Source organism: Tauraco erythrolophus, chromosome 9, assembly GCF_009769465.1.
Source record: "Tauraco erythrolophus isolate bTauEry1 chromosome 9, bTauEry1.pri, whole genome shotgun sequence".
In the NCBI taxonomy this organism is placed as follows: Eukaryota; Metazoa; Chordata; class Aves; order Musophagiformes; family Musophagidae; genus Tauraco; species Tauraco erythrolophus.
In genome coordinates this window covers 29,306,055-29,450,233 of record NC_141473.1, presented here as the reverse complement: position 1 = coordinate 29,450,233, position 144,179 = coordinate 29,306,055, and the positions used below count along the sequence as shown (strand labels likewise).

Here is a 144,179-nt window from a genome sequence, read left to right as displayed (position 1 = left end):
CATGGTCCACCTTTGACAAATGGCCTCGATAACACCACTTGTACAGGTAGGAACGCAAGTGTAAATGGCATGAGTGTATCAAAATACACAAAACTATCTGGGAGGACATTTGCCCCAAATTGTTCATGTTAAAAGCGAAAGAGAATCATCAGCAGGATTAAGTAACAACAGAGAAATTACAGAGAATTCTGAAACAAAGAGTCAGCCTGAAAATAATTACAGAAGCATGAAGTAAGAGACAGGAGACCTTGCGGTTGGCACAGAAGTAGTCAAAGCCTGGTTTGACACTGCCACAAGTTGTGCCACAAGCAGCACATCCACTGTCAAGGCCTGACAGAGCCTCTTCATCAAACACGGTAAGCTCCAGTCAGGAGAGTGAGACCTTGGGGTGCACTGCTGGATTGGGTGGGGAAGCTGGCAAGGGGGTGGGTGTCTGAGCCCATCACTGCGGGGTGGGGGTATTAAAACTTTTGGGATTAGTTACATAGGGGTGGTTAGAAATTTGTAGGCATTTGTTAACATTTTGTAAGTGTCTAGGTTTTTTGCCTGTTACTGATCCTGAATGTATAGTTCACTGATTGTCAATTACATGTTGTTAATTATTCAATAAAGTAGCTTAAATCAAATCAGGATTAAAACATGTGATCTGAGCAGTGGTTCTCTGTGAAGGACAGTTTCACATATCTCAACATATATTTTATTTTTCCCCTAATATTTTAGCTGGACAAAGTTTATACACATGAACTCCAAACAGTCCAAAAAAAAATATTCAGCTTGGAAATTTTCAGCTGGTGGCAGTGGCATTTTTGTGTGCACAATACCTCACACTTCACAGGAATACTTGAAATCCTGAGAACCAGCAATCCCGAAATTCCATCTGTTGCAGACAACCATATTACTTTATGCTTTTTACAATTCCATAAGAATTATTTAGCTATTGCTCAAAACACTTCCAAGGAAAGTTAAATATTATTAGCAACTCTGTTTTCAGTTGGCCATTCAGAGAAGTTGAGTTGAAAAATAGTCCAGGTTCATGGAAGGGGGGCCTAGTTCTGGAAGGAAGTTATTTAATCTTTCTGTGAAAAATCTCCTCTTTAATTTTAGACACTTCTGTGAACTAATTTAACTTTCTTGATATCAGTTTCCCCACTACACAGTAATACTTGATTACCTACAGCACAAAAATCAGTAGTCTTTAGCTGCCGCATTTAATCGAAAACTGCCAGTCAGTTTGATGGTTCCAGCATTTGGTGACTAGGTTGATTAATTAGTTCACAGAACTTGTTAAAACTAGTCAGGAGAGAAGAGTGATAGCAATAATTTGCTAAGTTCTAGGTTTTGAAAATATTCAGGGCTCTGATTCATGACCAAGGATGACTCACACTGAGGTGGCAATCATGAAATCCTGCTCCAGCTGACTACAGGGAAAACACAGCTACTTGTGTGGCAGGTACTGAATAACCACAAATCACTCCCTGATGTATTACAGAAAACCAAGGGGCCGTTTTGGTTTACCTCAATACACCGTGTTCTGAAACTGCGATATTTCAGCTTTTACTTGTTGTCCATCTAACCAAACCGCTCAGTGCGTTCTGATTCTGGGACAGAGAGCGAGCAGTGGGGTAGGAGCTGCTATATCCATCTTCTATTACGTGGTTTATTCTTGTGACAGCAATTTAAATGCCTGAAAACTCCAAACATTTCTATGAGCCAACTCTTTGTAAATAACAATATTTAAATGAAACATTATATGAGGAAAAAGATTGCAATAAAAAAATGGCTTAAAATATGTTTTTTTAAAAAAAGTCAGCTATAATTTGGATTTTGCCGGTGCTCCCAAAACAAGGTATTTCTCTCTACACCACCAGTTCTCCACAACATTGCATAACCTGTTATTTCATTACTATAATGTACATAAGAAAAAAAAATATTTCTAGTTTTCTTTGGATTATTTATTCACTACTTGCTCAAATTGTCTTATGCAGACCTTTGCTTTTATGTACTACATACCTAATATTTCCTGAAACAGATAACTATTTTAGTTGCAGTTATACACTACATTTAACCGAAGCTAATAAACCAATATATTTTCAAAGGTGAAAATGATTTAATATATGCCAAGTTGTGAGTTACCAATGCTTCTCATACTGCATCTTTTAAAACCATTCTCATGAAATTAAAATGGGATTTACTATTAGAATTCTCCTGCACATTCAGAATCGTAGAAGTCTACTTCTGAATGCTACAATTACCATATAAAATATCACATTTCATTACTGAACTCTAGAAGACAGAACAAGCTTAATTATAACAGATTTGGTAAACCTAATGTGTTCTTAGTGAATTGTATCTCACACTGCTGAAACTTTCACACAGTTGACAGAGATGAAGGCCAAAAGAGATCACCCAGTTATCATCCATGTCTACCTCCTTTAAACAAAGCAGAGGGAGAGGCCTGGAAGCCTAAATACAGTCGGTGCTAATTACTCAGTATAACAGCTATTAGTAGAGTCTAGTCTATTTTGACACCATTCTAATGGAAGAGCTTTCAGAAGACTGTTTCCAAGATGAGCATAATATTAATAGAACAGGTGTCATGAAGCTAAGGCAGTTCAGAAGTGCGTGGCACAGATAAGAACAGTAAAGTGTAGAAGAGATGCATTTAATAGCACCTGGAAATCCATCCACAAGTATTTATTCTCATATCTCTAATGTGGTGCTTCTCAGTAGAAACCATTGTGATTCCCTCGGTTTGAGAGATGTATCAACAGTGTATCAACAGGCTTAAACAATATGCAATATTCACAGTGAAACTCACCCAAGCAAGTTTTCAAAACAAAAGCTAGAATTTCCTTTTCTCTGATTCTAGCACATTCTAGTGTGATTTTTCAACAGAACAATTTTCAGCCAAAGAGCAAATTCTAAATTCCATGAGTTCATGATTCTGGGTTTGACCAAGAATGCAGTAGACAGAGCAATGTTGTTAAAAACTCAATTTCACAGGATTCCCTGCTGGAAACAAAACAGGGAATTCTAAATTATTGACTTTTTAGGGCTTTTTTTGACAGAGGAAGTGACAGAAACTCTGTTTATAGTGCCATTTTGCAGATGTGACTGGTCTGACTACTTAGTATTCAGGCAGGGTGAAATTTTAGATCTAAAATATCTAATATCTAAAAGTAACCACAGTGAGTTTGAAACATTGCTGGTCCTAATCCTAATCCATTTTATGTATTGTAGTTTCTGTCATAACTCAGAAGTATCAGCTGCAGGTGCTGCCTTACTGTTCAAACTAACAAGTGAAATGCAGGGCATATCATGCCCCTGAAAACTCAACTTCTTCCAAAATCTAGTATCTTTGTAGAATAAAATGAAGAATTGGGTGAAAAAATATATATTAAAATAGCTATTTTTTTGCTATAAAGTGCTATATTAAAATATCATAAAGTAATGTAAAAATAAGTTTGAGTGGAAAGAACTCTTTCATTGGACTGATTATGATTAGCTTTGCAAAGCAGAGTAATCTGTGGTAGAAAATTGGAAGGAAGGAAATTAACATCTCATCACACTGGTTTCAGAAAGATTGTATCAATGCCACTCAATAAATAGATTTTGAAATAATATGTAAAGAACACAGAAAGAGATAAGACTATTTGCCCTTCAGCATCCAGTACTTTGGCAAAGTATATTTCAGAGAAGAAACAATGGATACTACTCTGGTCACTCCATATTATCAACTATTGACTCATTCAGTGTCCCTGCTATAAAAAAAGACAATAACAGATTAAGTTTAAATCAGTTAAGACCTGTAATTAATTTCCTTACTGATAAAGAAGGAAAATAAAAATGAAACCTTCCTGTTATATATGTAATAATTATGGCAATGACTGACATTATGAGATGGAGCAGCACCCTAAACAGTACGCAAATTGCCACCTAATAATATCAGAGTTACTATACCAGATACATTTTTAGACATATATTAGCTTAGTATTCTAGTGTTCCCTTCTGCAAATTCCAGTTAAATAAAATTTTTACAAGGTTACTGAAGGTAGTGGAATGTTTCTGCAGATCACAAAGGACAGCTATAAGCGCATGAGAGATACTGCTAACAACTCAAGGTAGTATTCATCCCATGACATTGCATTTGGCAGATGATGTATGACTATAGGGATCCTTTGCTCCTACTTATAGCTCATTCCAACTTTCCTCTTTTCTTCCTACTCTTCAAATGAAGCACTGTGGAGTGCTGCTTCATCATCCTGACGCTTTGCACCAGCTCACTGCATTGTCAGCCATAGCTACCCAAATCTGAAATATGCTTCTGCTGCCTTGGGGCTCTATCAATACAGATCAAGGTAAAAGAAAAGGGAGGAATAAGATTTTGTCACACATAGGTAATATATTGATTTTTGAACATAAATTCCATTTGTAAAAACCATGTATTCACTTTCATACTTTTTCCAAAGGATTACCAAAAGGACTACCAAATAGCATAGACTTTAAATCCCACTGACTTCCTGACCTGAAGATCATTATTGTTTATATATATGGTCGTTGCAGCTACAAATATTTAGTCAGATAATATTTTAACAGCTTTCCTCCTCCACATAAATATTTCCTTCTTACAAAACATGTTTCTCACACACATTTCATCTGATTTAAGACATAATCTGGTTTAATCTGGGAAAATAAACAATTGCTTTATTATTAATAATAAATTGCTTTAATCAGCGTGATTTTAAGAAGCATGAAGCATTTGGGTTTTTCTACATATTATTTACAGTTAATCCAAAACAAAAGACTTTTCTTACCAATGCCTTTACCACTGAAAACCTTATATCATATTATGGATGTGGGAAGCAAGGTCTAAATTGATGTAAGGAAGCCATTACTTTCTTATTAGACATTACATGGATATATAGCACCAATTCTTTATCCCCCTCCAATGCTGTATGTAAAATTATTAAAAGCAACAAAGACGATGAAAGGACTAGAGGGCATGATTTATGAGGAGCAGCTGAGGATACTAGGTTTATCCAGCTCAACAAAGAGAAGACTGAGGGGTGACCTCATTGCTCTCTACAACTTCCTCATGAGGGGGAACGGAGAGAGAGGTGATGATCTCTTCTCCCTGGTGTCTTGTGGTAGAAATGCAAGGAAATGGCTTATAGCTCCATCAGAGGAAGTTCAGACTGGATATTAGAAAAAAGTTCTTCACTGAGATGGTGGTCAAGCACTGGAACAAGCTCCCCAGGAAAGCAGTTATGGCCTCAAGCTTGTCTGTGTTCAAGAAATGTTTGGACAACATTCTTAGATATATAGTTTAACTTTTAGGTTACCGTGTAACTGCTTTAGGAGGCAGTAGCTGGTAGCCTGTAAGAATGTCACTAATGTAGCCACATTCACCTGAAGGTACCAAAACTAGTTCTGTGCTTTGCCTTGGCTGCTGCTTCTGAAAACACGAAGGAGGTTAGCAGGGCAGCTGTGGTAGTGAGTGTCTGTGTCAGTACTCATCCTTTGAGAAGTGAGCAGAAGTTATCTGGTATTTTTCCCCACAAGACTGTTACCAGTCTACCCTAGACTTGTGACTAGCTAGTTACTTAAAAATTACAAACTATGAGCTGAAGAATGCCCCTTCTTAAATGGTGTGATAAATTAGAATCGAAGTAAGTGCTTTCTTTTGCATGTTACACTGAACACAAAGAAAAAAAAAAACATTTTATTTTATACTATTTGCTACATTCTCTTACTTAACACTCAATTATCCCAGCAATGTTTCTTCTCCTCCTTCTCTGCAATGAAATCTGATTCCTTAAAGGGAAATGAAAAGAATTACGAATTACATCCTTTCACTTTATGTCTATACCCTGTTTTTCCTTTCAGTTCAGAGTAGATATGTTGTTTTTTTTCCCATTTGGACAAAAAAGCCTGAAGGATCAGAGTGAATTAGAAGGCTTAGTTAACTGGTATATTAATGCATCCCTATCAACACTTTAGAATACTCTGATGGAACAAAGCTTGATACGAAATCCCAGTCTTACTGAAATAAACAGTGAAATCGACATCTCTTTGCAAGAAAGTTTCACCTTCTGTCACCAATGAGGCCTGGTTGTCTTGCCTCTGCTGCTCATTCAAATCTGACACTGTCTGCTGGAGCAGCAGGCTCTCAGCTCCCTGTTGTAATTCCATATTCTCACATGTAGGTCTGGAGCCCCTTCTACCTTGAGCAGGCTCAGAAGCTGTCAAGTAAGAAGCAATCTTCTATCCCTCTTCCCAGACTTCTTACAAGAGTATTAACTCAAATGTGAACACAGAAACACTATTCATCACATACTCTAACATGTAAGCCCAGAGGAAACAGTGCATTTTGATAAGATATGAATCTGACAATTTATTTTAATATGTTCTAAAAAGAAATACTTCCATCTGCTCATAATATGACCCAAGACAGACATAACCCATCATAAAATGGGTAGATGGAGATTTGAGGAAAAATGTACATAGAAGAGTGAGCACAGATCTCTTGCTCTTCTTTCTTGCTAATACTGAGATAGCAAGGCAAGGAGTGTTCTGTTCTAAAGATGTCATTTTAACCAAACGACCTTCCACTGTTACATTTATATGTATCTATAAACACATTTGAATGTCATATTTGTATATATAAGTTCATGTAATATAACCTCCTATTTATTTAGGCATAATTATCTATAACCCATAGCTATGCATTAAGAGAATTATTTAAGGAGTTACTTAAGAAAGATGGACAGTTAAAAACGTCATACAGTTATTTCAATAAAGCAGTGCAAATAATGCAGTTATCTTAATAAAATATTCAAATGAGTCACATATTCAGGCATGACTCAAACATGAACATGGCCACCAATGGAAAAAAAAAAGTGATGAGGTTCTGGATTTCACTTAGCTTTGAATCTGAACCAAGATGACTATGTTACTCCTTATTTTGTTGGGTTTTTTATTGAAAGATGTTTCAACAATTTTATGAAGGACAAAAATTGTCAACAAAATAGTTATTACATTTGTGAAATATTTCATTTTCAAGCAATTAACTGCAGCAGTGTTACAGCAAATATTTTTCTTCACTGTTTTGTGGTATTTCAGAAAAAATGACATGTTAGGAAGCAATACGAAAAAGACAAAGATAGAAATTTTGAAATAAAAACGTGATATAGTATTTGAAACATATTTGTTACTAACAGGGAAAATTAATATGGATAACACCTAATTAAATGCCATTTTGAATCAATTATCTGTTCATTTTCTCACCTTTCTGTAGAGTAATAGTAACAATCCCTTTAAATGCTAACACATTTGCTGCTTTTTGCAACTTTGCAGAATAATCAAGTAATGGATCCTTGAAGTTTTACCAAAAGATCCTTATTTGTAAGTGCGAAACCAACAGCCAGACTCCTTGGAAGTGTCTGAAATTTGTCACTACCAAGTCCACTTATTCATTGTTCACATAAGCTAAATCTTATCTTTGTGAAATAAAGACATTTCCTCCAAAGGAAGGAAAGGAGCATTGCTGGAGGAGCAATGGTGGAATCCTAGCATCTACTGGCAGTTTTTCTGAAAGGCAAATGTTGTTCCTTAGTCCTATACTTCACACCTCTCTGAGACTACAGGAATTTAGCCCACTAACCTGAGATGATGCATCAATTTGCATCTCTTGACACATTCTTCTATGAGATGAAATTTACACTGAACTTAGTGTAAATGTGAGTAACCAATGAGGTTAGTGGTTTGTTTGTGGCTCTAAAGACTGATTTTGCTGGCTTACAGTGATTTTGTCCTGTTCAGCCTTCCTCACCTTTCCTTAACATTCTGGTGCTGGCATTATTTTTGAAGTTACTAGAATTCTTTTGCACTCAGACCCAAGTAATGTGCATTATTTCACAACTTAAATTAATTAATTGAAAGATATAAGGGGAGTCACTGACTAGGGATCTTGACTTTCTCTGCTCACTGTCTATGGGAACTGAAATAAGAGTGAGCTGTGTTGTGTTTTTCTTTCTAATTCGATTGCCAATTTACATTTTATTATTTGATTTTTTTTGGTCAAAATTATTTCTTAAAAATTAAACCAATGCTTGGTTATTAATATTAATCTCATAGTAATAAAGCATGCTTCCTGTTGGCTACAGAGACATTTTTCAGTGTCATGGCAATATCCTTCACTAGTCCTCAGTCCATTGGGTTGCCTTCATGCTACTATGTACAGCTTACACTAAAAGTGGCTCTTTTTTTTTTTGAGAATCTTTAAGTCTCAAAGCTTAAGTTGGCAGTAGTCAGTGTATTAATTTTATTCATGACTTCTTTGACTTTCTATTTGTCCAAGGAATGTAATTGTGGCTGAGAAAAAATTATCTATCAGGTTTTAAATAATAGTTCGCCACTAAAGCACACAGAGAAAGCACACACATTCCCAAATCTATGTATACCATTAATAATTACTACACATATTCTAAGAAATGTAGAGATGCCATAAGCTCTGCACTCATGTTTTACGATCTGTTGGAAATTTTCTTCTGAGGAAGGGAAAGCAACATGTTTTTTGCTCGTTGAAATTGGCTCTTGCTAATGGTGCTGAATATCTCAATCATCACCAGCACCTAGAGACCTGAGGCAGTCACCTGAAAGTGAGATGGCTACACAGCAGAACCAATTATCTTGCAAACTAACTTGGAGACTATGACATTTTTAATGTTCATTCTGCCCTCTTGTCATCTCTTTTCAGATATCAAGTGTCTTCTCATCTAGCAATCCATTTCCTCTCCTAACCTGTAGTTGAGACCTTTCATTTGAGCTCTGGAGGAAGCCTGAGTAATGTGACTAAATTGCACGTATACACTAGGCAGGGAAAAGAACAAATGTAATTCTGGCCAACATTTCTGGGGAGATTCCAGCCAAAGATAGAAATCATTTCTCTGATACAACCCTTCCCTAAGAGCTCCCTTGAATTAATGCTCCAATGGGTGATTAAATTCTTTTGTTACTTCCTGCTACAAAATACATCCTCTACTCAGCACAGAGTATTGCAAAAATTAAGTACATCACAGCTTGTTCTCCCAAAACTCAACATTTTCCCAAACACAAATAGATAAATGAAAGGCTATACATAGCAGCAGAATCTAACAGTCCCTCTCATCACAGCCCTGTGCAACAGAGTTTTAAAAGTGATGTATAGAGGTATGAAGTATCTCTGTACCATGGCTTAAAAACTGGGTAAGCTATGGCACTGCAGAAATACAGGACACTTGGTGTGTTTTTAATAGGGCTTTAAAATAAAGCTTGCATCCTGGGTCAGGCAAGAAAGAGAATAAAGTTGGATATCCATTGTTATTCCAATTAAGCATTATTTGTTAATTAGCACTGAAATTAATTGTTCCATGACTTGAAGATGCAATTTAAGTGGTACATTTCATAAGCACTGTCAAAAATTTCACTTTGATGAAATTCTTTTCATTGGGTGCTTTTTACTGTTTACTGCTAAAAATAAAAGATATGTTTGGCTAGGAAAGCCTTTAAGAGTTGTTTTTACTCTGCATAAATAGCAAAGTTGTAAAATTTCTAAACAAAAAAAAATCACAAAACTCTTAGATCTGTATGGGTAAAAATTGTACTAAATTAGATAGTTACACACAGTTCTGAATTTGTGGTCTTAAAACATATTCATTCCTACTTTTAAAATCAGTATCCATGTAGAAGTGGACATGTTTTAGAACAGCAGAAAAACCTTTTTGGCCTCAGTGGGCCTCCAGAATACATTTGAAGTCAAACAGGTAACATGGGTTTGATTGCAATGGAGAATTGTTCATTATTTAAAGTTTGCAACACATGAATTTACAAACAGACATCACTCTAAAAATTGCTCATGATTTCTGCGTTGTACACGTTCCTTTGGTGACTTGGCTGCTGTATATTTCACTAATGTATTCAGTGACATAATTCATCTGTAAACGAGATGCCCTTTTCAATTACATTTCTGAAAAAAAAAATCTTCTAGCCAACTTTTTGACAGTAGTTGGGGAAGAGTGGCAATAGAAAGAATAAATTCTTGAAAAAGTGAAAGAGGTTTTCTGAGGAGTGGTTTTGGTTTATTTTTCTTCCTACTGGCTCATTTAATTTTGGCTTGCTAAGTTAATACTCTTCCTCCATATTATACTTCTACAGTAAGGATTATTTGAGTGGTTTTGTAATTAACTGCCACACTGCTTAGAGCTGTATAGGTAAAACTTTACTGTGATTAAATCCAAATTAATTATTTCCACAGAAATACTAGCAGAGTGGAATTTGCTTTGGGGAGGGTGGGGTGGAAACAATCTCTTGCGTTCCCTCAGCTATCTCAAAAAGAAAATTCATAAACCCTCCCAGAGAAAGCGTTTTAAAAAGGCAGACTGAAACACACAGAACTGAACCAACAGTTTTCTTTTAGAATGTTGGATGATACAGTTATATGACAGGATAATTTTGGTTAATTTGGCAGCTATACACCATGAACCAAGGGAGGTTTCAGAATAACCCTTTCTGCAACACCTCATCCACAAACACACAGAGGTCATGATGGACATCCCTCTCAAACTGCATAATGGTCAGATGGCAGGAAAAAACTACAAGTACACAGCTTCAGCTGGAGAGAAGCATTAGGGCTCCCAATTCCCTCTCTCCTGGGACAGGGATAGCATCACTCCCAGGATGGCACCACAACACCCTTCTGCCTTGGTAGTGTGGCAGAGGTCTTGGAGAGCAGCCATCAGCTGCTTTTGCATTTATACTGCATCTTGTATATATTTTTCTGCCCTCTGTGGAAAGAGTTAATCTGGATTATTTGCTACCACAATTTCACATTAGAAGTTTTAACAGCCAGAAGCTGCCATCAGCTTCCATCAGAGTCCTTTCCTGAAACCAGGACACAAGATGATGGCGTACAGTCTGGGTTCAGGCTGGAAGGCAACCACCATGGTGCACTTGAAAGCTTTCAAAAGCAGTATCTTGTAAAGGCTTGGTTCTGCAAAAGGACGGACTCAAAAGTTCTCTTGTAATTTGTGCTTGGTAAAAAGCATTTTTGTCATGATCTTTCCAAGTGTCTCAATAGGTAAGCAGATGAGAATTAATTTTGCAACAAAGGTTATTGCAATAGAGTCCAAGTCTGACATTCTTAAGGAAAGTGTCAGAGGATTTGAACTAGAAGTAGACCAGTTGCACTTTCTAAATAAATTAATAATGTAAAAACAATTCTTGCTTTTCACAGACAGTGCACAGTAAAACACACAATATCTTTTTTTTATTTGCTTTGAGCTTCAATGGGGAAGTTTAATGCTTGCAACCTGGCTTTTCTCTAGGGAAATGAGAACTATGACAACTGGTGGCAATATCTAAAACACAGCTTACCATTATTGTGCTACAACTGTAAAAAAAAAAAATCAGTGAAACCTAATATCTAAAGAAGCGTTATCCTACAGATTTATCAATGCCACATTACCTGCAGTTCCTCAATCCAAACACAGCCTTCCCTGCGTATTCAAGCTTTCTTCTTAGGATCTACAGTCAAGACTGCAGTATTCCAGTATCAAAATAACACTAATGACAGCGGTACAGTTTATACCACTGATAGGAACAGTCATGTTAGCTAACAGCTGCTACTCTGAAACTGTTACTGACGCATTTTGTAACAGGGCTTGTTTGAAATTCAGTTTAGCTGATCTGAAAACAGGCTTCTGGGAGGAAACATTTTCAATAGCCTGTCAGAGCAATTGGCAAAATATGAATAAACATAAACCAGAGTTACAAACTTCTTTCCTTCCTGTGAAGCTTTATTAGTGCAGATGTAACTGGAAGGAATATACAAAGGTATTTCCCTGAAAGTATAATGTAGATTCATACTTTCCTCTGATCCCTTATTTAAGGAAGTATGTTGATTATTATGCAAGAAGTGTTCTTTCCACTAGCTAGGAGCATTTTTATTCTAGGTTCAAACATAATGAAGCAAAGCAAAAAAATCCAAGCCAAACTAAAAAAAACTCAAAAATCACCTTATGCAGATTAAGAAGCCATATTCTAGAAACAGAAAGAGTTGCAGCTCAACAAAAGCAAGCTTAAAGTTGTTACAAGTCAGGTTTGCTCTGTGTTACATTCTTACTAAAGAATTTGATCTATGACATTTTCAGAATGACATCTGAAAAAGACATCAGGAATGTAAAGCACAGGGAAGCAGTGAAAAGGTTACATACTAATTGCACATATAAACATAATTTCTTGCCATTTAGCAGGTTGATAAGCATTTTCTAGTCAGTGTTTCAGCAAGGGGCGCAGTGAATAATCAGGAAATTTTTTGCCCTCTTCGGCCTTGAGTTAAAGCACTTGACTCAGTGATATCATCAAATAAAACAAGTTCAGCATATTTTTAGTACATCCAAGGGAAAGTCATTCATACCACATGAAATAAAAGTTGTGTGGCATCAGTTCAAGAATGCAATGGATTATAGCACAGGCTAACACAGTCAGAGCGGGAAATATGCTTGTCTACAAACAGAAGTTCAGAGAGATGCCAAAAAGAGTGAAGTGTGCATGTAAACACAAGGTAATACTTCTGAAGCCTGTTTCAGAGAGCATTTCGGATCTATTAATACTTTGGATTCTCTGGTATACAGTTTCCAAACTCTCAAAACTGGGTAATGAGAATGGATAAAAAACTCCTGACACAGTAATAGTAGCAGGAGAAAAATATGGAATCTAAAACAACGGGGGGGGGAACCACAAACAGAAAAAGTAGTAGCTTTTTACACAGCTATATAAAGACTGTGTTATTAGCTGTCCTGACTGCAACTGTTTTTCATTCTCTGAAATCTAATTTCTATATCAATGAATTAAGTCAGAAACAGGATTTTGAAACAAATATATTAATTTTGAAACAAATATGTAACTTTACTGGTGCTCCACTAATTTTTCACAAGTTACTTATACTAGAGTTTTATAGAGGAGGAAAAGGACAGGAAATGAAATTACGGAATGCAATAAATTCAAGTTTTGTGGTATCTTTCATGGACCAAACACTTGGCAAATTTTGAATGGAATTACTTTGAGTAAAAGTACCTGAAAGTGGATGAGAAATTAAACAAGTGGCTAATTTGTACCGCAATAAGAAGAGACAATGAGAAAAAACCAGAAACAGTGACAATGTAATATTACTGTGAAACATTAAAATGTTAATTCTGTGCTACCTTTGAAAGATTATAATCCTTTTCTGCAGTCATATCCTATTCATGATTGTTTTGCCTATGACAGTCCACCTGCTGCTCATACTCTCTGAAAGCAGGAAGCCATCCAAGACTTCATAGACTGCTCTCATAACCTCTCCCCAGTTGTCTGCGGCAAGGTTTCTCCTTCTGCTCTGAGCTAAGGAAACAGATGTGTATAGTGTTGATAATATGGATGGACCATGGCTGTAGAAGCAGGCACGATTAAGGTCTCTCTTTCCTTCATGGAGTTTCCTTTAAACTCCTAAAATTCATTTTAGCCTATTTGACTCCTGAGCATTAAGTCAGGGCTTTGTAAATCTACTGAACTCACTGTAATAATACTAGTATTTAGTCAAAGACCAACAAATTCTTAGGTAATCCACTAACACTTCTGTCACCAGCTATCACAAGACAAATCCAGTCAGCAATCAATCATTGCCCTGAATGCACAGTAAGATTTTATCTTAAGTAGGGTAATTATATGATCATTACAAATTAAATCTTTGTCATCTTGATCACCCATTAGTAAGTTAAGACAGACTTGATTCTAGCTAAGGATTTGAAGTACTACTTCCTCCATGCCTCCGTGTTTAAACTTGAAAAATTAATACAAAAAATAAACAGTAATGCTTTTGTATTGCTCTGCATTTTCCCACTACTGAGGGATAAGTGAGGTAGCATAATGCAATAAGAGGTTTTATCTGATTTCTCCGATAGTGAAAATAATGGTTTTAAGATAGGAAAGGTATTTCCAAGTAAACTGTGGCACAGAAAAAAGCAGACTACCTGCTGGTGTCCCAGTATGTGATGTAATGATTGATTTCTTCTTTTCAAGTAAAAATATTTTAAATCATGTGAGTCTAGGATTTTATCTGGTTAAATGAAATTAGTTTTTAGCAATGATAATTCATTTTTAATTGTAACGTATGAATGAAAGATTGAAGTGTGACATGAAAGTGCTGAAGCCAAGGGAAGAATGGGAATTCCTTTTTCTCTCCAGCTTTACAGATCTCAAGTCGACTCTTCAAACATTTCACAGACGATTCATTTCTGAAACACTCAGTATTTTAAATTGCATGGAAGCACAATGCTTGTTCTTTTTTTACCTTAGTTTTTGTCACAGTAAATGATTCTTATGTCATGGTCTTCTATATGCTGCTATTGCTACTAGACAAAGTGCCTAAATAAGTCAGATACAAAACCACTGTAGAACTGGCAAGTTGAAGTTAGTCATACATGCAGCATTAGTCCTCATTTGGCATGGGGTTGTCATCAGGCGTGTAAGCAATGCTAAAGCTCAAATCAGGCTTGAGATATTTATTCATCGCATATGAAACGTTCTCATTTTTACTGAGATGATCATTTATTTTATACCATATGAACCTTCAGTCCTAAAGCTATGGTACTTGCCTTTTAAGATGGGGAAAAATGTGCTAACATAAAGGGAGATTAGAAAATTTCATTTAGACTGTTTTGGGAGATTAGAGAATTTAATTTAGAATACTGTCAATAGCTTAATTATCAGAAGCTCTAAGTCCTTTAGTGTGGTCCCAACATTTCAGAAGATTCTTAGAAAAGAATTTAATTTATTACAGGCAAACATTGAAGATATATGCGTATAATTCTACGTGTGCATGTATGTATGTGTGTATATTTACACTATAAACATAAATTAGCAACATAAGATCTCCAAATTTATTGAGGACAATAGAAATCTCTCTCCCTCATGAGACAGAAATGGTTTCTATTCACTCATAATAGTCTGAAAGAAGGTAGAAAGCCACTTATCAGCTTTATAAATTGAGCTGGTTATTAGTCAAGCAGTTTCAAAGCTATTCAAAGGCACTAATTTCGTTCTCCCTACCCCTATACCTCAACGTTTTCATCCCAGCACTCCACAATCACAGCCACTCACACCCACCTCTTGACTCTTATCTACTTCACCTCCCTCTCCTCCACATCAAACCAAGAAACAGCATGCTCCACTACCCTAGTAACCCAGACATACCATAGCAAGCATTTTACTCCAATAAAATGACACAGGCAGAAGCTCCACAATGTGCTGTTAAGAAAAGCAGTCTGTAAACCCCTAAGATAATATCTTTTAACAAGTGGGATGCTTAATATTCAGTGAGAAGTAACAGTAGAAATAAACTACCCACAGAACCAGCTATTTAGGAGACAACACACAGAAGATACAATAGATTAATTCAACTCCCAAGTTATGATATCTTGGCAAGTAAACTGAAATTAACCCCTCATTGTTTTGCAGAAGTCAGTCCACAGCAGCAAAAACGTCTAGGTTTTTTTTCAGCTAAATTAATTCACAAAGGGATATTCTTAGGAGGCTGAGGTGGGATAAAAAGTAAGCTTAAAATCTGAATACCCTGGAAAGCTAAGGCTGAAGAAATAGGAATAATGTATCAATAATAATTTTTAAAATCTACCATATAAAAAAATAAAATCCTCAATCAAGTGAAAATCTTCTGAATCCCAGAAGGTTTCCCATGGGTATATTCCTGCCCAGTGAAATGAGTGCATCACCAAAGAAACAGAGACAGAAAAAAACAGCAGCATCTTGGCCCTAGAAACCTGTTTTATGTCAGTGCTGGAGCAAGGATGGGGAGGTGGAGTAGTTAAGAACACCTTTCTCAAAACCAGTAACGACAGGTTAAAGAAAATGTTCTGTTTCCACTGTTCTTTCCCAACAAAAGAAGCACTTATACAAAAAATGCAGACATTAAAAAGAGAAGCAATCAAACCTGGGCCAGTTCTCTGAGTTTTTGACATTTTTTTTCTGATAAACATCCACAGCCATGCCACAGAGCACTGGAATTTTTTCAAACTTTAATGAGAAGTTTTAAAGATTCTCCCAAAGTCTAGTTTTTTTGCTCACTTTCTCGTGCACACAAACATACTGCCTCTTTCTCTCCTTCCTCAACAAACATACCACCTCCTTCTCTCCTTCCTCAACAAGTTTCTTCTCAAGTAAAATTATTTTCACAGCTTTCTGAAGCTATGACAGAACATACCAAACTGCTGTTTGATTTCCTACAAATCCTATGTGTGGACTCAGCATTTCAAGAGGAAAGTGAGACAAACAGTGACAGTAATGGCCTGCCCTCTGTTCTTGAAGGGATATACTGTACAGACAAATGCAATATGACTTTCTACAGTGTCCACTTTGCTCAGCATGTCAGAAAGAAGTGCCTATTTTTGTCCATTCACTCCTTGCCTTCTTGCATGACAGTGCGTCATACCTCTTAGCCAGGTCCTGCATGGTATCCTAGGTTTGTTTTCCTTGAAAGTATCTGGTCTTTGAAGCGTGTCATTCTGAGATAATATCAATTAAAAAAAGTAAAGTGAGGTTTCAAGGTGATGGAGAAATCTTTAAAACACTAAAGGCTTTTAAAAATATGAAAGAAGTAAAGAGAATTCTGTATTTATCATTTGTTCAAAAAACATTTCGAATGTTTGGGCCTACTATGATTTATCTGGAGGAATAGCAGCAGCTTGCAGATACACAATAAATATTTTTAGCTGTCACAGGGAAATAAGGAGGCGACTTATTTCTCCTCAGTCCCTTAACAAAAGCACATTATATAAGCTACACACTGGCTTCAGGGAAGTTAACATAGCACTTTGTATTCTTGAAACTGAAAAACAAAGCTGAGTCAGGTTCTTTCAGGCTTTTTCTTTCCATATTATGAAACGTTTTCTTTCACTAGTGTTACAGGGCAGTAATCATTATTCATGCATTAGCAGTAAGCAAATAATTTCACAGCTATCCAGTACAAAAAATTTTTTTTTTCTAATTATACCATATGAATTAAATACAGGTGTTCAAGATCTTCTAAAGGTACTTAGCACTCTTATGCAAATATAGTCTTTCTCTTTCTCAAAGATTAAGAAAATCCCTTGATGACACTTTTTAATGCTACATAGGTGGATATTTATAATTTGTGACAGGTTATCATATAATTGCAGTGGAACTACGTGTGGTATTTACTTGAATACCGGAAGAGTTTGCCATTATTAACATTACTACAATGATTCTATAAAAAACAGTGGTCTGATCTTCTAGTACTTAAATATCTCAAGCTGATTTACACCAGTAAAGTGAAGGAGAAACAGACAGCATCTAGATAGGTGAAAACACATCACTAACTCTTGAAATTTTACCATCATGATGTTCTTATGTCCCTTCAACTTTTTTTCCCCTCTCTCGTTTTTTTTTTGTTTGTTTGTTTGTTTTTTTACAGTCTAGCTCTGAATCCTGGACTTTTCCATATCTTTGGCTAAAAGTAAAAGATATTGATTATGAAGTGAGATCTTTTAGGATGTCCTCACTCAGTGAAGTGGCTTGAGCATTTCTGAATGCTAAAATAATGGTTAAGTCTGAAGTCTTTATACCATTTAGCCCAATAGCTCTATTTGCCAATGTTACTGCTATTTAGTCTGAGTAGGATGGGAGGTTGTGACATACTGCTTTTACCAGTGATATCACCTTCTTTCCCACACAGCTAATCTATAAATAATTAACATTAGTCATCACCCCATTTAGAGGCTAGTCTTCCTGAACTTCCATTCCTATTGAGTCCACTCAGAGAAGGAATGAGCCTTCAAAACATGTCCCTTCTTGCTGCAATAAAAAGGGCAAAAAAGTTTGGAAAGAGGCATTAAAGTCTGATAATATTAGACATTATGCACTGCATTAAAAACAAAGAGAAGCTGGCAGGTGGTCAATTTGTCATGCATTAAAGTTTTGGCTGCTCAGATAAACTGTAAAGGGCATAGGGCAGAATAGTTAGGTGCACTGAATTATAGTGAGATATTTTAATGTTCTGTTATTATAGGAGTTATTTTAACTCTTAGACAACTAGAGTATGGGAAAAGAATCATGCTGTGCCCATCTGTAAGAATTTAACAGTGACAGAAAACCTAAACAGTGGCTAGCAAGTGATGTCACTCATACTAGACTGTGAAAAACTACATGGTTTCTTTGCTTCTCCTATACCAAATATCCCATAAAACTCGATCAACGACAACAAATCAAACAGGAACTTCTGAGAAGCAGGCTTCCCACACATACTCAAGGTAGATTTTTACCTATGTAATTGATGTTATTATTAGATGAATAAAAATCACAACAAAAACCAGAAATAGTAAATACGTCAAGCAGACAATTTGACTGGATCCTGTCACGATGATTCTAGTGAAGGAGCTTAGTACTTGTATATTTCTTATAAATGACTTCAGATTTCACACCTGTGCCAGTAGATTATTACTACTAGAAGACCCTTTGTGCAATCATTTAAATCCTTGCGCCTCAATTTGAGCTCCAATAAAGCTATGCACTTGTCACATGAATAAGTAAGTCAAGAAATCACAAATTTGAGCTAAATCCATGACTCTTGAAAAATATCCTTCCATTCAGTCTAAGGAGCAGCTACAGTTGATTACCGGAAACCTAGGCTATCTAGAACAGCAGGCTTTCACAAAGTGTGTCTTCCCAACCACAATTCTTACAATGAACAATATTGCATGCAATAAACCTTACATAACCTTGTAGAAAACATGACTTTTGATTGTTTTCTTCACCTTTTCAGTGGAAAAAAGTGTTAAAAGTGATAATAGCTTATATTTTGCAGATTTAGTCATCGCTAAAATTCACATTAATTTATCTGTACGAACTTTGCTCCCAAGGTATGCACAGCATAGCATAGCTGGTTTGGTCAATACGAGCTCTTCAAGAATCTTGAATAAGAGATGTTCAAAGCATTATAATAGTAAATTAGCCAAACATTAGTCCTCTTCTAGATGAAAGAGGCATTGAAGCCCCATGTAATCATGTGCTCCAACTCTGAACTGTTCAGACCAAGACCAGGCTTGGAACTCCTCACACACACAAAGTTCTCATTTCTCCACTATAAGTAGTTTTCTTACCAATCTTGGCAAAAAAAAAAAAATGAGCTATTGACAGTATTCTAAATGAAATTCTCTAATCTCCCAAATCTTGGCCAAAAAAGGGTATTATTTTTTTAATACCCTTGGCTCAATGAAGTTTATTGAAGTTTTGCCTGAATATGAACCCATACCTTGTCATTATTCATAATATATGTCATGCCTTTTACTTGATAAATTAGTTCAGAGAAGAAACATGAAAGATCATATGGACTGTGAGATTGCTAGTCTAGAAAGCAAAAATTACTGAAGTCAGACCTTCATCCAACAGTATGTGCCCACCCTAAAAAGAGCATAATAGATGTTGGGAGTAAAAAAATACCTATTCTGCACAACTTACTAATTACACAGTGGTGCAAATCAATAACTCCTTCAAGGCCCTTTCCAGCTACTGAATAGCATGTGGCTTAAATAACCCTGTAATTCTGTTCCTAGGTAGAAAAGTCACACATAAATAATATGAGTTGTTAAAAGTCTGTAATTACTTATTTGCAAACCAGATGATAATGGACCTAAACGAGGTTCCACAGTCAACTATGACAGTTCTTCCAGGCTGCAAATGGACTCTTTCATCTCTTCTTTGAAGGTTGTTTTCTTTTTTTGAGCATTAATTGCACAAAATACAACTATTTCAACTTGTGGTTAATTTTAAATATGAAGAATGAATTAGTTCAGAGACAAGAATAAAAGTGTAAAGTGACATACTGTTAGATGTTATTCTTCTCATAATGACATAAATTCAGTGTAGACTGCTTGGCTATTTTGGTTTAAAGTTAGACCATTCATGTCATTTACCCATAGGATGGATTACTTCTTTAGAGCCTCACCTGACCAATTACAAATAGTATAAAATTGTACCTTAGGTATTAACCACTGGACCTCTCTTTTTAGATGAGTTTATTTTTTTTTTGTCAGATAAATCAAAACTCTGTTACTGTACTTAAACACATCAATATACACAGCTGTAGTCTGGTACTAAAACATTTATCCTTCTCTCCAGCCAGTTTTAAGGTAACAGAATTGGGTAATAGCTTTTGAGTAAAAGGTCTGGGCTAATACAATTTGAGTAGATTTAAAAACAGGTCTCATAAATCAGTTTTCCGGTGGTGTTTATTTTTGTCATTGTTCCCGATTCTTGTCATGCAAACATTAGTCTTGTAGGATATGTCAGCCTTTGTTACAGCCTTGATTTATTTCTTATTAGACAAAGTAACTTGTCATGGCATTTACAGTTAATGGACTCTCAAAAAAAGAAATCTCTTTAGTTTACTATGCAATTTTCTGAAATTTGGGTCAATGAGGGCCCAATCTACCCTAGCCCATACTGCACTACCATCTTTAAATATATATATAATTATATTTTCCATTAATTAAAATATTAATTTCATACATTTTTCAGGTAAATGCAGTACTTTTCAAAAGAGCTTAGATTAAACTACAATGAATGGTTGGAAGGAAACTTGAAAGTTACATTGAATTTAGCTACTACAGAGATGAGGGACAAAGGGAGAGAAAAGTCAGAGTTCCACTGAGTTCTGGGTGGCAGCAGAAAAAGATCTAAAGAGCCAGCCTTGCTGGTGACTGATACTGCTGTAACTGGCAGCAGCAGTCAGTGGTTGTAAGCAGTCTAAAATCTTGCTCACCCTATGTCAGTAGTAGCAGCAGCTCACCAGAAACTGTAGTAAGTCCCACTTCTCAAGGACTGAATGTAGGCAAAACAAGGTGGTACTGTTGCTATTTCGTTTCTGACCATGATATGCTACCTCAGGTGCTTCCTTGCTTCTGGCTAGGAATGGTTTCAGAACAGGTCAATCTATTTCTGGATGAAACTTGCCACATGAGCAGTTCTAGAACACGAATTCTTCTTACATCTCAGGACAGGTGTAGCATATACAGCAGAAGTACAAGCTCCCTAAACAAGCTATGCTTTAAACATAACCACGGACAATCTTGGTTCTGTAAGTCTAATAGCTCTTAGTCCAGCATCTTGTGCAGTGTCAGCTGTTCTGACTTGGTAGTTTTTGCAATGGTTCAGATAGCTACTTCTGCATGGCATTCTGCCAGGGGATGTGTAACCTCAAGACAAGAGACCAATGATCCTCTGTAAATGTATACTTGGAGTATACATTTGTATACTTGATGTATACATCAAAAAAACATCATGACAAACGTACAAAACATGTAAGAAAAAAAATTTATCTCTGGTCCTTCCTGTTCCACAGTATTTATTTCTTGCTGCTGAAAGACAAATCTGTAATGCAAAAATACCGTATAAGATTAAGTCATTCAAGTCAAGTTACCTGGCAAGGCTGTGTCAGAAATAGGAAAACAATGCCAAGTTCCCGATTCCAAGTTAACTGAATAGACTTCTAGATTGCTATAGATTCAGATGTCCAGTATGCTAGGCCACCTTACACAGTATCTAGATAGGCACATCTTATCCTGAGCAATTAATATTACAGACAGCATGTACTAGGAATGGACAGGTTCAAAGTTACATTTCTTAGCGGAATTCATTCTTGTCTATCACGTTTAATGTTCCCTCTAAATACTTATGTAAATCATTAGAAGCACACTTGATAAATTACTTCAGTAACATTAAAAATTTCAGGCCAACCATCCAAAAGGAATAGTATGCGTGACAGAAATGTAGGTGGACTCCAGGATCGAGCATACCTCTTCTGCATCAGACTGTACATGAATTGTTTGTAACACCTCTGATTTAAGTTTGTATTAGTGTCCTTGTTAGGTTTTTGTGTCAAAATATTGATGTTATTTTAAAATACCATTATCCTGTGGGTGTCCCTGAGGGTGCATAATACACAAAATTAAAAGGTCGATAATTACTTCCAGCAATATCATCGGCCTGATTCTCCAGGGCTGTTAATCTTCTATGTCTGCTTAAATTTGTGCCAAGGGAATACAAAATGTTACAGTGGGCATCAGTAAGTAGAGAATACTCGCTGGGTCATGGACCATGAACTCTTCACCCTGGTGAACTACAAAGCCTTTGCATGCAACTACCCAGAGTTAACGTGAGCAAAGAATGAAGCCTATTGCCTCTGATGAAATAATTACAGAGTGATCACAACATTTTATTTTGCTTTCCATCAATGTCTGATTTCACTATTGAGCCTTGGAAAGCAGTAGCTGACCACCTTTCTGATTGTTGTGTATAACTTGGACTCGTGCACCTAGGAAGTCTCCAAGGATATAAGGCCACTAATTCTGAAAGATCAAAGGCTCCCTCCATAACGGAAAAGCAAACACAAGAGTAATTTTACTGGCTGTCATTCTTTTTGGATTATCTTATGCATAGAAGCCCTGCATTACTCTGTTTAGGACTGACAAGGCAACTTGTGATTAGATAGTAAATTTACTGTTTGAACAGGATAAGCATCAGAACAGCAGAGAGTGCCATTGACTGCAGTTTCAAATTCCAATAAAGTCTGGCACGCTCCGCTGCCTATGAGCGTCTCTGAAGTAAAGCACTGTACTTAAGCTTTCACCTTGCATGCTGGTCTAGAATTCATACAAAGAACAGGAAAGAAATCCTTATAAGAAGCTCTAGCTATTGTTCAAATTCTTGCTGCTTTACTCTTGGTGAGACAACATATTTAGATGCTTCTCAGTATTTACTTTTCCACTCTGCTTCCCTCTCCTGACCCCCACTCTCTGAAAAGTATTGCCTACTATGGAGCCTAGGAAACACAGTACAGGGTGAAAATTTGTTTGGGTAAGAAGTTCAATGTCTTCGAAGTGAAATGAGCATAGTAGAAAGCAATGACAGCATACGAAATAACCTATTGCAGCAATTATAGAACAGTAAGACTCTCTAGATATTATTTAGGTGATTTATTATGCATTGTTGGTAGCCACTGGACAAGACAGTCATGTAAACAATTACTTTATCGTGTTAGAATGTTAAGTGTGCATTCTTGTTCTTCACATTTTCATTATCTGGTGGCATAGCAGGGTCTGATGACTCCATACTGTCTTCAGACTGATAAGGGGTGTTCTTAATTGACCTCTGGTTTAGACCCAGAAATCTTGCTTCAGTTTCCATGCACAAAGAAGTCAGGATGCCAGTAATAATTCTCTCCAAATCTCAACCCACTAGTATTTTTGCTGTTTTGAATTACAATGTAAGTTGAAATGAGAACAGCTATGCAAAGTCACTGCTCATTAAGGTCAGATGGAAAAAAAACAATTTTCTCAATTATATTTTAAAAAATCAACTATGAAATTAACTGATGGAAACTGTAGATGCCCCATGACAAGCACCTACAATTATGTGATGCATAAAGTATACAGCTGAATACAGAAAACCCTGACTTATCTTCTTACATGCCCCTCTCTTTTTGAAAGGTGACTATACTATATTTCCCTCTGTTCTAGGGTAGTACAATATATTTGGTCCTGATACAAGGACAGCAAAATATAATCTCAAAGTTAGAGTTTGCATTTTAGAGATATTTTACTTTCACTCAGGCATCAGTTTCCTGACATCCAATTTCATTAAGTCATTCTCCACTGATCAGCCTTTCCTACGAAGTACTACTTTATTTTGAAAATACTCGTACATTGTAACGAATGCCATCTCTCACTGACCACCAGGGAAGACTGAATCAGACTGACCTCTTTTGTGGCTCTCTAAAAATAATAATCTCCAACTCATATACACAGGGGTTTTGGTTTGTTGTTGGTTGGTTGTTTTTTTTTCAACTGTCAGAAGATTTTCAACATTCTTTTGAAGAACATGAGTACTGGGACTTCACACAGAATTTCAGTATCACTCTTACCTGTGGCAAAGAGAGATGAAAGCCCTTCCTTTCTCACCAATCTCCACTGTAAACAGAAAAGGACTCCCTCAAACCTCTTTCCATAGCTTTGTCTTGAAAGCTCCTTTTTGTCTCTCCACTCTGATATCTGTTTTTCTTATACAATCTTACCTTTTTAGCGAAAATAGAAAGACTCATATGGAGTTAATATTCACCATCTATACCTGATAAACTGAGCAAATAATTTTTCTGATCAGAGACAGAATAATCCAATATAGTTTAGGTAATTACTGATCAAAAGGGCACTAGTTGACAGGTCTTAATATCCCCCAGTAATTTCTCTTTAGCACCATCAAATCCTCTTCACAGTCATGTCTTGAAAAAGTCAACATATTAATCAGCCAGGGAAGGAGGAATAAAGGAAATGCTCTATCACAAGGCTCCAAAAGACAGCTTGCCTGAGCAGGAGGTTTAGAGTAGGAAATTTTTTTTTCACAGTCTGACCAAAACAGAATTCAGTGGGTTTCTACAAAGAGAACTAAGAATTGGGTTGCACTGGGCATAATAGCTGCGCCAGTAGAGGAACTCATATGGGTGAAGAAAACATCTTGGATAGCTTTTTTCCCTGTAGAAAAAGGAGAGAAATCAGTACTATTGTAACAGCAACCATATTTGCTTGCTACCTCTTTCTGAGACAACGCAATGTAGTATAACTTGGAGAGATCAAGGATAGGAGTGAGTCTTGAATACTTTCAGTGACAGTGGTTTATTTTATTAAGAGACACCACCAGCATGTCTTAGCCCAATATAGCCTCTTGAAATAATTCAGAAAGTTACTGTAGAAGAGATGAACAAACAACATCATCTATCTTTTTGTACATATTTATCTCGTTCTGTATTCTTTTAACAAAATTAGAATAGCAAGTTTTCAGTATTCCTGCCTCTAAAAGGTCTCATGGGTCCACCAAATCCATCATCTCTTTTACTTAGCATCTGCTAAATAAACAAGCATAGGTTAGCTCCATTTCATAACCTGTCACATGCTGGCGTCAAAGTATCAAGAATTTAAGCCTTAATTTGGGCTCAGGGTGGAATAATAGAATATTTAGGTAGACAATAGTTAAGTACAATGAACTAGGGAAATATGCTTCATGTACAGTGCTGTTGAGTTGCTGTTAAAGGTTAAAATGACTGAAGCATGGCAGCAACCTGAGAAATATTATTCTTTATTCTCTCTTTTTCTAAGAGTACTTATTCTAAGAACACCTCTTTCTGAAACTTCCTAGCCAGTCATATTAATTCCACTGCTGCAGCTGATTGTCCAGATCTGCTACTTGCCCACTACTTCAGTAGCATGGACAGTCTGTGCTGTATGTAGTATGTATGAGGGTCATAATGGGTATGTATGACAAATAATGGGTATGTATGACAAATAATGGGTATGTATGACAAATAATGGGTATGTATGACAAATAATGGGTATGTATGACAAATAATGGGTATGTATGACAAATAATGGGTATGTATGACAAATAATGGGTATGTATGACAAATAATGGGTATGTATGACATCATCTTCCCTGCTGTTTTTCAATCAAATGGTTTTACAGATGCTGTACTAAGATCAACAGAGCATTCTTCACTGAGCTGCTGAACACATAAATAAGTAGTGTCACGTCTGAATCTGTCAACTTTAATCCCTCCAACTTCTTTACATTCTTGATGGTACAATAAATAGGGGCTGCAGGGGATTCATCTTTGACATTTAACAAGTTATGTGGTCATGAAAAAATAAATAGCAATGAAACTAATATTCATTGTATTTACAAATGAGGGATGATCAAGCAGGATAGCTCTTTTATTATTCTGACATAACTAAACAACTTCATTGCTCTAGCAGACTCAATTTTGTGACAGGACAATAGAGAAAGTGTGTTTCTGTATTTTTCACCTCATATTTCTTTTCATTTTTTATTCTCCGAAAAGCATGTCTGCTTACTTTTTCATCAGAGAGGGAAGAATAAAAGAACTATGTAAGCTTAATCACTCATGGATCTTAAGGTGTCCTTTCAGCAGTCAAAGGAGAGATAGTTTTTATGGAACTTCTCCCTCTGAGGTAGGAGGGCCAACAGATATCTCTGCCAGGCAACACCCCTTTCTAAATTCTTTGAATACAGTTGCAAATTGCACATCAGCAAGTATAGGCTGGACATAAGAGGAAAACATTTTCATAGGAGCAAGGCACAAAAACAGAACAGGTGACCAGAGAGGCTGAGAAATATCCAGCTTTAGAGGTTTTTCTGAGACTCAGCTAGACAAAGCCTCAACTAGTCTGATCTACTGTTTGCCAAAGTCCTATTTTGAACGGAAGCTTGGACTTTGTGATCACTAAAGATCCCTCCCAGCCAAAACTTCTATGATTCTGTGTAATTGCAGGCAAACTAAAAGTTCAGCAGAAATTCTTCCTTTGGCACATTCCCAAACTTTGGCTCAGCTGTAGTGAAGCTGCAGTTTCCTGGTATAACCCAGACTTAGTATATTTAATCTACCAATTTGTGCCTCAGTTTCTCTGTGTGTAAATTGAGATTAATATCTTGCCTAAGAGCAGCTGCCAGGATGACACAGCAAAAGAGTGTGAAGTGCTTTGATGTTTTGAAACTTTTTTAAAAAAAAAATTTGAAATCTCAACCCACATATGTCACAACAGTGCTATCATCACTACATTTTAGTTGTTTGGGGGGAAAAAAAAAAACACAACTGTGAACAGAAGGACTTGAAGGTGGCAAACACCATCTCCACATTGACCATCAATAACACAAGAAAACACAATTTCTTTTCTCAGGTTGGAAAACATTTCAGCATGCCCACACAACCTGCCAAATTCCCGTGGCATGCTTTGCACATACAAACACGTGCTAACGTTACTTTTCATTAAATACTTTTCTTAAAAGATGACAAAATAAGTCACCCTGCCACCAAAAATAAAACCAAACCATAAACCAAACCAAGACAACAAAAATTGGACAATACAATTTGTTTTGAATTACCTCTTATTTTTACTTGTTACAGCCTGTTTGCTACTTTACAGGCAGCCAATATAAACATGACAAAAGAGGTGTAATTTGCTGAGGGCTGTTCAAAACCAGAAAGCCAATATGTCCCTGAACTCTGAAGAAGCACAGGCAGAGCAACGACTCTGCTGGAAGCCTGACTGAAGGAGAATTGCAATGAATCGAGCACTATGCTTACAAGGAGGATGTCTTGCAGTTGCAAGATCAGCATGGGACAAATAAGAACATGAGATGACCAAAACGTACAGTTTGAGATACTTTCATATCACGTCCAGCAGACTGGACTTACCATAGAACAGATGTCGTTTACAACAAGTGACAGAAATTAGAAGAGGCTTGCTGCAATGACAGTCTTTACCAGTAAAACAAAGTAGGCAAACTACTTTCTTTACATACCTATAACATCACTATTGATGGCATCAAGCAATTCTTGTGTTCTTGCAACAATACTCTTAAGTTTTTCTGGGCAGGGAACATCTGTTTATGTACATGTTGATAAAGACACCCTGAATGACCTCCCCTCCGCAGTCAGGCTAATGTTTTTATAAAACTAAGAACAAAATAATTTGTATGCATCCAGATGGCAATGTCATGTAAGCAATTCTCCAGAGCAGAGACTGAACTCCACAGGGTACAAGATACACAGCTGCATATTATGGGAGTGTTGATGTTATTCTATGCTGTGTTAGGAAACAATTTTGTCTAGAGGCTTCACGTGTCCTTTGAACAACAAAAGTTTGGAGACAGATCCTTGAAACACATCATGTTTCATGCCTCTGGGCACCATCTCTACAGTCTGATTATTTCTTACTGGTCATGAAAGAAGTTCTGATGTTCAAGTAGCATCTCTTAGCTGCTGAAGCAATCGTCCACGACTAGTCATATCAGATGTTGCTGAAACATCTGCTCTAAAATGCCTGTATCTTTTGAATTTCCAGTTAGATGGAATATCTGCCTGAAAAGCTGTCAGTGTCTCAGAAGCGATGGGTAAAGAAACATACTCTCTTTTTCATGAAGTGAAAAACCTTGACAGTGATGGTCAACGGATGGTTTCTGAACAAAATACCAAGATCCTTGCTCACTTTTATTATGTCATGACCACACCATCATGCTTTCAAGCAGCTCAGGACAGATCGCAACCAGAACTGCACATACCATCCATCTTAGTCACTTTCCACTTCTTGCCCATTCAAAGTCAAGCAAAACTGAACACATAATATGCAATGTGCTTTTGCTTCACACTATTGACTATAAGAATACAGCTGACATTTTGCAGAAAAAGGGTGTTAAAAATAATGAGTAAGACACCACAATATACGCACAGGAATAACTTAGAAACATCTGCATTGTATTGTGTCATGGGCGCAGTTCATCCCAGAGTGGATGTGATCTACATAAAAACAGTGGAGGTAACCCCAGGGTGGAAATGCTGAACACAGACACATTTAATTGCCTTGTGGAACCTATATTTTACTTGTGAAGTGTTATGCACATAAATGAAGGATGTTATTATTTACCTGCTAAGAATACTAACATTCCAGTTGCAAATTTTCAAGTGACTGCCTGTCTTCTTTTGTTTTCCTCTTGAGCCTTAATGTAGAATATCTACTACAAATTACACTCAGGAACTGTTTGCAGGGACAATTATTCTTAGTTGTTATTCCTGATTCTTCTTATTCATCATCTGTCATTGGCCTTGCTCTTTCCAAATAAAAAAAAGTACACAGATCTGAATTAGCTTACGTTTGCTTCAAACAGAAGCTATTTCAAACAGTAGCCATACAAAAATGAATCAGGAATAGTTAGCTCCTTTAAACCCAGTCATTGCTGTAATACACATCAACTTCAGCTTATTAGACCTTCACTATGTTCAGTTTTACATCAATGACAATCCTAAGAGCTCATAGCTTGTGAACCAGCAGGAGTGAAATGTGAGCATCCAACCATTGGAAACTGGTTTGACAGGTGCAGTGAAATTTAAAAAAAATGCGACTACAGTAACCACAGTGTTCCTAGTCTTAAAAGAATTTTATACATTACTACTTCTGCAGAATGACACTAAAAGCGTTGGCAATAGGTGGTTTGGGAAGCAACATTCCTAAAGACCATGTGGGCTCCCCCATAGGATGTATTTTGCATCTGGAGCATTGGGCTGAGATGCTGAAAGGATTTTAGCTATCTTAAACTCTGTCCATAACTCTGCTTGCCACAATATGCATGCAATTTCTTTTAACTACGGAATAGAATTAGTCATTAAAAGTATAATACAAATAGGTTCTACTCAGAATCAGAATGGTTTTTATCCTGGTAGCAGAAAGAAATGGACTTCCAGCATGAACAATGTGAGAAACCTTGTTCCTGTAAAGTGTTTTTGCTGCCCTCGGCAATTAAGGTGATACACCACCACCCTGTCATGACTTGCAGTTTTAGACACATGCAGAATGCATCATGAATGCCATGATATTAAAATAAAATAATTAAACGGGGAGGGGGGGGGGAAGGCGATGGGGAGGGAGAGACCTAGTGAGGGACCAGCTCTGCAGACATGATCAGCTCAATAGTGACACCTGCTGAGAAGAAGTTCGAGGCATTTGTGCCTCCGAGGCCAGGGGCTCCGTCAGCCGGTTCGTCTCATTTTACGCTGCCTGCGCTGCTCATGATCGGATCTTTTCACAGTCCTGCTTTGCGTAACACACCGCAGTAAGGCTCCCCTCCCCGGACGGGTTTCGCCCCCTTTTAGAGGTGGACAGACATAAACGAGGACAGCATCTGTCTGGTAGTTAGTTGCCTGGAAATCGGTCTCAGCTGAGGTGCAAATGAGCTGTGGATTTAGAAGGTGGCATGTTACCCCCTCGTCTGCCTCTTCCTCACGTTACAAGAGGGAGTTGAAAGGACCTATCTTCAAATCATTATTTATTCTTAATATGGCCTCCTTTCTTAGCTTAATCAGATTTTTGTCATCCTCGAAGAGTAAACGCTAGCAGCTCGAACAACAGGCGTTCTTTTCCCTTTCTGCAGCTAAGAGACAACTTATTTCAGAGAGACACAACCACAGTGTGCACAAAGCTACGGAAAGGAAGGGAAGCAGACACAAAGCATACAGTTTCCACTGTCAGGCTCATAAAATTGAAGAGACTACAGATCTCCTTCTGTAAGTGAATGCTTGCGTTTCCACATCAAAAGAACTCAATCTACCTCAACGCTGCTCAATTTCTACACCAGTTAACACAGCCTTCCTGTTAAGCCTCGAAACAAAATTCTTACAGTCAAGGTCATGCATTGGCAAAAGGCAAATGCTGAGCTGAACATCTAAATCCTCTTTGGGGCTGGACTTATTTCACCATAGTGCCGTGGCCACTCAGAAACAGGGAAGGATGTTTTCAAGCACCTGAAAGGAGTCCAAGCATCACAAATCCTGCATACCTCCAGAAGACACGGACTAGTGTTTGTAGGTCACAGCTTGCTGTCCCTATGTGCACATACTTAAGCATTACCCTTGACATACATTGCCCTGGAACAGAGGGATAATTCAGTGGCCCCAAAGCACATAAATTTTGCGTTTTCTTCCCTGCAACATCTTCTCATGGTAAAGAGAAAAGCAAGAAGGGAAAAAACCACAAACCACACATCTCCTTTCAAAGTAATGGAACCATAAAGAAGGACAAGGGTACAGACAGGGTGATCTGTTTCACAGTTTGAGAACTGTGCTTCCTAATGTGGAAATGAAGGCTACATGAATAACCTGTTAGCAAGTCTAATTCAGGAAATGTTCTGAAGAGAAAAATCAAGTGCAGCTCTAACTGCAGTACACAGGCTCGGGAAGTACAACAGGAAGGACATCTAGACCCATACATTTTAAAATGAATCTGGTGAACTCAGTCAACTGCCAAGATCTATCATATAATATAAACCAGCAGAAAGCACTGTTTCCACTGCACTGAACTCAGTAAATCAGACCTAAGGGTTCTCCTTGAAGTCTTTGTAGGTATTTGGTAAAAAGAAAAAAAAAAAAAAAGAAAAAAGAAAGAAAGAAAAAGAGAGAATTTTGAGCAATTAGAGCCCAGGTTGCTAGGTTTACTTTGTTATTCACATTTCATTACAAAAGGTATTAATTGGGCTCCATAATTGGGTCATAATTTTAAGTAACCAATTTACGAAATGAAGTTGCCATAGGTTTTGATGTTATCCGAATTTTCTGTTCTGATCCACATGATCTCTGAATAAACGAAAACAGAACACACCATCAACCTTTCTAATAAAGGCATTTTTGTGGGTTTTTTTTTTTATTTATTTCAAATGCTGTGTTCCAAAAATCACACCACCAAAATTGCTTGGCCCCCTCCCCCATCATAGCACTTTAAAATTGACAGAGTTTACTATACCATTTATAGCGAAAAAGTAGTTCTTTCCCATAAATATTCAAGTTCTTAAGTGGCTGTCACTTGATGATGGCTTATGAGTTCCTAAGTGACTTATCTATAGGAGAATGCACTAGACTTAGCCATCCCTTCACTTACTACCAGCTTCCTAGAAGAAATACAGTTCTCTTTTTTCCTGTGATGAAGAATGATTTACAATCTGAATCGCAGATGCCAACAGCATGTAAACTATTTATATCAACTCACAGGCAGACTACCATTGATCCTCACAGTACTATCCCAGTCCTCCTTCCAATTTCTTTCTTTTGTAGAACTGTGACACGAACTTTCAGGCTAAACACAGGAACACATCATGTGTGAAAGCTTTCAAGTGTGACATGCAGAACTATTTTCATAAGTATTTTAATTTTATTATCTCTAGTATGCTATATAAGATATCCTGTTCTACAAGCAAATTCTTCCAAAGGAGAAAAAGGTCCTGTTTTGCCACAGGTCTCGATTTCTTTTGCCATATGCAAGCAAATGCAATGCTATTTTGGAGAAAGATGAATCTATTGTCAGGCGCATGCACTTAATTTTCCCAGTTATGTTTCAATGTGTAATAATTCTATCTTGATGATTATTCTGTCAAAATGTGATGTCCTCTTTGGTTTCATCACAATGTCAGCTGACTTCAGTTTTGCTCATGCAAGTTTGAACATACAATAAATATGGAATATATACATTGAAGAGACCAGCTAGGCAGGTAACCACCAATTTCTATGGACTAATTTCTGTAAGATGTTATCTTATAAATAATAAACCAACTTACCTATACAGTTCCACACCAGCTAAAGCAAACTAGTGAATTCTATACCCTATAAATTCTATGTCGGAGAGGTAAAAGTAGAAACCAGAGATTTACATTTCCCTGAAACTTAATATGTCATATAAGTGGGCTGGTATGTGTTCAAGTTACCTGACACGTGTCGTATCAAAAAAAAAATTAAACCGAAATTTTGGCTTATGCTTCAAGTCAGTGTTATTTTTCTTGAGGCTGTTTGGGCTTCTTAAGTCTGCTGCATACCTAAGACAGTAGAATTGTGGCCTCATCAGTTTACCTAAATGTGCTTTTTTAATTAACTTTGTAAGACCTTCATAGTTGAGTAGTACTATTCAGCCAGAAACAGAGAGGAAAAAGGGAATCATATGCAAAACAATGAGGACAGGCAGAACAATCTCAAACAGATAATCATACAGAAATTCCTCAATCATCTCTTATTCATGAATTTGTTTTTCCTTTTACTTCTAAAGGGGACAATATAAACAGTGAATGTTTTAAGCCTTTTGGTTTTAGAAAGATTTTTCTGCTGATAGGAATACATGTGAAATTTTGCAAAGAAAAGCCTCACTTGTTTTTCAAGAGAACTTTTTCCTGCCTCTGGATGGTGCTGGCAGAAGGAATAAAAGCTTCTCTCTAAGGAATTTTAGCTCTCTGTATTGGTGAGGCATGTGAGCAGCCTGATGAACAGAGTCATGGAAGTGTCTGTTCTTATCAACAACTTTAACTTACTTAGATTTCCAAGAAAACACAAAAAACATAAGCAAGGGATGCCAGGGCTATTTATAGAACAACATTGCCATGAAATGCAGATAGAAGTTCGAATGCAGAACAGCAGTACCAATCATACAAACAACCAGAAGGATCGTGCATAGGTGGGCATCCAGAGAGATCCTCAGTATCAGCTTCCTTGTCCTTTCACAGCAGGTACTGTTACCTGTTAGTATTACTCCCACTCTACAAAGAGAGCCAAATCATAGAACCTGAGTCATTTGCCAGAGGACTCAAACTCAAACAAAGGCTAAGCTTACTAAATTAGATTCCAGTTAGATTTCATCACCTCCGGTCTTACACATTTCAGTTGGATATGGACAAAGATGCACTTCTTGACAAAATTCTGTGCCTACTTTTCAGAAGGCTGCCCCTACCACCTATCAGGGAAGGCTAATTCCCCCTCACGTTCTTGGTAATTATGACATAAGTGTTCCCAGAAGATTGTTTTGGCCTGTGATCCTTCAATATTACCCCAAATCAGGCCAAGGTGATATAAATCATGGTTATAACGGCTAACTCACTTTCAAATGGAGTCTTTTCAAATATCCACCTATAACGCTTTCCTCTGATCCATTTCTGATCAGATAGCCATTTTACAGGCAACAACAAAACACTATAAGCAAGTCAAGCTCTGACATACATGTACAGCCAGATAGTCTTTACAAAAAAAAAAAAAAAAAAGAAAAGCAGATCCAACCCAAAGCTCTTTACAGGAGGAAAACTCATTAAAGTTCTATTTCATGTCCTATTTTTAGGGCTGAAACACACATACACACTAAATATCCATTGATCAGCAAAGTCACCCTGTGCAAAGAAAAGTTAACACATCTTTAAAGACAGTAAGAATATTCAATAAGAGCTTCTCAAATGTGAGGTTTCCCTGTAGAAGTTCACTAGACAACAGTATTCTATGTAAATGTTTGACCTGTCCTCAGGACTTGAACTGAAACATTTATCCTTGTTATAAAACCCTCTATGATTTTAAAACATCCTAATAATTTTATCTAAGACCACAAGCCCTGGCCTTACTGCCATGTTTGGGATTTCATCATTGGCTTCAGTAGGGACTGGCTTTACTCTAAGTGTTATCAATAATTTTAATAGTCATATTTGTTCCATCACAATAAATGCTGCAAGACTCTCTCATATTAAAATGCCCTGAATAATATTAGACTAGAATGTAGATTTTAAAACTGCACTGGATAGATGAAGTGAATACTTGATTGGAAGCCAGAATGTTCTCAGAAGAACTCATTAAGAAGTATGTGTCTCCAGAGCCCACACACTGTGTGCTAGAAAAGAGGCATGAACAGTAGTAGATGTGGAGGTCAAATGAGCCAAGATAAGAGCACCATGATATGAAGCATGAAGGCTCGATGCTTCTACTTACCCACTCACACTAAGGGGACAGAAGAGCAATAACGCACTTCCTATGTATTTCTAGATCAGGATCTCCTGAGGAACCCGATCAGGAACATGCACCCACAGGAATTTCACATACATCCAACTCACAATGTTCCTCCCCCCCTACACCCCAGTCGATATACTTCTGTTGTAACGAGAATAACCATCAACACTGTTCCCACTATTTCCACAGCTAATTTTGACAGACCTGTAATCTCCTCTAATCTGCAAACAGGAGTTAGTGCTCAACACCTTCATAGTACAACTGCTTTGGCATTGTGTAAAGGAGAGGTTTATCCTATCAATATTACGCAACACCATACCAAGCCAGAAAATTACAGAACACCTGCAAATACTAGAAAGGAACTAGAAACAGTGGGAAAACACAGCTACAAATACTGATGCCTACTGATGCATACTGATACTACAGGTATGCAATGATTGAAAGTTAACGTCATAAAGTTACCCTTCACACGACTGGATGTGAGAAAAAGCTGCACTGTACCACGGATATCTCATACAGTACAAGGTTTCATCTTGCAAGCTATTGACGACTCTGCACTTGGGACTACTTTGTTTTGAGTTTCCTCATTCTTGATCTCATCGTAGACCTTTGCCTGTTTCCCAAATTGTGTTGGGAAGATTCTTTTTTTTTTTTTCTCCTAAATCTTAAGTCAAACTACCATGAAGGTTTAGGCTTTTTCCCCCCTGTATAGGTAACAGACATGTTAGTTGTTTGCTGTATCTTCTTTTCAAGATTGTAACTTTGTTCTTGTTGAGCTGTTAAAATAAACAGCATTGTCTAACTACTACACACACTGTTTTTCCTGTGTGCCTGCAAGGTGTCCACTGAAGTACAACAGTGATTGCCTAAAATACACACAATTTTTCCTGATTTGCTTTCAGTTCTGTTCACCTCATTTTGCTGGGTGCCAACAGAAATTCTTGATGGTAATAGCAGCAGACGAGAGATTGCAAGAATTCTCTATGGAAGAGCTCAGGGCAGCATGAAATCAGATACACTGGACTCCCAGACAATTGATTAAGGGTCTTGACCCTTAACCATGGCTATTAGAGCCAGATGAAATAGAGACAAATAGCTTGATTACTCCACTCAAGTTCTAGTCCCACGCTAGCAGAAGTGGCATGAAGCTCTATGGCAACTGCGCCACTATAGTATGAACTTTACAGTAGCTGCTCGAAAGCATATGCTCCAAGAACATGGGAATGCAAATACTCGGGTTCCACTACAACTACTTCAAGTATGAACAGTTGCATGGCACTAGAAACTTCCTAGGAAGTTACCTTTCATAATGAAAAATACACTGAGCTCCTTAAGGCATCCTGCTAAAAAAAGTACGGTTTCATTCCAGTGCTTTAATGTCAGCTCAGCCAGAAAAATTTACTTATTTTTAGTATTTTCATGGTGCATCTCTACAATTTCCCAAGTCACTAACCAAAAAATTAACCAAAGGGCTCTTGAATGTTATTAGTCTATAGATATCATTCTGAATGATTACTTATTTGGCTTGTACTGAATGAATGTTTAACAAGGCATAACTAAGAAAAAAATCTAGTCCAGTTAGACTAATCTAAAGCATGGAACTCCTATTTTTATTTTACTGCTGGGACTGCTGTACATACACCATTTCCTTTCTGTACTAACACCATTCTTTAGGTTGAACATTCTCCCCTAGTTGATTTTATGAATAAGAGACACCAGTTTCATTTTGAGGCTTAGATAATGTACCTTCTTCTTATAGAATAACAGAGATTTCAGACTGAGAACAAACAGAACTAACAATTCCACTTGCATGTCTCCAACACATGCCACAGTTGTCGCTGCAGATTACATACATTTACATGCGTGTTCTACAAGCATGTGTGTGCGCATAAATCTAGAAATAAAAAAAGAGTGGTATATTCTAAACTCTAAACAGTGGTAACGTAGAAAATCTTAGTGTTCCAAGATTGGAACTGTGGACTAGAGAGTTTATTTGTTTAGCTAAATGTACTCAATATGGTCCTCTGTCATAATGCTATTCGTTTTTAAGATGCTATTCGTGCTTTAAAACAATTCAAAACTACAGCAAGAGGAAAAAGTTACTTTGCAGACATGGGAAATTTGTATACAATTTGCTACAAGATGGAAAGTTTGATATAGCTTTTTTGGGACCTCTCTTTTTTTTTTCCTTCTTCATCCCACATACTTAGAAAAGTCAAAACAAATTTATTTATTAAAAAAAAAATCAAGGTTTTTATTGGAAGCCTCAAATAACCTTAAGAAGACACAGCACTAATACCCACTTAGGCATAGTCAGGTTCATAGTTCTGAAAAATGGGTGAATAAGTTAAAAAGTTTTTAACAGTAACAGCAATTACAACAACAGCATGAAGAATTTTTGAAATCCTTTTACAGTGCTAGGCCAACAAATCAGCCTCTAAAATGCACTGATAGCAAATCACTGAAATTAATGGAAGGACTCTTGAGACTTTGGTTGAATCAGACAGATATTGTAGAAAAAAAATGGCACCAGACCTTTTCAGCTTTCATTCTCCATGTTATGATGGGGAAGAAATAAGTCATGCTGTACAATTGTAGACATGAAGTTTCTACTAGGAGCTATAAAGAATGCATACAACAAGGCTTTCTATCCTACATCTCCAGCATGAAGGAGGTCCTCTAGTGAACATGTGAAAACTAATGATCATATTGATCTACCATCCCTAAAGCCATGTTAATGTTACAGAGAACAGTAGCTTTTGACTTAACCTAAAAATTGAACATGTGGCTTGTAACTTTCACCGCTACTAAAAAAAAAAAAAAGAAAAGGGTGTTTTGTTTTCAGTACCACTATGCTTTTGCATCTATCCAGGCAAATCTTAGTAGAAGCACATTCAGTTTTACAAGAAACTTTAATTTCAAGGCCTAATGAACATGAAGTTGTCTCCGGCAATAAAACGTATCACAGCTTGAATGTGTCATTCTTCTCTTTCAACATACAAAAAGATGTTTGCTCCTCAGCTATCAGAAACATGAACCCCCATGGGCTAGAAGTACCAGTTATTGTAACTGTAGCCATTTATTCTGTTAAAGAACTTCTGAAATGTTGGAAAGACTTTTCTCAAAGTTAACAGTGTGATAAAAGACCACATATTGGGAGAGTGGAATTGGATTTGGAATGGTGGAGTTGAAAAAACATAGGCTTGGGAAAAAATATTAAATCTTCAAAACATTCTCTGCTTAGTATTAAAAGCAGAAATTGAGCCTTTGATGTAGAAATCAGTATTTACAATTAAAGTAGAAGGCTATTATTATCTTGCTTTCCTTTCTTAATTCAATCCTTTTGACTGAGCATTCTGAAAGAAAAGTAACAACACATTATATCTGAACTACTAGGGAAAGGCATGATTATCCACTTTTAAGTTTGCTTTAATTGCTGCTTAATGTTCATTAATTATTTTCCTGTTTAAAAGGCTTTTTCTCCACTATAATGCTAAAGCTTAATTCCCAGCTAAACTGTAGCTCCCAAAAAAGAAACCTGGCACACCAGTTTTGTTTATCTTGCTGTCCATGCTTATTTTGTTATGAGTTCATGGGAGAAATCCTCAGCTGGTGTACACCGATACAATTCAACTGATTCTACAGAAGCTGGGCAAGTTGCACTGAAAGTCTGGTGTTTCATTAACAACAGAGTTTTGCAAGTTCTGATATGAGACTCCAACTGAGTTCTCAGTTTGGAATGGAGTATTGGCTACTTCTAGATGCCTTGCTCCACACTGTATATTGATCACCTAGTTAGTCATTCAGATTACTTCAAAATAAAACCTATTTTTAGAACCTTTTGTCTAACCTTGTAGCAGTCTCAGCCTCCCACAAAGATTCTCACTGAAAGTGAGGCAGTACTCAGAAATATCTCAGAAAAAAAAAAACACCTTGACAAAGGTCTGCTCCATTCCCTTGCAAACAATATGTTTCACCTGCAATAATCAAGCCACAGGGCTCTTGCTAGAGCTTAAGGGCATACTTTCTCACCACTCTGACATAATAATATTAACTAGTGTTATTCATAGTTTCAGCACATTAAAAAAAAAAAATCTTATATTCAACTGGTCTTTGAGTTGACCTGTGTGCACATGAAAACACCAGGAACAGCACTTCAAAATGGTAATTCTGGGTGAACAATGTCAACCTAGTGTAGTGCTTCCTTGAGGTCTTATGCAAGACCTCTCTTTGTAATTGTCCTTTTGTGGAATTTAGAGATATGCTTTATATATCGACATCACACACTTAACGGTTTTCCCCTGACCACCTCGGAGGAGTTAGATATGCTCTGAATCATTTTCACCAAATAATTGCAGTAGGCTAAAATATACTGGATGCCTCTTATGCCTTTGCTCTCACTTTATTTGCTTGCACATACCCAGTGACAATGGCTGGGCTCTAAAAATGCAGGCATTCTTGCTTCAATTCTTAACTAAATACTAGCAAATAACCACCCATGCAACAATATTGATGCTTTGTTAATTCAAAATAAAAGTTACAGAGCAAAGTTAGCTTTTGCAACTTTCTTAACCCATAATTTATTATTTTGAGATAATTTTCCCACCATCTAATAAATTGGGGACTTCCTGTGACATATATTTTGCTAAAAACTTCTTAATTCACCCACTAGATTGTGTCCTATAATCAGACTACATCAAATGCATAGTATCTAACTAAAATGCAGACACCTCTGGGCCCTTGCGTCCCTCCAAGAATTATGGAACAGGCAAACGGTTGATTGTTGGAGGGGTTGTGGGATGTCTTTGCAGTTCCAAACTAATTTATACAAACCGGTTTAGTTCTGCTTAATATTAAAAATCCTTCTATTCCTGTAATTAGATAATTCAGGCTGGGACCATGGTCTTCCTGTGCTAACAGCTTCCGACATTTTCTGCACTCTCTTAGCTAGAGCTCCTTCCCAGAATATCTGGTAGTCACAGTCATAGCTCACATTCTTCTGAGATACTTCTGTTCATTTCCTTCAGAAGTTTAGGATGTGGAAATGAAGAAAATAATTATCTAATGTTTTGCACATCGCATGTTCACTTACATCTATGTATAACGTGGAACCTTAGCAAGTAATCACCCATTTTACAGGGTACAAGTAAATTTCCATCTATAGTAGCATTCCTTTAGGTATATTTTTTAAATAGTGATATTGTGAGATATTGCAGGCTTTATCCTGCTTTTTCTGAAATCAGTTGTTTCATATGAAGATTTCTGTGAGTGCCTGAATACACGCATGCATGCATATCTAGCTAGTGAGAGCTAGGAGAGAAATGCAATGAGCCTGTAAGGTGAATAAAATTACAGCTGGAAGGAGCTCCCTAGAAACACAGGTGTATCCACTTGTGCCTCAAGATCAGAAACATTCTCATTTTTAGGGAAAAGTATGACTGAGACTGCAAAAGCAGAAGGGGAGAAAAAAAACACACCTACTTTTAAAGGAGAACCACAGATCATCCAGCCTTATCTGATACCCAGGAAGATCCTGGAAGAGTTGCTAAAGTATTCTGAGAATAGCGATAAGTAAATTAAAAAAAAACTTCCATGATGTCTTATCAAAAAGACCTTATTAGAGCAATTGGATTTTCTTCTAGCTAGCTTAATGAACAAGGTTAAGCAATAGGCACACCACACCTCAGCTTTAGTGAGGTATTTGGCACTGTGACATTGGAATAAACTGGAAATATTTGCAGAATGGCAAGCAAAACAATAATATGAAAAACTAATGGTTTATGACTCATTATCAGACTAAGAGACTTTAAATGAGGTCTTCCAGAGCTCTGTCCTGAGATATTTTTTTTTAACTGTTCAAGCCATAATATCTGCAAATTATTTGAATAATGAAACAAACAAATTCACACATGGCATCGCACTGGGAGAATTTACAAGCATTTTGGAAGTGACAATCAGAATTTGAAATGACCCTGGTAAGTCAGAAAAATGGTTTAAAGTCAGTAAGATAAATTCAGTTAGGACCAGTGCAAAGCACTGCCCACATGAAGAGGAAATAAAGAGCATAAATACAAAGAAGGAAAACAAACAATCAGATTATATCAGGAAAGAGGCTGCTTGTTAAGATTAAACCTGAATAAGTGCCAATCACATGGGGCACTTATTCTGAACTGTACTAACAAGAATATTGCAGATCTGAAACGAAGCAAATTGCTCTGCTTTTGATCCTCCTGGTGAGAGCTCAGCTAGAACATCGACGGCAGTTCAGCCAGTCTGCTTAGGGCAGACAAAAGCAAATTACGGAGCTCTGAAGAGAAAATTAAGAGTAATAACAGGTTTTAAAAATGTGACTTAAAAGGAAAAGCTGCAGGAATTCAGCAGGGTTAGTCTAGAGAAGAGAAATCTTATAGGTAAACATGACAACAGTTCTCTAACATGAAGGTTGGCAAAAATGCTCTAGGGATAAATTGTTCTCCAGTCTCGCCGGGGAAAAGAAAAAGAAACTTTGGTTGTAGCACAGATTTCAGATAGATACTGGAAGAAATTTTCTAATTCAGAGTATTTCTTTGTTTATCATTAGAGTGGCCAGGGAAGTTCTGTCACTGCTTAGACAACAAAGGACCAAACATCTGTCAGTAATCCTATCTCACTGAAAGGACATTATCTAGATAAAAAGCTCTCTTTCTAATGTTACATTTCTAACATTTATATGCATTCTTTCACTATTCAAAAGACACAAAACTAGAAAAATATTGTACAGTACTGGTATTTGCAGTTTCACAGTCAACATGTCAAGCAGTTGTTTCTCCATCTCAAAATAACTGAAAGCCCAGATGGTCCATGAAGTGCTTAAACTGTATTGATCATCACCTGTTCTGCATACAGACTACATTCTTTTACACTTTTAAACTGTGAACACTGTACACATTTCATGCAGCTTTACCGTAAGAACGATAGGTAATAGCAATCTTCGACAGTTAATGCATATGCCACTCCAGAATAGAAATTTTGACCACAAAAATCTTGCTTGCTCTTTTAAGCTTATTTTTAAGTCATTGAAAGAGTTTGAGTAACAACTAAGCTATTTTCTGCTATTGAAAACACATAGTTTAAATCTGCCTGGTGTGTTGTAGGTGAAACTTGTAAAAAAACCCACAACACATACAAGGTATTCACAGTAGACATGTTCTTTTTTAAACTCTGATTCACAATGTCGATTGCTATCATATGTCTGAAACTTAGTGCTGATGCTGATTTTTTCCCTATTTAATTACTTCTTCTATGAGGAAAAAACTACTGTTTTTAATGTTGATTTCTCATGGAAATGTCAATACTGTAAAATTTGTCTCTAATGATATTTGAGGGGAACAGTGCAATTTTCTTAATTAGTAAATTGGATTAATAACGCTATGCTATTCAAGCCGTTATGTCTGTAATTTAGCCTTGGCACTGCTGTGGTGTATCACAAACGTATTCCCAAAATTTAGGGCTGCTTAGAAATCTTATTGTCTCTGCATGTATTTGCTTAAGATACGCAAACAAGCATACAAACATATGCACCTGCCTTCTCCTGATCACATGATGAATTATTTTCATCACTCTCCATTATCAATTGTCCTCCAGTTACTCCCTTGATTAACTTGACAAGCCCAGTTTTTCTCAGTTAGGAATCTCTTGCTCAAGTTGTGGAAGAATAAGTCAGGAGAACATACCAAAAACAAACAGGAAAAAAAAAATCTCCATACAAACAGCAAATCTATTTTTGATATCTTCATCCAGTGTTGATAGCACAGCCAGAAAGCTACAAGCTACATTAGGAAGGTGAGTTGATTACACAAATTCAGTTTCTCTGAGTACAGAAGAAAAGGAAGGGAGAAACAGACAGTCAAAAGCCTACTAAGTATTAAAGCAGCGACCTAGTGCAGGAGACTGAAATCCAAGTTCTTGTTTTAAGCCAGCTCTCAACGGTCTTCATGGAGTTGACTATTTTCAATAGCCACCACAATTGTGGAACTCTGCATAATCTTCTTTCACAGTTTTAATGAAACTTTCGAATACAGAGATGAATTTAAGAGATCAAGAGAAAAATCACATTTTCAATCCATCACAGTTCATGAAAAAAAAAAGTTTCCTAATAACACTTACCTGGAGACCTTGAAAGCTTACACAGTTGAAAGGACAACTCTTCGCAGTGATAATGTAGAAGAGAAGAAGCAGTAGCAACAAATTCACAAAAAAGGGGCAAGAACTTTAGCCTGACTCCTAGATGAATTACTGCCTGGGGACTTGATAGCAGGGAAGCAGGGACTAATTTTTTTTTTTTTTTCTTTCCACTTCCTTTCAGCCTGGGAGGGTTCTTACCTTGCACTGAAGTTTCCTATGCATTCCCATCAAAGGGGAGAGAGAATGAGAAGAGGTCCTAAATTTGCATTAACCAATGGTGACGCCAATGGATTGGTGGGGCAAAATGGCATTCATCATCCCTCTCACCTGAGAACCAGGGCTCTAGCAGCTGTTATCCTCTAATTGCTCCACATCGATTTGGGGCTGAGTCAGCCAAAAGGGCTAATGTATTTCTTAGCATTCCTCTTCTTTGTAGGCAAATACATTTCTGTTCCTGCTCAAACAACCTCTTCTCTACACGTCACTGGATCAGGAGCAGTATTTTCCGTTTTGGCAACACATCCCCATATCTTCTCAAAAAGATGGTGGTGGGCCAGATAGGAGCTACACTCTCTATCTTGATTCAGCTGGCTTACAGCATTCCATCTGTGTACTACATTTAACATTCGTGAAAAGTGTCCATCAAAATGGAGACCATCCATTGAGCATTCTTCTTGATAACCATATTCCAGAACCTTAGAAGCTCTAATCAAGAACTGTTGAGAAGCATTTTATCAAATAACAAAGAAAGCAAGATAGTTCAAAAATGACTAATGACTTCGGATGACTCAATTTTTCGCCTGAGTTCCTTTGAAAGGATTTGTTCTGCAAAGCCCTAGCAAATGTAAAACCTTATGAAATGTCTAACAAAACAAGACAATGCGAAACCACTCATCAGATTTGAAAAGTTGGGCTGTAGTATGTTCCCAACCAAGACTGTGCTTGAAATATACACCAAGATACAAAAATATGAACTGCAGAGTGCTGTCTGCCAAGATGATCAGCCCTGTCTGTTGTATTTCTTGGAAGGGCATATAATCATCCTAGTTCATAAATGGCTACTATTTCTACAAAACAAGTCAATTTTTGTTTAGTTCTTTGGCTCTAATTTCAAAGGCATAACACCACATGCAAGCCAAAGTACCAAATACTATTAAAATATTTTTTTAAAAGAGTGTGCTGTCTGCTTTTCTCCCAAGCAGAAGGGTGACGAGAAAGTGAATTCATTGACATTTCAGTACTCGGGCCTTTTGCAGTGACAGTGATGCTCTAGCTAAGGAGGATTTTATGCCTGTTCCAATTTTAGTGTGATCTGAAACATTTTAAGTTGGCTGTGTTTACCAAACCCTGAGAAGGGTTTGTGAATGTCCAGACAAAACCAGAATGCAACCTACTTGACTCCATGACTGTCAAACAATGCTTATTATATATTAATGATGAGTTATTCACTCTTATCAAATCTTGGCAGAATATTGCAGCAGGGGGTTCCAAATCTTATAAGGAAAAAGGCTCTATTCCAATATACATATATTACAAAACCAAGTCAGCTACAAGGGGATGCTACAGTCACTCAAAGATCTCCTATTATACCAAGAACAAATGAGAAAAACATTGATCTGGCAACCCGGTTCAATGAAACACTGTTTTAAAAGATGTGACAACTAGGCAAAGTACTGGGATTGTGTGAGCAGGACAATCGCAATTCCGCAGGCTTGTCCTAGTTAAAAGCTCACAAGAAACACAGTTAACAGAGAGTTGAGAATAATTATCACTGTTGAATCATGCAAGTTGAACAAAATCAAGTGGCATGTTGATCCACTTTAAAAAGAGGAAGAGAAAGTAAAATGGAACAATTCTGGCAAGATCTCTTTCCCCTTTCTTTCTTCTTCAACTTTGGTGCATCAGGAGTTTCCTGACTCCAGCATTATGAGTTATAGATGATCATCAAGTTGAGCACCAAAAATGATGAGCTAGGCTTAACAATTTGCACAGTGTCAGAGTTGAGTTAATATACACTCTCTCAGATCAGGGATTATTAGTTTGACTCAGCACTATGCTCACTGTCTTCAGATCTCTGAGCACAGGAGGAATGCATTCACATCTGCTTCCAGCAGGAATACGCAAGCAAAAGAGTTCACTCATATCTGTGTGAATATAACTGTTTATTCTCATTTTCAGATTCTGTACACTAGGCTCAAAAGGAAAGAAGTTAGATATGCTCAACTTCTGAGGGAGTCAATTTTTCAAACCCCTTCTCTTTTACATCAGTTTTAATGGGGTTTTAATTACTCTTCTCTTCCTTGGGCAGGGCATACCTTTTCACAAACTCGGTGTACTGTTTGTGTAACATTAAAAGAAACACTCAGCATAGCAAAGACTTGGCACCTAACATTTTCTATTGAAGAATTTATTGTTTGGCTTGAAGTTGTTCCATAATTATTGCTGTGGTGGATCTTCACTAGAACGCAGCCCCTCAGGTAGGAAACACTCTTTCCAATTCTGTCTCCAGCTCGCATCCAACTGCCTTATTCTACAGGTTGTGGAAACACAGTTTTCATGGCAAGGTACCATTACAGTTTTCCCAGTACACCAACTTCCCCTGCACAGCCACTTGAGAGCTTCAAAACAGTACTTAAGATCCGTGTTGGCTGTGTGCCAGTCTTCTGAATAGGGCTGAATTTTTCTCTTGTAGGACAAGAGGACTAGACATTGTCAAGGGAAGAAAATATTCTAAATCTCCACGTAGGGAATAAATTGAAGCTGAGGATTATGTTCTTTAGAGTCATAATACCCAAGACATACACTATGGAAACAGATTGACATGCTTTTACTTGCTTTTACTTTCGAGGGGTTGTTGTGATGATCACCAAACCTTAGAGCTCCATTTTTACATCTTAAAGCTCTGCTTTCTACATCTTGAAGTATGTCTAGATTATACTCTGGAGCTTGCATGCTCTCTCTCCCTTTTGGATGGAGTTATTCAAGAAAGTTCAGCCCTATCTGTTTCCAGCTCTGCTCAAGTGTTAAATGAGGCATAGCACTGCAACAATCTAATCTGTACTTCTAGCAGAAAGTGCTTTGAGAATCAAATATGCAATCCACTGTCAACATTGCTGACTGCTCAATTATGGACCACAATTGGCAGTTTAGAAGGAAAAAGAAGCTGGAGAAAGAATCGTAAAATACCTCCAGGAACCTCAAAGAAAAGCTATGCGGGCAGTCCAGGCTTTAGTGAAGTCAACCAGAGGTCTACAAACTTTTGTCATGAGCATGTGAGTAGTATGTTATAAACAGGAATGTATACGTTTGAAACTTAGCTACTATTCCTGAATCTGATTTTAAAATGGTTTGGTGTTTGAGAACAACTTTGACACATATTTGTGGCACTGTTTTACTCAGATAGGATCATTCTGGAAGTCAAATCTAGCAAATTTCAAGTTAAAAAGTTGAGTGCTTTTTCCTTTCAAAAACATCTCAATTTGGAGATCTAGTACTGAATGTTACCAAAACAATGCTTACTTGTAAGCAACAATATCTAAGGTGTAGCAGATGCATTTTACAAGACCCTTTTCATTATTATTCTTTTGGCAAAATTTTACAGACCTACTTATTTCCTGGTAAACTTATTTTTTTATGAGTTATATTTTACGAGCTCTCCTAATATACTTCAGATAGGATTGACTGGCTAGCAGCTTTCAACCAGATACCTAGACTTGCCCTTATGAGTCATTTATTCAAGGATAGCTCAGTTCAGGCTGATGAGTTATAGAAGTTAATGTAAGATGAGCTGTCCTACATTAATGGGATTCCCAGTAAACAGCTACCTAATGACCAGTCAGAAACCTTAGCAGCTAAGTCAAAAGCACAGTCAAATTCATCCTCTCAGCCCTAAAATCTACAGAACTAAGATGAACTGTACAATAACATGGTGTTGAAAGCCCAGAACTGCAGTTTAACAAGCTTGTACTCTTCAATCCAACACCAATGCCTATCACTATACTCACACTTTTTGTCTTGAACATCACCACATTTTCTCTGACAGTATAACATTTTCATATTTTTTCCAGTGACTTGTTTTCTTTCTCTGCTTCTCATATGGGTCTAACTCCTCTGCCAATGAAGTCAATGGGAATTTTACAGTTGACTTACATCGAAGAAATAGTGGCTTTAGGCCTACTGAGCTACAATTTCCACAAGTAACACTAGAGAGGTGTTTCTTCACTTCACACAAGATTGAGAGCTTTTAAGGAATACGCGTAAATGAATAAGGTAACTAAACACAAGCCAGAGACCAAAACCTTCAAAAAGATTAATTTAGTGGCATTCGAGCTAGTATTCAGAGCAAAGCAGTTTCATAAATGATAACAGACTCTTATTCAGAAAATGAATGGTAGCTGACCATATACTAGAGAATTTTATATCTATTACAGTGACGAAAGACAGAGAATTAAAAACATCTTTAAATGGTTTCATTTAAAACACTATTAAAATCCAAGTCCCTTGACCAGCAAGAGTTTCTAAAACCTTTATGCAAGTTTGTTAGGCATGGAAAAAAACTGAAGATCCCTCTTGCATTAAATTGTATTTTGCTTGGTGCAGGTGGGATTGCTACAAGATAAAAGGTTTGTGAGGATATGGATTTGAAAGTATTACAAATGGCTTTTTACTGAGTATCAGTGCCATTTTATTGATAATGAGGGATTTGCTGACTATTTACCACTGACATTTTGAGAAGTTGTTCTGTAATCCAAAATGATCTCCTCCTGTACTGCATTCATTTTTAAACTAGGATCCAGAGGGAAAAAAAGTAGGCATTCAGAACAGCATGACATTTTGATGTATTCTGAAGAGTTATTAAAGGACTTATCATCCAAAGGAGCAGGATAGATTAAATAATACATAAGAACATTTTCATTAGAGATTGGCTGTTCTCAAAAAGTTCAGATGTTTTTATATGAAGCACAAGAGTTTAGACACTCATCTGAAATTGTTTCATGGAATTCAGGTCTTTGGAGTGCATCAGATTTATTCCTAAAAAGGTCTTCTTTCAAGATGTCCCATTCTTTATATATCTTCTTATATCAGACACTTAACAAGATGGAAAATGAAGAGAAAAGCAGACTTGCACGGATTTCCAGGAGTTTTTGATGAGGCAGGCACTAACGGAGCATTCTTTTAGCACTCAGTTCAAAAAAGTAAGAATGAAGAACTTAGGAGAGCCTAAGGGGAGACTAGATGTGGAGGTACTGAGCTTTTCTTAAACTTCACAAGAGTTCTAGTATTGTTATGTAAAAACTAGAATGAATTCAGTTTGCTTGAAATTGTTTTCCTTTGTTTAACTAAATTGTTTATCTCAGTTTTTCTTCTTTACTTTTTCTACAATAACTTTTCTACAATAACTGTTCTGGCATGGTTGCCAAAGGAATGCTTCAAGCACACTTTAATGGTGCACTCAAGTGACTATAACTTACTGGCAAACAGTAGACTGCTAAAAAAAAAAAAAAAAAAGGAGGAGGGGGGAAGATACTTATATCTCTGAATAGAAGCAGAAGATCGTGGAAAGCTAAGCAACAAGAAGAATCAAGTAGAAACACCAAACCAATTCACAGGCTGAGTTGTGCTACAATTAGCTGTTTATTGTACCAGAAAACATGATCCATTGGCTCCTTTTATAGCCTTAGGATTATTATTGATGAGGGACTCATAATGTGTCTAAATAGATTGACAAGAACTGTCAAAACTTTCTGTGCCTCAATATAGGCTCCAAATTTATTATTTTGCATCTAGACCTGAATTATAATTTTTCCAATATAGTGAACATACATAGTACATACAAAGTTATGTAGAATATATGACACTTTTCAGATTGGCCACTTCTATTATGGTGCCAAAATGTGAATTTCGGAGGCTAGCTGTGGACATGCAACTAAAACCTTTTTTATTTTCTCTTTTTAAACATAAAGTAATGCAACAATAGGCATACTCCTTTAGGAAGTAAAAAAATACAAGAAAAACAATAAACAAGATGTTGATTTCACACCACAAACCACGTGAAAGGAAAGATCTCCATCAAGGAAGTTAATAAACCTGGTCTACTAGCCTTCCTGAGACAGGACATCACTCAGATGTTAATATAAATTCACTGGGCAGACATATATCTATTGCAATATTAATTCATTTTCCTGCTGTCAATAGTGATGAATGATTTTCTTGCATTATTTGGTTAGAAGTGGGCTGCTTGTTTTTTTTTCTTTCCCTTATATACCTCCCAGCAACACAGACACTTTCTCAAACATATCTGTAGCTGTTACAGAACTCATAGCAATAGCGGCAGTCACTGTAAAATATCCAGCTTGAAAAAGAAACTCCAGCTGTCTAGGCTAAAATGAAGCCTTCAACAAATCCTCTGGCATCCCATCAAATGTTTTTTTTTGTTCATCTGTCTACAAAACTAACAACAAAAACACCTCTATAGCTCTATTACATACATATTAAGAACTTTAACACTGCAAAAATGAAACATAGGCAAAAATTCCCAGTTGGCTTCTGTAAAATACTTTTCAGCGTCTTTCAGTAGAACTTCTACCCATATTCACACATAATGAATTCCAGCATCTGTGCTGTAATCTAAGATTAAAGAAAAAAGAAAGTGTATGGCAAAAACTTTACTGAAAGATGAGCTCCAGGAATGACAATCTGAAAGACATTCCTACCAATACAAGGATAGATCTGAAAATTTCTTGTCTGGACCAATAAATTAGTCAACTGTGGTCCTCCAGAGGCTGTGGTGACAAGGAAGTTAAAACAAAAAATCCTGGATGCGGAAAGATTAAAGAAAGTTGAGAAAAAACTCCACACAAGTCCAGGGGAAGCCATCCTAAAATTTTCATACAAACATGACTTCCAAAGATCCCTTAAAACTTCAAATTATACTATGATTCTATAATTCTTCCATTCTGAGTTAAAAGCAGCTTCCTTTCTTTCATGTCATGAAGTGGTTCTTAAATCCAGTGTTGTGCTGTGCAGAATGAGGGCAAGAGATTCTTCATCTGTTACCTGCTGCTTCTAATCAACTAAAATTACAATATCATATGTCTACATTTTATCTTCTCTATTTGACTCCTTAGTTTGTTGAAAATTAAATTACCATGGAAAATACCCACAAAATATTAAATAAGCGTAAATATTTCAACTGAACTGTTTAAGAAAACATTAACTTTGTTTAGATGTTCTCTTGCTTGTTTTTCTGTAGCAAAATGATGTGTATTGAGATTACTTCAAAAGAGACATCAATCCAGAATAATTTCATTGTGAAAAAAAGGCATCATTGTATTCTTGGTAGCTATTTACAACAATCCTTATTATGCAGAAGTTTTATTACATTACATTACTGAGCATTATTTCAGTATGTATTAAAGAGTCCCCGTTTTTTGAAGTTTGCAGACAGTATCAAAGCACATCAAACCAACCAGAACATAGCTGTTTGCCACTCTACTTTCTCTACCACAACAATTCTATTTTAGACATTTCTTATTTTGACGTTCCTAAGTCTTCAGACAGTTTTCCCTCTCCTGTATCTGAAATCGTGTTTAGTGCTATATGGAGAAAGGTGTTAGCGATAAGATTTAAATTTACAGTTTCACTTTATGTCGTTGAATAGAAACAGTTCCACTAAGGGAAACACAAGCTGCCTTGAAAATTTGTGTTCCAGCTGTGACTGTGAAGGTGAGAAGGCAGATTTATCTTCTTTTGCATTCAAGGCTTGATCCAACACCCGTTGGAAACATTGGAGAACATTCACATTTTTGTACGTTTCCTCAATATTGAACTAACATTCGATTTTCTTTTAGTGATTCACAGAGATACAAACATGTTGGACTATTTTTTCCTTTAGGTTATTTCTAGATGGGACTTGAACTTTGGAGTTGGTTAACAAATTGGGCCAGTGAACACTAACCTCCTTAGCAATCACTGTCAGTTTTCCTATTTCAAAAATCAGCTAGTAACTTTCCTGCATTCCAGTACCATTACCCTGGCAATTCTGGGAAGCTAAGCTAAACAGCAACAAAAAAATGCATCTTACCTACCAGCCTGCCTCCACCAGGTGAATATTACTGCAGAAGAGGGCTCCTTCCCATCGCCTTCGGAAGCAATATAGCATCTTCCTTCCTTATGATCTTCCCATTTCTGTTGTCCAGCCATAAGTAGCACAGTTAAGTGCTCTTCAGCAGATGAAGAGTCCTTAAACCAGGATAGCTTGGCATCCTTCTGTGTATTTCCTACTGCCACTTTTTATCTTATCAATCTGTAAATTACCTGCTAGGTTCGGCCTGAGAGGAATCAACCCATGAAAAAGGTTTTTATCAGTCCTGCATTTTGGGCCCCTGGTTCTGATAGGATTTAGGAGACGTTTGGCAGATTAAAACAGCTGTTGAAAGTTTCCTCCGGTAAAGCTGCGAGATTAAGTCCTCGACCTCTGAGCCTTCGCTCTGTAGCACTGATGAGCAAAATACGCCACGACGGCCCCATCCCGCCTCCAACTCCGCCGCCGCGGCAGCCGCGGGCTCTGGCCCCACCGCAGCGGCGCCACCGCCGCGCTCCTCCCAAAGGCGGCCGGGCCGGGGCCGGGATCCGGGACGGGCCGGGGGGCGCCAGGGAAAAACGAGGAAGTCTGTCAAAACTGGTGCGGAAAACAAGGCCAGGCGATGCACCCAGACCAGTTCAGGTGAATCTAAGATCAATTAAATGAATTTTATCCAACGCAAAGCAAGCAGCGTTGTTTGTTTGATACTTATCTCTTTTTTTTTTTTCCTCTCATTTGCAAAGCGCCGTTTTGCTTGTTTTTACAACTACCAGATTTGAGGCAGGAAGGCTGACAGTCTCCTTCTGGCAAGGCTGAAATCCAGCGGCGTTTTGCGGCACGCGCTCGTGCCGTCCGGCTGCTGCGTGCGGAGCGCTCCCGGCCGGAGGGAAGAGGGAGCGCCGCGGGAGGGAGCGCCGCCGTCCCGCGCTTTTCGGCGGCGGGAGGCGGCAGCCGCGCGCAGTGCGCGCGGGGCCGGTCCGCGCTGGTCCGCGCGCAGAGGCGCTGTAGCACGTGAAACCCGAATTGTTCCAAAAAAAAAAAAAAATGCGCGGGAGCCTATCACCTATGGAAAGATCCGATTTGCAGGAAGGTTTTAACTTAAGCTAAAAGGTTTCTATTTCCTCCTAGTCTGTCTAAGCTTGAGGGGAAGTAAATTTCTTTTGTTTGTTGTATGCTTTTTAGTCATCTGAAGTAGCAAAAAAAAAAAAGTGAAATAGCACATAATTCGTTCATATGGTTTAGAGCATCACAAAGAAATCATTTCTACAAGGGCATAAAATAGTTCAATCGCTTTGCTCTAGAGATGGCTCTGAGACAATGTAAGGGCTGTTGGAGCTTCTCAAGATCCTTCGGTTCCTTAATTTGTGACAGACGCGGACTGGCGGGATTCCTGCCCCGAAAGCCCCAGCTCTCCCTCTGTGCCCAGTTCACGGCCAAGGCGTTTGCACTTGGCAGTCTGTGCTGAGGCGGGTGCAGCGGTCGGTACTATTCCTGGAGCGCCGTGGGATTATTCTGACAATGCAACCACCTCCTCACGCAGTTTTAAAGAAGGGAGCTCAGTTCATGACCTTGTTGTACTTCTTTGTGCGTGGTTAATTACTGCATTACCTTGGAGGTTTTTAAACCATTTCAGCTCCTCCCTGACTCCCCAGCTAGTATTCTAGGAGTTATGGTGTTCCCTGCTACATCTCTGGGGCATTTACGTTTAAAAGGATCCAGCCAGCAGCTCCAAACCCCTCCATCTTTCCGGTGTCTCTCAAGGCACACTGCTAATATTAAACTAAGTTCATTTTTTATTACAGCTAATCACAAGGATGCCACCATTGTGCAGAAACAAAGTTATCAAAGAAAAAAATCTGAAAAAAACTATTATCCTTTGAAAACTTCACTTGATATTGAAACAGGTAAAGCAACATTAATTCAGTCTCAAGTAGAGCGCTCCGTTCCATTAAAATTTCATTGATTTGCTGCTGATACAAAACGAACCACCAAAGACATTGATAAAAAAGCTTTATAAAGGGATATGGCAAGTGATCATCAATTACTAAGTGTAACTTGAAATGAATTTTAGCACCGTGGGCAGGTGCAGACACAGTATTACAAACAGAATATTAGCCAGCAGGCAGGTTTCTCCTTGGTTGTTGTGAATTTAGTTCATTATTAATGGGTCTGAGGGAAGAGAAGAGGGGGAAAAAAAAGCCCTGATGCCTCTTAATTTATCTGCAGACTGTGGCCCAAAGTAAAAGCATCCAAGCCTTTTCAAATCACCTTGACTGTCTCCTTGGCAGACAGAATATTTTTAGTCCATTGGATTTTGAACAACTTCCGAGAACAGATGGGTTAGCACTTCACAACTGTATGTGCAGTGCTGTAGAACAGAATGAATAAAAAATGACCTGGCTGTGAAATCCTTATTCCCTACTTTCTTCTCGTTAACTTCAACTAATTGTCTAAATGTCTACTCACCTCCTTTTTTTGCTTTGCAAACTGACCCTTATCTGGGGTGGGGAGGGGGAAGTATTTTTTTTCCTATCATGGAAATATTTCAAGGTTTCAAAAGTTTTCGCACTCTCTCCTGACTCCACGTCTCCTCAAATAACCAGTGATCTTTGACAGAGGAGCTGACACCACACTGACCTGGAACTCTGGATAAAGTCAACATTTCTAGTCCAGTTTAAGGTGAACAACTGGAGTCCAAGTTATTCATTTTTGCTACATGACAATGTCTGTTCTGCGGGACATTTCACATTTGCATGCAACTGGTTCATTTCAAATGTTTCCATTTGGTATTTGAACGTGTAGTCAGAACTTTGTCCTTCTTAATCAGAGACCTTAATCCAGGAGGAGATTTCTGTTGTGATTAGTCACAATGACAACATGGAAAATTAGATCCTTTTTCCTGCAAAAGTTCATGAATAGGTTTAGTCTTTTACATAACCATAGTGCTGATAGAATTAGCTTTTTTCAGAGAAACTGGAATAGTAGACTTAATTTCCATTATGTTATTTATTATTCCATTTAAATTTATTATTTTTCAGTGCTCACAATTTTTAGTAGCATGTAAATGGAAATGATACTGTAAGGATTCAAGCATATAACACAAAATATTCAAAATTGTGAACGATATACATCAGTCCTTTTTTCTGAACTCATCCACCTTGCTAGCTTGATTTCTTCTGGAGAAAACATTATCTGGGGTCCTATTTAAACCTTCATAAATTTATTTCAGTTGTCAAATTAGATATTTAATGGGCTTGACATTTTGAATAACTGTTCCCTGGGTATTTCCATTCTCCCTTAAAAGGAAACTAGCATTAAGGGAGAGAATGGGTATCTGATGAAATGTCAAAAACATTGAATATCTGTATTGACTTTGGAGCCTAATGCAGCACATTTCCTTTTAGGGCTGAATAAAAAAATACAATTTCTTTGTGTTAAAATTTGTGCATACTTTTCATATTTTCTGCAATTAAAAAAGCCTTTAGATTCTTTTAATCTTTTTTATTCTAAAAAATTGAAACAATTTCATGAAGCTTTGCATTAGAAAACAGAATGTTTCTCCATTAAAAAATGTCAGTGGAAGATCTTAGAGTAGCTCGATTTCTTTCTGTGGGAAGTGAAAAGTGATGGGCAGTCCTTATAAATAATTCTCATACTCATCAACTAAAAATTGCCACATGAACTCCAGTGGATGTTGTAGGGCCTCAGCATTGGAATCAGGTGAATGTTTTCATGCCATAGAACAGTTTGCTCACATGCACAGCTGTTTATTGTTTTGTTATTAAAAAATGTAGATAGGTTCCAATGTAGCACATCGCATACTGAAATTCAAAATGAACGGACGAGCCTGCTGTTAGTACGGCATATAAAAGGTAACAAAATACTGTCCAGTAGTCAGACCAGAAGTGTATGCATTTAGTCGTTGCTCTTAGAATTTATTTTTTTTTTCTGGGATTCCCTAAGAGAAAATGTTAATGGTAAAAAATGATAATGAAACATACACCTTAATAAATCTTCCATAAAGTTGGATTTGAATGACTTACTAAAAACATATTTCTCATTAGCATCAGGCTATCACAAGCAAGACGAGTTTGAGAACCAAAACCAAAGTGCAACAGGCTATCTTACTAATTGGAGAGCAGTGTTCAGTGTATAGCTCTGAAGTTATTTGCTGTAACATTTAACTCCATTTTAAAGCTTAAACTCCTAGATGAGAAGACTTTTCTTGTTTACAATATTGACAACATTTCCTACAGGAGAGGGGTATAACTGGGCATAGCTTTATTCTTCATTGACTTTTTAAGTGCTATAAAAATTACATTGAGAAGTTCACTATGCTTTACGAGGTAAGCAGTGTTTAGCTTCTAAATTCTCAAATTCTGATAGCAATGCATAATATGCATTTTAAAATGCTCTGCCCCAAATCATACAATAATAGATGTCTAAGACAAGTATTTCTGATTTTCCTTTCAGGCCATCTATGTTCTATGAATCTGTGGAATAGGAAGTGCATTAAGATTGGCCATGTCTTTGCATGCATTGACTGTTAATGACAATTGTATAATTAAAAGAATTACCTTCTACCAAAAGAGAATTTACAATCACTCCTAGCTCTACACACCTATATACAAAATATGTCTTTACCATGTTCTTGATCTACACTATTTCTGTACCATTCCTGAAGCACTGTAATATTACTCATTCAACTCTATTTGCGGCCTTTTCACACTCAGTACAGATACCTTCCTCTTGCTCTTGTGTAAGAGGGAGGTAGTAATGATAGGTTTGTGTAGATCCTCTGAACACTAAGAAGGAAAAACATTGCATCTCAGGAAATACTTAATTCAAGACATTGCCTGCTGTTATATGTAAAATTATATGAAATCAGACAGTCCTACCTCCTCTCTTTTCTCTCCAATGCTCGTGAGCATTTAACTTTCTCTCACTTACAGTTCTCATTAAAACTGAGAACAGGAGAGAAATGGCAGCTAAACCTTAAAGGAGACATTAACATGCTAAGTGTTTTCTTTGTGCATAGATCAAACGAACACAATCAGGACCAAACTAAATGTCCAATCTCTTTTGAAGTTATTTCTCCTCTGTAAGAAAAATAATTTATCGGTACTTAATAAAGATACCATAAAATTATGTTACTTTCATTTAAAACTACTGGAAGAAATTCCAAGAGAGAAGAAACCAAACTCATTGAAAGCTCCAGCCTAGTAGAAAATTTGCATTAGCTACGGGTCATAATGTAAATATACAAGCTACAGGACTAATCACTAGCAGTAAACAAATATTTGAAGAGAAGATTTCACGTAGCACTTGCATGGTGAGAAATTAGCTTAAAAATCAATTACGCATCATTATCATCAGACAGTATGTATCCAGAAGATTCATCTCAGGACACATAAATCAAATCTCTGGTCAAGTGCAAACACCTCATTCTGCAATTGATAGCCCTGCCAGGGACATGTTATTACTTCACAGAGGTCACTAACCCTAGCCCCTCTTGGGAAGGAAAAAAGGAATCTTAAAGCAAAGGCATAATAAAACAGAAAAGAAAGTCAGTCCAGGAAAATAACTGAAAAATAAACTCCAACCTGTAAATTACACAAACAAATTTATTCATACAAAGGAAGAGGAAAATCCTTCCCACTGTGAACTACCACATTTCACCTCAGACCAGGTTTGCATTGTGGCATTATGTAAAGAGAAGAATTTAGACTGCAGTGAAATGTAGTGTAACTCCATTAATGCTCTATATTCAGGTCTGCAGGGAGTTGGAGGGAAAAATGAGCAGAAGTGGATCCCTAGTTCATACAAAACTGAATTGTTTTACTGCAGTCAGTGTATTAATCTTGGCTCACTTCAGCAAAGAAATAGGTTTTATTAATTTGATTCAAAGTCATTGAAATCTAGTGGAAATTCTCACGCTGAATCTGGTCTTTGGAAACAGTTTCAACTCAGTAAGTCTGAAAATAATCTGTTATAAATGAAATTTTTAGATACCTGTTCCTTGAGGCATGAGCTATCTTCTTTTGTGCAGTAATTGTTCAGCACAATAGGGATTTAGTACTTAATAGTCACCCTGGATTATTCTTTTATAAAACTAGTATTTAAATACTCATACTACATCATTATTTCATTACAGTAATTATAAGAGGTAATAGACTGGCATCTACATTCTTTGAGTAGCCTTGAAAATCTTATCCATGACTGCTGTCGATTTCTTTGCTTGGTTTTTGTTCTCTTTTAGAGAAGAGAGCAGTATTAAATTGGAGATGTCTATGTACAATACCAGATGAAAACAAAATTAGAAAGAACAGATGCATCAGTGGGTCCAGGAAGGAGCAGGAACAAATCCTTAAGAGCTTCTTTTTCAAAGGTACATGCAAACAAGCTTGGGACCTCATGTGCCATATTTTATCGCTGTGGAACAAATATGAAGAAAAGTTCAATTTATTTAAAAGTTTAAAAGTTTTCCTTATGCTGTAGCATTTTTCCTTATGAAACAGAATTACCATAATAGATGTCTCAGTGTTTTCTCAGTGGTCTCATTGACAAGAAATATTGACAGGAAATCTTATAATGAAAATCCATAACATGCACCTCTAATGACTCAACAATAGCTACCACCAGAAAAACAGATCAGAAAGCAAGACTTGAAGGTCACCGTGTAATAGAATAAAGCTAGCCACTCCAGACAATGAAACTGCAGCACTAAAAAGATTTTGTATACTGTGATGAACAGCTTCAGACAGCACTAAACGTAGAGGCAGACAGCATGAAGCAGATGCAGCATTCAGGGCTGCAGTATGGACCAGCCCAACTGTTACAGACTGAGAGTGTAAAATATAACTACAAGGTGGATTTAGCTCAAAGCTGAAATCGTGGAGACTTGCAGAGTGAAAGGGAGGTAGCAGTGCCCGGTCTTCCTCCCAGAGTAGCAAAAATCCAAAATGCTCTCAAAACAATGTCATAAGCACATTTTCCCCTTTCTTATTTTCTTCATTTTCCGTATTTACTCCTTCACTGCTTTCTCTTCTATTCTTCCTACTAACTGGTTACCTTTTCATAGTTCGTTTATTTTATGGAAGGTAACAAAAAGCAAGAAGCATTTGTTAGCTTAGAAAACATCTCCATGCTTGTATTTTGCCCACAGCCCTCAAGGGTATTGGCAGCAGCTGTACATCTCTACCAGGAAAGCTTCTGTTCTTCTTAATTTCTGCTTGCTATGATCTCCTTTTGTTTCCTTCAAAATTTATCTTCAGTTAAGTTGCACTGTATTTTATTGCTGCTGCTTCTGGTTATGTATTGTTGAGTTTTTCTTTCCTGGTAACTTTATGAATTGTCTGGCTATTTTTCATTATTTCTGTGGGGCTATAGAAAAAAAAAAAGCAATTCCTTTACTTGAGAATTCTGACATTTTATAGCATAATAAAACTCTCAGATGAAATTGCAGTTTTCGAAGTAATTTCATTTGCAGGGGAACTTACAAGGGATTTATTTTAAAGCCAGGTAAAACCTAGAATGAGAAATGGATGGAACACAGAAATATTTAGAAAATTGAAGTGGGAAATGTGCTCCGAAGTGAAAATAATGATGCTATTGTGATATTAATTACATCACAAAAGGACACATAAACTAAAGAGCTAATATTTCCAAGCCTTCTTACCAGCTAAACAAAATGCAAGCAGTTGCTGGGAACTGTGTCACTGGAAATAAATAGCTGTATTATTATCAGTCTCTGAATGTGAATTCCTTATGGAACAAGTTCTTCAATATTCTGTCTATAAGCATTCCCAAAATTGTGTACAATGGGTTGAGTAATCTTCCGAAAACCTTGCATGTCTTCTTTCCTAGCATGCCTAGCACCTTTTCCAATTGGAAGAGAATTTTATGCCTTTTTTTTTTTTTTACAGTTCATAAAGGCAAAACACCAGCCTGCAAAGATGTCTAGGTGTCTAAGTACCACCTTAATTACTGAGTACCACCTTTGGACCCTCAGTCCTAAGCAGCCAGCTGCTGCTCTGGCCTCAGAGGTAAGTTTAGGGATACCTACGTTTTTTAACTTTAAAAGGTCCCTTTCCATTCTCCATTAAAGTAGGGGTCCAGTTCTGTGATGGAACACATGCAGCTGTGAATAACCTGAGGCTGAGGTGGTTCTTGAGATGCCTATATAGAGGGAGCAAGTGCAGACCTAGTTTCTCAGAGAAGCAGCTGGTAGATACTGGGGCTCTTTGGAGGAGGTAGATTGCACTTAGTGAATGTTCTATTGGAAAAAAAGCAATGTACTCTGTGATTATTTTACAGAGTCTATACTTGAAGCACAGTGAATTACAGTGCACTGAGCTCCGCATTCTGGTAGCTGGATTTAATGTATGCATATACTTGTACCAGGTCTATTCTGATCCCAGATCACACATAACAGGCTTCTCATTTAATGGAGACTATAGATCCTACTAGAGGTCTACGTAAGTGTTACTATGTTCAGAATTGCAGAGCTGTATTCCATTTCGAGAATCCAGTCCCTGGTGACTGCAGAGGACCACACTTCAACAAAATTCCAAGACCACCGGTATCTTGACCTTTTGTCTAGCTGCCAAGTCATTTTGTTTCTCAAGGGATCAGACACATAGCTAAAGAATGTCCTACCTCTGTACGCCTACTTGCTGTGAAAGGCCCAGCTGCCCTCTGAGCACTGTGCGCTAAGAATGGCTGCTCCAGCTAATCAGCATTGCTTATTTGCTGTGTCCTGATTTGCTTTGTTATGAGATGCTAACAGTAACTATTTAAGACCTTCTGAGCCAGTGTCCCCAAGTGATCAATACAGAACCTGTCCAGCTAAGTCTCTGCAGAAAGTTCATTAGAATTTTCTTTTAACGGATCACAAACATCGATGGATTAAATCACACAAAAAGCACTGTTAACAAAAGAAAATTTTCCTGAACAACAATGAAGCTAGAGTGCAAAAATTTGTACTTTAACACAGGCTACCTGTAGAACTAATTATGAAAAAAATGTTGCTATTATTACCACAGGTATTAATTATTATTGTAGCACCTTAAACATATACTGTGCCTTATTAAGCTTGGACAAGTTTCTTTTCCTAGACGAGCTTAACAGCTAGGCCAGACAAAGTATAGAAGGTAACAGTGAGTCAAGAGAAATGACTATTTGAGGAGAGATGGATTTACATGGCGTTCAGGAGGGAAGTCTACACTGGGATTTGGGAGAGAACCACATAGGAAATCAGAGACTGCCCAAAGCAGCAGCATAGAGAAGTACATTCAGTGTGCTTTTTCCTGTGTGTTCAGGGATTCCCAGGAAAAAATCAACCATGGAGGTAGAGTAACACATACACATTGGTCCACTTCACATCTCAAAATACATGTCACATATGAAAAAAGTACTGAGAACCTGCCTAGTAAAGGCATGACTATGAGCCTAACCAATAGGTACACAACTACTTCCTTCATGTCCCACTTCACTCTTGAAACAAATCAGTTGCGTGCAAAACTGTCACAACTGTTATTTGAAATACTGCTCTGCAAAATGAATGTTTGGAACTGGAAAGAACATTTTGACATCCAGAAGTTTCCATCTGGCTGTTCATGGGAATAGGAGCACAACTCTCTCACTCCATTCCTCAGTTGGCTGCCTCAGTAGTATCCAGTTTACCAGTGAAACAATGCAGGACTACATCTGCACCATGTGACAGCCCAGAGTGCAAGCACTGCTAAGACACAAATTTCAGGAGGGCAAATTAACTACTGCGATGAGATTTTTTTTACAGTCCAAATACTAAGCAGCTGCTTCATAGATATAGGCTACAGGTCTACTTACATAGGGTCTAGTATGTATAACAAATGGATCAAGAACATATTGAGTCCATCTTTTTTTAAACATGAAATAGCATGATGATAATGTAATTATTTGTACCTTTTCTGTGGATAAACCTTCACTCCTAGCTCAGCTAAGGAAAATACCCTTCCTATAGCAAAGTGAAGCTAGGAATCTCCAACATGTATCTTGCACATCAGAAAGCAGAAAACATGACAAAGCCAGTGAGAGTTGTTGCTGCAAATCAAACTGCTTTCATTAGAAAAAACTAGTTTAGAATAAACTGACCACTTCCTGTGCAGGAGTAAAATTCTTTCCAAGGCTGTTGGACTGCATGAAATTGTAAATAAAATGTGAATGACCTTATTCTGTCTCTGCTGTGGTGAATGTTGTAGGCCTGAATTCAAAAGCACAATGGCAAGTTTCCAGCTACACCTAACCATTGACGCAACCACAAACTGCAAAAGGACGTTTTAAGACTGCTTCTCTTGTTATCAAAAGCGCACCACTGAGTAATGAGATTGCCAACGGAAACTGACAAACCTTGCTTTGGAAAAAAGAATCTGTTCACCAATATTGGTACTTCATACAATACTCTGTGAATAGTTCCCACCCATACATCTTGCTACATTTTGCATTTTCCATCTCAGATATCAAGGAAATTAAGATAGGAACTTAGCGTTCAGTGCAATTGGCCACAACTCCTTGAAAAATTTCTGGGAATACTCCTCGTTTATAATGTGCCAGTAATTTCTCACCTTTAAAATTTTAGCAATATGATGATGATTCAGATGCAAATCAGAAATATTTTGGGCCTTCTAATGAGGATACTTTTTGGCCACAAGACCAGTGGCTCTGGAAGTTTATTAACTACTTGTCAGCGTTTACTTTTGTAGCTATCTGTTACTACAGCTATCCAGAACGCATTCCTTAGTCCTGGATGTTATTCAAACAAAGGGCTGTAGTCTGGTGGATTCTTCTGCTGTCCACATGGCTCCAGTAGTAGCTCCCCACCCGAGGATGTGATGATTTCTTCCTAGAAAGATAAAACCAGTTAAAATATCACTCATAGATGTCTAAGCCTTTCCCTGTCTTCAAAATAAAGAAACTGATAGCAATAAAGACCATCACTCCACTGTAATGGGTCACCAATTATGAATAAATGCTTGATAAAATAAGTAGAGACCAGCAGAGGGATTCTATTAACTATTCATTTTCTTCATGCTTTGTTTATCTCATACTTATGAGAGTAGTAACTTGAACTAGTATCAAATAGTGAAATCAAACAGTTGGTGTACAAAAAAGTCTGTGATTTCTACTACCTGTAAGTTGCTATGTTACTTAAGACATACAGCTACAGATGCCTACAAAGGATGTTTCCAAGGGTTAATTTAACAGACATATGCCAGTCCTACTATGCTGCTTCCATAGTCATTAGGACCAAAGAAGCTTTTCCAGGCAGATTGAGCTAGAGCTCAATGTCGAGTGCTCACACACAACAGTAACAGCTTTCTGACTGATTACCTTTTCAAAACTTGCTATAGAAATTCAATGGAAATTTGGTGCCTGATTTCCTCAACACACAAGCAGGCTCCCAGTTGTGGTTCCTTCCCAGTCACTACATCAGACTGAGAATAAGTTCAAGAAATTACTACTCAAATTAAATTCATTTGAGAAGGTTATGAGGAAGTAAATGCAAAGATTTAGCAATTATCTTGGATATGTTATTACTGCTTTCCACCCAGTATTTCAATACATATAGTAATAAGAGAAAATGCACAGTCACACCCTCTTCTGTAAGTTTTTTATTCCAGCTCATGGTTACCACCCCCTTGTATCTGTCAGCTGAGTTGCTTGAGTGACGACTTCTTAATTTTTATTAAATCAAAATGAAGCAGTTTTACATAAATAAATATAAGCAACTAAAAAAGTAGTTATGCCAGTTATGCCAGCCCTGCTTATTTTGACTGAAAGTGAAAAGGACCCTCAAAGAGAAGTCCATGCAACTTTTGGGGAGCAGAAGTATACTCTTGCCAAAAATAGTTGAGGAAGCAGCAACTGTTCCAAACAATATAGCAGCAGTCACAAGAGAAAGCATGCCCACAGCACAAACATTTACGTAAAGATTACACAGTTGGTTACCAGAAGGCTTTGGGACACTTGACAATGTACTTCACCAGAAAGGGCAGGCAGAAAAGCTTCGAAGAAAACCATGTGAGAGACAGGATAAGATGCCTCCTGAAGTGATTGTCAAAGAGATCAGTTTTAATATAGCTATTAAGCTAGACAGTTAAAAGAAAATGGTGTGGTGACATTAAAGGTGAACCAGTTTCTCCGATAGGCGTACTACAGGGGGAGCTATTAACTATTATCAGGGGACAGCTAAGGAAACTTGTTTTAAAAAAATGTCAGGAACTAAAAGCCATTCTACTTCTGAAAAGTGCCCTACAGCTGTCTGTAAATAGATGTGGTTCCAGTACAGTGATTGCCTAGGATGAGCTGTGATGAAAATACATGAACATAGCTAGCACAGAGATGGTTGGAATTGGTTATCATCATCATCCCTCTCCAGGAGCACAAGTGATACTACTTTAGTCAAAGGTGTTGTAAGTATGACTTTCTTTCCCTGACAAGGCTCTGGTTAGACTCCTTCCAGTTGTACTGGGTGTGGCTGGGATGGAGTTAATATTTTTCACAGCAGTCTGTATGGTGGTGTGTTTTGCATTTGGGGCTAAAACAGTGTTGATAACACACTAATGTTTTGGCCATTGCTGATCAGTGCTTGCACAGCATCAAGGCTTTCTCTTTTCCCCACTCAACCCCTACTGGCAATGAGTACGTTGGAGATAAGTGAGAAGTTGGTTAACCCAAACCGGCCAAAAGGATATTCCATACCATATAATGGCATGCTCGGCAATAAAAACTGGAAGGAAAACAGGAGGAAGAAGGCTGGGGGGGGGGGGGGGGGAAGGGGGGTTGGCTTCCAAGGTGGCCATTGAGAGGGAATTTCATCAAATTCATCAAATTAGGGGAGGAGGTATGTTTTGGTGAAATGCGACACCTACTATCCTCCCATGTGGAAATATAATTTGTGGAAATATAATGTCATAGTGATTTGTGAGGGGAGACTAAGGCAAATCTCATTTGTCTTAACTTTTTATTTGATCTTAAAATAAAGCCACCTCAGTGTGCACACATGCCAGTAGCTAAGATGGGAGAAAGAAGGTGAGGGTGAATTTCAGAACAAATTAATCATTTTCAGTGAACCTATGAGTTTGGGATGTTCTGCCCTTGCTTTATTATTTTTTTGTTTTGAGACTTAAAAATCCTATTTAGGAAGTGAATGTCTATGGATCAATATCACATTATAATCTCTGTTCCTTCATGCAATGTAAATTCCAAGAAACTCAACTTTGTTTTGTTAAGCCAATAAAATCCAAAATAATTTACCTCTACTGTACTGCTAATAACAATTGAAAAGAAAGGATTATATCTGGAAGAAACAGTGTGCAGGTTTGACTGAAGATATGTTGCAAACTAGCTGAAATAAAAGAAAGATTTAAAAGAGAAATTAGAAGAAAAATAATCTCTGCTTAGTTTCTGTGAGACTGAATTCTGAAAAAATTAACATCTGTGAAGAAAAGGAGGAGCAAAAAATTAATAGAATTAGTTTGAGATAAGAGTGAGAAAAGGACAAAAAAAAAGAAAGGGAACGAGAAAAAAGTATGAAGAGAATTGTAAAGGTGGATAAGAAAAAAGCAGAATTAAAAATGATGAAGATGGGGAGAGATGCAAGATGATGAAAACAACCTACGTTATCAGAAACAGTGCCACTGTTTAGTCACAGCCTGGCAACAAGAAACAAAAGTTAGAGGCAAAGTAACTCAAACCCATCTAAAGTCAAAGAGTAGTAAATTACTCTTGTAAGATTATTTTGGATAATAAGGAACGACCCTTAGCACATCCCTAAAAAAGAACTGCTCCATGTTCCCTTTTGTACTGCAGGGGCTCACTCCTTTGCTTTTGCATGTTACAGCCATCACATCAAAGGTCGAAAAATGCTGAAATTTCATAGAAAGACCTTTCTATAGCATTTCCAATCCAATTTTGCACAGCAAAGAGGCTCAGAAAGTGTTAGCTCTGTCAGCCCTTATTAGTCCATTTTTAGCCCAGGAGGGCATGCATTGTGTACGAATCTGCTTAGAAGGGGACAAAAATACATGCTGAAGCCTTTGAAAGAAGGGGAAAAGCCTTCTGATTCACTGCAACAAAAGACACAAACTATAAATGTTACAGCTAGGCTTACTGTAGAATATATATATATATGTATATTCTTTTCCCCACTATGGTTACTTCTACCTTCCAGTGTGGTTTCGAATCACATAGTTCCTTTTTAAATTATTAATCCGTTCCACTCAGCTATTGATCTCTACCTAGCAAGTGTTACCTTGTGAAAATCAATAAGATCTGTCAGTGTTGCATGTCGGTTTGGATCTACTCCCAAGAAGCTGTAGAAATCTCCTGAAGCATCAACCAGGAAGTGTTTGAACCCACTTTGCTGGCGATAAGACAACGCATAGCCCCAGATTTTCTCACTGACTCGCACCAGGAATGTTCCTTCAGATTTATTCATCAACAATTCTTCTGCCTCCTGGCGGCTGATAATACCTGGCAAGAAAAAAACCTGTGGTTAGGCAGGTAACAAGTCTGTCAGAGTAGATCAAATGCAACAAACCCAGAGCAGAAATGAAATTAAAATGGTGTAACTTCTCCAGATTGAAATGTTTATAGGAGGAGTTAGAGCTACGGAGACTATGTTCATGCTATTTGCTTCTGAGTTTTGGTGGAGTCTGGTGGGGTATGCTTTTTAATTATTTGATTAAGATTGCTTCTTCCCATCCTTACTGCTTTTTCAAAGGAAGTGCATAAAGGAAGTGCATAAACGCTACTGGCCTATCAGACCAGTGAATTCTGTACCAGCGATCATTACCAGACTGGCATGGTTTGGCATTGCAATTTGGTATTTGCAATATGTTGCTGATATTTGCAATTGTATTGCAGTACTTCTGACTGTGTTGCCTTACAACTGTTTATAGGTCCTAAAGGAGGAACATAAAGCAAGTGCCAGGAGAAAAAGCATTTGTCTGCTTTTGTATATCCATCCACACACACATCCATGGATGCATATAGATAAATTGGAGCACAAAGAAATCAAATCCTGCAACTAACAAAGCTGCTAACAGAGATGGGTATGTTAGAATACTTGTTCACAGGCTTGCTTTTCTAGAGAACATTGTCACAGAGGAAAACAAGAAACAAAGATCATAGTCTTTTCCTTCTGGGACTTTTCAGACTTAATACCAGAGTAATAGTCTCCTCTAGTTAAAAACTGTAGCCATGAGCTAAACAGAGCACCAAACTAAAGAAAAGATTGAATATTGTATTTGTTGACCAGAAGTGAGCTTGTCTTTACAATTCATAATGAACAATAATGAGTTATGCACCTTGCTCCAGGACAAGAGAAGACAAAATCAGTTGGGGCTTCTTGCAGTACATAATTGTCATCTTCTGGTCGTTTTCTCTGTGAGACAACTTACCTCTCTGAACAAACTCAATCAGGGAATAAAATGTCTCCCCATATCCTGGTCACCAAGCAGTTGTTTTATAGGTAAATTCATTCTTTTGCTGTATGATGAACTTATTTGTCAGGGCACAAGAAGGATCACAAATTCAGATTTTCAGAGTAAGCAAGGGAAAAAGTTTAACAGGAAAAAATCTTCATCTATCTCTTTTGTTCTGATCCTAGGACACAACACTGAATTTGCTGGTACTTCTGCTTGCAAACAGGGTGTAACAGATAAACCCTATTCTGATCACACTCCATGTAAAAGGTTTGATCAGAATTGCATCCAGAACTGAACCAAGTCTTACCATCCACCTACAGAGCCTGGTTCCAATTTGTCTGGTAAGCCTAGAGGACAGTAAGCTTATGTCTCATAATTATCTGTGAAATATCAGATGCTCACTTTAATCAGAACAGTTTTTGAATTAGGCCATCTTGAATGTGAACATGGCACAAATGTCAATAAATAATATATGTACATGTTCCAAAGTTACTCTCTATGAAGCTAAACTTTCTCAAAACAATACATGTTTTGAACATGACTGCTTGTCATCATAGAATCCTACGCATGTCCTAATGAGAGTTCCATGGAGTCCAAGTACTGAAAAGCCACGCTGTTTTAGTGTAATAAAAACCATAGCCCAGGGATTACCAATTCATACAAAGAAGGGCCTACTTGAAAGACCAAAGTTTGGGATGCTGTAAAGAAGCTCACAAGGAAAATTATGCCTCTGAGAGACACAAGAAGGGACTGAGGAGATCTGGGTCCTAAAAGCACTGTGTGATGCTAGGAAAGATAGAAAAGCTTTTCCTCCTTTCAGTTCTTGTCTACTTTGAGGCAATGAATTTCTTTTACAGTTTTACTTGGTGCAGTGATGAACACGATAAGGGCTCAATCTCAGCAGGGCTCAGAGGTCCCTACTGAAATATTCTCAGTACTAAGAACAAACATACATGTATAGACTCTGCTGAATGATGTACAGTTCTCTTCTCTGGAGGATATTACATCATCTTTGCACCAGACAGGCAAAACAGACAGTAATGCATTTGTTTAGAACCAGCATGCAACTGTTCAGCCAACAGTGGCAATTGCTTAACTTTGCAAAACTAAAAACGGTTTTATTGGAAGAATTCCAAGATGAATTGTTAAAAGTTCTTGATCTCTGTTCAAATGAAAAGATAGTACTAATATGAATCCATATGATACAGCAGCATGTTATGTGAATTTGTATCACTAGATCCCAATACCAGGTGCCACATGCCAAGAATTACACAAAAACTGATTCTGAAATCACACTATTTGCTAAGGCAAATGTCCAGTCTTCTCTCAAATTGCCTTAATTTAAATATACAATGAAAGGTTTTATTAGAGATTGTGATGCCTATTTCCTTGACAAATCTCTGCTAGAAATACATGTAGATGAACCACACTAACAAGCTCAGAGCATTAAAAGAGACAGGAAAGGACAGACGTTTCCATTACCAGGAAATACTACACTAATTCTAATAATCAATATTTCTACTATAATTTCAGATTTAAACCATGCTGGTAACTTTTGAGATAGGAACTGGATGCTGTTACAACTACCCCTATCTCTAAGCAGCATCAGAACTGTTACATAGCCTTGCTAGGAAATGATGTGACCTAGAAAATTTAGCATCTATAAAAACAGAAGGTTTATAAAAAAAGAGTTGTAAAAAAAGAAAGGTTGTATTATATAGTGAACATTATTCTTAGGATATTTCTAGGGTTTGAATGACCACCACTGTCAGGCATATGATATGAAATTAATTTGGCATCGATTAGTTTCATGCTCAACAATCCATTCACCTGCTCTCAACTCCCACCAGTAGAGCTAAAACACTGCAGGCTTCCACGTGATGTTATCTTCTTTGTCAGACCTTATTTTTGTTCTGAGCACTTTATATCATTGAGTAGGTGAGAAATGCTACATTGCTCACGGCCAAGTTCTTTTTTGTTTTAATTCTCTTTCCTGCTAAAGATGGTGTAATAAATTATCAGCCAGCTGCTTTCTTCCCTTTTTCTCTCCTGATTCTGTTAACAGCTCGTAAGAAACTGTCTCTCCCCACCACCTTCTCCTTCTCTCTGCCTCTCAGTTATTTTATTTTTCACTGGTCCAATTCTTCAGTGGATGGTGATGGCAACAATGAAAGTCTCCCTCCACCCTTTAAAAAACGTTATACTGTTCTCAAGACAACTAGAAAAAGAGTGGCACTGCTCACTCCTGAGACAGCTGTAGAGAAATAAACAACATCTGTGAAACCCCTACATGAACATTTAAAATTGTCTGAACTGAAGTCAAGAAACTTTGGTTTCCCAAGGCTCTAGTAAGAGGTTTAGAATCACCGATGCTCTTATTTGTGCTAGTTAGGATATTAATTGGAAATATTTTCTGGAAAAGAAACCACTGATGCTTTGAAAGCTATTTCCCCCCTCTCTCTAATTCTTGCTAATCTCTTGGAAAAAAAAGAAAAAAGGCAACATCTTCACTTGGCGTAAAGCAGCACTGTGTCAAAAGTGGTAATCCTTTCACACAAGCACAACTTTGCAAATCAATCATTTAAATAAATACCTCAAAATTAATCAATCTATCATCAGTATCATCACTTTAACTTGTCATGTGGCCAAATACACCATAGCATATTTAGCTGGCAGTTAGCTACCCCACTGAAACACATCTTCTACCTCTCATGCCAAATAATTTCTCTCAGAGTATACAAACTGCTGTTGTCTATAACAAGCTGTAAAAAGCAGTGGGGTTTTGACTGGGAGAAGATCAAAGCTGTAACTAACTCCTCTTGAAAGCATGGAAAGCTGGGTTGAGTTTTAGTCCCCTGCCCTCCAAATTCACTGCATGCACCTATCACATTACATGTATCTACATGTCCACTTTAAACATTCTAGTTTTGCAATTCTTATATGTATTAACATTTTGCATTCTTAGCGAGTAACAGTTTGGAAGACAGTTATTTCAAATCATAGGACACTCATCATCAACTGACATGTTCCTAATTAACAGCTTCATTTTTAAATACAGTGCCCGTAATGATAATTTGTAGATGATAGGCAAGTCTTAACATTTTTGTTGTAATTATGTTCTTTTTACTGCCATCAATCTTTCAAAAAGGAAAAACATCCTAACATTTGGAGTATATTAAGCTCACGTGAGAACTGCTGAGCCCATTATGAATTTAGTGGGCACAGCTAAGAAATCTTGATGCTGCCTTCCAAGTTTACAGCAGCCTCATAGCAGAAAATGCTATCCTGAAATATTGTACAATGACACTTCAGCTTCCCACTCTTCTCTCAGCTTTATCCTACATACATCCTCGAGTGAAACTCAGGAGATGAAATACATAAATATTTGCTAAGAGAATGCCATAACAAGCACGAATTCAAACTAGAAAAGCTGATAAACTTTGCCAACAAGGCAAGACTATATACTAGAAGTCTAAATTTTTTTTTAATTATACAAATAAAGTTATATTATGTCCACTGTTGTAATCTACCAGTGTCTAATGTACCATGTGTAATAAGAATGTCAGTATGCAAAGATAAATTGGCCTTTAATGATCAATATATTTATATATGTCGAGGTCGACTAAGATGAGAGGGCCAGCAGGTACAAACACAGCCCAGAAGCGTTCATTTACCCTTCTGCAATAGAAGCTGTTTGCTTAGCTGATGTTTTCTCTTCTCATATGTTTTCATTAGCTTGATCTCAAACACTCTAGTGCATGTGGTTTTACTCACAGAGCAAAAGCGTCACAAATACTGGCACGAATAAATATTAATGAGAGCATTCGTGCCAAAAGTGCTTTCATGACCATTATGAAAAGCCTTCTATTTCATGCAAAATTGATTTGTTGAACAATTATGAATATTCACAGATAATCAATGAAGAGAAAAGAGACTCATCCTGTTTATACAATTTAAGGCATCTAACCAGGGAAGTGTGTGATTTAGGTCACCAATCAAAATTAGGAGCAGGATTCAAAACACAGAGAACCTTATACCAATATTTCTTTAGTTTTCAATGGGATTAGATCAAAGCCCATGTGAATACAAATATTCCTGGCAACCATTACATGAATAATTCACATGCTAGAGGTCATACAGACACATTACACTTAGAGGAAGTGTAAACAATAAATAAATGAGTAAACACAAGGAATGATGAGGAATTAGCAGATAACTCCTGAATAATGTAAAGGACTATATTTGTCCGACTATGCAGGCAGATTTAAATAGTAATTTGAAATATAGTGACCAAATGGCACAAGGGTTAGCAGGATCACTTTGCTAAGCACCAGCCAACCCCTTCCATTTTTCAGAACTGAAAAACTGAGCTAGACAGATATACTACTGTAACTATACCATTTGGAATAAAATGTTTTCCCAAAGGGAAATAAACAAGCAAATTTTCCAAAAACTTCCAAATAAATTTCCTCTGAGACTTAATTTGAGATTCGTAAGTTGGACTACACCTCACCTTACAAAAAAGCTGAAACAAATTTCAGAACAAACCACTTAAAAAGCCTTACAATAAATTTGTATGGAACTAATTTTAGGGTCTTGGGTATTTTTAATCAAAATAGAAAAGTTCTGGTTTGAGGAGAGGAAAACATGCCGTAGGTTTTTCTGCCTACATTATTATAATAATAAATATCATGTAGTTGGAAGTAAAGACCCAACCTACTTGGGACCAAAATACGAATAAAGGCAATCGGTCTTGCAAAAAATCATCGGAAAAGTAAACAGAAATTCAGAGAGATTAATCCAACTGCAGTTAGTGTGGTTTAGGAAGAGCTGACAGGCTGTGTTAGCATGCCAGCATTAACACAAACTACTGTCAGGAAGCACAAGAACAGCTTGTAAGAACACTAGTCTGTGATCCTAATGGAGGGTGTCATAGATTTTGGAGGCCACAGCAAAGGATGATATACATGAGGAACAAACACAAGCTAAGATGAAAACTGAAGCTGAGGAGCGAAGGTTTAGAATAAATCTGACCTTTTTTAGATTCCATAATAAGGTTGGACAGTAAAGGCTTGAAACAAATGTTCGAATGCATGACACTACCAACTAGCTCTGTGTAAGAGAAGGTGAAAAATCCAGCTCCTTCAACCGCTCAGAAAGATCAAAAGCATAAAAGCAGGGAAGATGAAGTGATTGCTTCCCTGCGGTGCAAGAACTAGAGCAGCTATAGTTTATGCTCTCAAGGAAAAGCAGTCTCTACATCACTCAAAGCAATAGCTTTCTCAGCTTGACTTCTTCAATTCTCTCCCACAGGTGCAAGTCTACCTGTGGACTCTTAAGCTGACTGAACATACTTTCCATTGGAAAAAACACAATCGAGAAAACTATGATGTCTAGAATTAATTCTTTTTATGTTATCCTTGAGACTAATTATGTCATGTACAATTTAAAGAACTTTGTTACCAGTTATGGTAGTTTATGGACTGATCTGAAACTGAAATAGCCAAAGGATAATGTACATATCTAGGTCATACCTTGTCATTTTTCTTGCATTTACAGCAGGAGTAGCATACACAATTAAATACATGCACAAATATTTGCAGCAATAGGAACTTACAGTGTGTGACTCTTAAAAATGTTTCATTCTCTCCTCCTTCCTTTTAGTCACAATACGTTTTTGGCTAGTGCAACAAAACAAATAGTGAAAGAAGAGATCAATAGTATTGTGTGAGAAAAACTACAGCTGAGAGATAACAAAAGCTCTGCCTCTGCTATTTCAGAACAGAAGCGATAAAGACTGAAAAGCAAAGCAAGAAAGTAAATCAAAGACGGCTGGTAATAGAAACAAAGCTGTTGAAGCTATTCACCATCTGCTGTTAATGCAGGATAAACTCACATGGGACTAGATCTTCAAAAGAGTTCTGTTCCCATTTAGGCATCGAAACAAATGGCCACATTTAAAAAAAAAAAACAACAAACCAACCAACAAAAACAGCACAATGACTGTTGATTTTTTTCAAAACCTGGCCACAAGTGTCATGGCAAGAGCCCAAGAGCCAAGGGGTGCCAAGTTCCTATGAAATGCTTTTCCTCCTTACAGCTGGTGAGAACGCAGATATTTCATGCTGTGCTGCATGTTGGTTATCTAATTTAAGTCCTAGTAAATAGCACAGTATCCATAAATGTTACTAAGTAAGGGGCTATAGGCCTCTGTGCTGATAACAGAGAAAAGATGTGCAGTAGGTCACAAAAAGAAAAACCTAAAATATGAGTGAAATAACTAAAACCTTCTTGTCTGCATAGAACTGCAATGGCATGCAAAGCTGGAATATATTTAGAAATCAACAGGTAAAATGCACATTTGAAATACACTGGCCATGTCATAGGTCAGTATGGGCTGGCCTCCTCTCTGAGCTACATAGGCAAAGTGAAGGGACATTGGTTAGGGAGTCTCTGGAGAAACCTCTGTTCCACATTCACCACTTTTTCTTCTGTGCGAGCTCAGGAGCAAAGCATAGAATCATAGAATGATTAGGGCTGGAAGGGACCTTCAAAGGTCATCTAGTCCAACCCCCCTGCAAGGAACAGGGATATCTCCAACTAGATCAGGTTGCTCAGGGCCTTGTCCAACCTGGCCTTGAACGTCTCCAGGGATGGAGCATCCACCACCTCTCTGGGCAACCTGTTCCAGTGTTCTACAACTCTCATGGTAAAAAATTTTTTCCTAATATCCAATCTGAATCTACCTCCCTCTATTTTAAAACCATTACCCCTTGTCCTATCACAACAGGCCCTCCTGAACAGCCTCTCCCTATCTTTCTTGTAGGCCCCCTTGAGGTACTGGAAGACCACTATAAGGTCACCCCGGAGCCTCCTCTTCTCCTGGCTGAACAGCCCCAACTCTTTCAGCCTGTCCTCATAGGAAAGGTGCTCCAGCCCTCTTATCATCTTCGTGGCCCTCCTCTGGACCCTCTCCAACTGGTCCATGCATGCAGTACCATGTCTAAGATAGAGATAAATCTGTGCTATTGAAAGGTGAATGGAGTCCATTACCCATTCCTCACCATTCCTTTCCCTTATGACCATCCTGGTACACTTAAGACATACGCAGAATTGGGAAACAACACATCAGAGAATCTCAGCTACCTCCCTAGTGGGCTTCACTTAGTATGGAAAGTATGCTCTAGGCTACATACAGACATGTATCAAAAAACAAGGCCCAGAGCAATAATGTTTTTCTGATGGCAAGAGATCTCTTCAGGCAAGGATGAGGCATATTGATAATGCACCATGCCCTAAGCAAGCTCTCCTTCAAGACTTATGTAGTACACAGGACCATCTTGAGCCTCTATGCAAGAAGAAATTCACCAAGGAAAAGTATCATATGTAAAAACATATCGGCCTGTTTTGTTGGGTTCTTTTTTTCTTTTTTTTTTTTTAATAATATGGATTCATCTCCCTGTTCTGTCAGGATAAAGCAGTTCTTAGAACAAGGAAAACTCAGACCTCAGAAGCTTGCTTGATTTCCTAAGGCTGAGATTCCTTAAAGCAATTAAAAATCTACTGAAATTCTGAAGGAAAAGGGTGCCTTATTCCCCTGGGAATCTATGAATATCCTATCTAAATAAGTAATGCAGTTATAATGGGTATTTTTCTTCGGGTTTACAGAAAATCAGATGTGCTACATCTATTGTTGCCAGTGTGGCTCACAGTTAATTCCCTATGCACTCTGCAGAAAATATACCCCTTAATTGTCTCCTTTAAAGTTCATTCTATATTCAAACTATCAAATACTGTAAAAACCCTTTATACTCACTGTCAAAATATTTACACCATATTCACTAACAAGTAGTGCAGCACATAAAAGACAGGCATTTGCATTACTTGTATGAATACACCACTGGTATAATAGGGCTATAATTTTTTCTGTTAATGTCTCCTCAAAGCATAGTGTTGGTTTCTTTATTTCCTTCCTTTCGGATCAGCCTATAGAATGCATTAGTCAGAAGGAAAACAAAGATTTCAAACTCTCTCTTCTCCTTGTACATTATTAATTGTCATCTATCAGAGGAGAAAAGGTAGCACAAAAGACCTTTAACCTTTTATCTCCTATATATTTTTCTTGATTTTTTTCTTTAGAGATGGGCTCTTCTGACCTGAAATCCTTGCATCAAACCTCTGCTATTACCCTTTAATTTTTGTGAGTTTTCTCTTTTCATCTGAACAGCTTCTGAAAGGAAGCTCATTTAAAAAAATGGAACAGTTAACTATTCCATTTTCAGTGGTCTCTCAAACTACATTCTCTGTGTGTAGTTTATCATGTATGACCAGTAAATTGAGAGAAATTTAGGGGCAAGAATATTTAATTTAGTATTTCATTGATGTTTTCACTGACTAACATTGGAAGCCTCTATGTTCTAGTGAAGTCAATGGAAGATCAACAATAGGGAGGTTCCCAGCACCTAAATAGGATGCCTTACATAAACAGTACAAATATTCTTCATAATGATGTTGTTATCTTTGCTGATAGGATGACTGGAAAATAAGGAAGTGGGTGGTTTGGTGTTTTTTTTAAAAAAACACCAACAAACAGTAAATACTTTCAGGCCTATATAAGCATCCTAGATGCTGCTATAAATAGTTGACATTTCCTGCAAATAGCATGGAAAATAAGCATATTCATGGGGATATCTGCAAACTCCAAATAAGAAACAAACAAGCTTTGAGAAAATATCAGTACACTCATCCAAATAGGGAACTTTGTTACAAATATTATTCCTGTAGGATGCGCTCACATCCTTACGATACAGATGGGATTGAATTTCTATTTCTACTATGTGCGAAAAAGATAGCCAACTATACAGACTATCAATAAACTTTTGTGATAGGTGCATGACATCACATATGCAAAGTAGATACTAAGATCTTACTGTATCTTCTGAAACATTTAAATTTCCTTAATCAGTCAAGCACACAGAAATACCTCACTAGAGCAGCCTGACGGGGCTAGGAATGGTACAGTGGTATAACACAAAAACACTGCAAAGCAAAGAAGTTGATTTAAACTCTGATCCTGGTGCAGCAAGAAGGAACACATCTATTCTGGTACAATAGCCACTGATATTGTGGTTTCTGTGAAAACTGAAAAGCGTGGCAATTTTTTAGAAGGTTAGTGGCCAGTATTCACTGTCCTTTCTCCAGGGAGACAAAATATTTGCATTCATTCAGTCTTGCTCTTGCAAGCAGCAGAGGAAAAAGAAGGAGAAATTCTAGCTTGTAGACATCATTTGCAAGCACTTCTTAACCACTTATTTACATTACTCACCTTGTTACTTCTCATTTAAATCCCCAAATTTTGCTGAATTTGAAAATGAGAGAGAAAAATCTTCTGGTATGCATATGAGATCTAAATCAAGGAAAAAGATGAGAAAGCTGATCTGTGAGAGGAGAGGATGAGAGAGTAAAAGCCCTCCTGGGATCTATTTATATTCTCCTAACTCCAGTCACTGTAAGTCCTTGTTCCTCCTAAATACTAAGGGCAGCATGGACATGAAAACACGTGGAAGACTGAGATTTTACCAAGCCAATTGCACAAAACAAAATAAAGCTCATGGTGAGATTTGCCTTTGCTTTTGATTTCTGTAAAAAGGTAAAGTAGAAGAATTAGTTAAAGGTAGTCTCTTTGTAGCCCCTTCCTGGCTTTGTACAACCCATTCTGAGGCAACACTGCCAGATTACACTCCAGGGGGAACACATGGACCAAAGACATGAATAGTGAATGGAATAGCACTACTACTGAATAGCCTTGGCTGGGATGCCATTCCTGCAGAGACATGGTTTCAAAGAACCCAGTACTAGCTGATGGAGAATTGCTGAAGAAGAGTTGGGAGGTACAGTTCTGAACACACAGAAACTGAGAAAAGTTTGTGAGGCTGAGGGGAATTCTTTCTTGAATCAAAGGCTTCCTTAAAAAATAATTTAAATAAATAGTCATATAAAAGTAGAAATTATTTGCAATTCAAAATCATCAATCACTGGACACTTTAAACGATGAAAGCATTAGAATCAGAATTGAGTGCAAATTCTCTGATTTGCCATGCAATCTGCTTTTGGAACTTAAAACTCTACATCCCCTGCTCACTTAGTGCATGTAAATGTTACCATTTCCCACTTTCTGCAAGTGGAAGATGAGTATGAAAAATTGCAAGCGTTAAAACTAATGTCAGTCTCAGAGAGTGGTTCTGAAAAAAACATGTCTCATCAATCAAATAGTGAAAAAGTGTCTCTAAGACTTTATGGAAGCGTACTTCAGTCCTCTTTCCATGATTTCTAGCAAAGATAGTGTTTATAAACTACATCAGGCTTACTACTGCAGAAGTCAGCTATTCAGTTAAAGTTCTTCTTTTAGAATGTGATTTCAACAATTACAGTTGTTAGAACAGAAAAAAACTGGACATCCTGTCACCCGACAGATGTAAAATTGCATTGGTAAAAAAAATTTTCAAATTGATGATCCATATAAATTTTGGATCTAGTCAGAGGAAAGGTTTCATTTCTGTAATATTTTAAATATTTTTGTCTTTTGAAATTATAAATTAACCAAAATTTCAAAGCAAAAATTTCCCATTCAAAAGGAAAGGTTTTTGTTTTGAAACTGACAAAATTGTTTCAAGTACTTTCATAGTATTTCCAGAACAGGAGAGTCATCATAAAAAAACACCACTAACACCAAAACACTCAGCACTGAGCATAAATCCAGGATATCCTAAATCAGATTAATTAAGGGGATTGGAAACTCCATGAAAGTATTTCTTGCTATGTTCAGAGCAGTAAGTAAAACAAATCACCAAAATTAGGCTTCAGTTCACAGCTCTCTTTTCAAGTGTGAAAACAACTAGTAACCTAAAACATTTGTGCCCTCTTGTTAAGTGTATTATTATCTCAGTAAAAATAATATCTTTTTCTCACTATACTTGGCATGAAGATGCCAGAAAACATCTCCAGAGTAATTAAGTTGCGTAGTAGAATTTCCGTCATTTTATTTTACTGTTTTTATATTTCTTCAGATGACTTCTCACAGTTTTGGCACAAACTGGATTTTTATCAGCTTGCCAATTCTCTCTTCACTCAAGTATATATGTACATTTAACCACCCAGATTTAATTTGAAAACCAGTGCCAGAAGAAATACTTGTACTTGCAAATCAACAGGCATTTAATCTCAACAAGAATGACAAGTCAAGCACAAAACTTATACCTAGAGGGATAAACTATGCAATCCTTTAAAACAGCATACGTATTTTACTGGCTCCAAAATAAGCATTACTGACTGGAGTGTGGAGTACTTTACAAAATATGTAATTCCATAAACACTATTAAAAAAATTAAATGCTAAAAAATATACAGTATTGAAGGACTAGGTTCTGCTTCTGTACTACATATTTTAATATAATGCTGTTTCTTGAAAGGGGTAGGAGGCTGCTTTTTGTCCTCAAATAATTCTGACATAAGAAAAACACAATATGCTAAACCCAGTTATATATGGTTTCACTTACAGTCTTACAGTATTGATATATAAATCATTTTTGATGCTTCTGAATTGTGAATACATGGATGCTTAGACAAACAATCATTTATGTTTGTAAATGCAGACTGGATAATTTGTCTAAACAGTCTCTCTTCTAAAAATGTGGCCATATTTAAGGATGTATAGAACAGAGAGCAATAATGCACGTTCATTAAAAAAGCTCCCTGTGGTTATCCCACCATTTGCATGCTCTATTGTGAATAAACCACTTCTAGAGGAAAACAGGGGATTTAATTCAGTGCTCACGAAATTCTTAATCTCTAGATTGTTACTATGGCATTATACTGAATAAATGATATAAAAAATCAATGTAAATCTGGCAGAACAGTTAAGCCCTGATTTGATTTTGCCTTGTGTGTTGTGCAGTCATTTATTCTGGGGTGGTTTTGTGACCCATTATACCCATTTTTCCATCATGTAATTGAGTACAGAAAATATAGAGAAATTAAAGAATCAGGCCATTGTCCACAAAGACTGGACTGAGATAACCAGCTGCCAAAAAGCTTTCTAATAATAAGATAATAAATTACTGAGAATTGTAATATGCTATGATTTCATACCAAAAGGAATAAGTAAGACACCAACATTAAGTCCTAGAGCAGTTTTCCTGTGCCACTATTGCCATAGCTGTAAACACCTACGAAACACAGCTACTGGATTTACTAAATTAAGAAAAGGAAAAAATTGCTTAGATAATAGGAAGCTACTGGCAAATTTCATCAAGCCAAGTGAGAAGTAGCAAAACGAACAAGAAGATGACTCTTAAATTATGAGTTAATTGCACTGGAGGCTGCATGATGCAGAGATTGACTATAAAGAGACAAACAAAAGCAAAGCAGCCCTATCGATATCGCCATATTTTATGGGTATTCCTGCGTTTATCAGAGCATCTCCAAGAACCACACAAAAAACTTAGAAGGGAAAAAAAGTGCATTCAGACATGAGCTAAATTATAAAAAAACTGCAATTTTTAATGGTTAAAACTCAGAGAAAATCAAGAGCACCGCTTTCTAAAGCTCATTCCTAGGAAAAAAAAAAAAGTCATTCTCAGGCATTCTTTCCTTCTCCACACTGCCATCAAGTTCATCAATATGTCTCATATAAAAGCAGTTTCCCACAAGTTTGTGGGAAATGTTTTGTAATTCTACTTACTGGTTAATGACAGAGGGGTGATATCTAGGTCGATCATGTTTTTGAGCATAAGGAATGTTCAGACCCTTCTTCGGGAGTCTTCCTGGTATATTGCTAGTTTAAATGGCTCTATTTAATGCTAGTATTGATTTTTCATTCAGTACATTGGGAATGCATTATGAATACAACTTCATTAATTTAGTGTTCTCACTGTAAGAGCATTTGTCCAATGAATGGACACTGAAATGTCTAGAAGTTAATTGAGCTACATGGTAGTAAACAAAATATCAGATTACAGCCTTTTACAAGCTGCTAATTTGCTAATGTTTTTCACTGACCTTTTTATATTGATACTGATTTGTACTGATGTACCTATACTACTGTAATTTTCATTTGCTTTTTATCTGAGTATATGGAAGTTAAATTTTGATTCTTTGTTGGATCTAACAGGATTTGTTGAACCTCTAGTTCGATCTCCAGCTCCATAAGCAACAAGAGCTGACTTTCTGATTCTGAGGTCCATTCTGCAGCAGCCCTAGGGAAGGCAGACCAATGGCTCATTCAGCTGAGTAGGGACCAGAATGGCATCGTCACTAGGGTGCAGTAAGGTCTAGCTTCTCTCTTCTCACGGTATGTTTCCTTGTACTTTAAGGCATAGCTGTGGGTTGCTGTATGCTCCTGGAATGCAACCATTAATTTCAGGAAGAACCTATACTATTGTTATAAATTTCGCCTTCAGCCAATTTCACACAATATCCTGCATACACTGAGTAGATATCGGCTAACAATGGCAATGACCTAGTGCAATTGGCTCTGCAATCACCACAACAATTTGTGAGTATAAGGTATGAAAACTTTTCAGGTGGTTTTAATGATAACATTCTTGATTGTAAATTTTATAGAAGAAAAGCAGTTGAATGCACTTTCGGTTTGTTTTTAAATAACAAAAAATCCCTCTGTTATTAACAAAAATACATCCCACACTCAAAAATAACTGATCAACAGTTCTTTTTATAGTGAAATTATTAGACCTAAAAAGTAGGAAAACTTTACATGTATAGAAACACATGCATGTGTCCATGATGGTCTTCAAAAGCACATATATCTTACAGCTTACCTAGAGCACCATAATCTCATAGGTGTTGAGGAAGGTGTCAAGATACATTTTCCATAAACTTAAATGACAACTGCAATAGTAAATCACAGTGTTAGCAGAGCTCACTCAATAGAGGGAGAAAAATAAAAGTCACAGTTAAAATGGAGCCCTGGAACTCAAATTTACAGCTGGTATTAAAATAGATAACTAAACAGAAAACATCGGTGTTCTTTGCTTTTCATGCTTTTTTCATAGGTGAAGGAAAATGTTTTTGCCTCAAATATATTCCATTTGTCTAAGGTTTAAGAATGTATACATTTTTTAGGTACATTAATAGTCAAATCTGAAATCTATTTGTATCTGTGACAATCTTCCAGGTGGCATCACTGGGCTTAGAAGAAATCTTTCTACGTGATCTTTAATCAAGTAATCATTAGAACTTTTATTGCTAAAAGGGATACAAATTTAAATCATGCTATATCTAGTGTATTTTCCCATATTCAAATTAAAATAGCAGTTCCAGATAGATTTCTACAAAGCAGTTTGATTGTGGCATTTTCTGTACTTAAGAATCTATATTTCACCTAGCTTAAAGAAAAATAAATCTAGGGATAATATTGATAACTAATTTTTCTTCTCACACATTTGGCTAGATTTGGGAACTCTAAGCTAATTTTGTTAATTTCAGTGCTTTCTAGCTGCTTGTAACATTCTTGCATATTGATTTAGTGTACTGTTCCTCAGGGGGAAAAGTTACCTTTAATGACTCAATAAAGTGAACCAGACACTGAAGCACTGTTGAAAGTCAAATGAGAAAAACATTGGGATAGTAAAAACTTCATGCCTAATGAGCAGCAGTATAATAACCACGTGCAGCTCTTACAATGATCCAGTTCTGGACATCCTCTGGGGTTTGACCCAGTTCTCAGTTAAGCCACTAAAATCAGACACTAAATAGCCTCATTTCCTACCAGCACTGGAATTAAGGTAAGCGAGCTAGCAGCAAGGCTCTAACTCACAGCAGGATAATCTGAATTAGGTGTTTGAAAGCACTATTCAGCAAGCAGAAATTGCTTCAATGGAGGGACCGACTTCATCTGAGATACTGAAAAAGTTACAAACAGAAGCAAACAGAATTTTTTACTTATTTTCCAATACAAAGCCTGGAATTAGGAGTCTGTCATTTATGCTAAATTTCATCAATGGAACTATTCCAGTTTACATAATTAAAAGGAGCTGGACACAGGCAGCAAATGTGCAGAATCATTTGTTGCTACCACCATCATAGTTCTCAAAGCTTCTGGCCCCACTGTGTAAACAGTAGCGTAGTTGAGAGAAAACAGAGGGAGCTCTGTCCCCAAACTAATGAACTATTACTTTCTTGTATCTTGTATTGCAGTATCTATAAGTGTTTGCAGCTCAATTCAAGTATAAAAGATTCTTTTTATCAAGCACACTGGAATGAATTTGCAATAGCCACATGCACTCATGAAAGATCCATGCTGTGTTTAATTGTCAGAAGCAGTGGTAACAGCAGTGGCAGAATGTTCCATGGAATTATATATAATTTAGATCTTTAGGGCTGGGATTAAGAACTATTGTGTATTATATTACAGATGCTAATCTTGGATAGAGAAGTAGGGTATGACCCAGTCAGAGCCAATGCTAATCAGCATGCTAATCTGCATAGCTCTTTTGGAGTTTTGCCTCTTAAAAGATTCATGAGTTTGTGATTTGACAGTTCCATCCACTGAAAGGCCAGGAGAAAAAAAAAAGAACTGACCTTTCTGAAATCCAAGAGGGAAGAAGGGGAGCTGTCATTCTCTTAACTTTGGCAGGGGAAGGGCAAATGTATGTTTCCCACACTCCACCTCATTCTGCCTCCATGCCAGTGTCACATGTTGAAGTGGCACATACAGGTTAGTTGACTACAGAGTCGCAGAAATCTCTTCTTTTTGCTTTCGTATCATCTCCTGATGTTTATCTCCTGTGGTGGAAGCGGTTTAAGTGTCACAGTGTGCTCCTAACTGGGTGAACTGGAGTTAAGCTAAGCTAGGAACAGCATTTTGCACAGTTACATGCTTTTCTCCCCTGCATGACTACACACCATAGCTGCTGAAACCCTGTTTGAGAGAGCTGTGTTTGCTCAGCAGGAGAACAGCGTTGTTTCAAAGGAGCTGTCCAACAAATAACTGGTAATCTTTTGCCTTGAGGTTGGATCAATAGGACTGTGGTTTCGATACTTTGCATAGCAAGATACAAGGACCAGTAAGAAGGCCATCTGCTGGGAAAACAGGAAAATTTTCTGATCTTGGGTCTGTGAGTATTTGCTGTGCTTTAAACAGAAAATACTGCAGATAAAATAATAAATATAACTTAATCTAGCGTAAGCTGAATAAAATATATAGAAGCCTGTAAAATAGAAAGCATGTTATTTTAAGTGTGCAGGAAAAGGAATAAGAGCTGGAGGCATAACAGTTAGATATGGACTAACAATAAGCAGGATATCTGCAATTCACCCAAGACTAACAAGGTTCTACACAGGACACCTGTGGTATGCTAGAGGTGGCGATCAGGAAACATCCAGATACAGCATTTAAAGATATGCAGTATGAGCTGAATGTCTTGTGCTGGTAGCTACTGACATCTCAGTGCACCATGTGCATGGAAAAACTAACCAACCAATTAACACATATACAATTGACACTGAAAAGAGAAAACATGATCCAGCATGTAAGGAACAGACTACAATATACGTAAAAGGGAACCATTGTTCAGATTCAGGCTGCTGGACAGATGAACCAGGTTTTCTGCTTTCGCTTCCGTCACCATAAAGAGTCATAATTTCTTCCAGTCTTAGCATAAACAATCTTTGTAGACAGAGTTTTTTACTTGACTCAATGTTCCTTATTTTCTTTAAAATGTGTCAGTTTTAAGTCTTTAAATATGATTTCTTTCAAATAACTCATGCTCTTGTATCACTTGACTTTTATAAACAATTCATTTCCAAACATTAATAGCAGAGCTTTCTGTTCAGGAACACCTCTCCTTTTTATTTTATGTAACATGATAAAGAAAGCCTCACTGCAGGAGCTGCAGTAATAGAGAAATGTGCTCTCACACAGTCCAGTTCAATAAGGAGACAGTACACAGGACTGTAATGTAAAATTACAGGTAAACACATTAAGCTACCACGATGGCTTACTAAATGAAATCATAATTGCTCACTATGTCATGCTCTAATAGCAGCACATGGAGAAAAAAGTCTTAAAGTGTTTTAAATAAAGGAGGTAAGAAGTCTTCAGAATGTAAAGCAATTTGACTTTCAATAGCAAAACATTTTTTCATTAAGAGATTAGTAAATTCACCTGGTAGTAAACTCTATGAAAAAGCTGGTGTATGTTCTTCACAAATACAAAGAAGTATCTGGCACAAACTTGAATTGAAAGGACAGGGTTGTTTTTTTCATTTTTGCTTTTGTTTGTTTGGTTTGGTTTGTTTTTTTTTTTAAATCTTTGACTAGTAGTGCATTGTTTGTATCCATGAAACTGTTAAGACTCCATCAAACTTGTTTCCCCTTTGTGGTCACATGGTCTTTATTATCTCTCATTTTAATTGTGTACAATACCTGTTCAGAAAAATTGCTGTCTTCTATCTTTAGAACATGCCTAATCTTCAGAATATAGCTTCCAGTTAAAAAGCAGTCAAGAAGGACAATGTATTGTAAAAGAATAAGAAAGCTCATTTCACATTAGCAATTAGCCTATTTACATTAATTATTCAATTGCCTCATTCTACAATTTCCCTGCTATTCTTTTGTGCTTCCTTTCTCCTTGCAGCATGTTACAGCTCACATTACCTCACTTTGATACTGTGCTGCCTTCCAAGGAGAGCCATGAGTCTAAAACATTTATTTTGTTTGCTAATAACCTGTCTGTGTAGACACTTTGGAACTGTAATGGCACTAGAAAAACAATTCCAAAGCCTTCAAAAGAACTGACAGACTGAAACAATCATTATGACCTAAGTGGAATGACAGTATATGAGGGATCATCTTATTTCTCAGAAAACAGCAAAACACCTCTCATTTCTTTAGGAAGAAGCTGAGAACTGAATTAGAACTGATGAAGTATTTGGGTTTTGTTATACGTTAAGGGTCTTTCTTGACTTAAGACATCCATAATCAAGTACCAGAATCTACCACAGGATTTAAATGGTTAACTCCAAATACTGTTCTATCTTTGAAAAATACTATCAGAACATCCAGTAGATATTTGATAGGAATATGTTCTGGAAATATAAAAAACAGCATTCCATCTCACAGGAAGTAAATAGATGATTATGGCTCTAACAACTATGTGTAAATTCACCCATATAGATAATATACATAAACCTGCAAGGACAAACTGGTTCTTCTATAGTGCTTCAATAAAACCTACATGTGTCATTTATAAACTTTACTGGCTTATTATTATTTCAAAGCAAAATAAAATTACAGAATTATTACTACTTAAAGGCCATGGTGCAAAACCAGAGCGAGCCTATCATCAGTCCTTCAAATGCTAGACACAGATTTTCCAGCCTGCCTTGTCTCGTTCAGTGTTTAGCAACCCCTTTATATAATACAACAGAGGGCTCTCATTCATCCTGCGTAACCATTGAGATATGAATATCATTCATCTCTGTGTTTGAACTCAGCGGTGATGAAAAGCACAGGACGAAGCAGCCTTGGAAACCAATGTGCTCTGTTTTACCACAGAACAGGGACAATAGCGATGACAGCAGTGCATGCTTCCCCACACAGGCATAGCAGTGTGCCTCAACCTATTTTCTAATGTAGGGTTATGTGATGAGAGCGCAATTTGGTGTCCAAACTTGTTCCATATCTGTTCTTCCTGCCAAGATTCCCAGCAAAGGTAACACACATTCTTAACAATGTTTTTAGAGAAATCCACACAGATTAGGAATGATGATTAATACTAAATGACTGTGGCATTACTTGTCTTACACAAAGTCAACCAGGTGGCAGTAACTATCAGCCTGTGTTGACCTGGGTGTATCCCTGCAGCAGTCACAAGCTGCAAAGTCTAGATATTCCAACTCCTGATCACAACTGTGTCAGCCGTCTCTGAGAACAGGCTGGCAGAGTAGAAAACAGAAATCTACGTTTTTGATAAAGATAACAAGATATAGTCTCTTCTAAATCTGTCATCTCAAAAGTCTTCTTTTTATAATCTTTCCCAGACCGTTGCTTAAGATAAATTTTGATACTCTGTAAATCTCTTCTAATCTCACACTTGCCCTTCTTCATTTACTTGCATAAAGTAGAGACCCAGAGCTGTCCTGCAAATGTGTGCAAGATTACAGGTATGTTGTAACTGACAACTTTTATTTTAGCTTTTTTTACCATTGGAGTCAGGAATTCTCCGATTCCATTCCAGATGTTACCCAATTACAGGATGTTTTAGATACCAAGCTTTGCATGTAGCTATTTTTGGATGCATCTTTCTAAGTCTGTGGAAGACAGTGGAAAAGCTCTCAATGAATTCAGATTTTTAGTGAGATCTTATATCTTCTTCCCAAAGTACCCCATCAACGACAATTCTAGAAGGGAAGAAAATCCCAACCCCCTCGGCCTCAGTTTACTTAAGCAGAGAATCTATCTGTGCGCTTTCTCAAATAGAAATACCTAGATAACGATAAAGCAGTGAATTAGAAAGTAGATAATTAGTATGAAAAAGGCTATGCTTCTGCTGGATTTACACCACTTGCTTTACAACTTCCTAACATGAATTTATTGAATGATTGGAAGGTTCTTCTTCAAGAGCAGAAGAAAAAGTGCTTTTATGTTCAAAGCAGCAAACTGTATTCACTGTTAGGAGTTTTTCAAACCAAACCACTGCCATTTCTTTGTCCCTTAGAAAATTTTACAATATAAGCTATATTTGATAAGACATATTTCCAACAGTTCAACTATACCAATATGCCCAGTGTTGCCACTGCTGTTTGAGGACTCAAAATTAGCAGACTTTCAGAAGTATTGAGTCTTGAATCCTTTACTGAAATCATCAGATTTGCAGAACCATTGTCACTGTTCAGGTCTGCTAGATTTTCCTTCTGTAAATTAGTGTTTTCCTGAAAACAATATTAAACCTTGATCTATAAACATTTGCAATATGATCTTGTTAAACTGAAAATTGTCTTCCCCGGCTCCCCTGACCTAAGGGATTACTCAGCTGCTTCTTCTCTCAGCATTTTTCAATCCATCCTTCAACTTGCTCTGATCAGCTTCTTCTCAGCTTGCCACTCCCATAGCCAGAAACTGTGCTGCCACCCTGACTTCCCTTGATAAAATAGTTCTCCACAATAGGAACCACGCTACTGCAATTACATTTTAAAGGTACAACCTTTAGGGAAACTACCTCATGTTTCCAGATCTGTGAGATCAGCCTCTGAACTTTCCTTTCAGCCTGAAGGCAAGTAGAGATCTGATAGTGCTACAGTAGATGCTTAGCAAACATGCATACAGCCACCTCACAAACAGGCAATGAATGAATTCCTCATTTTGTCATACCGTACGATACTGGTGATACATCTGAGATCTCTCTTTTATATCGTGGATAAATAACATCAACAATAATAAAATGTTGGTCTCAACTAAAGCTGGGGAAGTATATAGACATCAGCCCCCCCTGCAAACAGCAACACTCTCCTATGTTCTGAACAGAAAATAACCAAATGCAGAATAGAATAAGTGAGAGTGAAAAGTCTAATATCTGAAGTTTAAAAAAAAATCAAAAATATAAAATAACAGCTGACAAACCATTGAGAATGGAAAAAAAAATGCTGAAACAGATTTCAAGCAAAAGAGAAAGGTTAAAGGACAAATGAAAGACAGAGCAAACAAACGGAAATATTTGTTTCAGCCACCAGCATCCTTTTGTTGAATACTTATGAGGGGAAGAGGCCTCTAGTTTTGTTGCCATAAGGAATTCTATTCCAGTGTCTTATGCTTCAGTAAACTGAAAACTACAATTTGCTAATGTCAGTGATAGAGTTTGGCAAAACTCTTCAACATAAGGGAAGGCTGGTAACTTTCCCTTTACTTGGCATGGATCACACAGAGATTTTTAAAGAAAATTCCAGTTCAAAGCTAACACTGGCCAAAACAATGAACATGTCTCCCTTTCTAGCCTTTTCGAGAGTCAGATGTCTCGTCCTAAACGTCAAATTACTTCCCACCTTTCAAAGTGTACCAGCAACTCAGATCTTGGCAAAGAATATCCTGAATTCAGATTTACAAGAGAGTTTCATATATCTTGAACAGCATCAGGATGCCCTTGTAAGTTAGATTCATATCTATCAACTAGCAGGTAAGAAATCAGAATACGATTATTAATTTCCTGTTTATGAAAACGATCAGAAGCTACCTTTAACTAAATTTAGACCAATTTCTTAGTTTTCATAGTAAAAAAATTGAAGGCATATTTCTTTTCACTCAAACCTAAGGCAACTATTAAATAATACAAAAGACAGTGACACCTTAATTGCTTGCTCTGATTCTCCTTTATTTTAGAAGTTTTAGGACCGAGCACCATTGCACCATGGTCACTAAGTGAGCCTAAGCCACTTAAAAAAAAGGTTCATTGCTTCCAAATCCAAATGAAGTAAAGATCATCTAATTTTATGGTTTCTGAAGGGATTAAAGATGGTTCTAAGTTATAAATAACATTTAAGAATAGATACTTAAATTTTTTTTTTCTTTACAAACTTAAAAAGAATCATCCTATATTGAAGGGGTGAACAATCTAGGTTTTGGCAGGGCTCTGTTATTCAAACATAGCAAAAATAATACAATTTACTTCCAAGATTAAGCAGAACATTACAGTTTGTATCTAAAATGTTCGTTTTTTTAATCAAGAAAACAGTAAAGTCTATTCAAAATGAGCTCAAAACATCTGTTAGTCGAGTTCAGATAACAAATGATAATTTCTAGAGACAAATAGAGATGGATGACGCTGAAGCTGATATTCACTTAAGAAGTAACTTTTTGTGAATAAGGAAGGAAACGCTCAGATTTGAAAAAGACTTCTTTACTACAGATTTTACCACTCCACTTCAAATGAAACATTTTGTAGTAATTCTTCAAATGAAGACAAAAGGAAAACTTCAGGTACATTAAATATGCCATATCTTATGCTGTTTCACATACCATGAAAATTCCCTAGACAATACATATTTTAAAAGAGAATCCAGATCAGTCTGATGACTTAACATGGGAAATATGCCAAATATATGAGGGTAAAGATATTTTTGCACTATTATTTGGGCTTTGTTATTTTAGCCAAACACATCTGTCTCAAACCTTCATCTCTGTATAATTAGAAAATATCATATGTCCATAGTACAATTCGAAGATTGTAAATCAGCTAATGCTTAACTTTAGCTAAAAAGCTGAACAACCTGACAGTCAAAGCAGGTAAGCAGACCTTGGCTATTGATCTTTGCAAAAATATGTAATTCTGTAACAAACTAATATCTCCTTTCTCAGTACTGCTGTAATAGATCTCTTAGTGCACTGCATTCAAAAAGCCCTTAACATGAGGCAGAATGTTATACTCCCATTTTATGGTCCAAACTGGGATATAAGAAAATATAGAAGCTGTTCAAGGATGTGAAGGACCTGATTATACCTGTTTTGAGAGATGCTTGAGGTTTTAAGAACCTGTCATCATAACATTAGACAACATTAAATACTAGGCAGCAGTTTTTCCACAGAAACATCCACCTATCCAAATGATGATAGTATTATCACCCCATTGGCTCAAGCAGTTAGCCATAATTCTAGGCTTTGCAAAATGGCTTTCATTTGTGTTGCCAATCTCGTATACAAGTCAGATGTATTCTGCTGTATTTTTGTTCATACACAAAAAACATACGTAATGACCTGGTTGCCTGAATACAATACAAAACAACAACACACAGAAGATACTGAATAAGGCTATACAACAGAAGTCACAATCTTCATCCTGACAAGAAGTAAATAAAGAATAGAAAAAATATTTTTGGCTGGATCAAAAGTTTTTTGATTGCCTTCCCCTCACCTCCCCTCACCCCCAAATTGGAGGCCAATTCAACAAAGAGGGTGTTTTTTCCTGGAAAAAGAAGTTAAGGTATGTCAATACTTTCTACTGTTTTGCTCTGGGTTTTTTGTTTGTATTTTCCTCAAAGTTTGTCTGCATTGCAAAATGTAACATAGACACTACATAACACTACAAAACATTGACTACTGCATCTGTAACAACCTGATGTTTAGCTTCCACCACTCCAGAAGAGTTACAAGGGAGCTGAGTTGTTCACTATGAATTAGGATGAATCTGACCAGAGCTGCAGAAGCTAAAACAGCTAACCCAGCAAACAGGTACCAAAGCAGCATGCATGTGGATCTCTGTAAAGAAAAACAATGAGCTTTGTGCTGGGAATCTATCTTAATTATCTTTGTCAGGCTCCTTGAGTGGGAGGAGGACAAACCAGGTACTTTTCTCACTTTTACAAATGTCATTGGATAATCAGTTTCCTAAGGTATGATCTGACAATCTAAAGAAAGATCGTGAATTCCTCAATTCTCACAGTGGTTAACAGACTAATCCAAAAGCCACTGAAGTTAGTAGAAAGACTGCACAGGCATTAGCTCAAGCCCAGATGCCTTCTTAAGGCATGAATTATGTTCATATTTATATCGATGTGAACTTCCCACAAGCAGGGAAAACATTTACTACTCGACCACACGTAAAGATCATGCTTGAAAATACTTTTGAAAAATGTCCACAGATGAAATTTTAATCAGTTTGTCTCTCAGAAAGAAACCACAACAAATGTCTTCAGTAAGAAAACATAAACCCCTTTCTGCGTCATTGTTCATAAGAAATGAAGGTATGTAGCATTTACAAGCGATTCATGACTGACTTCAGTGTCATTGACTAATTAAGCCAATGAAAATTGCAGCTTGCTGATGTCTTTTAACACATAAAGATTTGTGTATCATAAAAAGAAATCTGAAATATATGAAACACTAAACTTGTTCAGAAATCTTCCTTGCCTGGTTCAGTTTAGAACGCCCACACATCTTCATCTTATGCTTAGAGAATCATGAAAATAGGATCAGGGTCAGCTTAGTGCTTTGAACAATGAAATATGAGACTCACCAAAAGCAGCAACAAAAAAATATTGAGATTTAACTCTAAAGTCTTTCCAGTCCCTCAATTATATCAGCTATTAAGCCAGAATTCTTTTTCACATGTTTAAATATAACAAATATAAAGAACATTGCTAAAACTTATGAAAATATGATGTCTCTACCTGTGAATTTGATATCAAAGATTCAGTTGCATAGTAAATGGTATATAGAGCAAAAGCCTCAGAGATGCTAGGAACTCCAGCAGATAAGACAGCAAATTATGGATCTGAACAGGAATTGTTTTTCCCGTTTCATGAAAACTGCCTAAAATCATACTCTCTCAAAACTTTGAGAAAAATCAAGATCTTCCAATAATTTTTGTTCACAAAAGGAAGTGAGAAACAAAAAACACTACCTCAGTTTAGGAAGTAGCGATTAAACAGATATAAATTCAAGTGCTTCTTGCAAATCAGGTAAAACAAAAACTTGAATGTCAGTCATCCACATACCATATCACTATGGTATTTGCCAGTTTATTTTGGAGTCTTCCTCACCCTATCTTGGCCTCATTCCTCCTGTCTGGCTTGCTATTTTACAGCAAGTATATTTTGGCCAAAATATTTCTGAAAAAACTTTGATGATGTGAGTCACAAATTAGTCTACTTAATCAGAAAAAGGAAAATAGGAAAAACACACGCTAATAATAGAAATGATGCAAAAATCTTGTTTTAACAGGCATTAGGTTTCACACTGTCAGTAGACATTCCTTTTTGTGATGGAAGTTGGCAATATTTATTTCCTGCGCTATTATATAAGAAATGAAGGATCAGTGTATTACCATGAAACCATTGAGCAATCCTGTTGGTGTTCCTCTCAAACCCAGCACGTCGAGGGATCTGCTCTTCTTTGAACCAGCGAATGATGACATCTCGGGAAAAAGGTCTAGAAGGACGCTCCCAGACATCACTGCATTGAAAGGCAAGTAATTACAGAGTCATACGGAGAATTAGCAGTGTATGAAAGCAAGGGACAATATAAATCTTAATCTCTTTTTTATGTATTTACAAAACATACAGCTACAAAATGGTCAGTATAACTGCTGTTCAGTATAGTTCACTAAAGTATTTTAATCTTTTTAAAATTTGTTAAAACTATTTTGAGTTTTTATTGAAGCCAGAATATTTTGAGTTTATATTTGCAATGGAACCTTAAACATTTTCTTAAGCACAGAACTTAAATTGAAAAATAATTTACCACAAAAGATGCAATGGAAATTTCAGTCAGCTTTCCTTTTCCACTTGATTTTTACTCCAATGTACATATTGACAGCAAAGTTTTGGTATTTTTTTTGCTTACAGTACACTCCTTTTCACTGGCAAGAAATTCTATATCAGAATAAGCTATAATAGGTTGTATATCCAAACCATTGAGCATGATAGAGGAAATGTTTTGTTTAAAGTGTTATGTTCCCTTTACGTTCTCTACTTGACAGCCTCCCTTATTGTTTCTACTACTTTCTATGCATTTTAGATTATTTTAGCTAGTAGGAGGCAAATCAGGTAAAACATGTGGAAAATCCATTCAGTTACTCCAAATAAGGACTAAGGTATATTATATCAAATGGAAGTATGACCTCATACAATTTAAGCATACAATCTCATTTATCCTGATAACAGTAGTAAAAGGGAGGTTTTACAATGGATTTCTGCATAGCGTGAAATCCCATGAGTTTCTGGGTGGTCAAACTGTTAGTAAAAATTACCAAATCTTGATTACTATTCTTCTTCCGATAAATAGGATGAAGGCTAGTGTGGGTATGTCTACTTGTACTATAATTTCACTCCCATTTGGTGAGACATACACTTCACCATGCCCAGTACAGCAGCTGACTACATACTTCTAGCTTTCCTACCCAACCTGCCATGGAGCTCCCAGTTAATGCTGTACATTTCTAGACAATGTAACGGAAAACTATTACTAAAATTAGATCATCAGCTCAGAAGTCACCAAACAGTGTTAAACTAATTTGCGAGATAATCAAGAAGCCTTAAAACCAATCAAGGTTCTGCAATTCATGACAGCATAATGCTCTTTAGAAAAGAATAAAAGCAAAAAGGTGCTGTCTCCTTGGTGATATGCAACTGAGTCCTCCTTTCAGTTTGTCTTACTATTACTAAAACTAGTGCTTGACTCTGGATATCAAGTGATGAAGGCTACAGTGAATGTAATAGTTATTGCTAAATTACACAAACGTGTGAGTAGATCTGACCAATACTTATCATAAAATTTGAAGATACAACCATGAGTGAAGGGAGAAAGTAAGAATTCAATTATAGACACACATTAAAAAAACAAACAAACAAACTACATGCATTTCTTATTTCTGTTTTTTAATATTTTCTATAAAGAAACAAGAAACCCTTTGAATTCTAGGGCTCAACAGTCCATTCTCATTTCTTAACTCCTTTCTCTCTAATTCAGTTTAGTTTTGAAAAACTAGTCAAATCCATAATTTTTTCTGCCCTAGGCCAAATCTCAAAATCACTCTGTCAGTTTCTATACAGCTACTGCAGCTGGGCTTGTCCAGAACGGGCAGGAAGAAAGAAATACAATCACAAAAGTAAAAATTAAAAAAGCACGGTAGACAAAAGGATAAAATGGATAAGTGGGCCAAATAGTTTCATTGGGAAAAGAACACTCAGCAAAATAAGAAAGACAGTAGGAAAAAAATCAAACAGAAGCTTTCCACACTACATAGAAATTACAAGAAAAAGAGATCTTAAGTAAAAATAAAATAATACTATTTTCATGTGACTTTTGAAAGAAAAGGAAAGGCAAGGGAAAAAGCTACAGGAGCTATGCTTCATGCTGAAAAACTTAGAGACGTAACACTGAACCCACATTCCCTTGAGGCAAAAAATCTGTCTCACACTAGTGGTAAATAACAACATACTGTGCATCTCCTCCTTGACCTCCTAGGTCACTGGCAAAGTAAAATTTTAGATGCACATCTGCTCCTGCTTTAACATAGCAGTGTTAGGTGTGACAAGTTGAACTATGTACATTCACTATTAAAGCACATGTTTAAAGCAACTTTTATTTTTCTTGATACCTTCACAATCAAGTCATGGACAGACCAAGAGGAGCCTTAAGAGATAAGAAAAATGAATAGTTTGTTTTTTTGTAGTATGCGCATAGCTTAGAAACAGATAAATATTATTGAACATGAGTCGGATAATGATAAGAATATTTTCCAGCTTTTTTTCAGGCCCTTTTTGAAAAGGATCACATCTAGCACCACCAAATACTATAGTAAATAACCTCAGCTCAGAACTTCAGGTCGAAGTTACCGACTGTCTTTTTCAAAATCTGCCACTTTTTCTAGTGATTTATTCCTTCGATTTGAAGAAGACTAAGTAGTTTGGAAAAATAATGAGAAAATTTCTCTGACAAGTTGATTTGATGGTAAATTTAAAGATCCCGTTCTCTCCGAGAGTAGAATTCTGAGTCCTCCTCAAACTGGGAGTTTTTGGCTGCTGTTTCTGGAGAGTTTCTATGTCTCAACGCAGAGCAAAGAACTTGTCAAAGCAGAACACATTTCAAACAATGAGGGACTAATTCTCTCTGTTGCTACACTGACTGGTAAAGAAAAACAATGTAATGGGATTTCTTCCTCCCTGAGCTTGCATATTGATTGTTGGAATTATTTTTTTTTTAGCATTTAATGCTACCATCCTTTCAGTGCTGACATTGCCTTTATCACCACAAGAAGTCAAATTAATGGTATAAGAAATAACCAGGAAAAGGGTAGAATGACTAGTTAAATTTCTAGCGCTCATCTGCCAGTTTGGATTCTTTTCCTCTTTTGCAATTCATGGCGCTCCATAAATAGTCAGATGAAAGATTAATAAACACCAAAGACATTTGATTTTGCCTGAAAAAAACCCTAAAAGCTCTGAATCTTAGGAGTAAAATGCTTCATAAGAGCCATATAGCAGCAGGCAGTTTTAGGCTTGAGGCTTAAGACTTGCCTATGAATTTGTCCATTTGACTTCTCCATATCACAGCCTTGCATACTAATCTAATATTGTCTTTTGAAGAACTCATCTGTCTCTGTGTGAAGTCTAAAAAATCTGTCTGAAAAATAACTAGCATTTAGTTTACATTAAATATTCAATCTGTTTAATTTTTCTTTAAACTTTCTTTTTCTGGTCATAGTGAAAAAGCAAAACTCTGGGAATTTCCAGCAACTGAAGAATGACTTGTTGAAATGGTGGGGAATGGAGATGGAGTGATTCAACAGAAAACTATTTCAAAGTCACTCCTGTACAAACCAACCTGGATGCTGCAGAGAGAGAGCGCAAAGGATTTGCGCTATCGTTGTTCAGTTTTATCTCCTGATCGTTATTCAGGCTTGTCCCCTGGAACAAATTACTCAGGTCAGCCACTCTTCCCTTCTGGATGGCACGCAAGGATTGTCGTCGGTATTCATCCCGGGCCCTGCGTGCTTTGTGGCTTCTTTCCTCATCTGCAGCTTTGGAGCGGCGCACTGGGTGGAATGCATGGGAAGGGTGGGGAGGAGAGACTTTAGAAATGCAAACAGGTATTTACACCTTTCCTTATAGAACAACTCACTATATTCCTTATATGACCTGACTTTAAGAATGTTCAAATTACAACGCACTATCAAAGAGATGGCCAACTGGATGACCTCCCTGATGCTTCAAACACAGGCTTACCGCTAGAAGAAGCGTACCAGACTTGAGCTACCAATGATCTGATCGCTACTGGCAATAACTGAGCCTCTACATACTGCGATTACATCTGACTCTTGCTTTGGCTGTAATAAGAGAAATTTTGCTTCAGGACATCTTTTGCACTGGCAGCGCACCAAATTTTATGTTTCAAGAAAGAATGTTAACCACTGCTTAAATATAAGCCTGTTTAACCAAAGTCTTTGCAACTATGCACGTAACTGGAATTGCAGGAGCTACTCCCAAAATTTACAATTATAAAAAATAACATGAAGGATGCACTTTTTGTTTTTTATGTTGCTTTCTTTCTGAAAGGCCTATGCTATCTTTGTTTCAGTATTTAAAGTTACAGAAGTCTCCATCTTGAAAACTGCAGTCTAAAAATTGTTTCAGTAGCAATGGAGAAATTAATGGGCTTTGGAAAGGGCATGCTGATGCTATGGATGGGGCTGTCTCACACTTGAGTCTCTGAAATTGCATATAAAGAACCAGAATCTTTCCTGGAAGATTTAATACACATCTGTCAATGCCACTGACCAGGGAGTTACATATTTCCATAACCTGAAATGAGACTGCTTCTCCGGCCATTGCAGGTCAGGCATCTCTCACTAAAGCATCTTCATTTTAAAACTAATGTACTAACAATCCTGTCTTCAAAATGGTATAACTTGAATACACCAAGAATTGTACTGAAAATATTCATCATCTCTCAGCTCTTTTGTGGTGCTTCAAGCCCCATTTTGATGATTTTTTTGAGACACAAATAACTTCAGGCAAGCAAATTATTGCAGTGCAAAACAAACCCTAAAACGTCCAGTGAAGCAAATACTAAAGCATCAAGCTATTGCCTCCAGTGGCAATTACCAACCCTGCCATGACTATCCTGGCTTAGATCATACCCAATTCACAAAGTGCACTCATTATTTCTTACTCTATTTTGATTGTACCTGTGAGTAGGAATGCATGATATAATACCAGACAGTTGCATTTCATTAGGCTGTTTGCATGCCTCTGGTTTAAACTCCTGATTCAAAGCAAAAAGAATTCCAAATGGATTTGTCCAAATAATGAAAAGGCCAAATGGAATCAAGAAATAAAAGCGCTCAAAGCAAAATGAAACTAAATAAAACCCTCTGGGCAAATGAGGGAAAAAAAAAAAAGACTTTTAAGCTTAGAGTTATATAATATTATCATAGTTAGAAAGATATACAGGATTAAAAGCTCCTCAAGATAGCATAAAAACTGAGTCATAGATGCTTCATATATACGCAACTGGCAAGACTTCAGTTTCACTTAACTACATACCCTCTAGTTTTAGCTAAACAAGGTAACAAACAACCGTACAGCACAGAAAAGATGAGTAACAGGTTTCACTATTTATCTTACAGGTCATTATTTTTAAGGGTAGATAATGTCATCTAAGTATGCTACTTCAATGGCTGAAGTATATTAGTCATAAAGTTTCTGTGATTTATCCTTTGTAAAGCCACTCAGTAACGGCTGCTTTAAATGTGAACTTTGTGTTTGCACAACACAAGAGAGAGCAAGGAAGATGAGTGCAATGCAGCTTGGTAAGACATTTAGAAACCAGTCATTGTTTGTCACAATCACAGTATACAGATCGAGGGCAGACTGCCCAGAGCTTTCTGGAATTTTTTGCTACTGATATACAGGCTGCCTGGTAATGAAAAAGGCAAGGTATCTTCAGGCCCCACTTTCCTCAGCAATAGATACTCTTTTGAAGAGACATTCCTACTGTATTTTTGCTAGCTAATAAATCTACATGAGAAGTGAGTGACCTGGACTACATTTTCCTAAACTAACAAATTCTAGTATTTCTTGTCACAAAACAATGAGGAGAGGTAGCATAGTTTGCAAGGTCAAATATCAACATTCAGAAAACTTTCTGAAAGTATGTATGACATGCAGCCTTCCCTATCCATACACATATACATACATGCATTTACATATATCTATATACCCATACATGTGCATATGTGTCTGTATATATGTCAAGAGAGGGAAGGCTATAGATATGCCATAGATATTTAAATGCATGCATACAGATTTTATATATATACACACATATAGGCATCTTTTTCACATTAAGAAGAATTTTTATTGAAAATTCCCAACTGAGTCTGAAAAATTGTATCATTGACCATAGGGACGCGTAGGGCCTCTTAATCCATTTTTTGGTCATTACTAGATTCCTGATTTCCTCCCTGTCCCATTCCTTATAGTTATACCCAGAAACTTCTCTTTCCTCACATTCCTCTATCTTTAGGAATTGTCTAGTACAGCTCCTACTGTGGATCTGTGTTGCTATGTTATGCCAAGTTTCTTTTAAAAATCTCTGACTGGTGAAGGGACTTCGTGTTGGGTAAAAAAATCAAAGTCACTGGCATGAATAACTGGTTTTGGTGACTGGATAGTATTGTGGACAAAGATTCATCCAGCCATTGTGGTCAGGAATCTACAAAAAGTTTTCCACTGCACTCCAGACAAGATGACGTGTGCCACATGAACCGTCCTCCCATACCAACACCTCCCACAAATCTATCTATCTTGAGAAAGTCACTCAAAGTCTGAAGGTAAACTTGGACATATTTCTGTAGCAGGTTTTTTCTTACAATAGAATTTAGTGAATATTCATATTTCTCTCTCTGACTGAATCATCTCACTAGAAATAAGAACTTTATGTCTGGATCAAGTCTAGCACAAATATTCTAAGATGGGAGAAGCCATGAATTCTGCATTACTTGTTGTATTTCAGGAAACGTAATAGCCTTTCTCACAATAATAAAGCAAAAGTAGTCAGGACTTGTAGTATTATCGTAAGTAGGAACAGATTACTTTCCTTGACGGGCTGTGCTTTTACAGTAAAGGTACTTCTGGCATGACCCCTGTGTAAAGCATTAAATGCCATAGTCAATAGTTTCAACAGGTAAATTAGATATCTGAATTATAGGTCCATATATTTAGCCTCAAGAATTACTACAAATAATAATTTACATTTTCTTCACCTTCCTTTTACATTATGGAATAACGTCAGAACTGACAAGAGTGGGAAACGAGGAATTTGCTTGATTTCCCAAGCTCACAGGAAATCTACTGTTCAGCCAGGTCCTGTAAGTCTATCTCCACTACCAGTTTTCTCTTCAGGTATTGGTGATACCAACAACAGGTACATCCTCCTTCAGTGCTTCTAAAATTAAGCACACTTCTGCCCTCACAGCACTGTAACGTGTGTAGAAATGCCTGAGCTGTTTACATTGGTTAGGCGTCAATCTGATTGCAGCTGCAATAGAGCTGGCCAAAAATGGGTTACCAAACCCTCCTAGAAAATTGGTAAAAACTGAAGTCTGTGCTGTCATGATCATACAGTTCTCATTACTAGAAATAAATAGTTTAAAGCCAGCTTGGCGATGTCTACATGACTGGCAGTGTGAACATACTCTAACAACAAAGAAGAAACCATAAAGTTTGTGCATGCAATAGCTTTTATGATCCTATAGGTCTCAATTTGAGTTTGCCTTGTTTTCCTTGAACAGTTTACGAGAATCTATTGTTCCTCTATGCTAATCTAAGTTGTCTTTTGAGTCAAAATGCAAGATTACCTTTTATATTTTCATTTAGGATTGGGAAATCCCTATTAGCACTCCTGGCAAAGTTCTAATACCAATTTTTTTTTGATACAGATGGGGATTAATTCATGCTGTGCTGCAGCTGAACTTGATCACATAATTTGTGAAAGATTAGAAACTCTATTTTGTATAATCTACTTTCTGCTTTTGAAGAGCTGTGAGTTACAATCAGACCTATGTGAAAGCAGAAAAAAACTATGTGCTATGAATATGCATTCTCATTTTTAAATTATTTTGTTTCAGCTTTACCCTTGTTAATAACTCCTGGAAGCTTGTTTATGAGCAATTCAAAATGACTACTTAACAGACAAAATTCAAATCTTCAAATTTTCTAAGTGCACATACAATTCACACAGTGTTTTTCATTTCCTAATTGGAAAATAACTTCCCACAAATATGCTGCAATATGTCTCCAGTTCAGTAATCTTCTTATCTGTAAGCACGTGAACAATCCCATCCCTATTCAACAACGCACTCCGAGACTTATTGAAGTTCAGTGAGCACATACTTAAGGTTGAGCACTTGCTTAGTTAATGCGTAGCTGAACTGGGGACTACTTACTTTAAAATTCAGCATTTTATCAAATTCTTCTGCCAGTAAACTCACTTGCCTGAATTTGTGTGGAAGATAAGTACAAAACAAACGTAAATTCCTTTAAAATTCAGACAAAAATAAATTCATAGACATAGTTTGTAGAAGAACATAAAAATATAATATAAAAGAAGCTATAATAGTCAGCCTGGTATCCTAATTTCAACAGAGACCATAAGTGGGTGCTTAGGAAAAGGCATAATAGATCAAGTCACTCAACTCTATTTACATTTTTGCTGGAATAATTTTTGTCTGAAGATGAGTACAGCTGGTCAGATGGTATCTGAGCACTTCACTGCTTGATGCAGTTTGCAGGGTATTGTAAGTGTACTAACAGAATGCTTTTTGCAATATTCAATCGTATTAATATTTATGCTACGGTTTTTCCTGTTCTGTTTTGCAGATTCCTTTTCTGCTCTCACAGAGAGAGGTCACACTTAGAGACTGTGATATAGGGTATTATTTAGTGAATACACTAGAAACCTACAAAATGGAACAGCCTGTAGAGAGGTACAAAACTAATCAGAATGTGTACACTCCTCTGCCCAAGGAGTTCTCACTTCTCAGTTTCAAAGAATATGAGCTTTGAACAGCAGAATCTCTGAATCAGCCTTTTCCTCTAGGCATCTTCTCATTTGCCAATATACTTGCTCCACATATTAACTCACAACTGCCCTCTAAAATACTCCAACTTATATCTATGATATGAAATCAAAGTGTATATTTTCTCTTACAACATCATTTTTTTCCTTTTAGTAGTGATTTCTCAAGATATTCTACATTTGTCATATAGTATATTAAAAAGCACTAAAATGATGTATTTCAATTAACACAGTGGTTCCATGAGCTTTTATTGTTATTCGGCACAATCAGGCGAACAGCAGAAGCAAACTGAACCAAATAACAGCAACTAATATTAGCAACACTTTGCTTATTGCCTTGGCAATAAACAGCTGAGGGATAATGTGATGAGGATTCATCTCTCCTCATCACATTCTAAATTTCATCTACTAAATAAATTAGTAGCATCATCAATATCATTGCTACATTTGCTCTCCACAATAGCTGCTCTAGCACTGCTGCTCCTCTTCAGCACTGACCTCCCAGCACCGCTGAATACAAAGGGCTGACTTCAAGGAGGTACGACACAAAGGAGCCTGGCCTTGCTCCTAATGAGCAATATGGTTTCCATTGCACGTATGTAGAGACGAAAGATGTTAATATTACATCTGCTTGTAATTCTCTTATGCATCCATGCATTTATTTATTGCTTAGAAAAGATGACACTTAGAAAACTGGACAGCTTTGCCTAACTTGACTAAATTTCCTCTCAGTGTCCCAAAGGAATATTTGAAGACAAAATAAAAGGATTATCATAAGAGGACAGAAAAAAAAATCTGAAACTGAAAAAAAAAAAAAGTGATGAATCTGTTAAACGTGAGATACTAGTTCATTCCACAGCAATTTCAGATGTTCCCACTTCCAACTATTTGTTATTGCCTGTCTGTTGGAGGTTCTGACTTCTGCAGCAAAGTTAAGGAAACGGAAGATGTTAATAATCCCTAGGGAGCTCAATGCAAAGTCTGATGGCATAGCCTAAACCAGCCAGGAACTAGTTTCAGATAAGGCACTAAACACTGCATCTTCATATCTTGTCACACCCATTTGCTAATGGAACACAATTCTAAGTCCTCAAACCAACTGGGATAAATTGAGACACTGAGATAAGCATAAGAGGATAAACAAGGATGTGATACACTCTAGTCATTAGTCTGCAGTTAGTTTAATGCTAAATCAATTACTGACAACAGCACAAACTCTGGCAGCACAGAATTTATAGTACGCTGCAAGATCCAACTGTGGTGCTGCCAGCTAGGAGGTGCTGAGCTTCTGTTTTGCCACGGCAGCATTATTATTGGTGACCAGGCTGGATAGCTTGAAATGACATCAGCTGCAGTCAGTCACCCTTTTGATCACAAGCAGACAGACCTATAGGTATTGAGGCACACAGACTGAAGGTGACAGAATTCCTTCAGAGCATACAGAACGCTCTAAAGGTCACACAAGAAAAAATACTAGTGGTATATTATACCCATCAGCATATGATACAGTCAAAAGTGTTTTAAAAGACCAAAAATGCCATTATGGAAATCATGGTCAAAATCTTTGGTAGCTTGTTCCTTTCTTCTCTACCTTCTCCCGTAATTCCTCTATTGCATTTTTGATATCTGTCCCTGTACAACCAGCATTCACTGAGAAAACTGAGACAATAATTTAAAACCTCAGTTACCACTTTAATGCAATAGTAAGAAAATGATAGCTGGTTTGAGTAATGTTTATAGTATTTTGTCTTATTGACAATTTCAGTGTAAAGATAGGTTGCATTATTTTTTTTTAAAATAACATGGTTGCAAATACATTTGCTTTCCTTATCTACCAGCAAAGAACTGCTAAAGTACATAATACCATCCTCTATGCTAGGTTGCCAGCTGATGCTAATTGACGAGGCTTCATTTTCTACAAAACTAAAGGGCTATTTTTCCCCCAACTCATTTTTCTCTTAAATACCCAAAATACAGAAAGCTACAGTCTTCCTTTTAAATAAATGCATACACCTGGACTCAGATAATTCTCCAGGAAATAATTTCCATCTCTTTATTGACAGTGTAATATACAGAGGTTTTATTGATCAAAAATGAGCGTAGCCCTCTATGAGCTTGGAAGATTGCATCAGTGTATCTTATATAGATTTAATTCATGTTGTACAGAATGTTTCACTATTACATCAATCCCAGGTGATAAGACATCAGTAATTAGTCTTCAGGAACTCCTGAACTGATGACTAAAACCATAAAAACCATAAACTCATTGCATATTTTTAAACATTATTTTTACTTCTGTCAGGAAATAAGTAACACTACAGCAATATTTTTTTCCTACTGTACGAGGTATTTCATGCAGCACATACTATCAGCTCCCTAAAACTCCTTTTTTAGTATTAGTTGATTAACCTTTGTGTTATAATGAATACAATAACCCCACACGAGCTTAAATTTTTCAATCATTACATTTCCTTTTTCTGCAGAGTAATCAAACCAGTATAGATGTGGCAAATAAAAAATTTTCTTCTCCCAACAAAAATGCACAATTTCTATCACAGACAAATTTCCTACTTCTAAAGCCAACTATATAATAGACTCCAGATGGAGTAGACGTACATTTTATTCACAATAACCTATTAAGTCTTATTTATTCATAATGTGGACCTTTACTTACCTATGGTATGTATGTATATATTTACATAGTAATATATTTGTTCTGTTCCCTATAAGCTTTTAAAAATCACTAATGTATTTTAAAATTAATCACAATGATGATATTAATAAAGAATTTCAGGGTGGCTAAAAAGTAACGGCACCTCCATAGAGTGAGATCATCATTGTAAGGATTTTTTTTCAGGGCAACAATCTAAGCATTATTTACCATAATCTTTTGAAATTAAATGAGTTTCAGTGCTGATATTGGAGCTTGACCCCATCACCATATGGAAGTAATTAAAATAGAGATGAAGACAGATTTTACCTCTTCAGAGGCAGCTGAGGACAAGCTGTCAAAATAGCAGTGTCCAGAATTATTATTAAGCCAAAACTGATAATTAATTACATTAGACAAAAATTAATTATCTCAGTCACTGTACATGAAAAAAATTCTATAAGGCATTGACAGGGATTTTTATTCAGAAATGTGAAATTGGTAAACTCACAGAGACTTCTGTTTGTAAGGTCAAGCAGGCAATTTCCTGCAAAATAATATAGCATTTTGCATTGCTCTAGTTAGAAGAGATTTTTGGCAACATCTTTTTATATTCTACAAGTCTCCTTTTATTTGGTTTTAGAAATTCATTAATCCTATGAAGGTAATTCTACTCACACTGTTCTTCCCACTCCTGGTCATCGTCGCTGTGTTGACTATGCTGCTGAGCTTGCTTGAGGCTCAGATACAACTCTTTTGCTCGGATTTCTTCCTGCTGCCTTATTTGTTCTTCACCCTTTTGTCTTTCCTCTTCTTCTCTTTTCTAGGCAAAATGAAGTAAACCAGAGGTAACTAAAGAGGAGGAATGTGCCAAAAGTTAGGACACTGCTTCAGTTGCTTCCTCCCACAGAGTAGCTACGTTACCTGGGACAAATCACTGTCTCCTCTAGCTTTGAGTTTCTCACCTATCACAACAGGCTAATAGAGGTTTCCTATCTCTTTGGAATTTCTGAGGAAGGTATGTTTTGAAATGCATAGGTATCACAGGAATAAGGAAAATGTAAGTATTTAAGACCTGAAAATCTATACGGAAAACATGTTTTATTACATGGCGCCAAAGCCTGTGCTATCCTACAATTCGTAAGCAGGGCTTGTTTGAAGTCCACAAGTACCCCCACTGGAGATATCACTGTCACTCAAACTATACACATCATCTACAGAATCTGTAGAATTCAGTAACTGATTTACTGGCGTTCTTAGTTCAGCAACTGTCACCACGTGTCATCAAAACCAACACTCTGAGTTACCAATCTAGTTATCTAACCTAAACTATAAGTAAGGGAAGCCCAAAGTAAACTGTGAGTTGTTGCAAAATGTTAATTTTATCAGATTTCTAGGGTGAAGCAACTGACATAAAGTTGAATAAAATCTGGTGAAATTCTGCTTTTTACATCAGGAGGTTTGAGGTACATCTTTCTGTCTTCCTTAAATAACTTCTGTTTATTAAAGGTCAGAAGTTGGATTTCATAAGATCTTTGCGTTTTCCTAACTGTGCATCCTTTTGGTGGGATTTTCATGTTTCATTGCAATGGGACCAGCAATAGTTGAGCACAGGGGAAAAAAAAAAACAAACAACCACAAACCAAACAAAACCCCTTGATTACTTTAAACTAGAAAACAATTTTCTCAAATGCTCCAACACATTCTATCAAACAGCTGAGCTGATATATTTGAGCAAACGTTTAGCCACAGACTTTGTACCAGTAATTTCTTTTTTCTTAAGACATGCTATGATGTAAAGTCTGAAAATTACGTTCAGACGAGATTGGTCCTGCTCTGAAAGGGGAATCAGACATAGCTTCCTTTTTATTATATTACATTTGTGCACTGTAAACTTTGTGGAAGGGCATATTTTCTAAGTTTGAAAACAAACTTTCACCACAGCAGGATTCATAGCAAGACCAAAGCAATTTGTGATCTGTTAGTAAGTACTACAAATATGAGTGGAGAGATTAAAAAAATGGGGCTAAAAACTGACTTCTATTATTCTCTAAACTCAGTTTGTGGGTTCAGGAGATGCAAAACTGAGCTTTCATGATGGTGCTCATAATCCTGCAAAAAGTAACTTGCATAACTGATTTTTTCACATGTAGGATCTTCCTTGTTCAGTCTTTGAAGATGCTACTATATGAAAATTCACACTATGTATAAATGTTTGCTATAATTTAGCCTCTTTTTAGGCTGAAAGGGGTTGAACTATCCAAAAGCTATATTAATTTAGTAAAAGTATACATTAATTGATTAATAAATAATTTTCATTAATTACTAATTTATTATTAATTTTTATTTACTATGGTAAATAGTTTGTGGGTTATAATATATTGGAAAAGTACTCATTTGCAGGTTATCTGTCCTATCCAAGCACCTCTCAGGGCACAAATACCAAAAGCAGCCTGAATATAGTAATATGAATGTACAAACAACATTGTTGTTTCCTGTCCCTAAGAGGGACTCCTACATGTTTTCCCAATGGTGAAACAGGTATCTGGAACGTCTATTTGGGAAACAGAAAAAAAACTTTTGTCCACCATGGGGAAGGAAAGGCTTTTTTTTCCCCTCTCCTTCTTCCCCCTGCCCCTAGTTCTTCCTAGCTCTGCAAAAGTTATCTGTTGTTAACCAGAAATCGAGAACTAAAGGAAGTCAATTCTAACTCTTTTCAGAAGACAGCTTTCCAAAGCAAACAATATTGCTGTTTGCAACCTCAAGCTCAGTGAAGGCCAGAAGCAGCAGGAGTAGTCAGGACTGTTCAGTTTTCTGCCATGGATCATAACAGCTCGCTTAAGGAAGAATGGCACATTATATTTGCATGAATATGGAAATAACAGTGTAAATCCAACTGTGAATAAACAAGGCCAGGTGTCTTGAGTTTCACAGGGATGGTTTGCTTAGGAATAGTCAGCCAACTGACATGGCTCTAAATGCTTTTGTCCATTGTCAATTCAAAAAGACTGAAAAGAAGTAAGCAACATAGCAGTGACAAGCATCCCATCTTCAGAGTGGGAAAAGCAAACAAATGCAAATCTCCACCTTTTGAAAGAACTCAATCATTTTACAAGTTCCCTAAGTAACATAAATCAACATTTCTCCATTTAGCACAGCTGAGCTCCACCAGTTTACACCAGCAGAGGACCTGTCTTCTTGATAATACAAGAAATCAAAACATCTGAAATATTGGGTATTAATAGTGATGTACCTGTGTAGAGAATAATAGCTCCATAGCACACATGATGAACAATAAATTAGGCTGCTCTTATTATTTCTGAGAAAGAAAAGCCTAGTATTGTTCTTCAGTCAATTTTTTTATATTTTAATGCTACTGTCTTTGATTATTTCTAACATCATTCTCCCATTGTTATCTCCTGAGTCCTAAAAAGATTAGTTCAGTGGATAGTTCATTATTTCTGAAAAGTCAATGCTTTTCAGAGGCACAGATTTCAAAGCCCAGCAGCTTTTTCAAAATTTAAAAAAAAAAAAAAATAATCTTTTTACATACCCCATAGAATTAGGGATTCTATATTTCGATTGCTGGTAAATGGCTTTATTCTCTTCTTGGAAAAAGTATGCAATCAGCCACTCTCTGTTCTTATGAGGAGGATATTTATTCACTTAGCTTCACTACCCAAAAAAATTCAATACCTCTAGGCTTTCTTTTCAGGAAGATGGACAGACACAGGAGTAATCCTGGCTTATCAAAGTGTTTTCAATTCAACATCTCAAACCACAAAGTAAACTTAATATGGGGAGTGTGGGGGGTGGGCGGGGAGGAAATAAATCTCACAGCAGTTTCCCTGAATCACACAAGAATTTTGTCATAAGTTTTTAATGGTTTAATGTTTTTTTTTTTTTAATGTACCTATTGTTGAAGCATTTGTAGTAAAAAGATGAAAGTGTCTAAAAAAAAATAAAACAAAGAAACAACAAATCAGAATTCAGGTAGAGTTTGAGTTCTTAATGGAAGGCAGCAATGCATACTAAGAAAATTCTACCTTTTTTTTTTTTAGTGAGAAGAAAATTTAAGTCAAAGAAATAACACCACCACCACCCTCAATGCTGGTACTTGATTCTAAATTCACAAAACTTTTTCATATCATTTTTCTTTTTAAAGGAAGTAAAATTTTAAATTCTATTTATTCAAATTAGCACACAGATGCATGTACAAGTATATTGTGCAACTCCCTAAAGATATGTGAGGAGAAACAACGCTTGTTAGTATGACATAGGAAAGAAAAGTCATCCTGTTGTCAAGCATGAGTAAAAAGTGTATGTTTGTATTTAAATGAACAACAATTGAACTTTTCACATTTACCCCCCAGGAAGAATACAGCAACCAGCTTATCTGCTTCTCCCCATAAACTCGATCCTGCACATCACAGATGAGAGTGAAGAGCTATAATAATCTACAAATATCACCTCTGCCTGACAGTTGAGAGAGGTTGTGTTGTGTGCCGTGACCCTTTCAGCTCTTCCAGAATAATTAGGAAGGTGACAATTCAGTACATAGTTGCAAATTGCCAAGAAATACTAACCTGCTGCAACAAATCACACTGGCAATTCAATAGGCAGCAGTAATCCTCTCCAGCTCTAACTCCACTGGAGAATTTGAACATGCTAAATGATCTTATCTGGCCTCTGGCAGTTGAGCATTTACCACAAACTTGTTACTTTTTACTGTAAATGTGTGTCTCACAATGTTTTATAGCTGTACTACAGCCAGCTCTAAATAATATTTAATATCAGCCATGATTAGTTCCTAATGTTTCAGTCCAATGCAGATGAGAGCAGACTAGGTCAGCATTCATTTTTTGCTGCAGAAAGATTTAAAAAAAATGCACTGAGGAAAAGCTAAAATACAGCAATTTATTTTTTTACAATGGAAAACTGAGCTTCTGGCTGCCACAGCTCTTGGAGTCTCTCTGGGGAGTCTTATGGGATGCAGGGCAGCTGAATGACTGCCATCCTGCTCAGGGCAAGACCCACAAGACGTATTTGTTACAGCAGTCCTTTCCAAAGCAAAGGATGCCTGGGATTCTCCCAGTGCTTCAGGCTGGCAGGTAGTGTCTGTGGCAGCTCTGAGAGCTGCAGCTAGTTGGCAATGTTACAGCTGCTGTGAATCTCCTGAGACCCCTCCGCAATCACCCTTGAGCCAGGATAGACGCTCAGGCTACCTGCCACAATGCTGAGAGTGCAGCTCATCTTCAGGTCTGAGCCCCTAGGACTCCCTGCTCTGAAGAACTGAATCTGGAAATCCCAGAGTCCCTGGCTCCAGGACAGCCTGTTCTCAGCAAGGCTGACACAGCAGGCTGAATTCAGAGATCAGCATTCTCCACAAACCCACCTGACAATTTCCAACAGAGCTGTGAATATCAGCAGAAACATGTCCAATTCTTTCACAGCCTTTTTCTGAGAAAATTCTCTCACTTGCCTCAGAAAAGAAAGCGTTTTCAGAGACATTTTCTTCTCTAGTGCCAGTGTCTCAAAAGGAACACAGAGTTTGCATCACTTCACTGTGCACGTATTTGCTCAGAGACAAAAGTACAAAACGCAGTCATGCTTTATGTAGAAGTTATGTTTCAGCTATGGATATGCCCCAGGACATGCTATTCACACACGGCTCATATAGAGAGGTAACAACATACTCTGGTTCACAAAGACCCTCTTTTAGATGAGATAGAAAACAAAGCCAAGGACTATTCCTGATTCAGAGAGATCTGAGATTTATTGCATGTGCTGGAGCAGACTCTGTTTGCGTAACTTGCCATAGATCCAGCGACAACTACTTAGAGTTTGTCTCTGGATCTTAGGGACAGTTCATAGCTTGAACTTCTGACATGTAAAAAATATCCTCATTAGTGGCTCAGATTTTTCCATATATCCATGGAAAAATATCAGAGCTTTGCTAGTTTTTGCTAGTGATCCAGTAGCACTCTCATCACTGATGTCACTGAGGAAAAAATTTTTCTTTAAAATTAATACCACAGTTCCTCACAAGTAGGATAGAAAACCCTGAAGACCTGATTCCCAGCAGAAGCTAACGGCTGCCTCACTTCCAACATTGTTAAAGAGACAACTGCATAGAAAAAAAAAAAAAAAGAATTTCTGAACTGTGCTCGCACAAAAGAAAACAAAATGAAGTATTACTGAATTACTGTAACTGTCATTGAATGGACCTAACTGAAGCATGAACTTGCAGCTTATTTGCACTTAAAGATAACAAGCCCACTCAAGTGCTTGATGTTTACTTGGAGACAAGAGTATTTTGAGATCAGGACAGAATGATCACTGCTATATCATAAGAAGCCCATAGTACTGTAAGTGGTGATGGTTACACTTTGCCTCTTCCTAAACTCCACATCTCGCAGCAATTGTCTGAAGAATCAGGTCCACAGCACTTTTGGGCAAAGTAAAGCGCTCAGATGTGTTGAAAGCCCATCCAAGTCAATAGGACTGACGTGTGGTCTTTCTATTCAGCATAAGCTGTCCTTATTAGAGATTTCCTGAACTGAAACACTAATTATTCTGTTCTTCTCTGGAGGTTGATTCTAAACCTTTCTTCTTTGATGAAAAAGGAAACAGCCAGGACACGAAACCTTGGATTCACACCTTAGAAAAGCTCACTTCACTCACCACAATCCCAACGGGAATTAAAGGTCATGAACTTGCATCCAAAAAAAAAAATATTGTGGAAGAAATTATAATGCATTGTTACACTCTTGTCGCCTATCACAAGAACAAGGATTATTTGTCCTTAAGTGCTGCTCTCATTAAAATTCCTACTCAATATTTTTTGATGCATGAAGAAAAACAATGCCCATAAAAGTTTATATGCAGCTTTTGGTTAACACAAATTTCATCTCCAAAGGAATTTTTAAGAAGCAATCTAGCTTTACTGTCAACTGTGCTTATGTTACTAAATTTGGCAGGTATCTGATGTTGTCACACAGATAGTATTTTACTTCTCTTGCTTTATGTAGACCACATGAAAAGTGAGCTAAGAGAGTATCTCTGTTATTTCTAAATGTAGCTGAAGGATACCACCCGCCCCTGGCTGGCTGACACTCATACCTTTAATTTGCCCTAGCTCTGCACATTGTTCAAGACTCTTAATGGCAGCAGCTGATAACAGTAGGAAATTATGCCTCTGATCTCATAGCCTTTGTGAATTACCAAAAAGATTAATGATAGTAATTGGCTCTCTTATTTGTCCTTTGCAATAGGTCCATAAAAGAATGGCTGTCCTTAAACTGCAAAAACAGAGCAGTCAACATTTATGTTCTAGCATCATAAATTAAAGGCATTTCTGCTTAAGAAACACCAAGGAAAGCGATACTTTTCTAATAGTGCTGGAAAATGAAACAGGGATCATCATTCACTTTGATATGTGAGATACCATTTATCTAGTGCAGACAGCCCTAAAGTCCCATGATAGGTCAAGAGGAATAAAAGCATTTTAAAAAGGAGTGTTTGTGATACAATAGGATTAGAAATTAAACACATCAGCAGAAAGCACAGAGTTTCAATCTCCCAAGTCCAAATGCTTCAAGAGGATGAAGCATTAGCAGAGACTGAACTTTTCATACTCCAGTTTGGAGACCACTTTAAACAGAGTCTGGTCATCATCACAGGAGGATGATTACCAATGCATTAAATATTTTAAACTTCTTAAAGTGGACTCGCTAACTGATCTGCATCTCATTCCACACCCTGAATCATTCATGAAAGGTACGTCTCTTTGTGATTTCAATGACAGCAGTCATACATCAGTAGATTCATTAATTCATCTTTTTCACCAAAACCTTAGTTCTGTTCACTTTTTGTACTTGGAGCTAGATGCCAGAAACACAGCTTTCCTATTTTCCTGTCTAGGTACCTTTCCACTCATTCAGCTTGTAAATATTTCAGGTGTTTCTTCCACTGCACAAGGGTAGTTATAAAAAGAGTAAAATGGGAAGGTGAAGCAAAGCCAAGTGAGCTTAAATAAGCCAGTGGATAGAGAAGTTAACAACTCCTCCATATTAGCCTGTGAGAGTCACCTGTCTTTGAAACACCTTTACTGTTTTTAAGTAGTTCTACAGCACTATGTACAAGATCTGCTCTTTCAAGACCAAGTAAGCTGCTTTTCTGAGTAGCAAAGGTGTGGTGTTACAGTACCAGGGATCAGTCCTGCACTTAGACTAACATAGAATTCCACCAGCAGAGATCCAAGTCCCTCCTAAAGGATCTCGAATTACAGATCTAATTGAAGACCCAGGGCCGGAAGTGTGATTATATGATGCTGTTGTATTAATACAGCAAATGCTGGGAGCACACTCAATAAAGGGGCATTTAAAAGGTTTCTGTTTCTTTGATAAATTAAAGACATTGCAACTTTATGAATCGGGCTAAAGATATCTTGGCCAAAGGTTACTATTTGAAATTCAAAGAAAAAAATGAACCAAATTCTCATCCCACTTACAGTAGTGCAATTCTTGCTCCTACCAGGCACACAGTTGGATGGAGGATACCTGCTCACTTCCCAAGAAAGAGTGGGAACATAGATCACTGTGACATTATCTTTCCATCAATATGAAAATGAGCAGAATCTGGTGTCATTCCTTTTAAATTGCATCAACAACCGAAAGACTAGTTTTCCTTAATATAAAATTATGAGTCTATTATTATAAGTCTCACAAGTTGATCACTCTGTTTTTTGAAACAGAAGAATAACAGTGAGCTTGTGGACATTTACCTCATCAAGTGCACTGTAAATCACCCACAGAGATGTAAGTGAACAGGCCTGTATCAGTCTTTGTTCAAGAGGACTTTGCTTTCCAGAAAGCAGAGGAAAGAGCGTTTAATTAGTTGCTGTACTCATTATTCATACATTAATAAAGGCACTTGAAAGGTACAGTTTCATTACTCATTGACATCAAATTTCAAAGACCCTGCTCTCTCCTATGAATTCAAATTAATTATGCAGAGGTAAATCAGCAACTTTGTGCAGAGGAGGCTACAGGAATCTCCCTTGCTTTGTGCTACATAACCACCCTCAAATCCCAGTCCCACAGTTTACAGAGTGACAACTAACTTGCTGACTCTAGTTTGTAATCAAACCGCATAAATTTAACACCAAGTTTTTTAGGATTCCTCCCATCACAGAGGGACAAAGGGGAGTTTACCTGCACTTTCCACACCTTTATCCACCAACCAAGCTGTCAGCAGGGGAGAGAAGTGTAGATGGAGGTTACTGGATGCAGATCTCCTAGGAGTCATATTTTGCTACAGGCTTTCTCCATGGAAACTCAGCCTCACCAGTCTTGTGCAGTCCCAGAGTGCACATCCCAGACTCAGAAGACTGTGATAATTTCTCTGCACACTAAACCAATTATATTTTGTTTTCTCATTTCTAAACAAGTTATCTTTATAAAGTAATATGAGAAGAGTAGACAGAGGTCGTCTTTTCCTGTTTAGTTTTCAAATTGTTATTTTCAAGAAGAGAGGGTGAAAAAAATATTATTTCAAACAAACATTAAAATAGTATAACTAAGCTTCCAGAAAATTCATGATGAAGTCAATAAAAATCAGGCAAATGAACTTCTCCCAGCAAAACCAACTGGACTTTTCCCATAGGTTGAGTAGGAGAAGGATCCACCACTCATTATCTTAAAGAAAGTAGCGACAGAATTTTCAAGTTAAATATGTGAACAACTCATCCAAAATACACAAAATATGTTAAAGCAAACTACTTTAAAATGAGACATTTCACAATCGTACATTTTTTTCCCCCAGTATGATTCACTCAGCACAGCTGACTGAACAATTCTGTTAATGTGTGAGCTGAATAACCAGTTTGATTGTCCTGACACTTTTGAATGAGATATGTAATTTTTTCGCATCACTCACCCAGCTGTTCTGGTGAACACCAAGTAGCTATTTGTATATTCCAGGATGAAAAATTACAACTCTGGCTTTTAAGGCATGTTAATAAACATGCACTAAAGGTGACAAGAACTTCGAATCTATATAAAAATAGTATTAAAAAAGCTACATTATTCTATGCAAACCTTCAGTTCCTCCTGAATTTTTTCCTCCTCCAACTTGGCAGCTTTCCGATCTTCTATTTCTATTTTCCATTTTTCTGCCACTATTCTGGCTTTTTCTTGAGCCATAGCATCACGGAATTTCTTTGTAATTTCAGCCTCTTTCTGTCTCCTTCAGAAAAGAATTTGAAAATAAAAATAATTTAAGAGACTGATTATTTTTTTAAATTGAGGATCAATACTAGTTCACTGGTTGCAACAAATTAACATGAGACTTCATGGAAATATACAAGGAAAGAATTAAAATCTATTTAACAAGAGACCTACGACAAGCCAGATTTGAAAAAACTATCCAGAAAGCAGACATTTTTTCAATTTTTGATAAATGACTAATTAAAACAGTACCTTCTAAATTAGAAGAGTACTTCTTGGATGTCTTTGAGTCATACCCTATGTTTTTCCCCCCCTGGCCGAAAAAATAGATTTTTCTGTCAGTCTAGCGGGAATTTATTGTCTCTCAAATATCAGTGCAAATGCCTGCCAAATTCTTTCACTAGAATGTTTATTAGTACTGACAAGGTAAAAGAAACGCAGAGCACAGGTTGAAGCTTTTAATCCCTGCTTAAATACGCAATCACTATAAGCAATAAGAATCTCATATGAAAAGGAATAATCTGGTATTTAAACTGTCACTTTTCAGTGCTGCGCTACAAAAGGAAGCACAGGAGGCAGGTGGTCTACTTCCCAACAATATCAAGCATCAAAACACTTTTGAATCTCCCAAAGCTGGAAGAGGTCCTGCTGGAAACACCAGCATGACACTTGTGTAATCAGTTTCTGAACTGCTGGGATAAGAACTGATACAAGCAATATGCAAATAAAACCAATTTCAAAAAGGATTTTATGTACCAAATCCCCATTATGGGCACAGATGTGTGATAGAACGAACGTTTCTAATTCAATCACCTCAAAACCAGATTGTTTCATTTTTATTTATTTACAAACTGGTCAATAGTTTAGCAAAATTCACCAAAAGAAAAACGTTTGCTTCACTCTTTTGGTGAAAGAGGGGTTTTGTTTTTCAGTTTTCAATAAAAATAAAATGACATTCTTCATGTGCTGAAAAATCTCCAAAACAAGTGAAAGTGAATGTTCACAAAACACACTTACTAGTTTTACCCACCATTACCTGCCACCTTTCTACAAGGCCATGTCTCCCATTATGCCAAGTGGACCCTGAATTCAGATTCTTAAATCCTCACCATAGTTCTTCTGCCTCCTTCTGTGCTTGTTGCCTGGCTCGCTCTGCTATTAGCTCCTCTGATATCTGCTCATACGGCTTGTCACCTGGGGCTTCTCCCATGACCCAGACCCAGACCTCACCATCCTTCCCAGGAAGCCACTGCACATGTTTGCTATTACCTGCAACAACCACCAAGAAGAAACAAAAGACATAAATACTGGCTCAAATTCTTATGTAAATACAGATGAAAAGAAGGTAAATCTGCAATTTAGAAACATTAAGCTTGCAATTTACAATTCAGAATAAAACATTACTAAGAGGTTGGATGAAATCTTCAGATTTGATGAATCTTCCACGCTGGGATAAAAAAAAAAGGGGGTTGTATGCTCCAATCTTTAAAGACTCACTGTCCCACAAAAATAAGGAATTATTAATTCTGACATGCATTTCCTAGAACTTACGTATTATGATCCCTTTTCAATTGTTATATTTTCTTGCTTTACTCAGCAGAGGATGAAGGAAGAAAACGGAAAGAGATGGGGTGACAACAACAATCAGTGACATTACGTGACTAGCAATGCTTCAGCACACACTGTCAAGTATTAAGCGTACAGACATTTGATCGGAACCCCTGCAAAAAATCCAGGAATTTCCTGCTCCCACTGTGTGAAGGAGGCGTTTCAGAAAGCCTGCTTGCTCCAGGCACACCACTCAACACTACAGAAGCTGTTCTCTTCAGGTAAGCAGTTGAAAGGGATCAAGTTTCTAGTTCAGTTTGCATGAAAGACACCACACAAAAAAATCTAGAGTTACTGTTTTGACAAAGTGATTTTAAAAACACCAAAATAACCTGCGTGCTCCTTACAAAACAGACTACGTTTGGTGAATCTTCATATTCAAAAATCAACTATAGCATTCCTGTTGACTAAAAAGGGCACTAGATTAGATCCCATCTGAATAGTCACATGTTATCTAACTTAGTGTGGTTTGGTCTTTTCCGTCTGCTTTTATGCGTGTAACTCACAGATTTTTTTTATGCATTTTAGAGGTTCGTAATAAGGAATTGGTAGAGACACCTCTTACGTGCCCATTTTTATGTTTTATTTCTTGCAAATTTGTTGAAACTGTTCTTCACAAAAGGAGATTCCACCACAAATGCCATTGCCAAGATGGACAATGGATTTATTTTAAAGATCGCTGACTGAAAGGCCACAAAGACTCGGCAGTTCATCTCAATTCCTGTTCATCTCAAGTCCACTAGATTTCACCCTCTTACCCAAATATTAAGGTTAGCAAATTGTGCGTGGCCACATAGCTTCTAAAAGGTATCCTGTCACATTTGAAAACGTGAAGAAATGGACAGTTTGCCTTTTCCTAAGTAATTTTCCTCTGATGCTCCTGTAAGAGTCAAAAGAAATCTGGTCCTATTTGAATGGCCGGTCTTTGCTTTCGGACTTTCTACTTCTTTCTCTACTAGCATCAGCTTAGCTACCCTCACCTTCTCACCTGTTGTTCTGCAGCAGGACAGTATCCATTTAACCAGATTAAGTTTCCCGATGCACAATCAATAGTGTTTTTGACATTCCAGACTGAAGAGAGAAAACTGCAGGAGGGAATGACGTGGGGCTGTTGACAGCAGGCAGTGCCAGCGTCAACCCACACTTGCAAGTGTTGACAAGACGAACTGAAGGCAACTAACATATCAGATCTCTCAATGAAAGCTAATATTCTATATCAAATTTGAAAATGCGATTTATACGAATTCCCTGTGTTGGCCTAATGGTACTGACTTCAAGGGAGGGTGGAAATTTAAGCTAATAATGTTTTTCTTTCAGTAACTCTCAAAAGCATTTGCTCTTTCACAGTCTGTCAGATTATGTCTCAGGTTATAAATGTGAACGTATTTTATTTCGGTTGCCATTCTGTACATTTCCGTGCTGCTGTCAGCACAACATTTATGTTGTATTTTTCGGATACAGCATTTGAACATCATCTGCCGAGAACTGAGTGGCCATATTAGTATTTGTCTGCAAGGTTTTCACCTGCTGCGTTTCATGGTAAAGTATCATGAAAAATATGGAATGATTTCCCAGGAGTATTGATCCCACACAACCAATGGCAGCTTTTGTTTTAAAAGTGGCCCATGTCCTCTTTCCTGGGAGGAATCTGGATATCCTAGTTGTTCCCTTTTATTTAGTACTTTACAGAAAACATTGCAAGCAACATGCCTCGCGTTAATTTATTTGTATCATAACTGGTAGATACTGTTCTGAGATAACTTCACTACTTCTGCTCATTTATAAGCTTACCAGATGGAAAGAGAATTAAAAAAAAAAAAACAAACACCACCTTTGCAGGTAAGGAGACAAATTTTATCTTTGTCTCTTTCTAGGTTTTCTGTACCAAAGAGTTATTACTATATTTCTCAGAGGCACAACTTATCCAGTACTGCCCAGCCCCATAAAACAAATAGTTGATTTGTCGACATGTCTTGAGAAATCGTTCTCTTTCTTCCTTTTAAAACAATAGATTTCTCTTCTAAAGCTATAGACAGTAGATGGATAAACTCTTTTGAAAACAACAGTATAACATATTGTTGGTTCAGCACTAACTACTGTATACTACAGTATAGTATACTACTGTATACACATCCATATTTCAAGTTGAAAGATAACAGCAGTATCAAACAATCCAGCAATTTTAAGCTTCAGCATTAAACAGATCAACTTCCACGTGTACAATTTTAAAACAATTCAACTTGAGCACATGTGCCTTTATTCAGGTTTTTCTTCAGAAGGAGAGAAGGTCTTTTTCCCATCCAATCACCCTTTCTATTTCACTTCAAGAAATGACTCCCGTGCAAATCTTCTCTTATATCTGCACTCCCATAAAGTTGGAGATGGGCTTTACTCTACAATCTGATCATAAAACATGGTAGTTTCTTAGGACAGAATAACATCAAAACATGAGTGTGCAGGAAAAGAAATAAGCAGCTCAGGGACAAAATCTGGCACTGAGAAAACGAAATTCCTGCCATCTAAAAAGTCTTTGCAGCCTGCAGAATCAAGTTCACAGTGGTCAGTGTCAGCTCTTCTAGGCTAACAATACTGAGATTGTACTTTTAAACCGTAGAAGCAATTGCAAGGTATGAGCTGAAAGTACAAAAATATTAAGGAAAGTAATTTTCTAGGAAATTAGTGTTGTCTGCTTTGCAAGCAGAGAATTACCAACATTGATGGCTGATTATAACAAAATAAATTCTGCTTTAAGATGCTTCTCAAGTATTAAATTTGTCTGCAAAATAAGATGTTCTGTTAACACAGTTATTTTCAAATGAAACAGAAATAAAAAAAAAATTCAACTAAATCTGAAAGGAAGAGACAGGTTCTGACTAAAAAAATTTGAAATCTAGATGAGAAAGAGGCAAAGGAACCTTATACTCCCTGTTCAGAAGCAAGCTTCTGAGTCTAGTCACAAAGCGTAATGCAGAGTCAGGAAATAAAAATTAAATCTCTTGAGTCCCAGTCTTGTGCCTTGACCACAAAAGTTCTTTTCTTTTCCTGGTGAGACTATGGCAAGCTGGAAATATTTACCATTAGGAAGTAGCAGACATCAAAATTACTCTGGATTGGACAGTAGAAATAAAAGCAATATAGAAACAAATACTGCTTTAGAAGAAAAATGTACTGAATAATTTACCAAGTCTTTTCCATCTCTACTTTTCAGACCCACAATCTATTGGCTGTAGCATTCTACCTTTTTTTTTTTTGTCTAAAACAACTCTGTAGCACTACAAGACGGCAACATTAATTCTTGATGTTCTTTTCACCTGTAGCTCCTCAATGAATTAGTATCTCCCATAGAGTTCCCCTAAACCTACATCTATACTGCTTTTGAGACTAGTAAATTGGTTTCTGGATATTGCTCCCTACTCCAAGCAAATACAAAATCTCAAGTTTCCAACACAAAGGCATGGCAGTAAAAACTTTCTGGGAGACCTACAGCCTGAACTAACAGCAACACGAATTTGCGTATATAAACACATATAATCAAAAATAACACCAAATTATGTTATTTGTTTTATGCATGTTTTTTGCATGTTATATGCATGGTTTTTATGCAGTCAATTTTATAACAGCATTGAAAGGATAAAGCAATGCCTTAGAGAGCAATAGTAAACTTGAGACTCTCATCTATAAGAATTATTAGTCTCTACCAACAGCACTACCATTGTTGTCTCTACCAACAGTCTCATACGCATATTCACACAGCGATGGACCATAGGTTGTGCTGTATGACACCACAGGCTGCTCTTGGCTGTCGTGCTGCCCTTCCAAAGTCCCTGGTGTAGACAGGGTACCATTACTGCCACGGTTGAACACTGCCAGCCACCTTGGGAGACAGGGAAAGCAGCACCCGAAGGTGCGTGGGAGGGGGAATCCTGGCTGCACGCAATGCTCAGGCTAATGCAGCCTTCAATTCCAATCAGCTCAGACTTCCACACTGTGACAAGGGCTTGAAACAAATGGAGTTACATAAAGAAGAACTGGGCCTTTTGTTGCCTCCGCTAATTGGGACAGAGGGGCAGAACCACAGATGGGGTTTTGAGGTCTTTTGGGTTGGTTTTTTGTGTGTTTGGTGGGGCTTTTTGTTTATTTTTGGAGGTTTTTTTCAAAATGATAGTTTTGGGTTATATCTGTCTTCATTTTCACACATACTTACTTCTAACTAAAAGTGCTTTAAAAATAACAGCAATCAGAGCAAATGGAATACTACTGGAGTCAGCTTCCTTCCTCCAAGCTTGTTCATCATTGCCTTAACAGTTACAGCATCCCCAACAATTCCTGTTTGTGACCCATCTCCAGCGTTTACAAGCGAACTACTCCAATGACCATTAGAGGCCTGATTTGGTGTCAGATCTCCCAGCCGTGCTGTTGCTTAGCCACAGTCTGCCAGCTTAGCCCAGCAAAATGATAGAGTGCCAAGTAATCCAACTGCCTTGCTCTCATAGGGAATATTACAGGCTGTGTCAAGTGTAAATTCAGAAAATTAAAAGACCACTGATTCATAATCTCAGAAACATGGAATGGCATTCAAAGGCTGCTTAAACTTTCTCAAAACAGTCTGCTGTTTCCATGAACAGTCTTGTTTCTCTGAGGCTGGACTTCTCACCATAGTTCTCCTGCTTGCAAGCTACAAATCTCTGCAATAGCAATTGACTCTTCTTCCACACTGGCTGGAAAGCCTTGCAGTCATACAAATATCATTTGACTATCTCTATAGAAAATATTCCTCCTCTTTACTCTCTCTGTGCTAGAAAAAGGCTCCTGAAACTTATTCTGCATTTGAAACAGGCTGCATGAGCATTCACTGCTGACATCGAGCTGATCAGCCTGATGGAATTTTGCCATTCAGAGATAAACTGTAGCCTGCGGAGTTTGGTGTGCTTGTAGGGCTGGGCTGGTTTTTTTTTTCCTTTTGGAGTTTAGGTGTCTGGTATACTTTGGTCTAAGCACAATGTGTTTTACATGAGATTTTACCCTTGGCTTTCTGAGCAAATTATTTTTATGCCTTCTTTAAAGAAGCTTGAATTTTGATAGTCTGAAGGGTAGATAAGGTTCTACTCAGTTTCATTAGCTACAGGACATGTGTTAGAAGCATATTGATTAGGATGAAAATGAGAATGTGAGCTTTAGGCTGTTCTCAGTTCCTTGAGCTTACTCAGTATAAGTATTTTATTTAAATTTTTCTTCTTTTTTTAATACAAACACACAAATACACATAATTCTACTTCTTTCTAAGGAGAAAACCTAGGAAGTTACTGTGAATGTTTCTGAAAGACTGTTCAAAGGACAGAACACATTTTTCTAAACATTAATTGCTGTAAATTCATTAAAATACATATAGAATAATTAGGTGGTAATGATGAAAAAAGTGAAAATAACATAATCCCACAATAAACTGAAGATCTGCTACAATTAATTCTGTGGTCTGCCCCTGCTAATAGTCATAGGACCATGGATTCCTCTCTTTCAAGAACATATCCAAAAAACCCCATCACTTCAATTCTTAAAATAACAAGAAAATGGGGAAAAAATTCTGAACTTCTCAAGCATCCCCCCAACATTTCAGTTTACACAGCCTCCAATTTCAACACTGTGTTGTGCGCCTTTCCATTTAAAGAAGGATTTGCAGAGGGAGAAAGAAATTCAGCTGATTTACATTAATATATCAATAAGGGTTGCAGGATCTCAGCATTGCTGAAAAATCAGCCTTCATAGCTCTCCAGCTGCTTCCTGATCATATAACAAACTCAATCTTCTGTTTATGGAATTACAGCCTGTTACCATGGAAATAATTATGCTGCAATATACCCCTGCAGGATCAAAGAAAGGAAGAGTGACTGCAAGAGAGCAAACATTAAGGGAGGAAACTGTTACTCAAATACGACTATGGTAATTAACAAATGTAGCAAAGATAATTGTACAAAACACACAAAGGTAAGCGGGTTTGCCTTATCACATGGTATGTATATGTGCAATACGTATATATAGGTTTGCATATTGTAAAACAAAAAAGAAGAACAAAAAAAGAAATACAGAAATAAAGTAGCATTTGTGCAATCTCTATCTAGTATGTCCCACGTATTTTCCTGGCTCCTTGGCAAAAGCACGCTGTTACACATAATTTTGTAATTTGCCCACTTTCAACTGGGAGATAACATTCAGAACTCATTCTTAAAGACATGATTCTAACTGTGTACAATCTAGAGGTGGTTTCTTGTCTGTCCATCGTAATGACCTTTTCACTGTAAACAGTATAAAAATGCAGGTACGCATCAGATCAAAGTCAAAGGTTGTAAAATCATTCACATCAGTATAATTCAATTTTTTTTTTTCTTCATAAAAAAGTCAAGTCACATAACATTATAATTTCTAATTCCTGATCCCAACTGTCTCTTGTAAAGAGTAAAAGCTATAAACAGGGCTTGGTTTCTCACACAGAGTCATCACAAAGCAAACAGGTTTTCCTCTGCTTCAGGAGAATAAACAAAAACAAGCCTGCATGGCTACTTCAGGGTCTGCTGGAAACTCAAAGCAGAAGCATAATGGTTCTCTGTCACAGAATGAACAGAGAACTATGGATCACTTTCTGCACCACACTCCCCTACTTAATGCAGCATGGCAGGTTTGCACTGATTCCTTTTATCTGGCACACAAGACCACAAAAGCAGGGAGAACTATACCACTACAGCGAGATTTTTATAGCACCACAGCACACGAGTGGACTTGAAGGTTAATGAACCACCATCGGTGTCTGGCTAAATCCACTGCTGACTTGAATACATTGAGTTTTTCTGTGTCTTCCAAATCCTGCTATCAAAACCTGGTGCCTCTGTCCTTTAATGTTTCAGTCGTTTATGCTAAAACCTGGCAAAATCAGCATGGAAATATTGAATTAGCTTGGACAAATCCCATTCTCCCCTTGGCCACAGTACTGCTCTCTTTCCATATCAAGTATTTATGAGCTTATAGACAGTCACAACCTCCTATCATTACCAGAGCATTAGTGTATACAAGAAAGTCCATCTAACACCACTGTGTCCAGACAGGCTGAGGAACACAATGCTGCAGAGAAACACAGGAATGCTCTCCATGCCAGTGGCTCAATTAACCCAGTAGCCTCTCTCAGAAAGCAGTTGATGTCAGATGCTCCAGACAACAGGAGCCCTGAGGATCGCACGCAAGAGAAACCTCCAGTGTAATAAGACCCAGGTAGCCAGCAATATCCTGCTCTTACTTTTCTGCAAAATGGAGAAGTCAGCTGCAGGGCAGGATCTGAAACTAAAAAGTACAGACTTACAGCTAATCCTAGGAGGGCAGAAAAGTCCCTCTGAATTTGTTCCGTCTGATACATATTTAGGTCATATGGCAGTTGGGGGTCTCTTTTTAGCCCCAGGTTCATGGAAGTGAATAGACAGTTTAGAAGCTGCTGTTTAACTGCACCTCAGTACACAGCCACGCTGAGCACAAGCTCTGAGCAGCCAAGTTCTGACCCCAAGGTATAGAGTACTAACAACTCTGCATCATATCACAAGCTGCTATACATGTTGTGAATGTTACATTAAAACTTTTCCAATCACTTCAAATTTGTTGGCTCAGTCTCCTAATAAAAATTATTCTAATGTTCTCCTGTTACTTTTTCAGTTGTATTTGAACTGCAAACAAAAGACAGGGCTCTACAGAATTCAAGACCACATATGGCCAGAAATTTCAGAAATACTCAGGTCTGATGCCTCTGGTTAGACCCATACCCAATGATACAGAGAAAGAGACAACGAACCCTGCCAGGAGCATGTCTCTGCAGGAGATAAAATCTTAGCTAAGCATTACCAGGATGTGTAGAGGCCTTAGTATAAACGAGGAATACATTTCTGAGTTCAAATCCATAGGAAAAAAAAAAGTCACTGCATGTACACCCACTCACCATTCATACACACACAGAAACACACGCCCACTCACTGGCCTTTGCATGTGGCACTGCTATATCCTCCAACCATCCACTTGTGATATTTGAAATACTTGCTTCCAAATAGCTTCATCTACTCTCTAATGATTTTCTAACACAAATGCCATTTAGATACAGAAATTATTTTCTAGCCGTGCTGTGATAAGCCTACCTAATTTTCTCCCAGCTACTCTTGTTAAGGACAGGTAAATACAAGTGTTTACAAATAGCTCCTGTCTGAACATCATGAGCTGCAGTTCACAATGAATAAATGTCAGAATAAGCAGCAGCAGATCAGCATTGTCTTCCCTCCCACATAGCTGTCCTTCAGCTCCCTAATGCTCAATAGTTTTTGAGATCTCATTTTGGGTATGCCGACAGCTCTGGATACTGCATCAGAGCCAAAATCCAAATTGGCAGGGTCCTTTGCTTACTCCCAACTCAGCTATACTGGTTAAAGGGCTCCTGCCTAAGCAAATATATACATTTCTTTGCAAAGGTGCCTGTCAGACAACTCTCAGCAAATCCCAAAGGGATCTTAAAATTTTGAGGAGACTTCCCTTAGTGATTTTAGCACAGTAAGAAAAGGATACCTGTTTTACTACAATGAAATTATGTTCCTGAAAGATCTGCCCAGGAGTAATTTGTAAAGGAACTGGAGACAGACCTCCAAGAACTAAACTCACTCGTGAAGCTATTTCAGTACAAGCCAGCAGTCATGATTTAATTAAAGCTGTGAAATACTTTTTTTACCTTAAATAAGTTCACTAAATGCTGCAGTTTTGGGAAAACCCAAATGATGCTCAAATTCTACTAATACTTTTATGCAAGGTACAAATGTAAGCTAGGTACAAACAGCAAAAACAGTTTATTCAATATCCTCTAAAGGAAATATTTCATTCTGAAGTGATGTTTATATATTGCTCTCTTTTAGACATTAATCTGTGTTTTTAAAAAGGGAAAGAAATTAAAACTGTCAAATAATCTGAAAACATTTAATTCACCCCGAAGTGAAATAATTTCTTTAACATTGACTCATTCTGATACAAATTTAAATTTTAACCTTTCCTCAAAACACATGAAACCAAACAATCCAAACAGAAAAGCAGGCATAATTTAGCATTTACTGTAGGTGACTAATATTATTTTCTTTAGAAACAAAGAATCAGATTAATTACATATAGACTGTTACGCTATTTGGCTTGCTAAACACTCTCAAAAATTTACACCTTTCGTGGTTTGGACCTGGTATTGTTTCCTAAGAAGCAAATTTATGAGTACTGAACAGGACACTTAGGGACAATCTGTGCTCAGTGAAACTTCGATTAAAAACACTGTAGAGTTTTGGTCTTTGCTAGTTAGTTTCCACGCAATTAAAAAATTACCACACTGACGAGCATTCCCTAAACCTGCTGATGATTTTAACTCTAGCACAAGGTCAATCTGACCTGCATGTGCCATTTTTCTCCTCCCCCACTTTACACTTGTAGTTTCTGTAAGACAACACATCTAAACCTTGCACAAGAACCCTTCATCCTCAAATCACTGTAGAAAATCAAAATTGGATTCACAATCACTGCTTTGTTCCAAAAAATCCATCCCTTTTGCTACGCTGCTGGGCTCATATGTACCGTTCCAGGTAAGCTCTTGAATTGATGGAGAATTGTACCAATTGGGGTATAGGACTCTAGAGAAATCCCAAGCACTTTTTGGAGCACTTTGAAATTAAAGAAGTGTCCATTATCATTAATCCTTTTTGTTCTGTCTCACCCTATCCCATCCCAAAGAGGTGTGGCAAATTTTTCATGTGCAGCTATTCAAACTATGAGGAAAACAGAAGGGTTTGAAAGGTAGTCCTATAAAGATAATTCTAATTAAATTAGTAAAAAATTATTTTATATAAACATCATGTCGTATTCACAATCAACATACACATTTTTCTGTCAAATAGAAAATTTCAGAAACTCAGCAAAGCATTAGAGATATTAAAGTCTCATCTCTGTTTTCTACTATATGCCAGGCTACAAAGACCTCTATAAAGCCAGAGTAACTCTTGGCTTCAACAAAATAGCACAAATATAAAATCTGTGTCATGCAGGAGAGCGCCAAAACCAAAACCTTGCACATGAAACTGCTCAAATACCTCAGTTTCGAAGGAATAAAGAACATGTAATTGCAATACTCCACATTCTATGCTGTATAACAGGAAGAGAATGTTTGGAAATTTGCTTATACATCAATGAAAACTGAAAACTAAGCACCTTCAAGGTCCAAAAAATGTTGATGTCAAATGTCTTTTAGGAAAAAAAAATCCCACAACATTTTAAGATAAGAAAGGATTATTACAGTCATCTACTCTGACCCTTGAGTCATACAGGTAAAAATATTGCACAGTAATTCCTATATTATACCCACAATTTCTGGCTGACTTTTTAACTTTTTTCATTTTTTAACAAGAAACTAGCCCTGCTATGAGATCATTTACCATCATATTATGGAACTGTACAGTAGAAATCAGTTACAAGTATCTGTACAGTTAATGATCGGCATGCCTGAAAGATGGAAGTTGTGTCCTGTAACTCTGGCCCACATCAGTTCATGGAAGTCGAAATATATTTTCAGCAGAACTAAACGCCTGACTTGCAAATCTAATTCCAATAGTTCTCTCTACAAAAAAAAAAAAAAAAAAATCAGTAAGATCAGTTCTTTAGTACAGTTCTGAAGGAAATAGAAAGTTTCTAATAGCGGGCAAAAGTCAAACCTAAGCAATACCTTAAATTGGCAATTTAAGAAGGCAAAATAGAAATGGGCTATTGTGAAATTCAACTCCATGTGTATTTGTGAATACTTTTGTCAGAGCAAATATAACCTACAGGTTACTCTGCTGCTCTCCTTTCTCTTATTCTTTATAAATCATAAAATTAATTACCCAGGAAATGGTCGCCTGTAGTAGGAAGCTGAACAGGTTTAATGTATAATTTATATATGGAAATTTAGGTGTCAACACTGTGACAAATCATCACATAAATATTTTTGCAGTTAGATTTTTCTGCATCTGTCTTTCTCAAAAAATGAGCGTAATACAGATTATCTCAATGATATAATGTTGTTTTGGTATGTGGAGCTGAACTGCATGTTTAATTTTTTCTCAGCTACAAATCAATCAAAATGAACAAGGGTTTTGTGCTGAATGAGAGAAGCTGTTTTCATGCCATCCCTCTTAGGAGAGCACAATTCACAGTAAGAACACTAACATGAAGAAAATAGAAATGAAACAGAATGAGGTTTTCCAACATCCACCTTGCCATTTGCAAGGGGACATTTTAAACTATTATGGCTGATTAGGGTGTTCTGAACGTTCCTCCTTTATTTTAAGGCTACGATCGTACCTTACTTTAGACTCATCTCATAAAGGCGTTTGCTTCAAGTGAGTCTTGGAAAGCAGTTTTGCTTGGAAACACATTTCTTTAATAATAGTCTTTGAATTGTTAAGTATCTAATGGTAACTTTGTAGGATTCAGGGGCTCTAAACATTTTAAGAAGTCTGACAATTGTATCCAATAATCCGTCTCTATTGTGGTGCTCCAAGTAAAGTTTTCTACCATGGATGGGTATGTTAAGACAAGCAACACTTTAAATACTGACTGCAGAGTCACATAGCTATTAGAGCACTTTCTCAAAATCAGCTACTCAAAATTATTAGAAATGTTGAATATTCAAGTTTTAATAGATTTAAAGATAGGATAAGATCTTTGGCATTTCACAGGGAAAGGAGGGTTTGACATAGCTCTGCGACATTTCCTTTTTGAGTGAGGAATCACTGCAACTACATTTTCAAGATGAAAATTGTTTCTATCTTGCATCAGCATAACAACTTCATCCTGTGAATGGGGAAAGAGTTGTAAGCCACTTGTTCAGAGAAGAGAGCAAGGAAATAAGTGTTTCTGTTTATTCCAAACCCCTTGGACTCAAGATCACACACTTGGAAATGACATTTGTAGAAGTTTTTTGATGTTTTCTTCCATCATTTTGCTTATTTGCTGTTTAAGTCACCCATTTAGCATCCATAACAGTCTGTGGAAGGAGCTTCATAGCTGAACTACATATTGCATGAAAACACATTTCTGTTTTTTTTCTTTTTTTGTGTGTTGGTTAGTTGTTTGTTTTTTATACATGCTCACCCCACTATTATCCTATTCCCTAGACATAATCAGTTGGAGAGTGTTAACTAGTACCATTGGAAATTTAGTCTCATACAGTATGGCTGTTCTGATGCCACATCTTAGGCACAACAGCCCTTCCTAACAAGCTCAAATTAATGAATTTATCTCCTACTCCAGCCACTTGCAAACATTTAACACCAAGTCAAAAAACCTCAACAGCACAGGTGAGACTGCCTTTTGCCTGACTGAGGGGCAGGGGTGCTAGGTGAAGATAAAAGCCTTAGGAGTGGAGAGGAAACTCGGTCATGGTACATCTGTTACCACTGAAAGAAATGAAGCAGTGACTCCTGACTGGAACAGGCACTTCAAACCAAACCCCCTTACTCCCAAACTAAATTATTCCCCTGGTGAAAGAACCAGCCTTGAGAGACAAGAAGCAGGAACATCGTGCTCTTGCTGCCCCAGGCTATCTTTTTGCCTATGGGGACAGCTGGCATCCTTCCCTGTAATCTGTTCCAGATGCATGCTGCACCATAGACCGTTGCATGCCCACCATCCCCAGCTCATAAATACAGGAGGTCACAAATCTTACTCTGTCTGTGCCTTGCTGTTTTTCTCAGCACAGCCTCCTCCATTCGTGCTTTTTCTTCTCTCTCCTTCCAGCGTCTCAGCTGCTCTTCTCTCATTTTGTAGAACAAGATCTGCTTTTGCTCTTCATTCAGCTCTGCCAGGAGCTCAGGGTCAATATACATATCACGTAAAATTTGCTGCAGCATGATTCAAAAAATAAAAAATAATAATAAAAAAAAAAAAAGAGCTAAACCCACTTCCAATTACACTCACTACAGTGACAAAACCCCACCGATGGCACTCCAGAAAGCAACCTGCAAAGGAGCTCTCCCAAGCCTGCCTGCCCAGGAGCAGTTCGATTCTTGCTCTGGCTCCCTTTGTGTGGGCATATTCTGTTCCTCGTCTTTTACAGGGACAGAGTTCTCTGCTTATCTCATCCTCCAAAGGTAGGGACAGGTGTCAAGTGAAAGGAAGGCGGAGGAACAGACAAGGTAAGGAAAAAAAATGAAAAGGCCAGGAGACAAAAAAAAAAAAAAGTCACTTCAGTGCTCCTGACTGCAAGCCAGTAAAAAAGAAGAGATTCTTAATTGAACCCATCAGCTTTGCTCCCTTGAGCAGAAGGAAATTCAATGTAGAGAAAGTCTCTGACTTTCAGCTCAAGTGGTTCCCTTCAGCCACAATACACTCCCCAGGGTGTAAGTGTTGCCCAGGGGTTTAAAGTGATGTCATGGTTAAAGGTATCACCTACACCAACAATATCTATGTCACTTTGGGAACTGATCTCTTCTGATAAGAGAGGAGAGACAAGTTTGCATATTATTTCGCAGTCTAGCCTGCTAACTAGTCTCAACAGTGTAGGTCATATTAGGGGTCCTATTTACCTAGTGTTGACAAATATTGTCATGCAGCAAACTCATTAAAATGCCTTTAAAATTAAAAGCAGATGTAACAAAAGCCACAAGAATATTGTTATCACTTTATAAATAGTAAATTAATATTAATTAAACAAGACTAAGTTCTCAGCAGTTCAGGTAGACTATGCAAGTCCTGCTGTTAATCCTTTTCCACCTTGTGACTGGAGAAAGTTACAATGTTGCTCTTCAGGTAAATCATGGCTTTTCGCTATTTAACAGAATTTTACCAACATCAGCAAAACAGTATTATTTCAGCACCAAGGCCAACAGCCACTTAATTAGGTAAAAAAAAAACCCACAACACACAAAAACCAAAAAACAAACCCCCTGGATTCCAGAGGCAGCTTTCACTGGGCAGGGGACCAGCTTCTCTGGGGAAGAGTGGCACTTTGTGGGAAGGGGGCCGTCTTCTAAGAAGAACCAAGATGTGGCCACCCGGAGTCATAACAAAACACAGATCGCTTCTGCAGGCTCAGCCGTATCCCACTGCATGATGTTTACACAAAAATGAAGAGCAAAAGCAGATCTGTATTTCCTCACAAGAAACCTGCCTAATAGATAGGTATCTGTCAAACTCATGGACTTCCATGAATCATATTCAAAAACTTACACTGTTAATGTATCTACTCATATAAACATTCTTTTGAGGTAAGCAAAAGACTATCACCTTAATTTAGGCAGAAAATATATCTGATCTAAATCAAAATTCAAGAGAAGACACTGTATCATGTAGAAGCGTGGATCCAAAGATTGTACTTGAAGGATGCCTTCAGCTGAAAGAATTTCAGAACCCATCATGTTTGGGCTTCACAGAGTTTGGTTCACATGCATGCTACTCTGCAATTCAGGATGTCTCTTACATACAAATTTTGTCTCCTAAAGTAAAAGGCTTTTTTTTTATTTATTTTTTTTTTTTAAGAAATAGAGTTTGGCAAGGAAAATAAAACTAAGATAAGAAAGACTGTTACTGCTTCTTTCTTCTATTTCACTTGGTCAGGTACAGAAAGGGGAGAGCCTGAGGGGTTCAGCCTTTGTTTCTCTACTTTTATTCAATTATATTAGAGCTGTGGCTCCACATTTTGGCACTAATTGAAAAAGACTCTCCTTTGCAAAGGCTTCAGGGCAAGCAGTTTTGCTGTTCTACCCGTTTGTCATCTTTCTTATTTTATTTTACTTGACTACACAGAACAGAAATCAAATCCTGATCAGAAGCTATCACACAGCAAAGAACAAACTCTTCATCAAGGAATATGTGCATTTAAGCACGATAAGAACCACCATTTCTGAACTGCATTTAGCTGCAGAAGCAGCTCAGGATGGAGATGCAAGATATAAGACAGCATATAAACAAATTTTCAGGCAAATACCAGTAACATTCAATGAGCAATTGCCCAACAAAAATAGTAAAAGCAAGGAGATGAAATGAATACTTCAGGAACAACCCGTTGTCTGAAGATTATTCACTAAAAATATTTGAAAATGGCAACCAAATGATCAAGTGGAATTAATCTCTGTATGGTTTGTTTGTTTTTGTTTTTTTTTTTAAAGTCACATGTGGTATTAGATGTTATCATCTAATCACAGCAATTAATCTGTTCGGCTTCCTCTGTCATGGCTTTTCTTCTTTGGAGCACAGCAACTCCAAAACAAAAATTGTGGAAATGTAAAGGGGAAATAAGGAAGATAAACAAATACTCTGACATAAGCCAATATTCAACAGAAGCAGAAAGATACATCACAAAGTTTGTCATTAATTTCTTGTCCAAGATAAAAATACTCTGCCTCAGAACATTTGATCTTCAAACTCTCACATGGGTGGCACTTTTTAAATCAACTCTCTCCCTTTGCTTTCACTGGTAGCTAAGTTTGTTTTAAGACTTATGTTTCTTTATGGGGTGGAAAATCCAAGAGGACCAACGGGAAGAATCAAGTGTTTTCACCAGTCCCTTCCTTTCCCTCACTAATTAACATTTGATTTGATAAAAATTTGAGAATGGAGTGAATGGAAGAAGAAAGATGGTCACCTAGCTACAGATCCCAAAGGTTTAGAGAACCTCAGTCACGTACGTAAATACTGGTCACACTTGAGAAACCATCCAATGTTCCAAATATCCAAAACAGACTAATGGTGGATGGCGTTCCCAGAAATACAAGTTTTGAATATTTTGGGCCAATGAGCTATTTGGCCCAAACTAGGCCTAGCCTGTTGGGTTCATCAGGAGCTAAAGCTCCTTCATCAGGAGCTAGCAACATTCAATGTGTCTATGCTGAATGCCTTGTAGGATATGAAAGAATTTGACAGCAGGTCCACCTTCCATATACCTTCACCAGACTAAAAGTGCTAAGGAGCAATAAATAATTCAGATAACGAAGTGTAGTCACTAACCACCATTCCAGTACCTTGAATCTCTTTTGCATCTGACACAAATCCTTTCAGAATCACATTTCTCCTCTCTGAAGAAATACTCTTGAACAACTATTAGAACACTATTAAATGACCTCTCTGATACACACAGAATGACCCCAAACATGCACTGCAAGGAACAAAAAAAAACCCTGACTACACAAAACATAGTCATCTGCCCCCTTGAGTAAACATCATGGGTAAACATGATGGGGAAGATGGACTGCAGGAAATTTCTCCATCTCATTCTTTTTCCAGCCCAGTTTATTTCCAAAAGCCTGTCCCACTTGCTTTCCTGTCCACTATGATGAAGCTTCTTTAGAAGCCAGTTTCCTCAGCTGGCAGTTCAAACGTAACAACCTTCCTGATTAGCTGCGACCCTTTATCCAGAATGAACTGGAACAGGTTGCACAGAAAAGTTGTGGATGCCTCGTCCCTGGAAGTGTTCAAGGCCAGGTCACATGTGGTTTGAGCAACCTGATCTAGTGGAAGGTGTCCCTGCCCATGCTAGGGGGTTTGGAACTAGAGGATTTTTAAGATCCCTTCCAATACAAACCATTCTATGATTCTATGAAAGAATATTTGTGTAAAAGCATTATCTTTCTACACTGCTTGTCTTCCTCTGGGAAGCATCATTTTAGATGTTAATACTCTCCTCACATCTGGAGGAGATCTTTAGAAGTAGTGATCTTTAGTAGTAGACTGTTTTCACAGGCCACTCCTGAAACACATGGGGGTGTCAGGATGACCAGCAAGACACAGGCGTATGCGCAGCTTTCCTTCCTGCTCCACCTGCTCAATGAGAGAAAGCTAGACACGTAATTCCCCTATAAATAGAGGATCTCTAGAATGACCCCAGGTAAAAATTAACAGATTTTAATATAAAGAGATGTCTGGCAATCAAAAATTCAAAGAAAACACTCACTCACCATAGTTAGAGTCAAAAATTGAGTGTCATGGATTTCCTTGCATAACTGAGACCAGAATTTCCAATTCTAAACCTACCCTGTCAGAGGCAGAGCAAGTGTCTGTCTACTAGAAAATTATTTTTCTCTTCATTGAAGACATGGTCTTGTTAAAGAGATAAAAGGGCTGCTTCCCTCTTGGCTATCTCAATGAATCTGTTGTTTGTATATGAAATGTTCCCAGCAGTATGCTATGCAAATTCAGGACTGGATTTTTAACCTAGTAGACATGGATTCTCATTACAGTTCAGCTTTCCATATATATATTTTCAAAATGAACAATCTGAATTATCGCAAATAAATTACCATGAACTCTCCTGATTTCTCAGAAAATTTGGAAATTCTGAGGTCCAAACCTCAAAAGGTAACCTTGAAGAAACATCAAACTTTAAAAAGTCTTGCTACTTCTAGGATTAGCTCATATTTTGTAATGGATGAGTGTTGCAGTTCCAGACAATCCAGAGTCAGAAAGCTGAGGAACAAGAGGTAACTCAAAGAAACACAAAATAAACATTTATATTGCAAAATAAAAATTCTCTCCCTTCTCTTCCTCTCTCAGACTTGATTAATATATGGAGGAATCAATAACTCAGAAGAGCAGGGAAATTTAAAGTAAGGGTAGCCACTTCCTGGTTGTGGCCGCTCATCATCTCAGCCTTTCTGGGAAGTATTTTTAACAGTTTAGAAAGACAAGGACCTCTCTGTTGCTCTTCCATCTTGGCTACCCCTAGTTCAACAGCCCAAAGTAAGCTAAAATCATTATAGAAAGACATTACATCTCAGCAGCCTGTACACAAAATAAAAGATTACCATTAATGTGGCTCTTTGTCAGTAGTTATTACCTTACGATAACTGCCGCCCAACTTGATGCTCTAATTAGTAGCAGTCTCTGCAAGGAGCTCAGAGCTGTTTAAAATTTAAGTCTGGAGTTTCCTTTAATCTTTAACAGTATCTTCTGGGACTAGACACACTCTGTCCCATCTCTGTTATAGCATCTTTCTGGTACACAGTCCTCAGCACTGCCACTAGAATCCATCTGCTGGGAAAGGGGGAGGGAGAGAGAGGAAAAGGCACAGGAAAACATTTTAATTTCATTTTTAAGAAAACGGGGAATGCTTAACTGGCCAAGGCTTGCAAATGTCTTCATCCATTTTCCTCCCAGCATGTGCATCCTCCATTCCCTGAAATGAATAGGCAATGCTGATGAATGCTGAGCCAGCAGAACAGCATTTTCATTTGGGTTTTATGATACAGCCATATAACCTACTTTAGCCATGTCATTTACATAAAAATATTCTGCTATTACCTACATACTATAGGGAAAGAGAGGGAGGCAATGTACCTCTCTCCATAAAGAAAGGGATATAATTAAGAAAGAAACAATAAACAGAAATGTGACAATCGTATATTTCCCAGACTGTGGGCTCTGTAGCCTTAACCAACTTTTTGTGGTTTGCGTCTTTTTTTTTTATTTTTCATTTTTTAAGAGGAAGCAGTGTACAGTATTTGAATTTTTCAAGTCCTGCTGTGTCAGCATCAAAAGGAGAACAGAAGAATCTGGAATTGAATGGTGCAGGAGGGAGCTGAAAGAGTGAAAGAGGAAAGGTAAAATTAACATTTGTTTGAGGCAAATCTGTGGCTAGAAAAGCAAATACATTAGAGCACTCACCACCACAAGCCAGTCTTGTGTCTGGTTTGCACATTGCTGTCAATTAAAAACTAAATAAAATCAAAAACTAAATGAGAATCATCCCCTCGCCACCTCCTCTTATCACAGACGGAGGCAACAAAACCTGCCTCTTTTCCTCCCTTTTCATAGTCAAGTCTGTGGCTCCCTCTAAGGGCTAAATTGAGCTCCTCAACAGCACAATCTGCAGCTGGATCGGAATGATCATTCCCTGAAGTAGCTATACCATTTCAAAGCATCACATCGAGCATTCCTTCATTTTCCATACGAGGCTAGTATCAGTAAATCAGACTATGAAGTGTTGTGGAGCATGGACTGACTTTGCATGTTTGCCATCTTCTCTGTACTGGTTCAAGTCTGATGTTTCTACAAGGCACTGTCATAATAAAAAAAAATAAGAAAAAACTTGAGGACTGTATGGTAAGATAGGAATGAAATAGACAGATTAAAACCTCATCTTAAAGTGAAATATAGCAGAAGAGCTATAAACCAAATAATGAGAAAAGATATCTTATCATACTGTCAGTCACATAGCTGTAAGCGAAGTCATGCTAACTCGGGATTTTAATGGTGCAATGATGATTTACAGTGCCAGGAGTCTCATCAGATAGCTGTTTCTTTTAAAAATTCAAATCTGTCACTCCTCAGCCCCTCGCAGAAATTAGACAATTCCAAATACAGATAGCACTAACAATAGGGAAAGAAAAAGGGCAGAAACTGGTCCAGAGAAAGTAGTATTTGAAGTCCAGGGCTACAGACAATAGAGCAATCTGTCATTACTCCACTCTCTCAAGGTTAATTCTGCAACACTACTTGCCCTTCAGAAGTCACATCAGCGATTATTTTTGCCTGGTGGCATGGCAGTCCTACCCAGCAAGATTACTTTAGGTCTATCCCTTTATGTTCTGTGCTACAGCTGTTGTGCACACGATTACACTGGAGCCTGTAATGCCTTCATGGTTCAGCACAATTTATCAGAGATTTGGGAAGCTGGGTAGAAAGGGCAGCACTCCAATTTTTCTTCAAGTTGATAGTAGATATTTGAAATTCTGACCTACGTTACAAAGGTCTGAGGTTAACACAAGTTTGTCAACCTTAAGTTTAGATTTGTTTTGATTTTAATATCTCTATAGTAATGGACATGGATGCAACCCAAACTAGAACATTACATACTTGATGTTTATTGCTATTAATACACTCACAATAGCAAAGAGCTGGCAAGTCCCATCATAATTTTCCAAATGGAGAATGAAACATCCACCATCCATTAAAATAACTCAGAGTGAAAGTTAGTAAATGAAACAGGAAAAAAGGCAAGCTTCCTTGAGAGAGTTCATCTGACAAAACATGGTATATAGGCTTGCAAGAAACAACTAGTGTCCTGTAAGCCAAGCACTATAAAGAGATACTTCACAGGGGAGGGGCAGAAAAAGAAGGCAAAACACTCACACACACCACAGTTACGTAAAACAGAGCTCTTGGTACTCCACCATCCTCTCACTCCGATGGTGCTGTCTAATTCAGTTGGTGTATATCTTATTTACAAAACAGTAATCAAGCTCTTCAGGTCAGACCCTCAGCTAGGAACGGGGTGTACTTGGTTGGCAGGCAGCAGGGTATACATAGTAAGCAATTACAGCTCACTGAGCATCTCTAGGGATCTGGTCTTAACATAGATTAACAGGCCGACTGGCAACAGTCTTCACGGAATTTCTTAGTTCAAAAATATATGCAGAATGCACTGCCCCTGCTCTCCTGTTTACACTTCCTTGCTCATGTCAGATCCTGATGTTATACCTTACTGTATTAAACACAGCATGTGCTTACATTGCACACTGCAGTTCAGCTCTGTGCTGTGTAAGTACGAAAGGCACCAGTCCATCTGTTTCTCAGCAGAAGTCTCGGTAGCTGAGGGACACCATCCACAATTCTTCAAAGTAGAACTGGTTACCTTTCAACTCCTGAGTGACAGGCTTTTCTTAAGGCTATACACACCTTTCCTTTTTATTGATTTACCTCTATCTGATTTCATAATGAACTGTTAACCTAGGATGAAACTCCCAGTACAGACAGCTACCTAAAGAATACTGACATAGGCTGTTCTTCTTCCCCTGCCCCTCAGCACACACCTTTCTAAGACCCAGCTGTCTGCATAACAACAGAACACATATCTTCAAGTAAGAATTCAATATTCTCCTTTACATGAATTATTCGCTTTGTGTATCTGCAAAGCCCAAGAGACTTTTGGATTCCATGACCTAATTGCTACATGAAATTATTCCAGCATTTGGCACTTTTTCACTGAATTTCATTACAGCAAGCTACCCAAGAGATATCACGCTCCAAATTATGTGAGTTTCTTCTCTCGGATATATATTAACTTACGAAGATGCTCAGTAAGTTCACCTTTTTCCATCTAACTGTAAGTGCATCGAAATGTATCATGTGAGAGCTAATTTTCTTTAATATACTCCCTGGTACAATCTAGCTGCATAATACATAATGCAGCAGTCATATCATATCAACTTCACATCATATTAGACACTGCATTATGGCAGCTAAATTGATTACTTGTGTAATTGAAGGCCACCGATAGGAAAATTTTTAATCATTTAAATGACTCGTCAGCTTTATATACAAAATGTCTTGCTTTAGTGGCATCATGCAAGTGATTTTCTTTCAGGGCATAGCATTTTGCCCATTTAAGCCACTTCTTATTATTCTTGTCATCTTTGTTGGCAATAAAATCCTACAGATTTACAAAAGGCAGAGCATATTCTGCATGCAGGCTACACAGGATTTCGTTTGACTATCGGACTCTTGTTCGCAAGACCTGATCAACAATCCAGCTAGACAAAGTTAGTTACCATTCTGAATTGCACTGACAAAACTTTTGATTATTTCTGTTTGGAGTTTTGCTTCTGGTGGGGGGTTTTGTTTCTGGTGGGGACTTTTGTGGGCTTGTTTTGATTTGGGCTTTTTTTTTTTTTTTTAGTATTTCACTCAGCATAAGAAGGCAGACTTTTCTTTGTTTTCAAGCGTCAGGTAGAAAAAAAAAATCACAAACACTACTTTTGGCATCACATTGCTCTTTAAAGCTTTTTAATTTTCAGCTTCACTTGCTGCCCACCTCCTAAAGTGGCAAAACCTCTGCCACAAAAGACCCCTAACTTTCTGCTGCAGATCACGTTCAGCACTTTTGACACTGAGGTGCTGCTCAAAAGGTTTAAAAAGCAGTATCTAAAGTATTCTGAAAATCCTTCCCTTTTACTTCCTAGTGTTTTTAAGACCTTCTCTATTTCTGTCACATACTGTAGGACAAAGAACAGCTCAGGACATTGTTGAGACCTACTTGATATTTTTTTCTTACCACCTCTAATCATGTTCACAGTTTCAAACCACAAAACCTGGATTAAGCCTGCTGACTCATCTTCACAATACAAGCTTTAGCAGCTTTGGCATTCATGTCTGTACTCCATTCACCTGACAGAAAAAGACACTCTTCAAAGCTATTTGCAAAATCATGACAGATCCAAGTTTCACAATAGGGATGTGCCCATATCAATCCTTTTTGGTGGACTTACAAAGTCAGAGCAGCTTTATTTCTGCTCCTTCTCTCTTCCCTTGTCATGTCCTCAGTCATGACAGTCACCTTCTCATTCTTTTCCAACAGTGCCAGACAGTGAAGTTCTTCACATTTTTGTTTCTTCTCTGCTTTCTTCTAAGTTTCTGCACTTTAGATTTCTATTGCTGCTTCCTGCACTAAGTCCCTACCCACTGTCAGTAGCTACCTCCCAAGAAAGAGGACCAGCTCAGGTAAGTTTGTCCCTGCTCCTCTCACTGCAGAAAGGATACCACTACTGTCTCTGTGGTATCCCACCTTTCCCCCTCTCCCAACAGGAAGATGAGCCCCTCCACATTCCCCCGACTCAAATATGCAGAGGTAATACATTTTATTGTATTAAATACATTTTACAACATGGCCTACAAAATTACTAAAGTACTCAGGTGACTGAGGAATTTCTTCTTGCAGAAACTCTTGCTTTGGAAAAAACTGCCACTGTACTCTACAAGCTAGTTCCTGCAAAAAGACACCTACCATATGTTGGCCAAACTTTCTAGGCATTCTTGAGCAACAATGGAATCAAGCAAGTTATGGCTATTGCTCCAAGTCTTTCTTTCCTTTTACTAAGTCATCTTAAGCTCCATACATGCCCTCAAGAGGATATTCTGAGATTTCTAAAAATAAGATTATCTCCAATTGCCAAACAAGGTTATTTTCATGTGCTCATCTTGGAATTCTTTAAGTACCTCTTTATTTTACCATCGGGCAGTGAGTGTGCCATCCAGGCGGGAGACTGTACTACTACTGCTTTGCATTTTTCTCCTCTGTCACTGCTATCTGTATGGATCACCAGCAGTTCAGAGCTCTTCCATTCTCTGCAAAGTACTGAATGACAAACTGTTGTCGGCTGTCCTCAGAAATCTGTAGTAGAGCTCAGTTAGCTGCTACGCTTCAGTTATCAAAACGTGCTTCCATCACGGGCACAGTCATGCCTACAATGGTTAGCATCTCCAGTTGGAAGTCACTTACAAGTGATTGCAGTTGCCTGTAGGTCAATTTCCATTGCAGCTGGAATAACTAGAGCTCTTTGAAGTTTATTAACACATCACTGGTTCGGCTCCTGTGATGTTTTCCGGATTCTGATGTCTCATACCAAGGCTTACTTACCATATTCCACACTAGTAGTTGCCATCCTAATAGGTCCTGCCTTCCTTTTCACAGACCACTTGCCCTAACTGCACAAACAAGGAGCTTAGAGGTCTCCTCCATCCACGCTGCCGTGAACTCCAGAAGCCTTAACTATCTGTTCTGCTTCAAACGACAAAGAAACTCATTGGTTTTTTCCTTGGCCTTCTTTCAGTCCTACTTCTCACAACTCCAATGCCCAGGCCAGGCTGTCACACAATCTTAGGACCATCATCTGTGCAGACTGTGGCCTAGCTCTCCATACTAGCCACAAGGCTGGTCCTTTCATAGAAGCTGGGCTTCTGCTGCCCTTCAGTGCATTGCTACCTCCCGTCTAAACCTGCTAGATAGAAAAGATCATTTATTCCTCATGAGAACAAACAAGTAGATCAGATCAGTTTATGGAACTAAAGGTAAGGCACCAGGGAATTTAGTCATTCTTAAGTTCCCATAGTTAGCATAACAAACTATCATCTGGCTCAGAGTCTGAACTATGGAGGGAGACCTGGTTCCCTCTGATTTTATTGGTGAAATGCAATTTATTTATTAGAGGAGTGAATTTTTACATTAATATTGTTGAGAGTTTCAACTGAGTCATGCAGTAGGTTACATCTTATGGATACAAGCAGCTCCTTTGATTAAATTATATTGATAATCATTAATCTCACAGTGAGACTAGTCATACACCAACGTGAAGCTGAAGGCTCAGGTTAGTGGGACGTTTTCTTTTTTTTTTTTCCTACTGGCACCACAAACAGTTCTTTGCCAGCTAAGTTAACTACCAATTCTAAGTGCTAGAGTGCTCCAGCAATCCCTGTGAAACCAATACATTCTCTCCTATGGAATTCAGACAGGTTACAGATCTGTTATATCCAGCCTTAAGAACAAATGCTATGTGGATAACTGGGTGAAGTTTTAAAGGCCTGTGATGATCAAGGTGATCTAAATAGTCCCTTCTGGCTTATTTACTATGAATCTATAAACTCACTGAAGAGTGAGACAGAACGTTCCCAAGTGGAGTTGTCGCCAAACAGCACAAAGGAGTTAGCACTTAAACATGGTAACTGCCAGAAGGCACTGGAGCAATGCAGTACTTGCACTGATAATTTTATTTAGTCTTTACTTTGATCATATAAAGTAATAATCCTTATAACCATAACTATTATACAAATGAAAACAAAGCAGCTTTCTATATCTCTCTAAAATTTATTGGATTTATTGCAGATTTGTCACCAGCAGAGTTCTTCCTTTGTTGGCCCAGCTGTTAATGAAAACATAGACTGAAGCAAGCATTTACTTTATGCTGTATAGTCAACTCTAGTAAAAATCAATGGGATTAGCTAGAGTATGTAATATTAAAAAGCTTTGTAAGTCACTGAAGAAATGGGATCAGACACTGCATCTCCTATGAAAAAAGCCCAATAGGTACAAGAGAGTATTATGCAATATGTAGGGGAATAGGGAAATGAAGGCCAAATTCTTATCCCCAATATAGCTCATTAGAAGCCACAGGGACAATACAACCAGCTTAGCTAGTTTCTAAAGCACTCTTCATTCCATAGGTTGTGTTGCCCCATACAGTCTATACAGCAGCTCACAAAGGCAAGCAAACGTATCAGCTGGAGGGCAGGCTACAAGATATTGACAGGACGCTATAGAACAGATAGCTTATTTAGAGAAAAGATGCATGTAGGTCCCTTTGGGCCAAGAAAAAGTAGGTGGAGCACTATAACAACCCTGAGGCTTCTCTAGGCTAACAGGAACTTGAACTGCCCCAACTTCGCTCCAAGCCCTTCCCACGGACCCCAAGGCTATACAAACAGTTCAGCTCAGCTAAACTGAAGACATAAATCCTTGAAATTCTCATTTATTGTGTTTTCTTCCTTTCTATTTCAGCCTCTTCTCATATGACTCTACAGAAAGATTCAGAGACCGTATTTCTTTAGCTGTTATTGTTCCATTACAAAAATGCTTCACTAAAACTTATTTTCAGGAAATAAAATCTGCCGTAGAGCAAGATGAACAATATTTGCGTTCTCTAGGAGTGACACTACAGACGTTCATTATGTAGGACAGGGACTAAATCGCCTATTTAGAAAAAAAACAACAAGCTGCAGGAAGATGCAGATGGTCAATAGAGGAAGTCGTCTTAAATTCAGAGCTGCATTTAAAAAAAGGAGAAAGAAAAAGCTAGCAGCGTTATGAACTAAAAATAAAATAAAGGAAACAGACTATACCCTGGTTTAATAAAGCAAGATCCCAGATTTTAACCAAAAAATAATATTTTAATCTGGACCTGCAATTAGAAATTCTTCTACTTGAGTCCTTTGTGGCTTAAGAACTACAGGTGCTGGACAGGTGGAAATTCTGAAATTGCAACCAAGATTCAGACTTCCATGACGTGTGCCTCCCAGAAATTCATAAAATCCTAGATTTACTATGGCCTATTATCCATTATGAACAAGTTCTCTTTTTTTTTAATTCAACAGCAGGTTGAATATAAAGTTCTATCTCTGTTACTGATATATAATTGTATGTCGCAGCTGTTATTTCAACAAAATAGCTCATACCATTAATGATAACTGATCTTCTTGTGAACAAAGATATTTTGTGGTCTTTGCTAAATGTTGAATAAGCAAAATTATATATAAAGGATATGTTTCTGTGTTTACACACTAGACCTCTCTTGGAGTACTGCGTCCAGTTCTGGAGTCCCCAACATAAGAAGGACATGGACCAGTTGGAGAGGGTCCAGAGGAGGGCCACGAAGATGATAAGAGGGCTGGAGCACCTTTCCTATGAGGACAGGCTGAAAGAGTTGGGGCTGTTCAGCCTGGAGAAGAGGAGGCTCCGGGGTGACCTTATAGCGGTCTTCCAGTACCTCAAGGGGGCCTACAGGAAAGATGGGGAGAGGCTGTTCAGGAGGGCCAGTTATGATAGGACAAGGGGTAATGGTTTTAAAATAGAGGGAGGTAGGTTCAGGTTGGATATTAGGAAAAAATTTTTTACTATGAGAGTGGTAGAACACTGGAACAGGTTGCCCAGAGAGGTGGTGGATGCTCCATCCCTGGAGACGTTCAAGGCCAGGTTGGACAAGGCCCTGAGCAACCTGATCTAGTAGGAGATATCCCTGTTCCTTGCAGGGGGGTTGGACTAGATGACCTTTGAAGGTCCCTTCCAGCCCTAACCATTCTATGATTCTATGATTCTATGAGTATCGTAAAAAAAAAATATATATGCAACTCCTCTCTAAAAGAAAAAACTCTAATCTCGTAACTTTTCATGTCTAATGATATATTGTCATCACTGAAGTGGAAAGAGATGAAGAAAATCCACAACAGTCTCAGAAGAATACAAGCAGTTCTGAGCATCATAAATACTTGCACATATCCTTTCTTTGCCTTTTCACTTTTTAAATTCACATGTACCAGCAACAAATCTTTTTTGTGGATTTACAATGCATTTTACAGGTTCTTCTACGCCCTACAAAGTCAGACGTTCAGGTAGTTTCAATCATTTCACATGTTTTCTTTTAAAAAAACATATGAATACCAATGCAAATATGTAATTTCCAAGCAATTTTATAACACCATAAGCATAATGCACCAGCCCTTTTCTCTGAACAAAGAAAATCTACTGCATTGCTTTATTGCTCTTCAGATATCTAAGAATAGATAATTCTTCTCTCAAATGATTTAGAATAATATTTCATGAAAAGACCCAGGAAGATATCACAAGGAACAAGCATGATTGGGTTGTCTGTATCTTCTAGAGTTCCTCCAAAGGTCAGCTGGAATGATCCTCCGATATCCCTAAGCAAAGACTCTGGTCACATTTTATTCAGTCGAGTTGTAGGATCTATCTGCTTCCATTCCCTTGGTGTTACAATAGTCACTGTCTCACGAGGCAGAGAGCAGGGCACAGAGCACCTCAAGTCAGAATTTGGTCAGTGGGCTTTGTCTCCTGAGCCTCAGCTCATGCAACTGAAGGAGAACTGGTCTAAAAAACCGAGCTACTAATGCAAATTATAGGAAGCAAAGCCTCAAATACTCAGAGGATCTAAGAACAGAACTGACACCAAAAACTAATCTCAGCAGTGAAGAAGTTTCCCTCTGATCTCCATTATAAAATGTGAGAGAACTGCAGGACTTACATAACAATAGATAATTAAAAAGTTACATAGAAGATATTAAATATTTCACTAATATTACTTATCATAGTGTTGTTTCAATTCTGAAGTCAAATATACGAGAGTCTGAGTCTGACAGAGATAAAGTACAAACAGCTTAATCTAATGCCTCCTTTTAAACCTTTTCCTTGAGCAAAAAATGTGCTAATTGTAGAAAGCAGGATCTAGCTTTCCTTTTGTGCTGTACATGCTGCCACACATGGACGGAAATAATTAGAGATTATCAGAATGGTTCTGACTAAAAAAAGTTCTATGAAAGCCTAAATATTTCAGAGACTTTATAAACATTTCATTAAGAAAAGGTGATTGGGGCTATGTCCAAATATGAAAGTGAGATATCCTCCTTGCACTGGCCCTAATATTGAACATTTTGATGTACCTGGATGAATTCTCATTTAAAACCTACTCTCAGCAGACAGCAGGCAGAAGAGAGGTGTACATTTGCCCATTCCCAAACCGGCTTTACCAGTCTAGCTGGATATGTATGCTGAGTCTTCTAATTGAAATCCCAAGGTTTCAATTCCAGAGATGACACCTCAGTACAGCTCTGGTTGTGGAAACATAAAAACAAAGCCAAATCCTTCCCAATGTAGAAGAAAGTGAAATGTCAAAACCTCGAAAAACTTTTCTTAAACAAAGTTGGTGTTGTGTAGCCAGCTGCTATTGTAACATGTTATGAGGCAAATTATCTTTTTACTGAACCAGATGGGAAGAATGAAAAATCTATAGCTAATTTAAAATCTGCCCAGTACACACACCACCTAGAATATTTTGCAAATGCACAGTGGCAGAACAGTTCTCAAAGGATTTGCACAGTTACCCTCCTTTAACCATTCCTTAGTCTATGAAAAGGAATCAGAAAAGTTCATTAATTTTCTCTCAGAAAGTTACTTGACCAATGTCTTGGGGGAAAAAGGATTTAAAGCGAGTTATAAGGAAGGACATAACATCTCCCAGCCTCTAGAAAGCTAGAGAACCTACAGAAAAGTTAATGCTACTTCTCTTTTTTTTTTTTCCCCTTTCTTTTTTATATGAATAAATTCACACAGTGAACCAATGACAACCTAGGATTTCACCTATGCTATATATTACAGCCAGAGAATCAAGAAATGGAAATCTGATCTGTATTCATGATAATAAAGGATTCCTAGGTAAAAGGTTGTACCAGTTAGTAAGTAAACTTGTCCTTTGGTCACACAGATCCACAGTTCTTGCCCCACTGAGCAGAGATGAGGAGCATGCACATTAAGATTGTGTAGGTTTTACTATCTTAATGCAACTCACAGATTTCTAATTCACTACAAGTCAGTTTATTCATTGCCTAATTAGCAAGGTCTCAATATTCCAAGGCAAGAGGAAAGCATGAACCCTGTTTCAAACCTTTTAACTAAAAACTGCAATGAAATAAATCTTAGCACACAGCAGGTCAGAAGTAGCTCCATACGTGCAAATCTATGCAATGGCCATTCAAGCAGCCTGAGGACTTCCACTGCCAGCCCCCGTACAAAACCATCAGACTTCCAAACAAATATATACAATAGCAAGAAACAGTATTGCAATAAAGGCTTGTGCTGGTTCATTACGACAGAAGCAGAAGACTGCCAAACTACAAGTGAAACTTAAGAGCATGTACAACCTTCTAGACTGAAGCCACAGCAACTATCTTGCCCCAACACCACTCCTTAAAATGTTATGGGAGTGAAGGATAGTAAATCCAAATCCAGTATGCATGGAATAGGGCTGTTCTTTAGCACGCTGATTTGGCCATCGTCCTGAGACTAATGGCGCTTATGACTTAGAGCTAATCCGAATTTCTTCCATGACGCTTCTCGGCACCAAACAAGGCTAGGAATGTTTTTTTGACAACTATGAGAAATGTTACTATGTGGGCCTCGTAAAAGCGACTCGCACAAACAAGAAACTAGAGCATCACATGGTTACCATCAACTTGAATCTTCACATACAAGCTTCCTGACTAAAGTTAAATTCAGCCACGATCAAACCAGCACATCTATTCCTGTTAGTCATTTCTTGGCCTTCTAGAAGCATCTCTTAAAAATGAGGACTGAAATGATTGGTCTTTTTCATCTGCCTTTTCTTAAAAAGTGGATGGACTTTCTGGTGCCCAAAATCATATACTTCAATTCCTTCAGGTCTCTGTCCCTCACAGAAAAACTACAGATAAGCTTCTTCGAAATGTGAGTGAAAGGAAAGGTAAGATAACGGTGGTGTTTTTTTCTCAATTGAAGATATTAAGGCTAAGTGACAGGAATCTGCTACTTCATTTTAATTTCATGTTTTTAT

The 144,179-nt window shown here is 37.4% G+C and overlaps 1 protein-coding gene across 1 annotated transcript; it reads right to left on the bottom strand.

The window, feature by feature from the left end:
* Positions 1-61,491: 61,491 nt before the first annotated feature.
* On the bottom strand, positions 61,492-127,172 carry SH2D4B (SH2 domain containing 4B). The gene is made up of 8 exons (XM_009979942.2): positions 126,989-127,172; positions 113,745-113,904; positions 112,507-112,654; positions 103,085-103,229; positions 94,501-94,711; positions 91,001-91,128; positions 64,996-65,216; positions 61,492-61,584 (listed from the first exon to the last, which is right to left on the bottom strand). Exons 1-8 carry the CDS (start codon positions 127,170-127,172, stop codon positions 61,492-61,494), a joined length of 1,290 nt encoding a protein of 429 aa, XP_009978244.2.
* Positions 127,173-144,179: the final 17,007 nt, after the last annotated feature.

What these genes read in the sequence shown, in the direction of transcription:
- SH2D4B (XM_009979942.2), bottom strand. Translation starts at nt 127,172, where the DNA reads ATGCTGCAGCAAATTTTACGTGATATGTATATTGACCCTGAGCTCCTG. An exon ending in AACAGCAAGGCACAGACAGA is followed by an intron (nt 113,905 to 126,988) that starts GTAAGATTTGTG and finishes TGGTTGTTGCAG; the next exon opens with GTAATAGCAAACATGTGCAG. An exon ending in TCTCTCTCTGCAGCATCCAG is followed by an intron (nt 91,129 to 94,500) that starts GTTGGTTTGTAC and finishes CTTTCAATGCAG; the next exon opens with TGATGTCTGGGAGCGTCCTT.